Below are 144,179 nucleotides of genomic sequence, written 5' to 3' on the forward strand. Positions count from 1 at the left end.
TAACTCAATGACCCTATGGATGACCTCGCAAACTCTTTGTTGTTGATCCTCCACACTAGTAGCACCCATTGTGGATTGTAGGACATCTAACCAACCCACATGATAGGTGTGACCTGTGTATAGGTCGGTCAGAGTTTCCATTTGTAGTTCGTACTCCCAGTTCTCATTTAGGAATACTCCATCTAGGATTGAGGTGCTAGGGGTGTGCTTTGAGCTAGATGCAATGTTGCTTTCCAAGGGTAGGCCCTTAGCGGTTGCTAAGTCAGGAGCACTCGATTGCTCTCTTAGCAAGGATATTAGCATAGGGGCTTTCGCTTTTAACTCTTTTCGTTGCTCCGCCTTGGGTAAGCTCTTGATTTCCTTTTCCCTCGCTGCAAGGATATATCGCTCAACCTCTTACACTTCGGCGAGGCTTCTACCATCGGGTAATATGACCTCGGAGAAAAATAACTCTGAAGAGTCAGGAGGTGCAGTGAATGAATTATTCACATGCACATTCTCTAAGGGTATAGGATCTACGTTGGTCACGAATGGAGAATTTACTTCCCCACCCCCCTTGTTTACATCATTAGCTCCGTGTTCGGAGCGAGTGGCTCTACTAAAGGTTTCCTTCAAGCGGCTAAGCACACTCGGCCCGGACTGCGGGCCCATGGCATGCATGTCTTGGCTTGAGCTATCGGGATTAGGCATTGGGAAACCCTCCATGACGTCGTAGTCAGAGGAAGAGTCACTAGCCGCTATGTTCCGGTCTTGGTTTGTACTACCCTGGGTCCCCGTCGAGGGCCCGGAACCTAAGGTAGGTGGATATTGAGAACTCGCGTAAGTCAAAATTCTCTCAAGTTGCTCCGTCTCTAGCACACGACCAGAGCGCAAATGCATGTGCCTTTGACAACCTACAAGCGTCGGCGAATAACCTCAAAGGTTAACCGCTTACTTTTTTTAAGCGTCCGTTTTCACTCGTGTTTTTTACGTTTTTAATGTTTGATTTTTTTATTTAAAGTGTGTGATAGCTCAAAACGAGCGTATCACTTAGAGGGTCACTGTGTGCTTTACAACACAATTTTCGGGCATCTGAAGTTCCGCTGGTCCTCAAAAAATCGATTTTTAGCTACGTGTGAAGCTAAAATTCGTAATTTTAAAAGGCGACTAAGGCCTAGGCCTGAGCGTGAGCTTGGGCTTGGGTCTGGGAGATATTCCCATCCCGGTCCTACCTTTTTTTTAAAAAATTACTTTTTAAAAAATAAAATAAAAATAAAGGATAAGGTCGCCGCGGCCTGCACGAGAGGACACACACTCTATCTACCTACTTCTAACTAATACACCTACTGTTACACACTAACATGCTCTATTAGCTCTCACATATCTACTTCCTACTTACTGTACACAGAAAACTAGCAACCTTAATACAGAGTACCTTTGAAAACTCCCTTAACAAAGAAAACTAACAACCTTAATACACATAGAATAAACACAGTACCTTTGAAAACTCCATTAACAAGAAAAATACACAATATAACACAAAATCCTTCTTCTCAACACACACACCCTACTTCATTACCTTTCCTAAAATTAAAATTGTACCACAAAAGAAGCACACAGTCCCATTCAAGCTTACTGTATGGCATTCCCCGGCAACGGCGCCCAAAATGTGCGTATATGTTGCACGTGTCAATGCAAGGAACTTGCCGATACACCACGTGTGAGCCACAAATGGCTCCAACCACACAACAAGCCTAAACTAGTAAGCTCAAAGATGACGATGGTGTATCACTCACCGCTCTACGCTTGCTTCATGGAGGATTTCTCGCCGCGAAGAAGAGGGAGACGTCGCTATGCCGCGCTCAACCGCCTCGCCGCCGCCGCGCCACCGTAATGCTCGATCGCACTCTCTCTCTCTCTCTCTCTCTCTCTCTCTCTCTCTCTCTCTCTCTCTCTCTCTCTCTCTCTCTCTCTCTCTCTCTCTCTCTCTCTCTCTCTCTCACGCATACACACACACACACAGAGGTGAAGAAGAAGAAGATGGAGATGGACCAAGAGCACTCTTCAATTGCACAAATGAGAGAATGAGTGAATTTTAGGTTTAGTTGACTTTTATATGAGCTCACCCCATTCACACTCGGGCGCCCATGCTTAGCCAACTAATCCCTTGAATGTTTCAGTTAGAGTGCGTCTCTCATCGGCGATCACTCTTACCCTTTCCCTATTGGACCGACAAGCCCGGTACCTGACTCTACCAAGTAAATAATACAACGTCCGTCGTAGGTGATATGGTGTCCGTGAGCCGTGAGGGTTAACAGATGGGTCCCAAAAAGTCTAAACCCCACTTAGCAAATGCCCTTTCCCATCAGTGGCCATAATGGCATCTCAACCCTTTTTAAGGGTACTTTGGTACATTGGTAATCATTGTATCGCTTAATATATTCATCTATATCCATGTGAAATGTAGGCCACCATATTCCAATAGTTAAATCAATTTTAGATGTCCTATCTCCCAAGAAATGGCCTCCGCTAATTCCTCGAATGTGCTTGCTCTAAGATAGGCATATATTCATGTTTGGCAGCACATATTCTGAGTTGGTTACCCTTTCCTCTCTTGTAGAGTTGATTTTCAATTAGTGTGAAGTCTCGTGTTTCCAACTCAATGGCTCTTTGTGTGGCTCTTGTGACATTTTTGGGAAAATCCTCATTGTAAAATAATCAACCATATATTGACTCCGTTGTGGTGCTAATGCAATCTGGAACAATGTGGCATGTTCCATCGATGGATTGTTCCTGCATGCAACACACTTTAGAACATAATTATGTACAAGCGCATATATATCAAGCCAATATACTCCCAATTGCTTCAAGCACTGGCGTGTTTTCTTTTGAGAGCAATGGAAATATATGTCCTGTACATGGACTTCCATGAGATAGCACTCATATCCATCCGGACTTATCCATAGCCATAGTATTCTTTTGGAGCCTAGATGGTACAATCATCCACCTATTAGTTGAAAGTTTTTAGGTTTCCTGATTGTTTTTCGCTTATGTGTGTGTTTTGTCTTCTCAAATTTGCCACCAAAAATCAAAAGATTGAGTACCTCTTGAGACCTTTTTTGGGATTATTTTGATGTTGAGCAGATAAGCGTCGGGTATATCATTAGCCACTCTTTTGGGTGCTTCACCATTGGGTAATCTAGAGAGATGATATGATCTAAGATGTGTTTTCCCCTTTTTTACCACAATTGTAAATTCAAACTTAGACAATATTATGAACCAATGAACAATTCTTCCTGTATTGCAAGGTTTGTTCACTAGATACAAGAGGGCTTGGTGATCGGTGAAGAAGACAAATTTGTTGGCCAAAAGATAATGCCTAAATTTCTTTACAACATATATCATCCCTAACCCTTCTTGTTACGTGGTTGTGTAATTATTTTCAAGATACAACCTATAGCAAATGCTGAGGTAGTAATCTGAACATCGAATATTTTTTCTCAATCCAGTGCTTTCAATACTAGTGTTAAAGATAAACGCTTCTTTCAGCTTTGTGAATGACTCCTCACATTCATTTGTTCAATCAAAGACAACTATCAACCTATATAAGGGTTGTGCAATGATTGCATACATATATATGAATCATCGGTAGTATCACAATGTCAATTGAAAGATTGAACCTGTTTGGCATTAGTTGGCCTTGGCATTTCCACAATCACCTTGATCTTATCAAGATCCATAGAGATACCATTCTGAGAGACAATGTGTCCCAAGATTCTATCCTGTCTTACCATGAAGACACATTTTTCAGGATTTATGTAGATTCTATAAGTTCTGCATTTCTTGAATACTTTTCTAAGATGCTCAATGTGCTCAACCCTAAGAAGAGAGTGAACACAAAGGTCATCCATATATATTTCCAAGAATATACTCAAGTATTCTTTGAAAGTGCTTCATTAGGCACATGTCCTCTTCTTCTAAGCTCAAATCTGTTGCTATGTAGACTGGCTTTGCAGGCTCTCTAGGTTCTACTAGGTTTATTTGTTTTGCATTTTTTGGGCCATCATAGGATTCATTTTCTATTTTCTCCCTAATTGACCGAGTCATCACTATTTTTATATCTTGGATGGTGAATTTCTGATAGTGGGAAGGGATATCCATGTTTTCCATCTCAGACTTCTCACCTTCCTCACTTTCTATTTCCATTGTCCACACTTCTTTCAAGGTTATTTTGAGTTCTTGGTATTTCTTTTTATGCTCGACCTTGGTCCATCTAGGCTCTCCGAACTCATCCATCCCTTGTTCTTTTGGTTTATTTTGTTTTGTTTCCTTTACAGTCTTTTATGCTCGACCTTGGTCCATATAGGCTCTTTGAACTCATCCATCCCTTGTTCTTTTGGTTTATTTTGTTTTGTTTCCTTTTTAGTCTTTTGAGATTGCTTCCACAAGATCTTAGTACTCTTTTTTTTTATGCCACGTGTTTTTGTGAACTGACCCAATATTTTGTCTTTCATGCAATCTTTCGCCTTTACAAACATCAAATTTTTTGTTTTCCCTCTTACTCTTGGCATTGGGTTTCTTATGGCCCTGTACAAGGCTCTCTTCTTTGTGTAGCATTGTTGCCACCTAGTTTTTTGATTTGGAAAATCATAAAACCTGAAATCTATTATGGTGTCTTCTTGGCCGGTCAAGTTATTAGAGCATTCTTCATCTACATCATTCTCATACTTGAATTGCTCTAGAGAGTCATAAAACAACTCTTTCTCTCCATTCTTGTTTTGTTTTCCTATTTTGGGTTCTTTTGGGGTTTGGTTATCTTACTTTTCCTCAACTACATTGACCATGTAATATGGGATCACATCACTAGCTATCCTTGTCACAAAACTTGATTGTGGGACCATCAGCCATGGTGCACACATCCAAAGTTGCCAAAATGTATTCCCATCCTAAAGGCTCTAAGTGTTCTTTTGGAAAGGGCTCTAGGATCTGATCTTTGTCTTCTAAAAGCCTTCCTAAAATGCCCTCCTCTCACTTTAATCTTTCACGTTTTGAAGCTCCACATATCCATAGCTACTTGGACTTATTAAACAATCCTAGAAGTTTAGACCCTGCTAATGTAGCTGAATCGAACTCCTCAACCGATGCTTTGGTTACATCCTTGTAACTATGGTCCTTTAGGTTTATCTTGGTTGTTGTTTCCATGTTTCTCAGGTATATATGGTTATACCCCCAATCGTGGACCATTTTCAGTTGTCTCATGAATGGTCTTCCCAGTATGATGTCGTAGTTGTTCTTCTTGCCAGAATCGACAACAACAAATGTATGCTCATCCTCAATTTCGCAAGAGGTAACAATTACTTTCTCTAGAAGCCCTAGGGGTTTCTCCATATAACCATCTGTAGGCTGCTATATCATTCTTGTTGCTCTTAAAGCAGGCTTTCCCCATTTTTTCATGTTTCTTTTGTAGCAATGACTACCCTAGCTCCATTGTCAAGAATTGTCATGGTGGTGACACCTTGAAATTCCACAAGAAGAGTTGTATTTTTGTCTTCTCCTTTGCAATATACCTCGACTTTGTTCAACGATACTCGCTTGGTAGTGAGGTGTCAATTTTCAAGTTCTTTGATCCCCTCTTGAATTCTTGATGAAGGGTCCTTTACACCAAACTTTTCCAGACAACTTCCTACCATTATCCACATGTTTAGTTGTATTCATAGCAGCTCTGCTAGCATTATCGTGCATGTCACAAGTGTTGATAATATGTTTATTAGACCTTTAGAGTAAATGACTTTCTTGGAAGAGAGTCTCTGTGATGGGACTTTAACAAGAGCTGATTTGGCCTCGTACTCTCCCATATAGGACAACAGTGCTCATAATGAATGGGATTGGTTGTCCATAGATTGTACAGATTTTTGGTCTCCCCAATACAATTGTGTCTTTGAGCTTTGGTCCATGATCATGACTCGAATTTGGATCTTATTGCTCCTAATTTGGTGAGATTATTGGTGTTCCGACTGGTGGTTCAAACCAAGCTTGGGTTGTTTGAATCATTTTCTGACACATTTCCAGCCTTTGCTTTTCTAGTTCCACTTTGGGATATGTCATCCACCTTTGCTCTTGGGTTTGATTCTTTTTGTGCCATGCTTCGTAGGCTTTAAGGAGGGCGTCTAATGGCTCGTTGACTTTTTTTACTAGTATGGATCCTCCTGAACTAGTGCTTTTGGGTTTTTTAACTATATCTAGCTTTGGTACTACCTCAGGGGTTCCCTTTTTTTTGTTTGTTTTTTCTTTTAATAATTTAAATTTTTGCTTGGTTTGTTTCAACTCATCGGCTAAGGAAGTTCTCATTCCTTCCTAGATTTCATTCTAGCTTTCCATACGTTTCATTGAATTTTTTGCTCAATGCTAGGTGCATCGGTTTTTGGTTCTTTAATGATGGGCTCGTTTACTGCTTTTTGAGCTTGGGCTCTTGTGATGACCTGAATTGGTATCATCGCTTTGTTTTGTGACCCACTATTAGATGGAAATTCCTATAGTATATTCAAATTACTTTTTCTCCTTTGTTAGGGTTCTTTGGGCAATCAAGGATCAAATGAGAGATTCCACTCTCTATGCAATATGCATTTACCCTATAAAAAAAAATCATGAGGATAATCTCTCATCAAGTGGTCTCCACGACACTTATAACACGGTTCCTTGGGTTGTGGAGGTGATCCATCAACAGTCCTCTGTTGATAAGCAGGTCTTGATCTCGCTAACCCTCCATTTGCTATAAATAGAAATGTGCATTCATCCAAACTATATCTACCTTCCCTTGTAGCATGTGCAACAGTTAGTGGTCCAACCAATCCGACCAAGCTCCATGGTTCATGCACTTTTGGTTCTTTAGGTGGATAATATCCTTCTTTTGTTGTATAACCACTAGGCTCTTTGTAATATGTTGGGCCTCAGGTTCTTCTACTAATGGTGCATATCTGATCCTACCTGTCTAATCCCTGGTAGTGGTGGGGCTTGTTTCGCCAAGATAAGTTGTGGTCTTTCAACTCTTACTAGCCCCGAAAAAATCCATGTTGTATATCTAGGCACATGTAGAGCTTGTGATGGTGCTACTTGGGCTTTATGGGGCATATCGACATTCCTTTATGTATCCCTTGTTGTGATAGCACTCCTCAGTTGCATGGTTTGTCCACTTCTGCTCTATAGAAAATCACTTTGGTTGCTTAGCATGCAGTTTAGCAAATGGATTGAACCTCTTGAGTACCTCTTCAATAAGTTGCTCTTGATTTATGGAGGATTCAGATTTTTGTACTAACTTGGGAGATTTGGATCCACTATGCTATGACAAGGAATCATCATCTAAATCCTTGTATTCTCCATCCTTGTAGACAACACAATTATATTCCAAGTAGAGAGCCTCTTTCATCAACTCATTCACTGTTGGACTCTTCTTTGAGATAAACTCGTCAAACACCTCCTCCATTGACTCAAAATCTCTACGTTCCATAGAATCAAACCAAGTAGTGGCATCCTCCTCTAGAGTGAGTCCAAGTCCTACAAATTGTGTGGGGAAGTCACTCTTGCTTCCCTCTTGTCATGCATGTAAAAGGCTCGAGAAAGATTTAGTTTAGAAGGCAATTCTTGGGTCTCCATAACCATATTTCCTTTTGCTACGTTTTCTCCATAGTGATTGTAATTTTTTGGATCTTTGACAATGAGGTAGTGGTTCCCCTCTTCATCGCGGAATGTATCACCATCATTGTTTACGAGGATTACTTCTAGCCAAATGTTCTTCGATACAAATGCATTGACATCTTTGAACATCTGCATATACCAAGGCTCCATAGGTGTTTGTTCCCTTGAGGAAGATTGTCACGTAATTTTGTGTGTTAAGGGTTTTTGGGAGGTGGTGCCCCCCAGAGTCCCTTGGTGTTGGAAGCCTCCTAGTTGTTGGTTTACCATCCAATGATACGACTTGTTGGAAGAGGTGTCAGTATCACTACCCTCCTCTATGGGTGGGGCTAAGGGATCTATCTTGGCTTGGTTTACACTCTCTTCAGTTGATACTAGACTCCTTGGTCCATAGTTTCTCTACCGTAACTCAGAAGATACCTATCCGATCTCAAATACATGAAAAAAGACAGATACACTTTTGTAAAATCTCAACCTCTTACCTATGATGTCAGCTAGTTCCTTATGACGCTTTTGCTTTTGGTAACCTGGGTACCTATATTCACAATTCAATAACTTTGACTCTTGGCATTTTTGAGTTATTACTCCAAATTTCTCTCAGGAATCTAAAATTCAAAATTTGAATAAATTTTGAAACCAAGGTCGAGAATTTGACAATTCAAAGACTGATTTTTAACAAGCTCTTCACAAGTGATTCTGGAGTGTATTTGGTTCAACCAAGGTAGTTTTGGAATCCTAGTATGAGATATCCTACAGGCTGGTGGGTCCAACTTCTCAATTGGGCCAGATGAAATCTACTTTTAAGCTTTTTGAGTCTAATCACTTTTTGCTAGTTGGTCTCTACCTAGTGAGTCTTTTAACACCTTGCTTGAAGTGTTTTGACACTTTGAGGCTTGTTGGGTTAATTATCAAAAGTTTTCCTTGGACCTTGAGTCTTCGGGTGATTAGAACATCACTACCACTTGTATATGGTAACAAGAATCTTCACATTTGGTCAACACAACTTGTCTTGCAAGTTCTACAAAGAACACTTCTGAAAGTGGCAGCCAGCTTGTCACAAATCAACCTTATGCTAGCTTGATCGGATGTCTTCAGCTTGTTGGCATGAACACTCACACTAATATTTTGTTTGTTGCTAATTATCTTGGACAACATCTTGCGCATCCTTCTCTTAAGCATTGGTTTGAAGAAAAATGTGTGTTGAAATACTTAAAAGACACTACAAATTTTGGTTTGATCTATTGAGGATAATTAACATCGGGCTCTATGCAATCTCTCTCTCTTTTGGATTACATAAATGTAGATTGGCTGAGCTTGCATTTTTCTATGCAAGATACTAGTGGCAATTACTTCTTCATCAATGGTTGCCTTGTTTCTTGGACCAGCAACAAACAACATTGTGTTGCAGTTCCTACGATCTGAATATGTTGTCGCATCACTTGTAGCTCGTGAGATGATTTGAATTTGACAAATGCTGGTTGATATTGGTCATATTTCCCTTTCTAGCACACCCTTGTGGTGTGATAATCAGAGTGCTATTACTCTTGCAAAAGACTATGTTCAACATAACTAGTCAAAGTATATTGATGTGCATTATCATTATGTCTGATTTAAGTATGCAATGACATTATCATGATTGAACATTGTCCAAGTGACCAGATGATTGCAAATATTCTTACCAAAGGCCTCAATGAATCACACTTTATCCTCTTCCGCTCAAAGCTTGGAGTTGCTTCGGACTCACTCTTTCTAAATTAGCCTCTCTCCTACTAGGTTTGTACATGTGAAATTCGGACTCACTCTTTCTAAATTAGCCTCTCTGCTACTAGGTTTGTACATGTGAAATTGTAATCATATACGTACCATGCATTGTGCACACTCCATTTGCACACTTTGACCTCTTTGTCACTTGTATATTTTTACATAGTTACACAATACACTTTCACATCATTATTGCTAGTTCATATTAGGGGCTTGGGTTTTTCCCTTGTATTATCCAAGGGTTTTTTTCATCCAAGGTTAGAGACCTTTCTTTTGAGTGGGGGTGTTGGAGCTAAATATGGCTCACTCTACTGAAGTTGGTCTCACCTATATATATGTATCTTGTTCTCAATATGAATCAATCTTTGGGAGCATGCATGGTGTCTCTTGTCTCATCCTTCTCCCTCCCTCCATCCCTCTCTCTTTCTCTCTATATCTCAACAAAGAGTACCTCTTCACTGATTTCAAGAATTTTTGTAGAAAAAGAGGCATTAGATAAAAAATTACTACTTCATACATACTTGCTCATAATGGCATTGCTAAGAATATGAATAGGACAATCCAAGAGTGTGAGACAATCATACTATCTATGGAGAACTTACCTCCTCCCGAGTTTTGGGGAGAGGCTATTAGGACAAAAAAATCCATCATCAATTGATCACCTAGTATGTCATTGAGCTATAAGATTTTGCAGGAGTTGTGGAATTGCAAGAAGACAAGCTATGATAGATTGATCGCCTAGTTTTCCATTGAACTATAAGATTTCAAAGGAGATTGGGCTCACAAGAAGACAAACTACGACAGATTACATGTATTTGGGTGTGAGGCATTCTCACATGTCCCTAAAGAGCTACATAAGAAGCTAGATCCCAAATCACACAAATAAATCTTCATTGGATATGGTATGGATGGAGAGATGGGTTATTTTCTCTGGCACTTGGAATCTAGCAAAGTCATTCGCAGCACACAAGTTATCTTCAATGAGTCAAAGATGCACAAATAGCCTACCAAAGAGGTTGAGTATCACAAGGTCATATTTGAGGATGTAGCCTCAAGTGAGATAAAAAAAATTAGGTCACTCTACTAGTGATGTTCTTACCACTAGTAGTGCTCCAAAGAGTGCGGACTCTAGCAGTTCAATAGTGAGGAGGTCTATGAAAGTCTCTCGTGCCTTTAAGAGTTTTTAACCAAGACTAGACTATTTGTTGGTCTCACTGACTGTGGAGAGCTTACCTGCTACCAAGAAGCTATTTAGAACAAAGATAATGTGAAGTGGGAGTAGGAAATGCAATTGGACTATACCTTGATTATGGCAAATAGGACTTGGAAACTGATAAAGTTGCTAGAGGACAAACAAGCCTTGCCTTGCAATGGGTGTATAAGAAAAGTACATGATAGAAGATCCTGATCCTAAGTATAAGACTAAATTGGTTGCTGAGGGATTCAAGCAAAAAAAATGGACAATGATGTTGATGAGGTTTTCCCTCAACTAGTCAAGATGACTACATTGTGTCTTGTGCTTGAACTAGTAGCCATTGAGGACATGGAACTTGTCCAAATGGATGTGAAAACGATTTTTCTTCACAAGGATCTAGAAGAAGAGTTCTACATGAAAATAGCCAAAGGGTCTTGAAATTGAAGCCTACGAGGGTAGAAGTGGTGTGTAGACTACATTAGGAATTGTATGGCCTAAAGCAAGGCTCAAGGTAGTGGTACCAAAAATTTGACAAGTACATGCAGTCCCAAGGTTATGTATGGAGCCAAGAAGATCACTGCTTGTATATCCAGAAGTTGAAGTATGGGTTCACTTATCATCTTTTTTTTTTTATGTCGATGACATGCTCATTGTCAAGAAGTGTGTGAGCACGCTTAGGACCACCGGGGCATTTTTTCCTCACTAGGAGGTTTTTCCCCCATGCATTTTATATACGCCCATCACTCTAGGGCTATCTTATCTTTCCATTGCACACTAAGTAATACTCTCTTTGTTCTGTGCCTTGAGCTTCCTTTGTCTTCTCCAAGATATGTGTATTTTTCGGCAACCCTAATTCCAACAATTGGTATCGGAGTAGGTTGCATCCTCTCGGGCTTAGTCGCCAATAGCTCCAACACAAGATTTTTCCCTAGCTTGTGGTGAGCTTTGGTGGCGAGCATCACTAGGTCATCAAATATTTTGGGGAAGCTCGTAGAGTGTAGTCTACTCAGATTTTTGATTCAGGCTCATTTCGGCCTTTGTTTCCACTACAAACAGTATTGCGCATGCTATTTTTGTCATTTTGTGCAAAATTTATGTCAGTGTTGTTTTTTGCATAACAGGTTTCTTACAGTCTTCTACGGTTTGTGCTATATAGCACGTACTGTTCCTGATTTGTTTCTCCTCTTTTCTGAAAGTTTTCACAGCAAGTGCAGGCATTCTCCATGGCCGACAACAACACAAATGTGTTCAAGATGTTTGCTAATGAGGATAGATTAGATGGGGATAATTACCCTATGTGGGCTTACATGATGCAACATGTTCTTGTGTCAACGGGCATTCGAAACATTGTGCAGAGCATTGATGTATATCTTCATTCTGAGGATGTAGGCAATGTTGAGGATGTTGCAAGTTTTGGTGGTAGAATTTCCACTGCCATAGCTGTTTTGCCTACGGCTAAGCAAGCTGGTTGAGATGTAAAAGATGCGCAGGCTCATGCATTGATTGTTTTTCTATGAAGCGCACTATTATCCTCACATTTGTTTAGTGAAATCTGCAAAACAGACTCAGGATATTCTGCTTGGTCTTTATGCAAGTTGCAATGAGGCAAAAATTGCATCACTGCGTAAAGAGATGTAATTGAAGATTATGCATGAGGAAGAAGACATGGACACTTCCTTGTTAGTGTCAAGGATATCAACGAGCAAGTTATTTCTGCAAGCAAAGTCGTTTATAACAGCTCCCTTGTGCAGACTGTTCTTTATGCTTTGCAGATTCTTACCAGACTTTTGCTAGTACTTGGAGACTCATGAACCAAGGAAATCCAGAAGTTGTCAAGCTTGATGCATTATGCACAGGTCTTTATTGCTGCTCAAATAAAAGGTGGTAACAACAATTTAGCCACTTCTCATGGTTCTTCTGCAAGTGGTAAATCACATGTTCCTAATGCTTATACTGGCAGCAATTTGTCTGGGAATTTTGGTGATAAGGGAAAGAAGAAGATGTATTGCCATTATTGTAAACCTAACGATCACTTGATTAAGCAATGTCCTAAGTTGAAGGACAAAGAGGCTAAGAAGAAAGAGGTTGGTTCCACTACTAGTGCTGGTTCCACTACAAATGCAACTATTGTTGAGTCTTCTATGAAAGGAGACTATGATGCTGATGTTGATGTAGAATAGGCTTTTAGTGCAGAGTGAAATTATGATCCTTCTATCCATGATGCAAGTTTGTCAATTGATGCAGATGCTCAAGTGGTGTGGTACTTTGACAGTGGTGCTACAAAGCACATTACCTCTCATCATGACTTGTTGATCGCTCTCGAGGATGTCCCTCATGGAAATTTAGTTGCTTGTGTCAACAATGCCTCTTATCTAGTCAAGGGAGTTGGAAAGATTGTGCTTACTATTGCAAATGGTAGTTCTTTCGCACTTGTTGATGCATTATATGTACCTAGGATCAAGAAGAATATTTTGTCTGTATTTGCACTTGCTAAACGATAAGGAAAGTAGCTGTTCGACACACATTTGAGATTGAGATAGGTAGGAACGACATAAAATTGGGTTTTGTGAGAGATTAGCTATCTCTTGTAGGCTCCATGCACTAGTCAGCTACGTCCCACCGATTGACATTTTTTATGTTTGTGGTTCTCGCTTTGCTAGTGAGGCGGTCCAGGGCGGGCAACAAGAGAGGCGACCTCTAAACACCTCTCAAGGTTCTCGTGCTGCTCAATTGGGGTGGGGCAACCACAAGCACAACACAACAACAAAAACACATCCAAACCCAAACAAGATAGGGGCACCACCTAGTTATGGTATGCGAACTAGGACGCAAGAGAGATTTTGTTACAACCAAGAAGATGCGCCACAAAACACACACAAGAAACCTCACAACAAGACACACACAAAATGGACCAAAGAGAGCTAGAGCAAAGGGAAGAGAGAGGGGAAGGGATCTTGCATAATACCTTATTGTGACTTGCAAATGGAGATGGTCTGTTATGATGCTATCGTTGAGCTTGTATGAAACTAACTGAATGCCTAGTGAATGCTAAACACTGCCAACACACACACATTGTCTTAGGCTGTGGGAGACCTCTCACCACAATACCGTCTTACAATGGACACAAAATTGGCAATGAAAACACACCAAAACACTTTCTAAAACAAGATCAACCCATAGAAACTCAAAATACACAAGTCACCTTGAATTCAACAAACCGTATTGCACAAATGGAAGGACGAAGATTTGAACGTTGGATCACACCTTTGATGCACAAAACCTCAATTTATTGATGATGGAGGAGCATATACAATAGTGGTTTTGAGATTTTTGAACTCATTCTCTCTCACTTGCAATGTGTAGCTTGAAAGCTTCTCTCACACCAAAATTGAAGCTCACAAAGTGGTTGCTACGCCTAAGTCTCTCCTCACGCATAGAATGTTGGGGTGCTATGTGAGATATTTGAGGTTGTTTTACAAGAAGGAGAGGGGCCTATTTATAGGTTGGAGACCCTCATTAAGATTATTTGGAAATCCTAATTTACAAGCTAACAAATCAGTATTATGATTTTTTTGAATATCAAAACATTGCAGGCCTTCTTTGTCTGCTTGAGTCGTGGATGTGGACTCAAAAGAGAGCATTATTGATCGTAGATAAGGTGAAAGTAGAGTTTTAAGGAATGAGAGAGAGAGAGAGAGAGAGAGAGAGAGAGAGAGAGAGAGAGAGAGAGTTACTATGCACATGTCTTGAGGTGAGGTGTCTTTTATGGTAAGGTCAATGGCTATTTTGTGTTGGTATGCTAGTGGTTAGTATTAGTAATCACTAGAAAGTTAACGTTATATTTTCAATGGGTAGAATGAGGTGGATGGTTGAAGTAAGATGGTTGAATGAAGTGAGGAAATCCTTATGATGGTGAAGCTTGAAGAAGGACTTACTTGTGTAGGTTCGCAAAATGACTATCGATCATCTTCTTCTTCTTCTCTTCTTTACGCCACCGCCGCCAAGGTTGATTACCGCGATGAAAATGGCAATTTGATTGAGGAGATCTCTCAATTTTCAGAGGTTAAGCATGGTTTACATGCTGAATTTTATGTATATAGAGAAGGGATAAGATGGAATTGTACTTTGGAAGTAATAGAGAGAGGCATAGAGATCGTGTATGTACATGTAGAGCTCATATGAGAGCTATGGAAGTAAGAGGGGAGGTTAATGGTGAAGAAGGTGAGAGAAACCATGGAAGGTGCAGGTTTGAGTGAGAGATTGAGAGGAATGAGTGTGTGTGTGTGTGTGTGTGTGTAGAAATGTGGAAAGAGGTGAGAGAAGACTATGGGCTACTTGTGAGAAAAGTGGGCAGATTGGGTCCACTCAAAAAATCCTAGCTCACCGGTGGTTGCTCCAAAAAATACCAAAATTTTTGAGGTGATTATTCAGCTCTTGCTACATATTTTCTCTTTTGACCACCGCTTCAAATTCGGAGTGGAGATGGATATAAAAAATTCCACCAAAATACTTGTTTTTCTTCACAAAAAAAGTCTTCAGTGGCCCCCCTTTTGTTGAATTTGCATATGGCTCCAAAGGTAAGCCCCTCCTTGCATTAGAGAATGACCTAATTGATTCTTAGGGGTTTGAAAATATGTATGGTTGTGGATTATGCATAAATATAATACATGGATATGATGGAAAAAAACAGGGTAGTATATATAAACAATTTATGGAATTTAGAATAGTGTCAGCTATATATAAATATATTTATTTACAATAGATAAGAAAAAATACCTCTAGGAAATAGGAATTTAATGAAAGGCAATGACTGATGGTGAAAGGTATTTTTGAGGTTTTTCCTTGGAGTGGATTCACACAAAATATAAGAGAAACTTGCATGAAAATATTTCTATATGGAATACATAGGTAAGAAATATTATGGTAATGGTGAGTCAATGTACATATCATACATAGAAAAATAACACACACCTAAGTAGAAATATTTAAATAAATACCATAATAATTATGAATTTTTTTAATATTTAGGTCCTATATACAATGAAATATTTACACACAAATGGGCCATAATATATTTTATTTTTTTGATTTTATCTATTTCTTTGGCTCAACTAACCCAGTGACTAGCTAGTTGAGGGTTTTAAGAAGATATGGGGAAAGTTCCCTAACTCACACACGCCTATGTACAATGAAAAGGTACGAATAGCCACAGTGTTTAGGTGATTTTGGTAGGGTGAGATAACTCACAATGGCAATTATGGAGAGCCGAAAAACGGCTATCATTCGCCCTCCAGGATGATGGTATATTCATGTACCATCATAGAGCATCTTTTGCAAAGAGAGTGCTTTTGAGTCCTCTATGATATCTGGTCTCTTGACAGGATTTTCATTGTGTGGATTCTTATCACGCTCATGCTTCATGCAACAAAACTTACATGAGATAGTCACTTTTTGATAGTCCTTCGGTATATCCTTTGGTAGAAGGTGACTCAAATAGGGCTTCAAGCGATACCCGTTTACCTTCCTGGAGTGCTCTTTACCATTCAAGTCCATAAGCTGATAGTAACTTGAATTGAAAGCCTTCTTGACTATGTATGGCCCCTGCCATCTAGTTTCAAATTTGGCATCAAAACGATTATCAAGTCGATTGTCATACCTTAGCACAAGATCTCCTTCCTTGATGCCTTTGTCCTTGAGTTTCTTATCAAGATTCTCCTTTGATTGTGTAGCTTTCCTCTTGTAGCACTCATAGGCTACTTCTCTTTTCCACTCAAGCTCCACTAGTGTAAGAAGTCGATCCATCCATACCTCTTGATTATCTTGTGCACCTCTTCCATGAAGCCATATTGTTGGGATGTTGAGCTCGATAGGTTGCAAAGCCTCTTGACCATAGACCAAGTAAAATGGTGTGAGCTCCGTGGCTTCACTATATGTGGTTCGATATGCCCACAAGGCACCATCCAAGAAGTCATTTCATAACTTTGTTTTGTTTTGCACCATCTTTCTAATGATGCCTACAATGACACCATTAGCCTTCTCCACCAAACCATTTGACTGTGGGTAGTATGGTGTGCTATGATGATGTAGAATGTGAAACTCTTCACAAACTTCTGTGAGTAAACCCTTCTTGAACCCTGGACCATTATCAGAAACAATCTCCAAAGGTGTGCCAAATCTACAACAAATATTAGTGTAGACAAACCTGCTCACTATTTTTCCATTTACCCTGGCCACACTTTGAGCCTCTACTCACCTAGTCATGTAGTCTACAACCACTAGAATGTAGAGTTTACCATTCTTTGTTCTAGGAAGAGGACCCATAGCATCAATGCCCCATTTTTCAAAGGGGTCCATTTGCAAGCACTATTTGCCTTGGACCATGCACCAGCCTTTTATTTCCATTTACCTGACAATTGTGACAACTTTTACACCAATGTTGGACATCCACATGCAAGCTTGGCCAAACATACCCCGCAAGCAAAATCTTCTTCACAGTTAATTCTTGGGCAAAATGACCACCATATGCCTCTTCATGCAAACCTTTTAGAATGGCTGGAATTTCCTCGATATTTGATATTCTTCTGCACACTTAATCCTTCCCTCTTTGATAGAGGGATCCTTCTAGGAAAAGATAGAAACTTGCCTTATTCATGAGTCTCCTCTTCTGAGCTTTAGTGAAGTCTTTTGGAAACTTTCCCTCCAAAATGTAGCCAATAATTGGAGCCAATGAATCCAACCCCTAGGCCACCATGATGACCTGCACTTTTTTCTCAACACATGTAACTGCTTGTTGTGCAAGTAAATCAGCATCTTCATTTTGTTTCCTAGGAATATAATATAGTTGCACTAATTAAATAACCTACGAATGGCATGAACTTTTGTCCTGAGGCTTTCATTCTTGCATGCCCAAATGCCAAAGATTTGCTTCACAATGAGAAGTGCATCCCCCTTTACCATGAGACGTTGTATACCTTGGCCAATGCACATCTTTAAACCATGAAGTAGTGTGTCGTATTCTGCTTCATTGTTGCTAGTTGAGCCTGGTAGATTGACCTTCTCTTTCATGACAACCTCTCCACTTGGGTTGAGCAGCACTAGCCCTCCCCTTGCTTTTCCTGTCACTCATCGAACATCAAAGAACAAGGTAAAAGAATTATGAATACTTTTTGGTGGTGGCAATGGTAGGGTCTTTACTTCAGGAACCTTAATCTCCTTTTCATGTACCCTATAAGTGAGAATCCCTGCCAATTGTGCACATACACTATCTTCTACCTTGAAAGAATATTGAAACTCTTGCAACTCCATAACCCACTTTGAGATTCTAGTACTAAGATTCATTTGAGATGACACCCAAGGGAACAAATTTTCTGCAGTGAGAATTACAAAAGGTTTTGGTAGCAAGTAGGGTCTAATTTTTCTCACCGCAAAAATGAGAGAAAGCATCGTGGTTCTGCCTCCATGTAGCCTCTCTCCAAAGAATTCAGGACCCTACTAGCAAAGTAGATGGGTCGCATCCTAGTAATGTGGGGATCTTGTTGTAGCAAAATAGCACCAATTGTTTCTTTCCCAACACTAGAGCTAACAAAGAATGTGTACTCCCAACAAGGAGGCATGAGTGTTGGTAGCTCTGACAGAATGACTTTGATGTTACAAAAGTATTCTTCAAGCTCATCAGATCAAACAAACTCGACTTGTTGTGTCAAGTTTTGCAAAGGGTGAAGTAACTCTGAGGCTAAGTGAATGAAGCGTGACATAAACTTCACCTTTTGAATGAATGAGATAACCTCCTTAAGACTCTTTGGTGATGGTAACTCAATAAGAGCCTTTGACTTTGAAGGATCCACCTCGATGCCTTTGTAAGAAACTCTATGACCAAGCAAGATCACTTCATCCTCACCTATGTGGCACTTGTCGGGGTTGAGTTGACCTCCCATGTCGTAAAGTTTCTTCAAACCCTCTTCTACCTTTTGCAGATGCAATGATTTTGAGCTATAAATGCAAAAATCATCAATAAAAACCCTAATGGACTTTCCAACGAATGCTTGAAACACCATGTTCATGAAGCGTTGGAAGGTTGCAGGAGCATTTGTCAGGCTAAATGGAAGGACTTTGAAAGCATAACAACCCCAAGGAGTGATGAAGGTTGTTTTCAATTGATCCTCCAATATACCTATTTGAAAGTAACCTGAGTAGCTATCACACACAGTATACTTCTCATGACCAGCTACCTCATTTAGTATCTCATCCTGAAATGGGAGAGGAAAGTGATCTCTTTTTGTTGCCTCATTTAGTGGACGATAATCCACACACACCCTCCACTTGCCGTTCTTCTTGGGGGTGACAACAATGGGAGAGACCAATTCTAAATTCTCCACTGGATAAATAAAACCTGCTGCTAGAAGCTTTCTTACCTCCTTAAGTAAAGCCTACTCCTTGAAGACTCCTAGCCTTCGTAGCTTTTGAGCTTTAGGTTTGGCCTCTGGCTTTAGCTCTATCTTGTGTTGAAAATCATCTACTCCACGCACGTCGGTGTAGTCTTTAGCAAAAAGCTTAGGAAATTTCCTTAACACACCTTTAAACTCCTCTCTTTCATCCTTTGTAAGTGTTGTAGACAACATACCTTCTAACATTCCCTCATCTTCCACATTTTGGTTCTCTTGGGAACCTACCTCCTCCAAACCTCGACAAGAGGTCTCTTGGTTGGTTGGCTTAAACCTTACCCCCATGAATTCGATGGAAGACTCCTCTTTAGTAATGATGCCGCTACTTTCTTCTTCTGAAGTGTTATTGGTCCACTCTTCTTCCGTTTCACTTTGAGATGATTCTTCATGGAGCTCCTCTTAGTGTTGCTCCTTCATGTCAAAGACAACCTTCTTATGATTGTCATTCCTGCAAATTAATTTTCCACTCTTCCAATCCTGCAAAGCTCGCATTTTCATTAGCCATGGTCTTCCTAGGATAAATGGATAACCACTTCCCTTGGTCGACATAACATAAAAACCCACCACCTTCTTAATGCCAAAGGCCTCTATAAAGACATTTTTACAAATGCCTACACACCTAGCCTTGCTATCATTTGCCATCTTGACTTTGATTTCAGGTGTCTCATGGATGTGCATGCCTAGTCTTTGCATGAGTCCCTCTATCATGATGCAAATTTGTGCACCCCCATCCACTAGAACTTTCCTAACCAATCTCCCTTTGATGTAACAATCTAGCACAGTTGTAATATCCTCATTCATTTCAGCTTGTGCAATTTTTACAACATGCACACTCTCCTTTACCTTTCTCCTAGTGCTAACTGTCCTTGTTAAATCCCTCCTAACTTGTGGACATAATGCAAGAAATTGAGGCCATGAGATATTAGGACCCTTACCTCTCATGTCTTCCAACAAGTTGTACGGAGCCATACCATGTCCAAGAGGGAAGTCTTGGAGGTTGATACGACGTTGAGTCCTCTTGGTTTCCTTGGTCTCTTTTGCCTTCTTTTCTCGTCCATGATATTTTTGTGACGTGACTCCTTCTTTCTCCTTACCTTTTCCACGGCCACGCTTAATGTCGTTTTCTTCCATGTCCACCTCATTGGAATTTGTCACGTCTACCACATGCACATTTGGGTCTGGCAAAGGTTGAACTCCTTCCACTCCTCGTGCAGGTGGTCTTGCTCCATTTGGCCTTTGTAGAATCCGTGGTTGTTGACTAGTTCCTTCACCTGCATTCATCATTGGGTAATTCAAGTTAGGTCTCCCTGGCTCCCCAAGGGCCAAGGACAATTATACATCCCATGTCCAGACTCTCCGCAATTCCAACATTGCAAGGCTCTCCTAGGTCGTGGATCTCGCTCTTCAGACTTCTTTGCTTGTCCCTTTAAACCTACAGCTTGTGCAAGGTGGATTGACAAGTTGCTTAAGGATTTAAATTTTCAATTACCTCCGCTGTTACCTCAGGAATCTCTCTAGATGTTGATGCTTGCAATTTTCTCTTAGGTCTAGGACCCTCTACCTCTCATCTTAGACACTTGAGTTTCCTATACTTCTCAACAGCCCTAGTTTCAATTGCGTCAAAGGTAGCAGGTGCACCCGCCTCAACTTTTATCTTGAGTGTGGGAAAGAGACCGGCTATGAACCTCTCCTTCCTTAGGAACTCTGCACCATCACCAGGGTTGACAACATTTCTCACCCATACAGCCCAAAGACGTAGAAACTCTTGTTTATACATGTAGTAGTCATCTAAGTCTTTTTGTTTGTGAGAAACAATATCTTGCCATAGCTTTTGAGTGTTTTGGGGATCAAAGAAGTATCTCTTGAAATGATTCACAACTTCCGTGTAATTCCCTTTAACTTCCTCAGGCAAAGAGTCAAACCAAGTGCTAGCATCTTTCCTAAGGACCACCTCAAACATTTCTACACGTTCTTGATCAGTTACTATCCTCTTGATACGGCAAGACATCTTGAAATTTGCTAAAAATAATTATGCATCCTCTCCATGCTCTCCAAAGAAAAGAGGATATCCGGACATTTGACATTGGGCCTCCATTGAATCAATTTCAAAGTGACTTACTTTTTTTTTTCTTAAAAAGATCTACACAATAATGTTTTCTAAATGGCAATCTGTTCTACAACAAAATAAAAATATGCACATCAAATGACCTATGATAATCAACAAGAGGCAGGATGACAAGGTTTGGTGATGCAAAAATTTATCCTACTCTTTGGGCACCAAACATGAACACCACACGTTGTTGAAAATGGATCTTTCTACTAATTGCAACATTTATTCTAATGTGTGGAGTGAAATGAAAGGGGAAAACCTCTATTCCTGGGCCATTATCCATTGTCTATGCATGACCTAATGCTTAAAACAAAAAAAATATAGACGTCTAAACTAAGGTCCTATCTAATGAGAGGCAAAATAAAAGGATTTACTAAAGAGTTTATCTCGGCCAACCTAAGAGGGCCCAAAATTTTACGAATTACTCGTTGAAATTGTAATTTTGTGCTTACATGATATACACATTTTGCCTTGCAATGGAAACAAACGGGTCATACAATTTTTTATGATTCATGCATGCTACTTGATTACTCTAAAGGATGAGTATTCACAACACATACACAAGCCCTCCTTAGTGGGGGCACCAAAATTGAAGGCCGTCCTGGGGCGGGCAACAAGAGAGGCGACCTCTAAACACCCCTCAAGGCTCCCTTGCTGCTCAATTGGGGCTGGGGCAACCACAAGCACAACACAACAACAAAACCACAGCCAAACCCAAACAAGATAGGGGCACCACCTAGTTATGATATGCGAACTAGGATGCAAAAGATATTTTGTCACAACCAAGAAGATGCGCCACAAAACACACACAAGCAACCTCACAACAAGACACACACAAAATGGACCAAAGAGAGCTAGAGCAAAGGGAAGAGAGAGAGGAAGGGATCTCGCGTAACACCTTATTTGTGACCTGCAAACGGAGATGGTCTGTTATGATGCTATCGTTGAGCTTGTATGAAACTAACTCAATGCTTGGTGAATGCTAAACATTGCCACAACACACACATTGTCTTAGGGTGTGGGAGACCTCTCACCACAATACCCTCTTACAATGGACACAAAGTTGACAATGAAAACACACTAAAACACTTTTTAAAACAAGATCAACCCATAGAAACTCAAAATACACAAGTCACCTTGAATTCAACAAACCGTATTGCACAAATGGAAGGACGAAGATTTGAACGTTGGATCACGCCTTTGATGCACAAAACCTCAATTTATTGATGATGGAGGAGCATATACAATAGTGGTTTTGAGATTTTTGAACTCGTGCTCTCTCACTTGCAATGTGTAGCTTGAAAGCTTCTCTCACACCAAAAGTGAAGCTCACAAAGTGGTTGCTACGCCTAAGTCTCTCCTCACGCATAGAATGTTGGGGTGCTATGTGAGATATTGGAAGTTGTTTTACAAGAAGGAGAGGGGCCTATTTATAGGTTGGAGACCCTCATTAAGATTATTTGGAAATCCTAATTTACAAAGTAACAAATCAGTATTATGATTTTTCTGAATATCAAAACATTACAAGCCTTCTTTGTCTGCTTGAGTCATGGATGTGGACTCAAAAGAGAGCATTATTGATGGTAGATAAGGTGAAAGTAGAGTTTTAAGGAATGAGAGAGAGAGAGAGAGAGAGTTACTATGCACATGTCTTGAGGTGAGGTGTCTTTTATGGTTAGATCAATGGCTATTTTGTGTTAGTATGTTAGTGGTTAGTGCTAGTAATCACTAAAAAGTTAACGTTATATTTACAATGGGTAGAATGAGGTGGATGGTTGAAGTAAGATGGTTGAATGAAGTGAGAAAATCATTGCGATGGTGAAGCTTGAAGAAGGACTTACTATTGTAGGTTCTCAAAATGACTATCGATCATCTTCTTCTTCTTCTCTTCTTTACGCCACCGCCGCCAAGGTTGATTACCGCGATGAAAATGGCAATTCGGTTGAGGAGATATCTCAATTTTCAGAGGTTAAGCATGGTTTACATGCTGAATTTTATGTATATAGAGAAGGGATAAGATGGAATTGTACTTTAGAAGTAATAGAGAGAGGCATAGAGATGGTGTATGTACATGTAGAGCTCATATGAGAGCTATGGAAGTAAGAGGGGAGGTTAATGGTGAAGAAGGTGAGAGAAACCATGGAAGGTGCAGGTTTGAGTGAGAGATTGAGAGGAATGAGTGTGTGTGTGTGTGTAGAATTGTGGAAAGAGGTGAGAGAAGACTATGGGTTACTTGTGAGAAAAGTGGGCAGACTGGGGTCCACTCAAAAAATCCTAGCTCACCGGTGGTTGCTCCAAAAATTTTTGAGGTGATTATTCAGCTCTTGCTACATATTTTTTCTTTTGACCACCGCTTCAAATTCAGAGTGGAGTTGGATATAAAAAATCACACCAAAATACATGTTTTTCTTCAAAAAAAAGTCTTCAGTGGCCCCCCTTTTGTTAAATTTGCATATGGCTCCAAAGGTGAGCTCCTCCTTGCATTAGAGCATGACCTAATTGATTCTTAGGGGTTTGAAAATATGTATGATTGTGAATTATGCATAAATATAATATATGGATATGATGGAAAAAAACAGGGTAGTAAATATAAACAATTTATGGAATTTAGAATAGTGTCAGCTATATATAAATATAAAATAGAAAAAAGAGATATATGAAAATATAAGGAATCAAATGAGGGGACCCTCATTTGTTTCTATTGAAGTATATTTATTTACAAGAGATAAGAAAAAATACCTCTAGGAAATAGAAATTTAGTGAAAGGCAATGACTGATGATGAAAGGTATTTTTGAGGTTTTTCCTTGGAGTGGATTCACACCAAAAATAAGAGAAGCTTGCATGAAAATATCTATATAGAATACATAGGTAAGAAATATTATGGTAATGGTGAGTCAATGTACATAGCATACATAGGAAAATAACGCACACATAAGTAGAAATATTTAAATAAATACCAAAATAATTATGAAAATTCTTTATATTTAGGCCCTATATACAATGAAATATTTGCACACAAATGGGTCATAATATTTTTTATTTTATTTTTTTGGCTCAGCTAGCCCAGGGACTAGTTGGCTGAGGGTTTTAAGAAGATATGGGGAAAGTCCTCTAACTACACACGCCTATGTACAATGAAAAGGTAAGAATAGCCACAGTGTTTAGGTGATTTTGGTAGGGTGAGGTAACTCACTATGGCAATTACGGAGAGCCGAAAAACTGCTATCACTAGCATAGATATGGTGAGGCTTGATAGTTGACCGACATTTTGGCGCCATTGCCGGGGACGAGGCAACCTAGACTAGAGAAAATCCCCAAAGCATTTACTTGAATCTCCATTACTTCCTCTAGTTTTGGCTAGAGCACCACATTTTTTGACTTTATCACGATGAGAGTTGCTTGAGAGTAGAGATACTCGGTAAGGACCTTGTGAGCTTTAGTTTAGTAGGACTGATTAGGTGGAGGGTCCTTGAGACAAGCTAGTGGTCGGTAAGGACATCACCTAAGTAGAGAGTAGGGATTTTAGACTAAAGGTTGAACTTTTTACTTTCAGTACTCTTTGTTCATGTTTAGTAGGAGTAGGGTAAGTAAAAAACCATGAGGATTGCATTTGATTTGAGATGCATTAAAGAAAACCAAAAAATTTGTCAAATCTATCTTAGGCACTCCTAAGATAGATTGGGGGTTTTTGAGACTGAAACTGAGAAATTGAACTTGCAAGGTGGTAGAAAACTTGAGTATACTACTCCCTTTGATTTTGGAAACATTTGGATCAATAGAACACTTGGTTAATCCCAAAACTGGAAAAAAACGCAGACTTCAAAGAAAATAAACATGGAAAAATCAAAGCATGCTAAAACTTGAAGCCAGGGTGTGGATAAATCCTAAAAATTGTGGGAAAATCAATCTGTGAAAAAAAAAATGAACAATGTCAAAACCTGGTAGAGTTTTATCTTGGGCATGCCAAAGGTAGAAATCTCTCCAAGTTGGGTATTTTGTCAAAATTTCAACCCACAGGGTCTACTTAGCCCATAATACAACTCCTAAGCAAGTTTCATCAAATTTGGAGTTGTGCAAGGATAAAAACACTAGTAAAACTGAAAAACCATGCTACAGGATCAAAAACAGTGATAAAACGTTGGTGAATGATCCAAACCTTGTGAAACTCATTGTACAAGCTTGAAATCACATGTAGAAAGAGCAAGAGACAAGGAGCACAATGCATTCTTGGAATTGACTTTGGATTACCAAATAGAGAGAACAATGAGCTATAAGTCATAGTTGAGTAGCCGCTTACAGTCATAAACCCTAAAGCTCTTCAAAAATGCAAAGATAAGGTATCTGTTCAAACTAAGGTGTTTGAGCTTTATATCTAGGGCTTTTCAAAATGGCCAACGACTGGCTCACATGGATTTTGGCTCATGAAAAAATATTACAACTCACAGTGTACAGCTTCCATATGCAAATTTCATACTCTTTTTCCAAGGCTTCTCGGAGAAAGTAGGATAAATTATATAAAAAATGGGGCTTGGACAAGGTGTGGTTGACTAGGAGAGTGCCCGTCAGCTGCATACTGGCCAAACAATGTTCTAATGCTCATCTCCTTCTTTCTTTAGGTCAGATATCTTATCATACTTCTGGATGCCCCTATCATAAGGAGCTTGAAATTCCTTCAAAGCATCATCTAAAAGATTCTTAAGCTCCATGTCCTCCTGTTCTAGTTGTCTCATTGCATGACATGAGGGATATATTTTGAAACCCTTGTTGTATGTGGCATGGAGACCCTACAAAGCTTCATCCAAAAAAATACATAAGATCATTTTCAATGGGACCCTTTCGAGAGCATATCCCATGCTGTAGTGGATCCTCATCACATGTGACATGCATATAGGCCATATTCCTTTCAGACTTTTTCTCAACCATCACACCTTCTTTTAGCGTTCAATTCTTTTTCCAAGTCATCATCATAATCCTTCCACTCATCGGTAGTGAGTGGCTACATATCAACTTGCACCCCCTCCAAACAAGAGCCTATGGCTCTGAAATACATCTCATCCACCAATCCACAAGCATATGTATCACATCAAAGAGTATTATCTTCATTTGGAGCTTTGTAAACCTCTTTGAAGAATGAACCAAACTTCAAATCACAATATTCTATGTCATCCTCGGTCATACTATTTTGCATGTTAACATATCCTTGGCTACGTTCATGTTGTACCGCATGCTTTATAACATCTTTGTCATCCTTTTCTTCACAATAGGAGAGTTTTTGCATAAGCAATCCATCAAAAGCACTATAAGCATCACAAATAGCAATCCAAGTCAATGAACCACCGTTAGAAATTTAGCTCTTGCATATTGATCACCATCCATAGTATCTTCAACCACATGTCTATGTGCAAACTCCATAGTATCACACAAGGAAGCACAATGCTCATGTGTCAAAACTGAAACACCAAATTTTGCATAAACAGCTCTGACTATATCCTCATCTTTTTCATGTAACAATGTTTTGTCCTCCTGGTGAAGGCACTCATCTATTATAGCTTCCAACTTTTCACGGATTTGATTGCAATCCCTTGTATACCATGGTACTTGTATCAATTTGATATTTCCAACATCCTTTACAACATTTACCTTTGTAGAAGCAATGCACTCTATTTCCCATTCCATAAAGCCCAAGGTTTCTTGTGTAAAAGCATTTGAAAAAGCATTCCAATTGTCTCCACATTCCTTTGCAATCTCTTGGACTTGGTCATAAAACTAGAATGTCACGACCATTGATCTTTCTGGAACCCCTTGATTTCATGTCCATGGCATAGCACTCAAGATAGCCTCTTGGATCATAACCCATAAAGATATTACATTTTTCATACACTGCATTTAATGTCATTTGTGTTGCTGCTTCCATTTGCTTTGCTTGTGTTATTTGCCATGTGTCTTGTATGATCACCTTATATTTGATATACCTTGCTAGAACCTTACCATGTACATTTGATTTTCCCTCATCATGAACCCTTCACCCCAGTTGATTTCACGTCGGGTTCACCAAAAAGTGTGCAGTCTAGCTGGAAAGGTGCAAAACCTTTGGTTGTGAGAGTTCGTGATGAAAGTCACAAACACTTTGCAAAAAAGTGTGTATGGAAGTCAACAACACTCTTCCTAAACATGGCTTAAAGTCTAAGAGAATTTGTGACAAAAAAGTCACAAACCCTCTTTTCTATTGTGCTTGGAATCTGCTTGTTTTTGCGAGCGAGTTTGTGATGAAAGGATCACAATTCGCAACCAATTTTACTTAAAATAGAAATTAAAAACACCAAATTTTCAAACACAAAACCTCAAAACCCCATTCAAAACCCAAACCTCTTTCATGGAATCTTGTAGCCTCGCCCACAATTGCATAGTAGTAACTTCACATTGTTGAAAGGAAATCATGAGCTTGCACCTTCATGACAACCATTTTATGATTTTGCAGAGATTTAAGAGCTCCCATATTGAATCCAACACACCATTTTGATGAAGGGAAACCGTAATTCACTCCTTCACAAGCTCATAAACAAGATAGAGGAGAGGCGGGACTGCACTACGCACTCATAGAGCAACCATGAAGTGAATTACATACAAGGGGGAAACTGCTGGTTTTTTCCACAAGAAGCAGCCCTCCCTCTCTTACCCACATCCAAAAGTGCTAATGTGTCATGTTTTGGGCGTTTTATCCATTTTTGACCAAAACTAGGTCATTTGAGCTCATTTTTGACCCAGAAAAGACCATTTTTTATGTGAAAATCCCAAACAGAGTCGAAATAAACCCTAAATTTTTGGGATCACTCATAAGCATAAAAAGCATAGGTATGAATCAGTTTTCATTACTTATTTATTTTGAGTCACTTTCCATGCAATTTTACAACAATCACACCCGTTAGCTGCTGATTTCGACAGTTTTTACCTACATCAATCTTTGTAGGCGAGATGAGTGTGCCACCATGAAATGCTTGGAATATGTACATTATAAAACCAAATTAGTTTTTTTATAAAGTGAGGAAATCATGCAACAATGCCACATCCAAGGCCACGACTCTCCAGATAGATGTGTACATGGCAACAATCACAATAGCCGCTTTTGTGCAATATTGCTTTTACTCCCATGCATCGAGAAGTGTCAAAAGTTAGGTGAATGTTTTTATTCCACATTGTGTACGTGCCACAACATGACAAATTATTTATTTATAGATTGATCAATGCTAAAAAATTATTACAAAATGTTCGCATGGACATAAAGTGGCCATAGCTCATAAAGAGCTCTTTAGTAATACAATATCAATAAACATGTTATCCTTTTGCAGTTTCCATTGATCGCAGTTGTAGTTAATAAATATTTTTCCATTTTCATTACACATGCACCTTTCACCATTAGGCATGAAGATTGCACTTTCAACAACATAGAGGACAGCAAAGATCAAAGAAACTCAAGCACAACAAAGATCAAGAAACTCAATCACAACATCGACACATAAATGAAGATGAAAGAAACAAAATGACGAATGACATGAAGATCAACATGAAGATGATAACATCAACAACGACACATGACAATAACATGAAGAGGAATTTTTGAAGAGGACACATATGAAGACCTCTTCACACATGAATGAATGAATGAAATTTGTATTACCTTAGGGACTACCTTGTGAGCTTAGAATGAGTACTATTGAACCATGGGTATGAATCCGCTTAGAATCTCCACAATGTATCTAATTGAGAACCGTGAAGTGTGAAATCCGGTGAGAACCACCATGATAAATCATGTACTACACCTAGATGTATCGATAGAGCCTAGGAATACACTATGACATGACACATAAGAGCCTAGGAGTACACTATGACATACAACTAGAGCCAGTGAATACACTATGACATGACACATAAAAGCATGACATCTTTGTACAACATCCCAAGCTTAGCTTAACGGGGGGATTGTTAGGGTAAGCCCATGCTTGTGGCACCACATGGAAAGCCCCTGGACAACTAGGATGGATAGAATATCATTTTCACTTTTGAGTCTATCACTCGTGTCTATACTTTATCCTAATGCTCTTGCCCCTTGGCAAAGCCTAACCCTAATCCTAATCATTCTAACCCTAACCCTAATGCGATGGTTAAGCTAAGGCTCCTTCCACAATAGCTTGATGCTACACCATTGGTGATTAGGGAACATGCTCCCGCTACTAACCCCCAAAATCTAGAAGACATGGCATAGTAAATATTGCTCGATGCACTAAGAAGAGCAACCGTACACCACAAATCCAAAAGATGAAGCAGCCATAGAAATGGATAAAGAAGAACATCCGCCAAGGTATTAACTGCAGTGTGGGCTAAGGCACACCATCCAAAGCCACAAGAATGGGCAAGGAAAACAAGGACTAGAAGACACCATGCATGGCACTTCACTGAATGGAGCACTAATAGGTGATTGAAGATAATAATTTGAAATCCCCCTCTAAAAGAAAAGTATCCTAAAAAACATGCCATGAGTTAACAACTGACTCAACTCGATGTCAAAATAGAGCAAACATTGTCACTGAAATCTCCAAAGCCTAAGCTAAGAGCTCCCCCCAAGATAGGAAGCCCCCTTCTCGCTCAATTCTAGGAAAAGAGAATAAGTAGTACCAGAAAGAAATATGAGACAACCTGGAGTAACCTGCTTCCTTTGTAACTGAATAGCAAAACCTGAATCTTAGGAGAGAATCACACCATCGGTAAACTGAAATTGCTAAGAATAGGAAGACTTGAAAGGTTGTCACATGAGGATCATGTTTGCTAAAGAATTCGTCGAGGCCCAAGAGAACATAGCTTCTCGATCAAATGTCTGCCTCTACCTCTGCCTCTGCATCTGCCAAGATCAAACCTGTAGGTACAATCCAATACAATATGCCAAATTACATACATACCCGGAAGAGCACATATACTCCCTAACTTGCTTGCTTAAAATCTTCAACAATATTGTCCTTTCCACTTGTGCTAAAGAGAATATACCCACAACTGAACTACACAATCAATATCCAATACACAACATGACACCAATACTCAAGAGAAGAGTAAAGGAACCGCCTGGGGAAATTGCAACATGCCCACAAAGATCGGAATGGGCTGCCCAAAAGTCAGAGCTCTCCAATGGGATGTATGGAAGAAGCATTGAAATTTTTCTTACTGTGGGAGTAGAAACTAGATGTCCCCACAAATTGTTGACACTATGTGAAAACGTGTCATCCAAAGGTTCTCAACAAATATGGAGTCGAACATCAAGACTACTGCTCATAGAAGGTTGCAAACCTATCCCAAAAACTAGTGATGACAAGCTCATAAGGGATCGTAAACTAGTCCCACAACTAGTAGTGATAAGCTCACAAGGGATTGTAAACCTGTTTCACAACTCATACTAACAAGCTCACGAAAGGGCAAAGGAATGACCAGATCTAAAGGGCCACACTACATCGGGGAAGGAGAGAACATGGATATAGGAGAAGTCCACACTCCAACAAAACCTCCTCTTACTATTTTCATTGTCAGCTGCCACCACATGCTCCACCTCGGAACTTCATCCAAGGAAGTCGAATGATTAAACAAAAAGTGGTTCTAGAGATAGAAGTATACTCCTCTGTCTATCAAAGCCAACTCCAACACATGCACTAAAAACGTGCACCTAAACTATTGCATACCAGATGACTAAAGTTGGAAGTGAAACTTCCATCCTTGGATGGAAAAGAAAATCAAAGTATCCTTTTCTTCAAGATCGAATGAGATCCCTCTCTCTCATCCAAAATCTAAAGCATGGTACATAAGTACAATTGAATCTGCAACCTACTACCCATTGGATAGAGGTAGCTCCATAGACAATTCCAAGAAAGATGTGCATTTGCAAAAGGCACATCAAATCTGCCAATCCATCTCCTCAAAGAAAACATAGCCATAGAAACCTACTCGAGAAGTGATGAAGAAGAACCTACTATTGTCCAAACACTAAAAAAAAAAAAAAGAAGAAGCTGGAAATGAATAGCACCCCTCTAGATCCAACAACTGCATGCATGCTCCCTTGCGGGAAGTCACAACAACATGACTCCATATGGGAAACCAAATCAATCCAGCACTGCTACATATCCTGGAACCTCCATCCGGTTCCCCTTGATGAAGAGAGGCTGGGATAAACAAGGGTAAAATCTGGGGAATTCATAGACAAGGGTCCAAGGCCTCCACATACCCAAATCAGCCCCAAAATGGAGGAAAAAATATCAAGCTTCTTCTCTCTCAATCAAGTCTAAAATGGCACCAGATTAGGCGAATCCGAGCATCCAAGGTGATCATGTCATTGAGGGCTCTGATACCATGTCAACGATAGAAATGGAAGATGCAATGAAGACAAGAACTGGCTTGTGATCCTGTGGACACCTCGACTCTGATAATGCCACATACAAGAACAAGGCACCTATGGAGAAGAGAGATCATTGAGAGAGAGAGAGAGAGAGAGAGAGAGAGAGAGAGAGAGAGAGAGAGAGAGAGAGAGAGAGAGAGAGAGAGAGAGAGAGAGAGATGGGAAAGGCTCTCCATACTAATAAAAATCTGCTCATATACGTGACCAAGGGTGGTCTGGCATAAAACTGACATACCCAATGGATAGGCCCGAGGTACACACAATTGCGGCTGCTACCGACACTGCCAACTGCTCTTGTACCACAAGACCACTGTCTGACCACAACATAGGATCCAACCCCAACACTGATCCACCTCATCACATCAAGGAAGAACTAGAGAGAGAGAGAGAGAGAGAGAGAGAGAGAGAGAGAGAGAGAGAGAGAGAGAGAGAGAGAGAGAGAGAGAGAGAGAGAGAGAGAGAGAGAGAGAGAGAGAGAGAGAACTGAATCTCTGCTCTCCTAAGGCAACACACAATGATCGTGCTCTACCTCTGACTGAGATGCCCACATGATGGGTTGTCCAGAGGGGATTTCTCAAATGGGAATATCTATTGCCCATCCCTCCTAGCAAAAGACTGTCTCAACACCATGTTCGTCATCACCTGCAAACCTTGCCATGGTTGCCTCACCAAAAACATTGGGCCCCGCTAGGCAAAAATACTAAGGATGCTTGCTGTGAAAAACACTAGGAATGCTAGCTGTTGGTCTCCACATACTGCCCACTAGGGGGAGGGCACCCATCTATTGGGGCTGAACTACAATGCTAAAGAGGTGACCCTCGTTGCTCCGTATATAGGTAAATCCCCTACATGTCCGACCGAGTCCTCCAGCCCATGACCCAATAAATAGGAGGCTGAATATGAGGAAAAGGGGTTTCCCAACTTGCTGGCCACGGAACCAAGCCAAAAACCGAGCGAGCTAAACATGGCAAAACACAACCTGACATGAGAAAACAACCTCACACTGGCCAAGCATAGCCACAAAACAGGCCTCACTCCCTAACACCTGTCCTTGAGAGAAATTGGGACTAATTGGACAAATCTAGAGAGATGCTTGAACTCCAACACCAACCACATACCAAGTGGTTGGTTGGTGTTGTCATTTGGCTTGATGAATATGTTTTGCATGTTGGGAAAGAGATCCTTGGGGATTGTAATGTGATGCTCTTGTGGATATGTATGACAACCGTGGCATACAACCGTGGCCATGCTCTTTGCAAGGTGCAAAGTAATTTTCTTGTGCATGGGATATGAAGCATCTGCAAAATGGGTTAAATCATTCCAAATGAAGTGACTTATATGCATAATCTCAAATTGTGTACTATCACTAGAGCTCCTAAGAAGGGAAATATTTTCACCGATGTCCTAGAGAGGCACTCTTCTTGGAACATTCTCTATTACAATGCTCAAAACAGAAAGTGTCAACTCAAGCTATCAAGGTTTGACAAATTATGGAGGGATGATCACACAGGGCAAGCAAAGAAAGAGTGAAAGTCAAAGCTTGCAAATGAAGGGATTGATGGAGCATATGACTCTCTCCCATAGAGGCATTCATAATGAGAAAATATGAAGGAAAAATCCAGTACTTGTATGTAAGTGGAAGGCAAGGGGATAGCAGTGAGTATGCAACATGAAACTTTCATCCTTATGTCAACCTCATCATTGGAAGCAAAACCATTTAGACACCCATTGTTTCAAAGATTCTCAATCCAGAATGGAACTAAGCTTTTGCATTTGGCAAATGATGTTTTGCAATTGTGGTGCTCTTCCTCAAGTGCACTAAAGCGGTATGCTGAGACGCGATCCATGAGCAATTGTTACCAAACCACTCTGCAATAGGATCATCTTCACGCCACCATTTTTGTAAACTTGAAGTTAATAAATTCTTCCCCATGCATTTTAAATTAAAAAAAACAACTCTCCAACACTGGAGGAGAAGCATGCCATTGTTCTTCAACACTGGAGGAGAATACAAGTAAACGGGAGAAGCGTATTTTCCATGCGGTTTATGATAACTGGATGAGGAGGATGCCAACTCACTGCCCTATTGGCATGTGGTATGTTTGTTTTATTGGGGGCCACAAGCATGTCGTGCACATAATGCATTTGTCATGATATTTGACCTCTGCAAAGTCTTATCACTCTTAACTTTTCTTACGAGGCTTGGACATTCATTATATTTAATATAAATGTCCAGATAAACTCACAAAGAAAATCGTTGTCTTTATTCACTATTACTTGACTAATTATACCACTTGCATTTCATGAAAACTGCTAATTGAAATGAAGAATTTGCCATTAGCACTCACTTTGATGTATAGGAGACGACTAGACTCGAAGTTGTTGCGTTTTGTAGAGAGTGAGAGATTAAACTGTAATTTGCAGAATGCTCATTGCAGCGCAAAATGGTCGCCACCAAAGGCATAAATCGCAAGGAGTTGTGCTTGTATTACAGCAGCTTCGCTAGAGAGAGAGCAGGGCTTGTGGATCCAGGATGATGACGATGGTGGATTTGAGTTGTTTTGCAGATGAGAAATTCAATCCCAAGGCCTGGGTGAATGAGGCATGTAGGTCACGCCATCCGGAGGATCCCATTGACAACCATCTCTCTGACCTAGAGACCAAGCTCCAGCTTATCTCTGAAAATATTGCATCTTCCCTCGAAGAACAGAGCTCTTCTTCCCTTCTTAAGGTACCCCGTGCTTCCCGAGAGATTATAAGACTGAGGGATGATGCTGCTTCGCTTCGTTCTACGGTCTCTAGCATCCTCACCAAACTCAAACAGGTGCTTTCAACTGTGCTCTTGGCTAAAAGCTGTATTGTAGATAAATTTTGAATCCGTGCAAATGAAAAGCTCAGATTGGTTTGGTTCCCTCACCACAATAGTTTCATGTGTGTGTGTATGTGCGCATGCGTGCGGATGTATTTCAGTGCCATAGTCCAAGCACATCACTGGCTTAAATTATTCTAGCAACTTCAAGATTCTAGAGAAAGAGTCGAGCTCTTGCTTAGGAAGGGGAGTTTCATTAGGAAGGGGAGTTTCAGGGAGGTGTTTGCATGGTGCTGCACGAATGTGTGTGCCATCTAGTGCAAGAACTGGAGTTGCGTATAATGTAGCTTTTTTGTGAAAGGTCTTGTCAGACGATTATGATGTTAGTGACAGTTGGATCCAACCTCTCTCAAGAACATGTTTTAGTGAGTGAGGACTGTTTTGTGGCTGTGCCTGGCCGCGTGTCTGAGGTAGACATCACCTTCCTCGGCCTAATTTGGCATGAACATGCCGTAGTATCACGTGTGCTCTGACTGTGTGTGCTACGTGGACATGCTAAAGCAATTTTTAGAGCCAAATAATGTCTATGGAACTTCAGGGTCACTGCTCTGGAATTTTTGTGAATGTGTTTACAGGACTTGCAAACTGAGTCCATTAGGTTAGGTTTTTGTTAGTTCTAACTCTCTTTGCATAAACGTTTGTACAAAATGTTTGGCGGGTGTTATCACAATTTGGTGGGCATCCCAAAGCACTATCATGTAGATTGGGATAGGGTCACGTCATCCCCAAGGTTTCGCATGAAACAATGATCCATTAAGCGAGTTTATACCCTAAAACTATGTTTGCGCATTGCAAAATGTTACTAACTCAAAAGTGGGAATGCCGACATCGAGGCAATGAAGGGTCACTTCTTCTAGTATATAAGCAACCCTTGGCTAAACCTAGGGCTTGGTGCCGCATCTTTGCGACTCAGTGGAGGTGCCCATCTTCTGCCATGTATCACCATCATCTTCCTCAACTCTTGCTCATCTGATGGCAAATTTGGAAGACAGTTAAAAAACAAATCATTTGAAATGATTTATTAATTAAATTATCCAAGCCAAGTTTCTGGGTGAAACCGTCACACATCTGCCAACCCGGGAATCCAATTGACGTGGTGAATGGCTCGTTGGATTCCTCTAACGTAAAACTACATGCACATCATGCCAAATGTCCATCATAGTGTAACAACATCTGCCAAACGCTTGTACAATCCATTTATGCAAGATGGTTCCAAAACTAGAAAACCTAATCTAATGGACTTGTCCAGACATGTAGGTTCTGCGAACGGGCTCACAAAATTGCCGGTACTAATCCTCCTACGATTCTAGATACTCCTATCTAGGGATAGATGCAAAATTGGCTCTGAAATTCGATGAAGCATGTCCACGTGGCGCACAAAGCCATTTGCACGTGACAACCCAGCATACATATTTAAAGGCCTTGGCCTACCAAAAGCATCTCACATAAAAAGCATTAAGTCTGAAAGCATCGAATCCAAAAGAAAATGCCCAAAGGGCTGTTCGTACAGTGCTGCCACGTCATCATCCGTTTTATGCAGGTTGCGTGTGTGTTTTGCTTTATTTTGAGGTTTTATGCCCCTCCGCAAGGGTTCTGTAAGTTGGTTGGGTTAGGATTTTTTATCCTAACCCATTTTGTCTTTTAGGCCTCTTGGCCGATCTTCGGTAAGTTGGGAGATCTTCTTCTTCTTCTTCTAGGGTTTAGGTCCCTCAGCCTGGATCTATTCCATTGGTTGGAACTTGGTGGTGCCGCGTCACAGACTTGTCACAAGGCTTTCTATATAGGTACACCAAAAACGTTATCCTACCTCGAGCAAAAACCCCACGATCCAAAAATATGGCCTAAATGCTAAAAAATTTGTAAAAGTCACTTTAGTGACATACTACCCACATTTTTAGCAGGGCAAAATGCTAGAAACTAAGACTTTCACCCCGAGAAACCCTAGAAACAGGGGTTCCACCTCATGCCAGCCTACCGGGTGCGCATGGTTGAAAATTGCAGGTATGAGCAACGGGCTTATGGATCTATGCTATGATTGCAAATGGCTGCAATAACACTGAAAATTTCAGCTGATGAGAGAAGTTGAATACACGATAGCAATGGCGGTCAACGTTAGATTCAGCCCTAGCGTTTCTACAGATCCAGCCCTAGCGTTTTACAACATCAGCCGTTGGCGTTTTCCCGCATCATCGTGAGCCTCCTCCGTGCGGATCATCCCTTGCAGCCAACGTTTTCAGTTTTTGGCCAATTTCGTCGCTGGAGATGGCTTGGATCTGTTGATGCTATTCTCCCTATCGCAGCCCGATACTTCGGCAACCCATTGAGCCTCTCCTTTGTCAAAGTCGACGATGTGGAAGCGTAGAGACCAAGGGGAGAAAGCATGAGAGAGATGATGATGATGATGTATTTACGTCCTTGGGGGGGCCAGAATGACCCATGTGACCCAAAATCTCATATATGAGACTCCCCCCTTCCCATGTGAAGGAGGGGGCGTGAGATAGTAGCTGGATACTCCCTTCGGGAAGGCTACTCGATGAAAAAGACTATGTTGTGCGTTACACAGCCGTTGAGGGAAAAGGTTATGACTGATTGCCACTGTCCACCTTTTATGGGTCACCGCAGCATTGCTACCACCATGAAAGGGGTAGAGAGAGATTTCTTTTGGCGAAGACTGAAGAAGGATGTGGAAGAGTTTGTGCGCAGTTGCTTGGTATGCCAGAAGGTCAAGTTTGACAGGCATAAGGCACAGGGATTGTTACAGCCTTTACCCATACCCACCCGCCCCTGGGAAAATATTGAAATGGATTTCATTTTTTTTGATCTCCCGAGAATACAGAATGATCACGATGATTTTCCGATTACATGGCACGTCTGAGACGATTCTCTCCGACATAGACCCCAGATTTATGAGTTTGTTTTAGAAGGCAATTTGGGAGAACATTCGCACGCGGTTGCAGTTCTCGTCATCGTTCCACTTGCAGACTGACGGGCAATCTGAGATTGCCAATTCAGTGATTTTAGATTTATTGAAGTCTTGTATCTCGCATCAGAAGACTCAACGGGAAAAGAACTTACCTTTGGTGGAATTTGCCTACAATAACACGATACAGTCTTCGACGGGGAAGACGCCATATGAGATTGTTGAAACTGCTGCGAAGGTTCCATCCTTCCTGAGCACGAAAGATTAGATATTTGAAGCGGATGAATATTCGCGAGATTTGGATACGGCTTTTGCCAAGGTTCGCGAGACTTTGCAGGAGTCTCAAGAACGAGAGAAAAAGGCAGCGGATCGCCATCGTCGCGACTTGAAACTGAAGGAGGATGATTGGGTGCTCTTACTTTTGAGAAGGCACGCCTAAGAAAGAAACAGGGAAAGGAGAGGCTTTTTCCAAAGCTTAGTATGTGATACTACGGACCTTTCCAGATTACTGACAAGATAAATGATGTCTCCTTCCGATTGGAACTGCCAGATACTTGGAGGATTCATAATGCATTGCATGTGAGTCTCTTGAACCCTGTTAAGGGTGATGTGCCTGATGATGGGGAGCCTGATGAGCAACCCGAAGTGGAAGAAAACGAGGAGATCCTTGTTGCTGAACAGATTTTGGCACATAAGGATACGAAGAATAAGGGTAAAGTCCGAAGGCGGTTCTTGGTTAAGTTCAAGAATTTTCCTGCATTTGATGCGAAGTGGATGGAGGAGGAGGACCTAGCAGATACTCCTCGGATTGTGAAACTTTACCTCGATGTTTTGGTTTAGCATAGTCTACTCCAAACAGAACCCAGAAACTCAGCTTGGCCGAAGATCTGGTGCAGTGGGATGCACAAGAGGGGAGTTACTCCGCTCCTTTGTCAACAGATGCCTCAATTTTGATACTAAAGTCACTGATGTCTCTTTGAGCTTCAGGGATACTGAGAGCTGAGAGTATTCTGCTGGATGACTTTATGAAATGGAATTCCTGATTATGATACTGATTTGTTCTTGACTTCTTGTGAGTGCAGGAACTGATAGACGAAATGACTGCAGCATTTTGGTCTACTTGATCTCGAATAGACATGGTTGCAATAGGGGTTAGTCAATCGGACATCGATGAGGTCCCGATTGGACCTAGATGTGATTGCTAGCTACATTGCCGATAAATCATGGTCTAAGATCCGAATGAATGTTGAATGTCATGTGATGATGTCCTGTGATGTCTGGTGATGTCCTGTGATGTCGTGTGATGTGACTGTCGATTTTGTACATGTGCTAGATGTGGGTTCCTAGTACGTAGGTACTAAAAGTCAGTGTCTGCTAAGACGGTTTATGGCTTTTGTCGGTTTTGCAGGCGTAATCGCGGTCGATTACAATGCTTTCAAGAGGGGGGTATGTCACAAAGTGATGACGTGGCGGACAACAGAAACCCTAATTTCTGCCAGAAACCCTAAAATTCCTGCAAACCCTAATTTTTGCCAAAACCCTAAATTCCGGAAATCGCGGAGGCGGATTATTAAAAAAAAATTTATTATTATTATTTTTTTTTGAAAAATGATGAGCGACGCGAATTTTGCTTTTGCTTTTTTTTTATAAAAAAAAAGAGAAAAGACTCTCTAAGAGAGAGAGAGAGAACTGATGCTTTTGATTTTAAAAGCTTTTGGGGCTCTGCTTTTGGGCATCCCTTGTAACCTTTAAATTAGTGGTGAGGGGCCTCACTTCTCAGAGCATCTGGACGCAGAGTCTGAGAGTGAAACCCTAACCGCTCTCTTGTACTTTGATGATTGATTAATATAAAAAGAAATACCGAAAGGGGCGCCAGTCTTTGGGGCCAATATCTCTAGGCACGGAACTCCGCCGGGCCAGTGCAAATCTATTGTGATCTGTGAATTGTTTTGAAGTGGTTATTTGGTGCTGTCGCGGTTGATTCTTGACTTGGAGTGTCCAAGTTTGTGACAAGTAACCTTTAAAAAATGTGTGAACCTGGACAAAGTATAAAAATGTACAGAAAGGGGTTATTTAGGCCTTTAACCCAACACAAGAATCCCCATTCGTGAACTGTTGAAGACATCACGTGTCACCAGCGTGTGACTACTATCTATCCTTTTTGTTGATTTCTTTCTTATTATCTATTTACTTTCACTTTTTGGAAACACCCCTCGGGAAATCTAACTGCCCTGCATTGCATAGCTAGTGTGGAACTGTCCAGAGGGAGTCCAGGCCTGAGGGCAAGAGAGCACTAAGGTTGGACAAGGACTATGGTTAGCCAAGTGGGGTCATTGACTAGCCAAAGTGGAATCCTTTGCTACAGAGGCTACATTTCAGTTCTGGATGTGGCCGCAGTGTACAAAGAGGGTCGGATGACCTAGAAAGATACAATGGCAGCATCTCCTAAAATTTAGGGAACTGCTATTTTGGGACCTGAAAATGTCTTCGCGTCATTACGTGCAGTTTGACATGGGGATCATTTTGTTACTCTGTGGCCAAGTCAACAGAGGCTGCAGGTGAGATATTTTTAGACCCGAGGGTCTAAAGCGGGAAAATGCACAAATGAGTGACACTTGGCACTCTGAGGCCAGTTTACTACTTATAGAGAAGGCAAAAACGTGATTTATAGCTGGGAGGCTCATTTTGCAAGTCTCTGTCACAGGTTAAGAGCTATGGAGTGCTTGCTTTCCCTCTTATGCACAGTGCGGTGCCAGGAGTGATGCCCTGCACGCTACGCACTGCCCTCTCTCTCCCCTTTGGCAGTATGTTATGCCCCTCTAGTGGGCTCTTCATTTGACCAATGTACAGTTGTGTGGGTTCATGCGCGATTGCCGAGGCAAGAGCCTCTTGCACAGGTACTGGATTAGCTAGCGGCTAATCCCCCCGCAGGTACAGGTGAATTCGGAGAGGTTTCACGCCAGAAATCTCGTCCAATTCAAAGGGCAAGTAGCCCTACAGGTGCGGGAGCTCGAGGACTTGCTAGGGATGCGACCGGCACGCGAAACGGAGCCCGAAACAGTGAATTACAGCCTGCTGTGTATTTTTGCAGGTTTAGGGTTTTGGCCCTAAACGGACCCTAATACCCCCAGGAGGTTCGGGGACGCAAGGGGACCGCTGTACAGGCGATCTGGCGTATTTTCAGGGCTGAAAACAGAGAATTCAGCGTGCTGCAGATTCTCGCCAGGTTTTGCAAAGTGCCCGTATGCGTCGGGAAAGTCAGTCAATGCGTGGGAATACTGACCGTGAAAGGTTCTAGTACAGTTATGCTGCCGAAATCGGGCTGGAACAGTGGAAATTCAGCCGAGTTTGTGCGGGGCAGCTTGTAGGAACCACAGCGTTTATTCCCTCTTTTGAACAATAAAGAAATACCGAAAGGGGCGCCTAAGTTAGGGGCCAATCTGGTGTCTGTCCACTCATACAGGTGCAATCTAGCAGCCTGTATCCCTCTCCCCTTTGTTGTGTCTTGAAAGTACAGGTAAAATAGACGACTAATAATGGGTGAAAGCTAAATCAAGGTTTAAAGTAAAGTCTACCGCCCTTTTTGGATTGAACAGGCCGGTTTCATGGTTCCATCGACGGGATTAAATCACTTTTTCCCATAGAAGTGAGCCTTGGGCAGTTTTCTGCTTGAAGACACAGGGGATCATAGACGAGACACAGGGAATTGTAATTATGGACAGAGAACAAATGCTTTATATGTGAGCAGCCTGGCCACATTGCTTACAACTGTCCTACAAAGAAAAGGCCAGCTGATTCTGAAGACAAGGAGGACAGGAAAGGAAAGAAGCCCATGGCTGGTCTAGTGCCAGATATGGTGGGCGACAAGCCAAATTCAGATGCAAGTGAGCTTTGCAGAGCATGGGGAAAGGTTAGGGATCAAACAGTGCTTATCTTCTTTGATCCAGGTGCCAAAGCCAACTTTATTTCCCCAGAATTGGCTTCAAAGTTGGGAATCAGACCTGAAGAGATGGGGTATACAGCAGAGGCAGGTTTGGCATGTCCTGGCCATACAGAGGCTGTGACACCCATCATTGGAAAGTTGCGTCTACATATCCAGTCCTATGTAGATGCTGAAGAATTTTACATCATGCCACTGGACGGATGTGATGTGTTGTTAGGTATTCCTTGGTTGTTTCGTGTACAGGGAATCATGGATGCCTACAACAAAAAGATCACTGTACAGAGTAGGGGAAAGACTCACATTCTGGATGTAAAGCTTAAAGGGGAGTCTATTCCTACTGTATCAGCTTCTGCTATTACTTCTGTAATGAAAAAGCATCTTTCTGCGTACTTGGTTTTTGCACGTGAAGTGTCAGATTGTGATGAATCAAATTTATCTGTGCTAGATAAAGAAAGGTCAATGTTTTTACAACAGTATAGTGACTGTTTTTCCGATTCATTACCGTCTCAATTACCGCCAGAGAGACCCGAGGACCATGCGATAGATTTGGTGCCAGGCTGTAGCCCACCAAATAAGCCTCCGTACAGGGTTAGTGCGGCTCAGCAGAAAGAGATAATGGGCCAAGTACAGGAGCTGTTAGAAAAAGGGCTGATTCAGTCCAGTTCATCTCCATTCTGTTCTCCAGTGTTGTTGGTGCAGAAAAAAGATGGCTCATGGCGTATGTGCATCGACTACCGTGCACTGAACAAGAATACCATCAAGAATAGGTTCCCTATACCTAGAATTGATGATATTATGGACAAATTAGAAGGAGCAGCTATGTTTAGCAGGATAGATCTAAAGAGTGGGTATCATCAGATCCGCATTAGATCAGAGGATGTGCACAAGACTGCTTTTAGAACAACGTTTGGCCTTTACGAATTTTTAGTGATGCCCTTTGGTCTCACAAATGCTCCTGCTACGTTCAATAGGATGATGGACAGAATTTTCCGTCCACACCAGCAGTTTGTTGGTACATTCTTTGATGACATGATAGTCTACTCAAAGAATGAAGAGGAGCATAGGCATCACTTGGCCATTGTGTTCAAAGAGCTACGCAGTCATAGGTTGCTCATCAATGCAAAGAAAAGTGAGTTTTTTCTGGAAGAGATTCACTTTCTGGGACACATTGTCTCAAAGGACGGTGTCAGAATGGATCCTGCAAAAGTTGAAGCGATCAAGTCATGGCCAAATTTGAAGACGGTGCATGATGTCCGAAGCTTCTTGGGACTATGCTCCTATTACAGAAGGTTTATCCGAAATTTCGCTGAGATTGCTTCACCTTTACATGCTCTTCAAAAGAAGACAGTCACCTTTAGATGGACACAAAAAGAGATTTCAGCTTTTAATCTCTTAAAGGAAAAGATGACTTCGGATCCAGTCATTGTGTTGCCAGATCTTAGGAAGTCATTTGTGGTCCAGTGTGATGCCTGCGGTAGTAGCATTGGTGCAGTGCTAATGCAAGATGGCAGGGTAGTAGCCTATGAGAGCAGAATTTTGCAAGGGCCAGAGATGACCATGCAGGTCTATGAGAAAGAGTTACTGGCTGTGATTCATGCGCTCTTAAGTTGGAAACACTACCTGCTAGGTGCAGACTTTGTTGTCCAAACGGACCATCAGACCTTGCGATACTTCTTGACACAGACAAAGTTATCTGAGAAGCATATGCGATGGGCAAATATCTTGTCCATGTTCCATTTTCAGATTGTGCATGTGGAAGGCAAGAAGAACGTTGTGGCTGATGCCTTGTCTAGGAAGCCACAAATTTCAGCTGTGTCAATTCCTTATCATCATGAACTTGATGATATGAGAGAACAGTATGCAAATGATGAAGATTTTGCAAGGGTCTTCGAGCAACTAATGGATGGACAACGTCATGAACACTATCTTCTTAAAGACGGGTTCATGATGATGCATGGCAGATTGTGTGTCACAAAGCCATTGCGACGCAAAGTTATGGAAGAGAGTCATGTCCCACCGTATGCAGGGCATCGTGGTATCGATGCTACAGTGAAAGCGGTTGAGACATTCTTCTATTGGCCTACATTGAGAAGGGATGTGGATGCCTTTGTGCGAGAATGCCTAATATGCCAAAAGGTCAAGTTTGACAGGCAAAAGGCACCAGGGTTATTGCAACCACTACCTATTCCAGATAAACCATGGGAAAGTATTGCTATGGATTTTATCTTTGATCTTCCAAGAACGCAGACAGGAAATGATGGTATTTGGACCATTATTTGCAGATTCAGCAAACAGGCTCATTTTATTCCTGTCAGGAAGAAGATAAAGCCAGATCAGATGGCACGCTTGTTTATGAGCAATATTTTCAAGTATCATGGCATGCCACAGTCGATTATTAGCGACCGTGATCCACGCATGACTAGTTTGTTCTGGAAAGGCTTGTTTGAGAATATGGGTACCACGCTCAAATTCTCTTCGTCATTTCATCCTCAAACAGATGGGCAGTCAGAAGAGGCAAATTCTACTGTCCTAGATCTGCTGAAGTGCTATGTGTCAGAACATAAAGGAAAGTGGGAGCAGTATTTGCCATTGGTGGAGTATGCATACAATAATACAGTGCATTCATCAACTGGCAAGGCACCTTTTGAGATAGTTGAAGGTGGCAAGAAAGTTCCTCCCATACTGCATACAAAGGACAAGATATTTGAAGCAGATAAGTATGTTCAAGACATGGATGAAATGTACAAGAAGGTCAAAGTGGCCTTAGAAAGGACTCAGGCAAAGCAAAAGAAAGCAGCTGATCGTCACCGTCGTGAAGTGGTATATTCACTTGGTGATTGGGTGCTTCTACGGTTTGAAAAGGCAAGGTTAAAGAAGATGAAGGGCAAGGAAAGACTGTTTCCAAAGCTCAGCATGCGTTACTATGGGCCTTTTCAAGTGTGCGACATAATCAGTGATGTTGCATATAGGCTGAAATTGCCTGACAGTTGGAAGATTCACAATGCGTTTCATGTGAGTCTTCTCAGACCCTATGTGGGTGATGTGCCAGAAGATATGCCAGCTGAAGATCAGCCGGAAGTCGAGGAACTTGACGAGATCTTGGTCCCTGAACAGATTTTGGCACACAAAGAAAGGAAAGTGAAAGGCAAGGTTGCTAGGCGTTACTTGGTAAAGTTCAGAAACTATCCACCAATGGATGCTAAGTGGATGGAAGAAGGTGAACTTGCAGAGTCACCAACTGTGTTATCACTTTACCTGGAAGCCTTCCATTTGCAACCTACCTTGACCCCTTGAGTTTCAAAGCTAAATGGATTGTCAGTGTGACAATGGCTTCTGAAACAAATGATGAACAAGGTATTTAAAGTGAGCTCAAATCAAATACCTGTTACATGAATGTTAGAGCTGTACAGATTGTCAGTTTGGCAATTGCTCTTATGGAATGTCCAAAAGTTTGGTTAGTGCTATAGAAGTGAGTATTTCTTGTCAGTTTGTCAAGGATACAATGATTGCTTCTATTCAGGAGTACATGTGTAACTGCATTCTTAAACTGTCGGTTTGGGTATGCTCGCAAGTGTTACGGGATCCAACGTGTACTATAAGACAGTGGCAAAATGTGCAGCTACCATTTTGTCATTGGAAAGTTAGTGACTCAAAGCAATGGCAGAGTGCGAAGCTACCACTATGTCATTGGGACAGGGTTCACACGCAGGCAATACATGAGTCGACGAGGTGTTGAATACACCAGGGTTGACAATGAGCATGTATGTGTCGTATATGTGTCGACATGTGTTGAATACATCAGTGTTGACAGTAAGCATGGACGACATAGATGCAAACGAGGACGTTTGAGATTTCAAGAGGGGGGTATGTCACCAGCGTGTGACTACTATCTATCCTTTTTGTTGATTTCTTTCTTATTATCTATTTACTTTCACTTTTTGGAAACACCCCTCGGGAAATCTAACTGCCCTGCATTGCATAGCTAGTGTGGAACTGTCCAGAGGGAGTCCAGGCCTGAGGGCAAGAGAGCACTAAGGTTGGACAAGGACTATGGTTAGCCAAGTGGGGTCATTGACTAGCCAAAGTGGAATCCTTTGCTACAGAGGCTACATTTCAGTTCTGGATGTGGCCGCAGTGTACAAAGAGGGTCGGATGACCTAGAAAGATACAATGGCAGCATCTCCTAAAATTTAGGGAACTGCTATTTTGGGACCTGAAAATGTCTTCGCGTCATTACGTGCAGTTTGACATGGGGATCATTTTGTTACTCTGTGGCCAAGTCAACAGAGGCTGCAGGTGAGATATTTTTAGACCCGAGGGTCTAAAGCGGGAAAATGCACAAATGAGTGACACTTGGCACTCTGAGGCCAGTTTACTACTTATAGAGAAGGCAAAAACGTGATTTATAGCTGGGAGGCTCATTTTGCAAGTCTCTGTCACAGGTTAAGAGCTATGGAGTGCTTGCTTTCCCTCTTATGCACAGTGCGGTGCCAGGAGTGATGCCCTGCACGCTACGCACTGCCCTCTCTCTCCCCTTTGGCAGTATGTTATGCCCCTCTAGTGGGCTCTTCATTTGACCAATGTACAGTTGTGTGGGTTCATGCGCGATTGCCGAGGCAAGAGCCTCTTGCACAGGTACTGGATTAGCTAGCGGCTAATCCCCCCGCAGGTACAGGTGAATTCGGAGAGGTTTCACGCCAGAAATCTCGTCCAATTCAAAGGGCAAGTAGCCCTACAGGTGCGGGAGCTCGAGGACTTGCTAGGGATGCGACCGGCACGCGAAACGGAGCCCGAAACAGTGAATTACAGCCTGCTGTGTATTTTTGCAGGTTTAGGGTTTTGGCCCTAAACGGACCCTAATACCCCCAGGAGGTTCGGGGACGCAAGGGGACCGCTGTACAGGCGATCTGGCGTATTTTCAGGGCTGAAAACAGAGAATTCAGCGTGCTGCAGATTCTCGCCAGGTTTTGCAAAGTGCCCGTATGCGTCGGGAAAGTCAGTCAATGCGTGGGAATACTGACCGTGAAAGGTTCTAGTACAGTTATGCTGCCGAAATCGGGCTGGAACAGTGGAAATTCAGCCGAGTTTGTGCGGGGCAGCTTGTAGGAACCACAGCGTTTATTCCCTCTTTTGAACAATAAAGAAATACCGAAAGGGGCGCCTAAGTTAGGGGCCAATCTGGTGTCTGTCCACTCATACAGGTGCAATCTAGCAGCCTGTATCCCTCTCCCCTTTGTTGTGTCTTGAAAGTACAGGTAAAATAGACGACTAATAATGGGTGAAAGCTAAATCAAGGTTTAAAGTAAAGTCTACCGCCCTTTTTGGATTGAACAGGCCGGTTACATCACGTCCAAAACTTTTACAATGAACTTTGAAACACATCCGATCCATAATCCGACCAACAACAATGGATTGGTGCACTCATCCATAGTGTTTTAGATATGTCTGATTGGTTCCTTGCCAGATGCATGTGCTTTGGACTCGAACCCATGGGTTTAAACACAGATAACCATAGTTTTTCCATACGTCAACCATGCGTCTCACTCGGGTGGGTATGGAAGCCCAATTTAGATCCCTCGAAGATTCCATAAGTGGAATACCATACGACACCCTAAAAAATAGTCTATATGTATAACAAATTGCAATTAAAATACTAGAGAGCAACACAAACCATAGAATGCATTAAAACACCATAGAAAATGTAGAATCTAGTTGAATCAAGGAGTGAGGAGTTGAGAGTGACAAAGTAGATACTGCAGCAAACTTGCAAAGCAAGAGGTGGCAAAATACAGAGCCTCCAAAACCAAAAAAGACTGTAGACTCCAAATGATAAAACATAAGCCTAGAGGGTGGAGTCAAGCCGCTAGATAGTGTATCCAAAACATAAGTAGAGGACCGAGGCTAGAGCAAAATGCAATGAGTTCTAGCTCTCATTGTAGGCCACCTCATTGTCCTCATCCTCCTCATCCTCATCCTCATCAATGGAGTCTGATGTCCCAATATCGCTGGGCCTAGTAATCGGAAGAGATTTCACAACATCATCTGTGCTCTGTGCAATAGCCTCTTGAATCTCCTGCAACTCAAGCAAACGATTCTCATCCTTCTTTTTGTTAAGCATCTCCAATGTGACCTCCATTCTCTCATAGCCGCGCTCTTTGATCTTGCATAAGCGCCTCAAGTTGGTGTGTATGTAGACAAGCTTCTTGGTATGAGTAGGGAGTAGCCTATTCCTTCTCTTGGTGTGAATGAGAGAAGTTTTGCCAATTTCTTTCACATGGAGTGCTAGTCCCTAGTCGGATCCATCCTGCACACGTGAGATGACTCAAGCCAAACTCACACCTAGACACACTTAGTGAGCGGACATCAGGCTCACCTCCCAACCATAGAGCCAATACGGGCTCACCCCCGAGCCTGGGAGTCTGCAGCCAAGCGGGCTAGCCTCTGCCGCAAGGGCTGGTGTCCCATACCACCGAACTTGCACCAATACGGGTGTGTGGGTAGAGTTGCCAAGGGCCAAGAGTCCAAGTGTGGTGATCACACAAGATGTCTCTCAAACGAGACTCAAGTCCTATTTATAGGACTTCATAACCAAAGGGCCATGTTCACACTCGCCGGACATGCAGGCGTTCATCTTGATGTCTGGGGACGTAACACTTCCCCTCTTATTTTTAATTGCTGTCCTCAGCAATATCCTCGGTTATAAAATTGGGGAAGCGATTCCTTAGCGATCTAACTGACTCTCAAGTAGCATGGGACTCTGGACGATGCTTCCACTTGATCAAATATTCGAGGTACGAAGACCTTTGAGATTTGCGGACCCTTTGATCTAGAACCGATTCGGGTTCAAGTGGAATATAACGAGTGGTGTCTTCTAAGTTTGGGACTTACTCAAGAGGAATTACCAAGTCATCCTGCCCCAGGCGTTCTTTCAAACGGCTCACATGGAACACGGAATGAACAGCAATGCCTGGAGGCAGGTCCAACTTATAAGAAACCCCACTTATCTTCTTTGTGATCTAGAACGGACCACAATAACGAGAAGACAATTTTGAGCATTGGCCAATTTGGATTGTTTCGGAATCCTTTGGTACCCTAAGGTACACCCACATGCCCTCCTGGAGTTCGCGGGGTTGTCGATGTTGATTGGCATAAAATGTAGCACGATCCTGTGCCGTCTTTATGCTCTCTTTCGCGATCTGAAGCATTTCTTGCATATCACGTAAGAAATCGGCCACCGATTGCATCTTGATTCCCTTGAATCCAGTGGCAATTGGTGGTTTCGGGTAGTAACCATACATAAGCATAAATGGGCTATAGCCAGTAGTCGAGGCTTTGTTGTTATAAGCAAACTCAATCTGTGGGAGATAGAGTTCCCAATTAGATTGACGTCGGGAGACATGCTCGCAACATGTCCTCCATAGTTTGATTCGTGCGTTCGATCTTCTTCGTCCGATGGTTGCAGCTCTTCGCCGAAAGGATGTGTCTTTACGTCGTAAGTCATGTCTCTTCACCATGAGACGCGTCTTTTCATTTGTGCCTCTACGTCTCCTATATAAGGAACAAGCATCCATTCAATCAATCAAACTCACATTCAATCTCTTGAGTCTCAGTTTGATCTTAAGTATGAAGTTTTAAGTCTTAATTATAGGATTAGCACCACTAATCCTCACACTCTAGCAATACAAGCCAAGACATCTTTGCTATGGGATATCCTGAGCTCTGAAGAGTGGTCCAAGTCCTTCTTGGAAAAGGCAGTGGAAACGTCAGGCCACCTCCTAGTAAGCAAGACGATGCCAATTGAAGTGCCCCTCTGTCTCTTGTGTCGTCTCATAGCCATATTCACAACTAGTCAACAATAGCAATCGTACCCCATAAACAGAGCCATGGTTACAACTTTCATTATACTCATACAAAAGAAGTGACATTTATAGGCATATTTACGAAACATAACCCTATTGATTGACACAATCATGAGAACCACCATACCCATAACCTCACTACCCACCAATATATATATCATCCTCTAATGGTTCGTGATGTCCACAGCTTTGTACGGGCAGGGATATTCCGATTTTTCTGCTTATGCAAAGTTTTGTGCTCATCAAAGCCTGCCATGGCACTCGTGACCCACACTCCATGCGTCACAGTTGGACATATTGGCGCAAGTGAGCCATTGGCCAAAGTCACTGAAAATGGTAAGGTTTAATTTTACAATGTACTCCTTTTCTAAAAGAACCAAAGAAAACAAACACTTGGTTAGATCCTTCCAATTAAGCAAATTGCACAGTCATTGACAGTTCTTAAGCAAGATGCCTTGTCAATGTGTACTTAGACTGATTTTTGTACACTTATTAGGGTAACATATTATTACTTTCGGCAGGCTGAAGGTTCATGTGCGGAGTCAGTTGCTGCTCTTGCACGTGTGGACGTTGTCAAGCAACGCATGGAAGCTGCATATGGAACACTGCAGGTTCAGTATCACCATGGTGTCGAGATTAATCATGGTTTGCCTTTAATGTTTGTGTCTGCTTCTCAGGATGCTGCTGGTCTTGCTCAGTTAAGTGCAAATGTGGAGACTGTGTTTGCAAGTGGGGATCTTGCAAGAGCTGCTGAGACCCTTGCCAATATGCGCCGTTGCTTGTCTGTCATTGGAGAAGTTCGTTCTGAGTATACTGCACTCTGTAGTGAAGGCTATTTGTACTATTCTCGGAGATTGATTTGCAGGCACTGCTGATTGTGACTGCAGGTAGGTCCTATCTCTTTTGACATTTTCTGCATTGTGTACAGGTTCCGGAGTTTTCTAATGTGAGACAGCAGCTGGAGATTTTAGAGGACCGCCTTGAGGGAACAGTACTGCCTAGGCTTTCGGATGCACTGTTGCAAAGAAAGGTGATTTTTTCTGACCTGGCAATGTTGCTTATCTATGAATTACATTTGAGGCTGCATGCAAGATAGGGTTTACCATGGTGCTCATCTTGTTGTGCTGATTCTGCAGTTGGAATCCACGCAAAATCTGCATGACATACTTGTAATGATTGGTCATTATGGTGCTCTTGAGAAGCAATACACACGTGTAAGATTGAAGCCTCTACGTCGAGTGTGGGAAGAGTGTGATTCAGGCAAAGGGGGATTGACATTAAACAAGCTTGCTGCTGAAGAAAAGCCTGATGATAGTAAGCAGGCTTCCTCTCTGACAGTTGCTGATAGTAATTCTCGAACATCTTTTGTTGATTGGCTCCCTCAGTTCTACGATGAGGTCCTCCTTTCCCTTGAGCAGGAATGGAAATGGTAAGCTGGTACTTCTATCATGGTTTCTACCTGCATGTAAGATCCTATACAGGATATGGGCACGGGCCCTGAGCAAACAGTTTTCCTGTGTCTCAAGCAAGTATTAGTAATTTTTGAACCTGAACTAGAAGGTTGAGTCCCCTGTCACTTTAGCATACATGCTGAACCAAGATAGCCCTCAAGTCATTCCTTCCACTCTTGCTGGGGCTGTAAAATCTTGCACTCAGACAAAAGATAAGAAAGTTTCTTCGGCTGGACATGACTCTGTTTTTTTGACCCTTCGAAAGAATGTGCTCTGTGAATAATTGGTACGCGGAAGCTGTAATGGGTTAGTTGAAAGAATGACAAACCACACTCAAAGTTGCTACCTGGAATTGTAATGAATCTATGCGCCTTGATGTGCGTGCTTTTGAGGATAGTTTTACTGGAAGAGACATCATCTTCTACTCTGAGACACATCAGGCCCCTAGGCAGTCTATGCCTCACGTCAGTGGATACAGATGGGAAACAGCCTACAGACACGAGACACGATCAGAGCACAGAGGGCGGGGCTCAAGGGGAGTGTTATTCAGGGAGGAGTTGCAGCCATTGATACATATAGCCCGCAGGGATGAGCAGGCTAGGACATGTTGGTGAGATTGAGAGAAAAGACAGGCAGATATCTCTACATTGCTATTTGCTACTTTCCCCCAAGTACCTCAGTATATGCACCACCCAGAGGACAGTCTTCCTTTTCTATTTTGGATGATGACATATGGGAGTTCTCTAGAGATAATGACATTATCATCCTAGGGGACTTCAATGCTAGGACTGCCCACCACCAGACAATAGTTTATGATAGTTTAGAGGAGATGTTGAGAGAGCTGGATGTTGCAGAGAGAGGCCTGTCTAGACTATCACAGGATGTGGAGCATACTGAGTATAGACGACACTTGATAGACATGGAGACTACACATGGACTGGCCATCTTGAATGGCCTACTCAGATTTCCCGCTGTGAGAGTTTTTACATGCTTTCCACACAGACACGGAGCTAGCACAATGGATCATGTCATGGCACAACCGAGCTTCATCTCTAGTATCCAAGATCTCACGTTTGGACCTAGACCTGTTGGTGTGGCAGTAGGTCATGCCCTTGTGTTGATGACCATCTCTTTTCAATTTAGTGTAGCACAAAGGCCACGAGTAGCAGCCCCTACTTGCTAGACCTTCACGCGGGAGACAGACTGTGTATGCATAGATGGGATCTACAGACGCCTGTGCATTGAGGAGCCAGGGCGAGCTCTGGAGAAGCTTACTACTATCCTGACACAGATATTGCACGATGCGATAGCAGAGGCTTACCCACACACCCAGCCTGAGCAGAGACGGCGTTCTGGGAGCATACCCAAGAATAGCTGGTATGATGAGGAATGCCGCGAGACAAGAGCCAAACTTCAGAGGGAGGTGCTTTTGGGGGACATCACTCACAGGTAGTGGCGTATTGACTTCCGACGCCAGTGGAAGAAGAGGGCATTTTTAGCTCGATTAGAACAAGATCTATACCGGCTATTCTTGAGTTAGGACTCACTGAGGCATGACGACTCTTTCATGAGCACTCTCCACCCCTTGCCATTACCTCTACAGAGGCCTGAGGCCAGTACGCATCATCTTTGTACACAGTTCTTGGACAACCGCCTTTTCCCGACCCCCCCGACCCATGCCCACATGCATGTGCTTTTTTCACCGTTGAGATGGTGAAGAAGGCCATTGATAGGATGAGGATTGGGAGAGCATATGATCATGATGGCTTAGTGCTTGAGCATTTTATACATGCCAAGGACCTGCTCGCAGAGCTTCTAGCAGCTATGTTCAATCGTGCCATGTGTGAGGGCTTGCCTGATTCTTGGAGCTTATCTACTATTGTACCTATCTTCAAGTCAGGAGACCCTATGGAGCTTGGGGATTATCGCACTACATGATTGGACTCACACTGGCATGGTTGTATGCATCCATTCTTGAGCAGCAGCTGAGTAGATACGCATAGAGAGAGGGTATACGCGTAGCCGGGCAGGTAGGGTTGAGGAGAGATTTTTCTACTCTTGACCACATCTTGACGCTCAGAGCCGTTATTGAGGAGGGCAAATCACATGGGAGAGGGATCTATTGTAGCGTTGTGGACTTCCGCAAAGCATTTGACACATGTGCAGACTACAGGAAATGGGACAGAGCTAAACTGGGGGATCATGGCATTATACAGGTCAGTAGTGGGGCATATTCAGCGGGGCTATCGACATTAGTTCACCCCACTATCAGAGTGAAGCAGGGTTGCCTGCTCTCTCCTACTCTATTTGGTATGTATGTGGATGAGGTTTCTGACTATATTGAGAGAGATGGTGATAGAGGTGCACAATTGGCAGGGCCATGGATTCCACTATTGTTATATGCTGATGATATTGTGCTGATCTCCGATTCTCCGGAGGGGATGCAACATCTCTTGGATGCTTTGCATAGGTTTGCCCATGAAAGTGGTTTGTCTGTCAACCTTGGTAAAACCAAGGTTATGGTGTTTAATACCACCCCAGAGTGGATTAGGAGGTCAACACCCGCATTCACGTACGGCGAGGAGGCAGTGAAGTAAACACATGCTTACACTTACCTTGGGGTGGTCTTTAGTGGACCAACATTTTCATTGAGGAGAGCAACAGAGACTAGATTGATCAAAGCCTATGCAACATTGGATATATTGAAGAAGATGTGGTCATAGGTTTAGTTTCAGGAGCCTCAGACGAAGCTCTGGCTTGACACTTTGGTGGCTTCTGCATTGCTCTATGGAGCTGAGATGGGGGGACCTTCATTGGACCATCATGGGAGGTCAGGTCGCACGGATGGATGTGGGGACATGGAGAAGCCTCTGGTCTCTACGATCTCGCGGCTTATTAGAGCCAAGGCTTCAGTACCACGTGACATTATCCGAGCAGAGCTAGCTGGCCCCCCACTAGTGGTTGAGGCGCTCACCAAATCAATCTCCTTTATACACCGCCCGTGGGACCTCCCAGAGACAGATATGCCCGCCTAGCACTCGAGTCCTCTCGACAGTTAGCCATGCAGGGAGATACAACATGCTGAATGGGGAGATGACATCATGGTTCCCCTTCCAGTACTCATTGGATGCACCCTCTCTGACTATTACAAGATCACTAGGCTCATCCGCCAGGACTTGATTCAACTATACAGGAGGAGGACATGGATAGGAACCGGGCACGAAGATGGCTTTCTATAGAGAGCATCTTCTCCAGCTTACGGAGGACGGCTTTGTGACGAGACCCAGATACATGGACACCCACTTGTCTCATGGGATATGATGTGCTACTGGCGAGATACGCACATCATCACACCAGCTTCGGGTCGAGACCGGGAGATACAGCGGAGTACCCGTAGAGGCCAGGACATGCCCACTGTGTCACATGGAGCGTGAGATAGAGTTGCGCTACACATGCCACTGCCCAGTCTACTATGAGATACGAGGACCAGAGAGGGATTTGGACCATTCTCTAGTCATGGGGTACGAGGACCAGAGATGCCTGGGATTGTTTTTGCTCGAGCTGCGCAGACACAGAGAGAGCCTGATGAGAGGAGAGGCTAGCCAAGTCTGAGATACGGATCACAAACTTCTTTAGAGCGGACACTGGACACTACCACAACAGAGCCCACATTCTCCTCGCACCAGAGACACGCTGATCGACCAAGCGACCGAGCTAGTGAGATCTGGACGCCCACGAATGCAGAGGACTACACAGCATCGACGGAGGCTGCATTAGAGAATTTGGATCACTTTGGCTCGACATGCACGACGCCCGGTCAGACTACTGACCATGGAGGAAATTGATGAGATCCGCCAGCAACCGATGCTGGATCTCCTGTGATTTAGCTCTTTCTGATGATACACCCATAGTGTTGTCTTAGCCCCCCATTCACTCCACTTCACCCCCTACCCCCTACTCATATCCTACACAAGCCCAGCTAGCTGCGTAGTTCACGTCTAGCAGCTTAGGATTCTATAGTATTTTTATTTTGTTACTCAGACTTTGTATCAAATCCACCACATTGTAACTTTCTAGTCTCATAGGTCACTTTGGCCTTTTGAAGACATTAATATAATATTTCATTTCATTTCATTTTCTTTCTCTTGCGTGCCATCGTCTCTCTCGAGGTGACCTTCCCCATTCGGGTGAGTAGAGTCTGCACTTGAGGTATTGCATGTGTGTACGTTCCATTTATGCAATCAAAAGCAAATATCACATCTGCAATGGTGTGGGAGGCCCTTGAGAGGGTTGGTTGGGATCCCATCGGGTGTCATTCTCGTCTCTTTCTCTCTCATTACCTCTCTTCAGGGAAATGAAAGGAACCATCTCCCATGCTAAGTAGCAATCAATAACGCAAGGAAAGACGTAAAGATTTGTGAAAGTGTAAAGTCTAGATCTCCACAATTTCAATTCCGTTGCACCTGACATGCTTTCCTATCAAGGAGTCGATATTCGCATTGCATCTATGCATGAGACTGCATCCAAGGACGCTTGGGTTGTGATTGTGTATTATGGTTTTCAGCTCAGAAGGTTTTACTGAGTTTTTAGCAGGTTCATACCATAGAGTTTTTAGAGTGTTCGACCGCGCTCTTAATGTCACGTGCGCACTTCTCTTGTGCTACATGGACATGCTTCTGCTTTAGTCTAGCATGAGTCTTAGCTTAGGACCTAACATGGCACCTTTGTGAGCCTCTAGCACGATGTGCATGTCCAGATCGCATTTGAGCACTTAGGCATTTACTGCGCGTGAACCACCTCTTTAGGTGCATTTTAGTAGTAAGTGACTTTTCATTTAGCCTTGTTAGGATGTAGGTAGGGCAAGTGGCTAAAGGACCTATAAAAGAAATCCTTTGGGCACCAATAGAAGGCAGAGGAGCAATGAAGGAGGCTCTCAAGAACCAAGCTGTACCAAGTGCCACAGGAACCAACAGTTCTCCATCAGCTTTTTCCGCCCAGCATCATCAGCATTTTCAGCGAGCATGATCAGCGTTTTCAGCCAGCATGATCGCAGTAGATTTCAGCCCTTAGCCTCGTCATGGTTGCAGACCCTAGCTATTGACATCACTAACAGTTACGGGCATTCAGCCATAGCGTTGTCGTCGTCGTCGACATGCAACCATTAGCACCTTGTCGTCGACATCATCGTCATTGACATAGAATCCTGTAGTACTTCGTCGACATTGTCGTCGTCGACATGGAACCCATCAGCACCTTGTTGTCGACATCATCGTCATGGACATAGAACCCTATAGTACCCTGTCGTCGTCATAGAATCCATCAGTACCCCGTCGTCGACATAGATCCCTGCAGTACCTCGTCGTTGACATCATCGTCATCGACATAGAACCTAGTAGTACCTCATCGTCGACATAGACCCCATTAGTGCCTCGTCGTTGACATCATCGTCGTCGACATAGACCCCATTAGTACCTCGGCGTTGTCATCATCGTTGTCGACATAGAACCCATCAGTACCTCAGTACCCACGGGCCGCAATACCCTTCAATATCTCAGTAGTACCTAGCATCAGTGGCATTAGTACCCATTAGCATCATCATCTCAACATTTAGTCATTGTGTCACGTGACACATCCCAACCCTATGTGTCCGTGGACAAGCTATACCACAGCAGGGTTCCCGTCAGTCAAGTCAAGTCTAGATTAGCAGTGATCTGGCACTTTTGTGAGTCTATTCGTAGACCGTGCATGCCCAGTCACTTAGCATAGATGCATATCCTTCGGTTGCACACAGCATGATCATCGGAATTCCCATCAGAATCCATTAGCATCAGTTAGGGGAATTTTCCAGTGCATTTAGCCTATTTTCCTATTTATTGGGATTTTCACTTATTATTTTTAAGTGACTTTCCTACAAAAGTAGGTAGGGCAATTTTGCTAAGTTAATATATAAGCAAACCCAAGTTAGCACTTTCTGGCAGAAGAGGCAGCAGGAGCTTCCCGCTCAACAGGCAACTTCTCAGTAGTACCCCCTTAGACCATCCCTGGCGTTTTGCATCTTCTCCCCTTGGCGTTTTTGCATCAACTCAGCAGATCCATCACTTGGTGTTTTCCCGCGACCCACAGGCATCAGCATTAGCATTTTTCCTCCTGATCTTCATCAACGATTTCAGCCCCTTTACTAAAGCTAGCATAGCAGCAGGATCCCCTTCAGCGTTTTGCATGGGCAGAGCTAGATCAGCCTCGCCAGCACCAGATCCATCAGCGTTTTGTGTTTGCAGATACAAATCAGCCTAGCGTTTTTGGTGAAAGCCAGATTCATCCAGCGTTTTGTGTTTTCAGCCCTAAGCCATTTCAGACACAGGTTTTCAGCCTTAGACCCAATAGCAGATTCCCCCCAATTGGTTGCAGATGTTCCCCCAACTTTAGCCATAAAAACGCAGCCAAAACAGTCATTTTCAGCCACCGAAACAGCCCCCGAAATCAGCGATTAGAAGACCTCAGATTTCAGCCATCGATTCGTCGTCACCACCGTCGTCGTCATCGGCATAGTCCCATTGCATCAGTCCATTGCATTTGCATTGTAGATCGTTGTGCAATCAAAGTAGACCACTCTCGCCGACAAGAGTGGGGCCTTCAGAGGCGGTTTTTACAACCTCTCGGTGTCGTATCTCTTCTCTCTCCTTCTCTCAGTCTCATCCACTTGCACGCACAATATCCACTCACTTGTTCGTGATCATAGCACTCTCCATAAGACGGAAAGCTCTCTCTTTCCCTAAGAACTAAAATGAACCTTGAGCAATAAAGATCACTAATCTTGAGAAAATACAACATTCATTCCGCTGCACCTTACACATTGTATCAACATTGTGCAAGAATAAAGAAAGTACTTGCTCTGGCTATAGAGCAAGGGGGACCCTTGAGGGTTTGGGATGCGACATTTAGTGTCCTCTCTCTTCTCTCTCTTCTCTCTCTAGCACTCTCAATACTACTCATTCACAATTTTCCACTCTCTTGTTTTGGTCATTGCACATTCTCTCACATAGTAAGGAAGGCTCTAAAAAAAAGGAACCTTGAGCACTCACTCATTACTCATCCTGAGCTTACACCATCATCCACTTCCGCCGCACATTACATTGGTATCAGAGCTCTGTGCGTACTTCGGCTTCGCAATTCAAGGGAAGAACCCCAAGTACCCAAGTATCCCAAGAACCAAGAACCCAAAGAACCTCTCCCATTTTTTTTCCTTAAAGAAGCTTCACGTCCCTACCCCGGACTTGTTAGCCACTCATCACCCTCAGTATCATGCATCAAGTACCAACTCCCATCTTCATTGCCATGTCTTTGAAGGAAGATCGACTTCGGATACATGAAAGTCCGGATCTTGAGTACCATGATCTACTTGCATTGTATGCGGATATGAAAGGAGTTGGTGAAAGGATCCCTAATCCTCTTTTGCATTCGCATTTGCATGTAGTGTGTATCCACTTCCATCGACAAGAGCGTAAAATCCGGAATTCTATACAGGATGCCACGTCATCAATCAACGCGTTTTGCGGGATGTTCGTACAACAGGTGCCACGTCATCAGTTTTCCACGATGCCTTATGTATGTGAGGGCTAGCTTTATTTTAATGCCTTTATGTGACTTGGGCCCCATTGGACGGGGTCCCATAAATTGGCGGGAACTTCTTCCGCTTCTTCTTCTTCTATTGCTTCTGCTTCTTAGGCTTTAGACCCCTCGGTCGGGATCTGAAGGTTGGCTCCGTTCTTCAGTGACTTGACACGTCAGTAGTTTGTGACACCGTCCATCATCAGCATCATCGAGATCTGCGTTTTCAGCCCCACTTTACGCTACAGATCTACTGCGTTTTTCGTGCCGGATCCGCGATTTTGCAGCCAGCTTTCAGCCCTTCATTTCTCTCACATTGGGAGCGCAAATTAGCCCCAAATCTACCCTTGGTGGCCATCAGCAATCCCACATCGAGATGGATCCAAAGGTGCATCAAATCGGCCCTGAAGGTGCTTCATCTTGAAAAGTGACCGAGGCGACATTGTCCATTCGACTCAATGGAGTCTGCACTTGGGGTATTGCATGTGTGTACATTCCATTTCAAAAACAAATACCACATCGGCAATGGTATGGGGCCCCCTTGAGAGGGTAGGTTGGGACCCCATCAAGTGTCTTTCTTTGCTTCTCTCTCTTAGGCCCCAGGACAGTTGATGCCGCATATATCAAGATATAGATGGGAGACAGCTTGCCGGACATGCACTAGATCTGAGCATGGGACTAGAGAATCAGGAGGTGTAGCAGTTCTTTTCAGAGAGGAGCTCTAGCCACTACTACACATAGTTCGGAGAGATGATCATGCCAGATACATGTGGGTGAGGCTGAGGGCAGAGACTGGACGTTTCTTGTACATCACCATATGCTATTTTCCTCCCAGCACTTCAGTATATGCCTCACCCAGAGGACAGTCTCCTTATGATATTTGGGAGTTCTCCAGGGATGGAGACATCATACTATTGGGGGATTTCAATGCCCGTACAGGCAGTTCACAGACGGTTTTCTATGACACCTCAGAGGAGATGCTCAGAGAACTAGAACCAGAGGAGCTGGGGCTTGAGAGATGCTCACACCACAGAGAGCATACAGAGTATGGGAGATACCTCAGGGAGATGACGACTACTCATAGTTTAGCCATACTGAATGGCTTACCGACCTTCCCATCATCTAAAGGTTTTACTTGTTTTCCACACAGACATGGGGCCAGTACTGTAGACTATGTTCTGATACATCCGAGCTTTATCTCTCACATTCAGGATTTTACAATGGGGCCCAGGCCTGTTGGAATAGCAGTAGATCATGCACTTTTGACATTATCAGTCTCCTTTGAGTACAATACATCTCAAGCCTCACGGGGTGGTAGACATCCACGCCATACTTTTACACCAGAGATTGACTCAGTCTATGCAGAAGAGATACGTAGACTTTTATGCACATCAGAGTCAGTATACACAGTGGAGGAGATCACATCTATGCTGACAGTGACATTACATGGGGCAGCGATAGAGGCATACCCACACACTCAGCCTGGTCAGAGACGTCGTTCTGGGCACATGCTTGAGAACAACTGGTATGATGAGGAATGTCGACAGAGGAGAGCTCAGATCCAACGGGAGCTTGCATTGGGAGTGATCACCTATAGACAGTCTCGTATTGCTACATGGCGACTAGTACGACGGAAGAACCGAGATTCCTTGGTCCAGATGGAGCAGGATTTATATCAGCTCTTCCTTAGTAGAGATTCAGGAGAGGCTTGGCGTCTATTCCATGAGCAGTCTCCCCCACCAGGGATTACTTCTACGGAGATATGGGGACAGTATGCAACATCATTATACACTGTACCTGGACAGCCACCACTACTAGATCCACCACAACCATGCCCGGCTACGAGCACCTTCTTTATCATGTCTTTACACTCAGAGCTATCATTGAGGAGGATCGAGCACATGGCAGACGGATATATTGTAGCTTTGTGGACTTCCGCAAAGCTTTTGACACAGTACCGAGGGCCAGATTGATGCGCCGACTTATGGAATTGGGGTTACCCACAAAACTGATATGGGGGATTATGGCATTGTACAGTTCAGTTATGGGTCATGTACGCACACCAAAGGGGATATCTGACATAGTTCACTCCACTATCAGAGTGAAACAGGGATGCCCATTGTCCTCTACTTTATTTGGTATGTATGTTCATGAGGTCTCTGATTATATTGACAGAGGAGGAGATAGAGGTGCTCAGCTTGCAGGGACATGGATCCCTCTTTTAGTGTATGCTGACGATATCGTGTTGATATCAGACTCACCAGAGGGTATGCAGAGACATTTGGAGGCATTGCATAGTTTTGCAGGGGATAGTGGATTGTCTGTCAACCTTCGTAAAACCAAGGTCATGGTATTTAATACCACGCCACAGTGGGTCAGGAGATCATCACCTACATTCACATATGGTCAGGATAGTATGGAGTACACCGATGCATACACATATCTTCGGGTGGTCTTTAATGGACCGAGGTTCACACTGAAAGTGGCAGCAGACACTAGATTGACTCGTGCCTATGCAGCCCTAGGCGGTTTAGAGAGGATTTGTTCACAGGTTTAGTTCCAGGAACGTCGAACAAAGCTCTGGCTCTTCGACACTTTGGTCGCTTCAGTTATGCACTACGGGGTTAAGGCTTGGGGACCATCTGTTGACAGTGCTGGATGGAGTAATATGGAGAGGCTGTCACAAAAATATGGAAGCGTAAACTGACTTTTAATTGTACTTCAAATACTCAAGAGAATTAGAGGGAGAGAGAGAGAAAGCTTGACACTTCATTGGGGACTAGAAGATGGGTTGGTTCCCCCCCATAGATATCTTTATTACTAAGGGAGAATCTTTACAAGCACAAGAACGGGGCAATAACCCATCCTCTATTCTTTCTTTTTTGCTTCTGACTAAGAGAGTGCAAAAGCTACTCTCTGAATACTGAGAGGATTTTCCCTCTGCTATGAGATTTTGGGAAGCTCTCGAAAACGAGAGTCTATCTTCCACAAAACTCAACGGAAGCTCTCGAAAATGAGAGTCTACCTTCCACTAACTGAGTCCCTTTATATATAATTATTCCTGCAACAAAAACAAGGGAGAAACACGCAAAATGCACGCATACATGCTTGCTGTAATTTTCTGCATATAACCTGAGCACCTTCCAAAGCTGAAATTGAGACCTTTTCCGCGATGGAATTGCACGAAACTTTGTGTACACGTAGTGTAGGTAAAGAAGAACTAGATTTTATATGTATTTTGCTGAAATTCACCCTAAAGGAGGTGATTAAGGATTGAAAACAGAGAATGTACAGCCACCACACTCTACTAAGAGAGTGCCTATTGCAACTTCTCGCGATGAAACTTCACCAAAAGCAGGCTATGGCTATGAGAACCCTTGTTCTAAACAATGGGAGCACGAGGCCACCACATATGTCGCAAGGGGCTGCTCTCAAGCTTCCATGGAGGGCTCCAATGCGCAGAGCATACTCACAATAGGGGGGTAGGAGCACTGCCAACTCTGAAAATGGGAGAGGGGGAGCTCCTAAATAGCCATCAGGGAGAGGGGGCGCTAGGAAGAGAGAGAGGGTGAGAGTGAGAGTGAGAGAGAGTTAGTTTGCTTAATAACTTTAAAAACCCTTCAACTTTCACTTTTAAAAATCCCTAGGCTATTACTGAAATGTGCAAATTAGCTCACAATTGCACACATAGATGCTACTAATGAAATTGTTAGCTGCTCCCCAACGCAATGCCGTACCGACACTGCTCTGGCATTACCTGTTCGCACTTGTCCGGTCATTTGGTCCGGCATAGACAATTTAAAAATACATTAACTGACTTATCCTAAGGCCGTAAAATGATTCAGGCCTTAGGGTTATTATTCTAAGGACCCCATCTCATTCCTGTGCTTGCACTAGCGCTCGTAATTTTCTGAGCCTGAAATCTGAGGCTACTATCTACCCCTTCATTGAAGACCCGATTTCCCAATCACTAGGGCTTCAAGGTATTTTCTGCTAGGGTCTCCCTGAGGTGCACTGGTCCAAACTTGGGCGCACCTGAGGCCCCAGAACTGTTAAATCTATTATGATGTGCACACAACTAATTAGATAATTCTTTTCTCGTAAATAAATTAATTATTTACAAAGTCTGACATAGTTACATCCCTCTTGGTTCTAAACAGTTGACCTCAACTGTAGAGCGTCAACATAATTGTGCAAGATGTTTGGGTAGTCCTTAAAATCGGACTCAGTCATCCACTTTGCATCTAAAGGGGTGTAATTCTTGAACTTGACTAAATACTTTCAATGTAGGCTCCCCGACTTAGTTGTCTCTCCGAGTGGTGTATTATTTGTTCAAGTTGAAGGATTTCCTCAGTCTCTTCGACTTCTGAAGGATCTTCTTGTACTGGCGTCACTGGAGGAGATCCAACATATGGTCAGAGGAGACTGACATGAAAAGCATTATGGATGCGCAAGTGAGAGGGCAAATCCAATCTGAAAGTCACATCATTGACTTTATTTGTAATTTTGAAAGGGCCGTAAAATCTATGGGAAAGTTTGACAACTTTTCCTTTTCCGACCCGCTTTTTCAATCTAGCTTTCTCAAACCGAAGCAGGACATATTGTCCTTTTTCAAGATTGAGATTCCTTCTGTGCTTGTCTGCTTTTCTCTTTTGTTGCTCTTGAGTACGAAGAATCGCTTGCTTTACTTGTTGATGGGCAATATCAATATTGCGCACAAATTCATCTGCGGCGAAGATGTTTTCTTTGGTAACCATAATAGGAAGTAAGAGTGGCTTCCCATAAATAATTTCGAAGGGAGCTTTACCAGTTGAGGAATGTATGGTATTATTATACGCAAACTCAACTATTGGTAAGTACTGTTCCCATTCGGATCGTCGTTCCGAAACATAGCACTTGAGGAGATCTAAAACAGTGGCATTAGCGTTTTCGCTTTGACCATCAGTTTGAGGATGATAAGTTGATGAAAAATCAAGCTTAGTTCCCAAGTTTTCGAACAATGCCTGCCAAAATAGACTAGTCATGCGGGGATCTCTATCGCTGACAATAGTCTTTGGCAATCCATGGTGTTTAAAAATTTGAGCTAGAAATATTCTAGCCATGTGATCAGTTTTGATCGTCTTCTTTAGTGGAAGGAAATGTGCTTGCTTACTGAATCTGTCTACTATAGTCCAGATTGCATCATTTCCATTCTTGGATCTAGAAAGATCCGTAATAAAATCCATGGCAATACTTTCCCATGGCGTGTTAGGCACAGGGAGCGGCTGAAGCTTGCCATAAACTTTATGTCTGTCATATTTTACTTTTTGGCAGACTAAACACTCACGTACATGTTTTTCAATGTCCGCACGGAGTGTTGGCCAAAAGAAATACCTCTCAAGGGCACTAGTGGTAGCAGCAATTCCCTGATGCCCGGCATAAGGAGAATTATGTGCTTCATCCATCACCTTCTGTCGTAAGGGCTGAGCTATGCATATTGCTTGTTGACGATAGAGCTTATTATCCCTAATGGAATAAGGTGTCCTTGAGTGACCAGCTTGAAGATTTGCCCAAATTGTGGCGAAGTCTGGATCTTGAGGATACATCTCGCTGAGAGATTCTAGTTGCTCATGATAAATTGTTGTTAGTGCATTGATCTTTGGACGCCTGAAGAGAGCATCTGCAACTGCATTCTTTGTTCCAGAAGTGTGTAAAATCTGAAAATGGAACATTAAAAGAAAGTTGGCCCATCTCATCTGCTTTTCTGATAACTTTCTCTGTGTGAGAAAGTAGCGAAGACTTTGATGATCTGTCTTAATAATAAAATCTGCTCCTAACAGATAGTGTTTCCAAATGGAAAGAGCATGAATTACTTCCATTAGCTCTTTCTCGTATATGGAGACATGCAACTCTGCATCTTTAAGGCACCGACTTTCGTAGGCTATGGCGTGACCCTCTTGGTTCAAAACTGCTCCTACACAATCTCCAGATACATTGCAGTATACCTCGAAAGGTTTGCGAAGATCAGGGACGGTGAGAACAGGTCCATGACTGAGTAGATACTTAAGCTTTTCAAAAGCTTGTTTTTGTCCAGACCCCCAATGGAATGGAATCCGCTTCTTTGTCAGGTCATGAAGGGGACCTGCTATAGCGGCAAAGGCTCGAATGAAACGCCGATAATAAGAACAGAGGCCAAGGAAACTTCATACATCATGTACTGTGGTTGGCGTAGGCCATTCTACAACTGCTTGAATCTTATCAGGGTCCATTCTCACTTGGTTTTGAGATACTATATGGCTCAAATAGTGGATTTCTTTTAGGATTTGATGATAATCGCTCTTCAAGTCTATACGACTAAAGATACTTGCTCCTTGTAACTTGTCAAGAATGTCGTCAATCCGAGAGATTGGAAATCGATTCTTGATTGTGATCTTGTTTAGAGACCTATAGTCTATGCACATGCGGAATGTGCCATCCTTTTTCTGTACTAGCAAGACAGGTGAACAATATGGAGAAGTACTAGGCCTTATTAAGCTCTTCTCCAAAAGTTTGTTAACCTGCTTGAGAATTTCCTCTTGCTGCATTAGACTAACTCAATAAGGGGGCTGATTTGGAGGAGAACTTCCTCGGATCAAATCAATTGTATGATCCTCAGGTCGAGGAGGTGGAAGTTCGTTTGGAAGTTCATCTGCGAAACAATCTTTAAAACTTTCTAATAACTTAAGTCGTTTTTGCTCTAAAGAGGAAGAAAGTTGTGAAGCAGACACATCTCTCTCTCTTGCAAAAATCAAGTATGCTGAAACACACTTTTTCAGTACTTTTTTGATGGCAATGTGATTGGCGATAGTGATACGCCAATCACCTGCATCTGCAAGTACAAGATACTCCTTTCCTTTATGAGCAAAGGATAAGGTTTTCTGAACATAAGTCAGGAATGGGATGCATCTTGTAGTGCCAAGGCATTCCCAAGATCACTTCGTATTCTTCAAGTGAAGCTAGTAAGAAAGACTCTTGATCTTTGTAGTCGTCGACCTTTAGATTCAACTTCCCTATGATTGGAGTAGAGTTTGAGTTCTGCCCTTTGAAAGCAGATTGTGCTTGAATAGAAACTCCAAAACGATTGGGCTGTAAGTTCAGGTCATCTGCTAGCTTTGTAGAGATGAAGTTGTCTGTACTGCCAGGGTTAAACAGAATAAGAGCCCGTTGGTTGTTGATGCTACCCCATGCCTTGAGAAGAGCTCTTTCTTTTCCATCCTTGGTTGTATTTCCGTGTATATCTGGGACTGCATTGGAAGAGGGTGGTTGCGGAGTTTTCGTAGGACAATCACCCTTCATATGACCAACTTGTCCACACTTGAAGCATCTTCCTTCACTAATGTAGGTTCGCAACTCAGCAGGAGAGAGATACCTCCCTTTCTTGGGCTGATTTGGCTTTGCTTCTGCTTCGGAGGCGGTTCTTTTCTTCAGACAAGTCTTTAACAAAAGTGAATATCTATGGGGAGGAGGAGGAGAGAGAGAGAGAGAGAGAGAGAGAGAGAGAGAGAAGATGAAGAAAATTTTTAATGCCATCGAAACAATCCCAAAAGATATATCTAACAACATGGGTTATTTTTGTTTCGTCTTCTTTCAACTAAAGGGTTTGGCGGGGGGGGGGATGAGGGGAGCAGATAAATTTTGAATGTCATAGTTACTGTATTGGAACAATAGCAAGATGCCTCAAGACCTACATAAGTGCTTTGCTCCATCTTCCTGGGAGTACCCTCGTCATGTATTCCATCAGCTATGCGGGCTGATTCCATAAGTATCTGCAAGTTACCTCGAGGGTAAAGCTTCATAGCCTTTTGTAAGGCTTCATGCAATCCTGCTTCAAACTTGCGCATCTTTTCTGAATCGTCAATCTTCTTGAATGGAGTGACTTTCAAGAGAACGTCCCAAAACCTATCTACATAGCGTGGAACAGTTTCGTTCTCCGACTGTGAAAGTCGATCCCATTCTTTCTTTACCTCTTCCTCATAGTCTGGAGGAAGGAACTGTGCGTAGAACTCCTTCTTGAAAGCAGTCCAATCTTGGGGTTTGCGATCTTCCAGGATAAGGGTTAACCACCAACTGCTGGCGGTGCCTTTCAGGTACATACTGACATGGCGAAGCTTGGATCTTTCTTTAAAATTCCCTTCAGCAAATGCAACTTCGAATTGCGGATGAAAGCCAAAGCTTTGTCATTATCACGCCGTCCATTGTAGGTGTCGAATTTCACATCTTTGTCTCCCGACTTGAATGTTTTCTGCCTGTGGTGCTTCTTCTTATGGTGCTCCTTCTTTCTATGCTTAGTCTCCTTGTGGACATGAGTCCTTTCCCTTGAATGCGCTTCTTGCTGCGACGGATCGTCAAGAAACATGTCTTCCAGAGCAACTATGTCATCCAGATCCTTCATGAAAGAGAACTGAGGGGAATCCGGGGGATCCTGCTCTTGAACCTTTGGATTAAACAGCACATGACGTTCTGGAGGTTTCCTCTGCCTCTCGTGCATGCGGGAGGTTCCAATCAAAGGATCTTTCCTTGGTTCTGGCGCCTTTGGGTTTTGCGGGATTTCTCCCGATCCCATCGGCATTTTCTCCTTCCCTTTCTCAAGAGTATGGAGAATCTTTTGGACTTCTGGATGGGAGAGAGCTTTTTGCAACTCTTCCATCTGCTGTTGAAGGAGAGAGAACTCTATCTCGCATCCTCCCATTTCTGCAGTCTGCCAAGAGTCGTCAGTCCCTTAAGGAAGAGAGAGATGACCTTGCTCTGATACCACTGTCATAAAAATACAGAAGCGTAAACTGACTTTTAATTGTACTTCAAATACTCAAGAGAATTAGAGAGAGAGAGAGAAAGCTTGACACTTCATTGGGGACCAGAAGATGGGTTGGTCCCCCCCCATAAAGAGATTATCTTTATTACTAAGGGAGAATCTTTACAAGCACAAGAACGGAATAGCCCGTCCTCCATTCTTTCTTTTCTGCTTCTGACTGAGAGAGTGCGAAAGCTACTCTCTGAATACTGAGAGGATTTTCTCTCTGCTATGAGATTTTGGGAAGCTCTCGAAAACGAGTCTATCTTCCACAAAACTCAACGGAAGCTCTCGAAAATGAGAGTCTACCTTCCGCTAACTGAGTCCCTTTATGCATAATTATTCCTGCAACAAAAACAAGGGAGAAACACACAAAATGCATGCTCACATGCTTGCTGTAATTTTCTGCACATAACCTGAAAATGTTACCTGAGCACCTTCCAAAGCCGAAATAGAGACCTTTTCCGCGATGGAATTGCACGAAACTTTGTGTACACGTAGTGTAGGTAAAGAAGAACTAGATTCTATATGTATTTTGCTGAAATTCACCCTAAAGGAGGTGATTAAGGATTGAAAACAGAGAATGTACAGCCACCACACTCTACGAAGAGAGTGCCTACTGCAACTTCTCGCGATGAAACTTCACCAAAAGCTGGCTATGGCTATGAGAACCCTTCTTCTAGACAATGGGAGCACGAGGCCACCACATATGTCGCAAGGGGCTGCTCTCTAGCTTCCATGGAGGGCTCCAATGCGCAGAGCATACTCACTATAGGGGGGGTTGGAGCACTGCCAACTCTGAAAATGGGGGAGGGGGGGCTCCTAAATATAGCCATTAGGGAGAGAGGGCGCTAGGAAGAGAGAGAGGGTGAGAGTGAGAGTGAGAGAGTTAGTTTGCATTGGTAAGTGTCCCACTTGGCACACTTAATTAATAACTTAAAAAACCCTTCAACTTTCACTTTTAAAAATCCCTAGGCTATTAATGAAATGTGCAAATTAGCTCACAACTGCACACACAGATGCTCCCCAACGCAATGCCGTACCGACACTGCTTTGGCATTACCTATTCATACTTGTCCGATCATTTGGTCCGGCATAGACAATTTAAAAATACATTAACTGACTTATTCTAAGGCCGTAAAATGATTCAGGCCTTAGGGTTTTTATTCTAAGGACCCCATCTCATTCCTGTGCTTGCACTAGCGCGTGTAATTTTCTGAGCCTGAAATCTGAGGCTACTATCTACCCCTTCATTGAAGACCCGATTTCCCAATCACTAGGGCTTCAGGGTATTTTCTGCTAGGGTCTTCCTAAGGTGCACTGGCCCAAACTTGGGCGCACCTGAGGCCCCAGAACTGCTAAATCTATTCTGATGTGCGCACAACTAATTAGATAATTCTTTTCTCGTAAATAAATTAATTATTTACAAAGTCTGACATAGTTACAGAGGCCCTTGGTATATATGATATCTAGGCTGATTAGAGCCAAGGCCTCAGTTCCACATGACACCATACGAGCGGAGTTGGCTGCCCCACCTGTGGAGATTGAGGCGCTTACCAGATCAGTATCATTTGTACACAGCTTATGGGACACCACCAGGGACAGATATGCTAGGCTTGCTCTTGAGTCATCCAAAGAACTGGCATTACAGGGAGATACTTCATGTTGGTATGCACAAATGAGCTCATGGTTTTAGAGGCATGGTTTCAACATGGACATGCTGCCCCCTTTCCAGTATTATCTTGATGCACCATCTTTGGCTCTTAACGGATGGAGATTACTAGACTCATTTGGCAGGATCTTATCCAGCTTGATACTAGGAGGACATGGATAGAGCCATCACGGAGTTGGGTACGAAGAGGGCTTTCTATAGAGAGCATCTTCTTCAACTCATGACATACGGATTTGTCACACGGCCCAGCTACATGGACACACATCTATCTCATAGGTTACGATGTGCCATTGGCTAGATACGCACATCTTCACACCAACTTGGGATTGAGACAGGTAGATTCAGAGGCATACCAACAGACATTAGGATATGTCAGTTATGCCACGCAGAGCTAGAGACAGAGTTTCACTACATGCGTCATTGCACAGTCTACTATGAGATACGGGGACACTTTCACTGTTTATTTAGAGATGGTTTTGACTCTTTAGATAGAGTCATGAGATATCAGGATCAGAGATGTCTCGGAATATTTCTACTTGAGATACAGAGATATAGAGACTCTGTATTGAGAGGACATAGGCAGAGACAATCCCAGAGACGCATCTCAGATTTCTTATATCCGAGCACCATAGAGGCAGAGGGGCCACCACCCCCACAGGGCTCAGCTCCCACCCATACATACACCAGTGGTACTCTTATTGACCGAGCTATAGATTTGGGGAGATCGAGACGACCACGGCTGAGGAGGGGAGCCACGCAGCACCGACGGAGATTGCGGCAGAGGATCCACAGGATTCTAGCACGACACCCAGAGTGTCGATCAGGATAGGCTTCATGTTACTGCTATATTGTATCATGGTGACACTTATCCCCACTTTGTACCCTTGTGGCATTATACCATTGCTCAGCTTACCAGCCACACATAGGAGTCGATAGCACTCCTATCTTAGTTTCTAGTTTGTAGTTTTCTTTGTTTGTACCCAGACTTGGTACTAGACTCACCATTGTAATCAGTTTGTTCTCATAGGTCATTTTGGCCTTTTGTAGACGTTAATATATCATTTCATTTCATCTCTCTCTCTCTCTCTCTCTCTCTGCACGTCTCTACCTCTCTCTCTCTCTCTCTCTCTCTCTCATTCCCTCTCTTGAAGGCAAGTAAAAGGAACCATCATTCAAGCTAAAAGCAACCATTAATTAACGCAAGGAAAGAAGTAGAGATTTGTGGAAGTGTAAAACCTAGATCTTCACCATTTCAATTCTGTTGCAGCTAACATTGGTATCAGAGCTTTGTGATTTTGCACTGATTCGCTTATCTTTGAAGATTTTTTTTCCTCTCTAGTGTTTGAGTGTGTGTTGTAGCGTTTTGCCCAAGGACGCTTCTCTCATTGAGGGAACTGCACGACCTTCCATTGCATGTAGGACCATGCGCCTTGAGCGTAGGAAATACAAACACTGTATACCGGGCGCCTGTGAGAGGGTAGTTGACTTGGTGTGCGCGCTTGACCACCTCGACATAAAGAAATCCTAGCATGGATAATTGCATTCATAATTTCTTTGACATGACATATTGCATCATTGAAGACATGCATTGAAAACATGAAGGTGTTGATTGCCAGTGTCAGGATTTGTTAGCGACCTATGACGACAAAGGAAGGCTCTATCGAGATCGGCCTATTAGCTTTGGAGTCTTGGCATTGTTTGCACAACCATCTCTCCCATTTGCTTGGAGATTCCATCATTCGAAGAGAGGCATTGCATCGTCATTGATCTGTATACATCTTTGGTAGCACATCAAGTCAACCCCATCTGCATCTGCTTAGCAATCAATAGCCATCAATCCGGAGCCAAAGGGTTCCAATCCGAGGCAACCACCGCAAGAGTTCGTAGGCATCGTGAGCCTACATTTGCAGCCACATCTGTTGCAGAGACGAGGATTCATCTAGAGCGTCCATCATACGACAATCTAGTCGAAGCCCGAAGAGGAGCCTCTATCTTTGAGGAGTGTGAAGTATCTATAATCTAGGGCATGCGCAGAGCACGGGGTTGTGGCCAACCGTAGGAACCGTCCTTAGAGTAATGATAAGGGTCAAGAGGGCCAGATGACAAAAATTGGGATGGATTTTTCATGCACGAGGGCCGGCGTGGATGAGCCTTGAGAAGGGAGCGGAGGTGGCGGCGCAGTGTGTGTATTCTGAGTCTCAGGAGGCAGTGAGTAACAACTCGCCATAGCTCGGCTTAGCATTCGACATTGGTAGCAGAGCAAATAGATTCTGCTTTTCTCGCTCTCGTCTCAGCCCTCGGCCACTACTATAGGCCGTACGTCCACAGCTACACCACCCTAGGCAAAAGCACAATCAAATTATTATCTCTAGCTTGCCATAACAGACTGTGCTTGAACACACTATAAGAGTCCGCTCGGTTCCATTCTGTGGCTGCCGCTTGCATCATGCTCTACTACTCGACACTCTTGCAGCTTGCAGTGCGCTTGCTATATCATCTGACCACCGCTTGTAGTGCGCTCGCTCTATCCTCTTCTTATAACGTTAGCAAGCCTGCATAAGCCATTCTTGTATGCATTAAAAGGAAGCTTTCCCACGCTGTTGAATACTAGAGGTGCGAAATCGGAGCATCTGATAAAACACTTATGCTTTAGTCCTGAGAGCAACCAACTGAGCAACACTCTATGGTAGAAGGCAACTAGTTGAGATCGAGGTTTTACAGTAGTAGAACGAGAGCAAATTTATTGCAGACCTTACATACACCTGATGGGATTGGCAACACTCGGATACTAATGGTATTCGTCTGCAGATCTTGGTCATCCATCGACACTCTCAGTGAGAACCATTCTGGCGCACCTCTCAGGCAGTGTTCTGTTTATTTGTGCATAGCCTTCTAGCTTATTTTTCCAGTCTTTTTCAAAGTCTTTAAGTGAGTTTTTCTTTAAAAAATTTACAAAATGGATAAAGACCAAATTAAAAAACCACGTGAGACTGACACCAATCAAGACCAAAATATGTATGGGATTAAGGACATGGGGGAAGAGAGGGATGTGCCATCCCATGAGTAGCATGAGATGATAGTGCATAGGGTAGAAAACATAGAATCACAATTACAGACATTCCTTGCTGTTCGTGATGGTCTCAAGGATCATATGACAAAATTAATTGAGTATCTGCAAAAGGGTAAGCAGCCGGTGACACAATCTTTTGTGCCATTTGATCCAAACATGCATCCACCTCTAGGGATGGTGGAACCATGTATAAAGACGTTGCTATACTTTCTCTCGATACCCAGTCGAGACCTAGAGAAAACCCCGTCCTTAAAGACATGAAACCTCCTCAATTTAATGGTGAAGAAAAGGATAGAAACAAAGATGCTATCTATACTTTCCTACAGAAATGGCAAGACCTTCATAGATTGAAAAATACCCCACCCGAGTACCAACCACTTGCCGCTAGTCTGTCATTGGGGCCAAAAGTCTACAAATGGTGGATGAGTCTCAAGGCATTGAGAAAGATTCCAGGGGATTGGACTCAATTGGAGATAATTTTTATGAAAGAATTTCTCCCTGAAAATGAGCCAGAAAGAAATTGGGAGGATTGGGGCAAAGCTATGGAACAGGGTAGGCCTTTGCTTGCTTACATTGCAGAGTACAAAGAAATAATCCTTAGACTTTAAGGGATAGATGACTTTCACAAAACAAGAGGGTTTGTATAGGGATTAGATAGACATTTTAAGCGAGAGGTAAAAGGAAGTCCAAAAAAACTTTGGAGGAAGCAATTAAATTTGCACAAATTATGAAAGTAATACTTGCTTGACAGCTTCTAATGCCACTCAGATTGAGCCCAAGTCCACAGATACGAGGATATCACGGCCTTTTCAGAAAGGAAAAAGGAAATTTCCATTTAATAAGGAGGACAAATGTAACAGACGTGCAAGTCTAAAATCTGGCACGACACACTAGAGAATCACTTAAAAACACTTCACAAACTTTATCACAATTCAATAGAGTCGACACTGCCCGACATAGTTACGTGCCCAAAGGTATTGGCCCCAAAGTTTGGCACCCCTTCCGGTATTTATTTTATGTTAATGCTCGAGCAAAGTTACAAAGTCCGAGGGTCCTCTCTGCTCAATGCTCGTCAGTAATCTGAGTGGAAGAGTGGCCCTAGATACATATTTAAAGACCCATGGCCACTCAAAAGCAGCACATCAAAAGCTTCAAACTCAAAAGCATCCTATCCCAAAAAGGTAGCGCCGCCAAAAGCTAGTAACGCAAATCGCGAAAACCCGTACAATTGCCACGCCATCAATCGACGCAAAATGCAGAATGTCCGTACAGTTGCCACGTCAGCACTCCCTGCGCGATTTTATCTTCTGGGCTTATTTCTATTAGCCTTGTGTCTCCTGGGCCCTGTCGGAAAGGGACCATAAGTTTGGACAACTTATAAAGTCATTCTCCATCTGCTAGCTAGTCTTGCTACGTCATCGCTTTGTGACATACCTCCCTCTTGAAAAAATTGTAATCGCTCTCGATCACACCTGCAAAATTAGATAAGCCATAAATCAGTTCAGTAGACACTGACTCTTAAGTACTGATGCACTAGATGACACAAATTTAACACTCGCACAAAGACGACAGTCACTGAATATCAAATCACATTCAAATCAAATCACATAGAGTCCATCGAGATCTAGGACCATGATCTCTCGACAACGTGTTTAGCAATTGCATCTAGATCCACACCGGACCTCACTGATGGCGGATTAAATAATTCTTATTGCGATCTTTTCCATAGAATCTCAAGATCGAAATGCTGCAATCATTTCGTCTTTCAAACCTGCGCTCAAACACAATCACATGAGTGAGAGCACACATAAATGAGATTCACTTTTCAGGAATTTCCATTTCAAAGTACTTCATTATAAAGTCATAAAGCAGAATACTATCACCACATCAGTATCCCTGAAATGTAACAAGAAATCATTGACTTTATTCCATCTGGGTAATCTGTGACATAGGAGCAGAGTAACTCTCCTCTTGTGCAGTCCCATCTGCACCAGATTCAACCTTGTGGATGTGCCGGATCTCTCAGAATAGACGCAGCTAGACCAAAAGCCTCATTGTAAAGTTCCAATATCTGAGTAGTATTGACCAGGTCCTCCTTTTCCATCCACTTCGCATCCAATGCCGGATAGTTCTTGAATTTCACTAAGAACCGCCATATCACTTTACCTTTCACTTTCCTTTCCTTGTGAGCTAGTATCTATTCAGAAACGAGTATCTCCTCGCTCTCTTCTACTTATTGGGCCCCTGGAAAATCTCAAATTGCCTATAACATTTTTTGTCCGCACTTTGATCAACGAGCTGTAAAGACAGGCTCGGAGAGCACGTCTAGAACTACATTTTGAGCTCATAAACTTGCTTTTTGGAAACTTTAATACATGTTGGCTCATTGGCATCAAAACCACACATTGTAACCCCAAAGTCCACATTTAGTATACATTCCAAGAATTTAATGTTCTAGCAGAATTCCGACATAAACCATAAGACAGTCTAAACCTCGAAATACATTCAGATTTTGGTTTTTCACACCATGCCTGCAAAGCGGCATGGCAACGCTTGCAAGCTCTGCTAATTTGATATGCCAAAAGTATTTGGGGGGGGAGGGGGGGGTGCATGTATAGGGAAAACTTCAGTTTACGCTATCTCCACATGAACTTTATGACTTGGATAAATGGACCTAAAATCCTAATGCTGCCCACATTTAGTAGGAAAACTGTAGAGTATTGGAGACTCTATTTCCGAGAAACCCTAGAAAATGTCAAAGGTGCAATGGAAAAGGTTGAATCGCGTGATCATCTCATTTGCAACGGCGAGCAAACCTCCTCTGGGGACTGGGCAGCTAATGGATCTCAGATCTATCAGGACAGATCTCCTCAGAGATGATTTTGTATCGTGCATCGTCCATGGAACGGGCATGGGGACTCTATATGCAGTGAAACCCACAATGTAGGGTATCAACATGGAGCGAAGAGAGAGAGAGAGAGAGAGAGAGAGAGAGAGAGAGAGAGAGAGAGAGAGAGAGAGAGAGAGAGAGAGAGAGAGAGAGAGAATGAATGCTGGTGAGCAAAAACGCAAGAGAGAGAAACGTGAGAAAAACCCTAGGAACAAGGGTCTTGTCTCATGCAAGCCTACTGGGTGGCCAACACCATGGAATGCATCACCGAAAGAGTATGTCTATCTCAGGTACTGCTGGGTACAGTCACAAAACAACCCTCACTCCTTGATCTCCTCCTAGGAGATATTGGAGCCACCAGCGGACATGAATCTAAAACTCTTCCCTTTCAACTCTTGGACGAGGGAGCGTGACAAGGGAGATGTCACAAGAGGATAAATGAAACCGGCCTGTTCAATCCAAAAAGGGCGGTAGACTTTACTTCAAACCTTGATTTAGCTTTCACCCATTATTAGTTGTCTATTTTACCTGTACTTTCAAGACACAACAAAGTGGAGAGGGATATAGGCTGCTAGATTGCACCTGTATGAGTAGAGGGACACCAGATTGGCCCCTAACTTAGGCGCCCCTTTCGGTATTTCTTTATTGTTCAAAAGAGGGAATAAACGTTGTGGTTCCCTACAAGCTGCCCCGCACAAACTCGGCTGAATTTCCACTGTTCCAGCCCGATTTCGGCAGCATAACTGTACTAGAACCCTTCACGGTCAGTATTCCCACGCATTAAATGACTTTCCCGACGCATACGGGCACTTTGCAAAACCTGGCGAGAATCTGCAGCACGCTGAATTCTCTGTTTTCAGCCCTGAAAATGCGCCAGATCACCTGTACAGCGGTCCCCTTGCGTCCCCGAACCTCCTGGGGGTATTAGGGTCCGTTTAGGGCCAAAACCCTAAACCTGCAAAAATACACAGCAGGCTGTAATTTACTGTTTCGGGCTCCGTTTCGCGTGTCGGTCGCATCCGTAGCAAGTCCTTGAGCTCCCGCACCTGTAGGGCTACTTGCCCTTTGAATCGGACAAGATTTTTGGCGTGAAACCTCTCCGAATTCACCTGTACCTGCGGGGGGATTAGCCGCTAGCTAATCCAGTACCTGTGCAAGAGGCTCTTGGCTCGGCAATCGCGCATGAACCCACACAACTGTACATTGGTCAAATGAAGAGCCCACTAGTGGGGCATAACATACTGCCAAAGGGGAGAGAGGGCAGTGCGTAGCATGCAGGGCATCACTCCTGGCACCGCACTGTGCATAAGAGAGAAAGCAAGCACTCCATAGCTCTTAACCTGTGACAGGAACTTGCAGAATGAGCCTCCCAACTATAAATCACGTTTTTGCCTTCTCTATAAGTAGTAAACTGGCCTCAGAGTGCCAAGTGTCACTCATTTGTGCATTTTCCCGCTTTAGACCCTCCGGTCTAAAAATATCTCACCTGTAGCCTCTGTTGACTTGGCCAGAGAGTAACAAAATGATCCCCATGTCAAACTGCACGTAATGACGCGAAGACATTTTCAGGTCCCAAAATAGCAGTTCCCTAAATTTTAGGAGATGCTGCCATTGTATCTTTCTAGGTCATCCGACCCTCTTTGTACACTGCGGCCACATCCAGAACTGAAATGTAGCCTCTGTAGCAAAGGATTCCACTTTGGCTAGTCAATGACCCCACTTGGCTAACCATAGTCCTTGTCCAACCTTAGTGCTCTCTTGCCCTCAGGCTTGGACTCCCTCTGGACAGTTCCACACTAGCTATGCAATGCAAGGCAGTTAGATTTCCCGAGGGGTGTTTCCAAAAAGTGAAAGTAAATAGATAATAAGAAAGAAATCAACAAAAAGGATAGATAGTAGTCACACGCTGGTGACATACCCCCCTCTTGAAATCTCAAACGTCCTCGTTTGCATCTATGTCGTACATGCTTACTGTCAACACTGATGTATTCAACACCTGTCGACACATATACGACACATACATGCTCATTGTCAACCCTGGTGTATTCAACACCTCGTCGACTCATGTATTGCCTGCGTGTGAACCCTGTCCCAATGACATAGTGGTAGCTTCGCATTGTGCCATTGCTTTGAGTCACTAACTTTCCAATGACAAAATGGTAGCTGTACATTTTGCCACTGTCTTATAGTACACGTTGGATCCCGTAACACTTTCGAGCATACCCAAACCGACAGTTTAAGAATGCAGTTACACATGTACTGTTCAATAGAAGCAATCACTGTATCCTTGAGAAACTGACAAGAAATACTCACTTCTATAGCACTAACCAAACTTTTGGACATTCCATAAGAGCAATTGCCAAACTGACAATCTGTACAGCTCTAACATTCATGTAACAGGTATTTGATTTGAGCTCACTTTAAATACCATGTACATCATTTGTTTCAGAAGCCATTGTCACACTGACAATCCATGTAGCTTTGAAACTCAAGGGGTCAAGGTAGGTTGCAAACCGAAGGCTTCAAGGTAAAGTGATAACACAGTTGGTGACTCTGCAAGTTCACCTTCTTCCATCCACTTAGCATCCATTGGTGGATAGTTTCTGAACTTTACTAAGTAACGCCTAGCAACCTTGCCTTTCACTTTCCTTTCTTTGTGTGCCAAAATCTGTTCAGGGACCAAGATCTCGTCAAGTTCCTCGACTTCCGGCTGATCTTAAGCTGGCATATCTTCTTGCACATCACCCACATAGGGTCTGAGAAGACTCACATGAAACGCATTGTGAATCTTCCAACTGTCAGGCAATTTCAGCCTATATGCAACATCACTGATTATGTCGCATACTTGAAAAGGCCCATAGTAACGCATGCTGAGCTTTGGAAACAGTCTTTCCTTGCCCTTCATCTTCTTTAACCTTGCCTTTTCAAAGCGTAAAAGCACCCAATCACCAAGTGAATATACCACTTCACGACGGTGACGATCAGCTGCTTTCTTTTGTTTTGCCTGAATCCTTTCTAAGGCCACTTTGACCTTCTTGTACATTTCATCCATGTCCTGAACATACTTATCTGCTTCAAATATCTTGTCCTTTGTATGAAGTATGGGAGGAACTTTCTTGCCACCTTCAACTATCTCAAAGGGTGCCTTGCCAGTTGATGAATGCACTGTATTATTGTATGCATACTCCACCAATGGCAAATACTGCTCCCACTTTCCTTTATGCTCTGACACATAACACTCCAGTAGATCTAGGACAGTAGAATTTGCCTCTTCTGACTGCCCATCTGTTTGAGGATGAAATGACGAAGAGAATTTGAGCGTGGTGCCCATATTCTCAAACAAGCCTCTCCAGAACAAACTTGTCATGCGTGGATCACGGTCGCTAACAATCGATTGTGGCATGCCATGATACTTGAAAATATTGCTCATAAACAAGCGTGCCATCTGATCTGGCTTTATCTTCTTCCTGATAGGAATAAAATGAGCCTGTTTGCTGAATCTGCAAATAATGGTCCAAATACCATCATTTCCTGTGTGCGTTCTCGGAAGATCAAAGATAAAATCCATAGCAATACTTTCCCATGGTTTATCTGGAATAGGTAGTGGTTGCAATAACCCTGGTGCCTTTTGCCTGTCAAACTTGACCTTTTGGCATATTAGGCATTCTCGCACAAAGGCATCCACATCCCTTGTCAATGTAGGCTAGTAGAAGAATGTCTCAACCGCTTTAACTGTAGCATCGATACCACGATGCCCTGCATACGGTGGGACATGACTCTCTTCCATAACTTTGCGTCGCAATGGCTTTGTGACACACAATCTGCCATGCATCATCATGAACCCGTCTTTAAGAAGATAGTGTTCATGACGTTGTCCATCCATTAGTTGCTCGAAGACCCTTGCAAAATCTTCATCATTTGCATACTGTTCTCTCATATCATCAAGTTCATGATGATAAGGAATCGACACAGCTGAAATTTGTGGCTTCCTTGACAAGGCATCAGCCACAACGTTCTTCTTGCCTTCCACATGCACAATCTGAAAATGGAACATGGACAAGATATTTGCCCATCGCATATGCTTCTCAGATAACTTTGTTTGTGTCACGAAGTATCGCAAGGTCTGATGGTCCGTTTGGACAACGAAATCTGCACCTAGCAGGTAGTGTTTCCAACTTAAGAGCGCATGAATCACAGCCAGTCACTCTTTCTCATAGACCTGCATGGTCATCTCTGGCCCTTGCAAAATTCTGCTCTCATAGGCTACTACCCTGCCATCTTGCATTAGCACTGCACCAATGCTACTACCGCAGGCGTCACACTGGACCACAAATGACTTCCTAAGATCTGGCAACACAATGACTGGATCCGAAGTCATCTTTTCCTTTAAGAGATTAAAAGCTGAAATCTCTTTCTGTGTCCATCTAAAGGTGACTGCCTTCTTTTGAAGAGCATGTAAAGGTGAAGCAATCTCAGCGAAATTTCGGATAAACCTTCTGTAATAGGAGCATAGTCCCAAAAAGCTTCGGACATCATGCACCGTCTTCAAATTTGGCCATGACTTGATCGCTTCAACTTTTGCAGGATCCATTCTGACACCATCCTTTGAGACAATGTGTCCCAGAAAGTGAATCTCTTCCAGAAAAAACTCACTTTTCTTTGCATTGATGAGCAACCTATGACTGCGTAGCTCTTTGAACACAATGGCCAAGTGATGCCTATGCTCCTCTTCATTCTTTGAGTAGACTATCATGTCATCAAAGAATGTACCAACAAACTACTGGTGTGGACGGAAAATTCTATCCATCATCCTATTGAACGTAGCAGGAGCATTTGTGAGACCAAAGGGCATCACTAAAAATTCGTAAAGGCCAAACGTCGTTCTAAAAGCAGTCTTGTGCACATCCTCTGATCTAATGCGGATCTGATGGTACCCACTCTTTAGATCTATCCTGCTAAACATAGCTGCTCCTTCTAATTTGTCCATAATATCATCAATTCTAGGTATAGGGAACCTATTCTTGATGGTATTCTTGTTCAGTGCACGCTAGTCGATGCACATACGCCATGAGCCATCCTTTTTCTGCACCAACAACACTGGAGAACAGAATGGAGATGAACTGGGTTGAATCAGCCCCTTTTCTAACAGCTCCGGTACTTGGCCCATTATCTCTTTCTGCTGAGCCGCACTAACCCTGTACGGAGGCTTATTTGGTGGGCTACTGCCTGGCACCAAATCTATCGCATGGTCCTCGGGTCTCTCTGGCGGTAATTGAGACGGTAATGAATCGGAAAAGCAGTCACTATACTGTTGTAAAAACATTGACCTTTCTTTATCTAGCACAGATAAATTTGATTCATCACAATCTGACACTTCACGTGCAAAAACCAAGTACGCAGAAAGATGCTTTTTCATTACAGAAGTAATAGCAGAAGCTGATACAGTAGGAATAGACTCCCCTTTAAGCTTTACATCCAGAATGTGAGTCTTTCCCCTGCTCTGTACAGTGATCTTTTTGTTGTAGGCATCCATGATTCCCTGTACACGAAACAACCAAGGAATACCTAACAACACATCACATCCGTCCAGTGGCATGATGTACAATTCTTCAGCATCTACATAGGACTGGATATGTAGACGCAACTTTCCAATGATGGGCGTCACAGCCTCTGTATGGCCAGGACATGCCAAACCTGCCTCTGCTGTATACCCCATCTCTTCAGGCCTGATTCCCAACTTTGAAGCCAATTCTGGGGAAATAAAGTTGGCTTTAGCACCTGGATCAAAGAAGATAAGCACTGTTTGATCCCTGACCTTTCCCCATGCTCTGCAAAGCTCACTTGCATCTGAATTTGGCTTGTCGCCCACCATATCTGGCACTAGACCAGCCATGGGCTTCTTTTCTTTCCTGTCCTCCTTGTCTTCAGAATCAGCTGGCCTTTTCTTTGTAGGACAGTTGTAAGCAATGTGGCCAGGCTGCTCACATATAAAGCATTTGTTCTCTGTCCTCAGGACCTTCTTTTGCTCTTCTGACTTGCGAGGAAAACGTCTTTTCCATTTCTTTGCTGGTCCTTTTTTTGATTCAGCCGTAGCTTTGTCTTTCCCTGCGTTGGCTGACTCCTGAGTCCCTTTAGGAGCCTCATTGGGAACGTGCTTCTTGGCTGAATTTTTCTTGCCTGATCCTGCCTTGACGCCAGTGTTAAATTCACAATCTTCTCCCTTGAGCAAACCATTGCCAGTGTTTGCTACCTCGATGAGCTGCGTCAAAGTAGTGACTTTTGTCTTCGTGCAGTACTTTCTTAATCCTTTAGGTAGGCCACAACAGTATTTTTCAATCTGTTCTGTCAATGGCACAAACCTATAGGAAGTTACTGGAAGTAGAGCTTTCCAAAACTTCCGATTGTAATCATCCAGATTTCTGCAAGTGGCAGCATTTAGCTGGTGCCATTCTGTCATGACATCTGCTTGAAAGTCATTAGATAACCATGCTGCTGCAAAAATCTGTTTGAAGTAAATCCATGTGGATGGAGCTTGCCCTTGAAGCAATAAAGTTGTCCACCATTGTCCTGCATTCCCTGTCAAGAAAGTGGCTGCCTTGCGGACCTTTGAAGCCTCTGTAAAGTTTCCCCCTGCATAGGCCTTGTCAAACTGGTGGAGGAATGAAAGAGCCTTCTTCCTGTCATCAAACCCTGTAAAGGTCGTGAAAGACACACCTTTGCCACCTTCTTTGTACGGAGTTGGCCTCTCCAGCGGCGTTAAATTGTCATATGGAAGTGACTGAAACATGGGAACACTATTAGGGTTCATCTGTGTTCCTTGGCCGCTATTAACTTGACCTGGAAATGCCATATTTGGCTGCTGATTTGTAATTCCAGCCATACCAAAATTTGCCTGCGGCATCCCAAATTGGCCCTGAGTGCTCTGAAACCCTGGTTGCATACCCATGACACTGTACATGGGGTTAGGCATCATCGTTTGAGCACCCCCAAACACTGTTCCTGGCGTGTAAAACTGATTTCCAGGTGCATGACCAGCCATGCTCTGGAATACCGATCCACCTCCAAAATAGCCAGGGTGTACTGAAGGTGGTGGGAAGACCTGTTGCATAGCCTGTAGGTTGCTTCCCTGCCCATTAGAACCAGCTATAGGCTGCTGAAAGGTGGCGGGCTGAACTGGTACAGCTTGAAAGACTGGCATCTTAGCCACCTGTTCTTGCACCTTAGGCACAGGTTGTGAAGACTGCATGTTCTCCGTCAAGTGTACAGGTGTTTCCATTGACTGTGCGGTATGAATCACCTGTGCTCGAGCCTTAACAGGCTTTTGAATATGATCCAGTGACCCAACTTGCTGAGACGGAACAGAAGGTTGCAGAAAGGCTAAAAACCTTGGGTTCTGCATTACTTGTGTGAACATAGCCACAACAGTAGCCAACTGGGTCCTGAATATATCGTCATCTGTCTGTGGTGGTCTTGAGGACTCACCCACTTCATGTGTCTGTTGACCCTGTGAAGAGGAAACCTCTTCAGTCACATCATCTGGTCTGTCAGCCATAATTGCAATTCCCTTTGTCTGGTCTATGATCCCCTGTGTCTTCAAGCCCAAAACTGACCAAGGCTCACTTCTATGGGAAAAAGTGATTTAATCCCGTCGATGGAACCATGAAACCGGCCTGTTCAATCCAAAAAGGGCGGTACTTCAAACCTTGATTTAGCTTTCACCCATTATTAGTCGTCTATTTTACCTGTACTTTCAAGACACAACAAAGGGGAGAGGGATACAGGCTGCTAGATTGCACCTGTATGAGTAGACGGACACCAAATTGGCCCCTAACTTAGGCGCCCCTTTCGGTATTTCTTTATTGTTCAAAAGAGGGAATAAACGTTGTGGTTCCCTACAAGCTGCCCCGCACAAACTCGGCTGAATTTCCACTGTTCCAGCCCGATTTCGGCAGCATAACTGTACTAGAACCCTTCACGGTCAGTATTCCCACGCATTAAATGACTTTCCCGACGCATACGGGCACTTTGCAAAACCTGGCGAGAATCTGCAGCACGCTGAATTCTCTGTTTTCAGCCCTGAAAATGCGCCAGATCACCTGTACAGCGGTCCCCTTGCGTCCCCGAACCTCCTGGGGGTATTAGGGTCCGTTTAGGGCCAAAACCCTAAACCTGCAAAAATACACAGCAGGCTGTAATTTACTGTTTCGGGCTCCGTTTCGCGTGTCGGTCGCATCCGTAGCAAGTCCTCGAGCTCCCGCACCTGTAGGGCTACTTGCCCTTTGAATCGGACAAGATTTCTGGCGTGAAACCTCTCCGAATTCACCTGTACCTGCGGGGGGATTAGCCGCTAGCTAATCCAGTACCTGTGCAAGAGGCTCTTGCCTCGGCAATCGCGCATGAACCCACACAACTGTACATTGGTCAAATGAAGAGCCCACTAGTGGGGCATAACATACTGCCAAAGGGGAGAGAGAGGGCAGTGCGTAGCGTGCAGGGCATTACTCCTGGCACCGCACTGTGCATAAGAGGGAAAGCAAGCACTCCATAGCTCTTAACCTGTGACAGGAACTTGCAGAATGAGCCTCCCAACTATAAATCACGTTTTTGCCTTCTCTATAAGTAGTAAACTGGCCTCAGAGTGCCAAGTGTCACTCATTTGTGCATTTTCCCGCTTTAGACCCTCCGGTCTAAAAATATCTCACCTGCAGCCTCTGTTGACTGGGCCAGAGAGTAACAAAATGATCCCCATGTCAAACTGCACGTAATGACGCGAAGACATTTTCAGGTCCCAAAATAGCAATTCCCTAAATTTTAGGAGATGCTGCCATTGTATCTTTCTAGGTCATCCGACCCTCTTTGTACACTGCGGCCACATCCAGAACTGAAATGTAGCCTCTGTAGCAAAGGATTCCACTTTGGCTAGTCAATGACCCCACTTGGCTAACCATAGTCCTTGTCCAACCTTAGTGCTCTCTTGCCCTCAGGCCTGGACTCCCTCTGGACAGTTCCACACTAGCTATGCAATGCAGGGCAGTTAGATTTCCCGAGGGGTGTTTCCAAAAAGTGAAAGTAAATAGATAATAAGAAAGAAATCAACAAAAAGGATAGATAGTAGTCACACGTTGGTGACAATAAAGGCGCTTGTGGTAGAGGTTTGGTTAAGATATGAACAGGGTTGTCGAACGTCGGACCATACTCTAGCCGAATAGAGTGATCCTTGGTCTTCTCACGAACATAATGATACTGTATCTCTATATATTGGGTATGGGCATGGAAAACTAGGTTCCTCGCAAGGGCTATATAACTCTGGTTGTCAGAGTAGATTGTGGTTGTCTGTTGTGGCAAGCCAACCTCCGAAAGTAGCCTCCATAACCACACTAACGCACATGTAGCACTACAAACTCTGCCTATGTGGATGATAAGGCAACTGCAGGCTGTTCTTATTGCTCCATGAAATTGCTCCTTGGCGAAAAGAAAATGTGCAACCTATAGTCGACCGTTGTCCATCTGGATCTCCACCCAAATCTGAATCACTCCATCCTCGAAGATTATCTTGGAGTCCTTACCTCCAGCCACTTAGAAAATGGCTAACGATTTTGACTGCTTTAAATACCGCAGAGCTCGAAGAGCCTGCTTAATATGTGACTTTGCAGGTCTTTGCATGATTTTTGAAAGAGCTGAGTCCCACCGGCATGATGACATCAAACTGGGTGTAGAGCACCCAAATAAATCGACTAGCTTCTTATAACTTGTAGCATCTGCTACATCTGAGGGGTCATTGTGACAACTTCTGGTTGGGATACATAGGAGATTGCACTTAGTCATACCAAATGCTTCCAACAACTCTTGGACAGAGCGTTGCTGAGAGAGAAAGATGCCACCTTTGTTTGCCATATCTCCAATTCAAGAAATTAGTGAAGCAAGCCGAGGTTTGTCATCTCAAACTCCTTAGCCAAGGTCTCCATAGTACTGCGAATTAGCTCAACATGGCTACTTGTAATCACAAGATCGTCCACATAGAGGATAATAAGAGTCACCAATCCTCCCTCACTGAAAAATATACAAGTCTAGGTCTGCAGAAGAATGACGCAAGGAGTGCTGTAGGAAGAAAGAGTCTATCATCTGGTACCACGCTGGAGGGGCTTGCTTTAGTCCATAGAGAGCCTTCCACAAACATCGCCAATGAAAATAGTATGGCGATGGCGCCTCATGTTGGACAAAGATCCTTTGAAGAGGTGTCTTGTGCCATGAAGAACCACTATCAAGAATCCAATCGCAACCATCTCGAATGGCAAAGACCGTCTTAATCACATGGAGAATCTTGTGAAGGAAATACTCCAAATGAACAAAGGCTGGTGACTGTACCGCACTATAGAAGTCCAACTTGCCAATAATGGCCTTTCTCCCCAAATGATTGCGATGCCTATCTCCCTTCAAAGCATCTTTTTCAGCATCTCTCTTCTTTGGAATGTTGGTACTTTTCTTCTTACCCTTTTGCTTCTTGTTGTTGTTGGAAGAACCGGCCAAGGCTTCAGAGCTTGACTTCTTCCCTGCATTGAACCACTCCTTGTGGTCGAAAACCTTTGGAACAATCTCGTCTTAAGAAATAATATTCAATGTGCCACTCGTAATAAGCGAAGAATAGATATTGGAATACTGAGGAGATAACTAGGCCAAAAACTGGATGGCCATGTCCTTTTTTTTGAAATGATCAGCTTTCCCATATGAAGTATCTCCTGTTGGAGTTCGTGCATGCCCCCATCACTATACACGTGTCTTTTCATCTCCTATATAAAGGACTGTTGTATCACTCTTCAAACAAAACTAGCAATCAACCAATCTTCATGTTCATCAGAGTTTTGTTGTTTTTTGAGTTCTCAAGTCATGAAGTGTCATTAAAATACAAGATTATCCTAAAGCCTTATGCATAGGGTCCCGCGTGTCATACATTGCTGATTGCATATTGGGCCATGGGCATATTGAAATTATCAACCAATTAAATAGTTCATGTTGGAAAACCGCATTATATATTTGTGTATTGGCATGTATGGCAACTCCCCTTGCGATGCATATGTGGTTGAAAGGTGGAGCTTGAAAGCAAAACATGCTGGGACATGTCAGTTGTTAGGAAGGGGACTACGTGCTGGAGGTAGTGTGGGGTAGGTGGGGGAGGAGTGCAAGCAAGTCTGGGAATTTACTGTGGGCAGGTGGGGAAGAGCAATGTTGGCCAGGGTATGGCGTGAATGCAGGGATTTGCAGTAGGTTACTCAACAAACGATGGCAAGTTCCTATTTTCCTAAATTCTACTTAAATGTAAGGTTCTCAAAAAAAAAAAAAGAAAACTTGCAGTATCTTTATAATTTCAAAACCTACATGTGTGCTCAAGTCTGTTTATGAAACTCCCACCATTTTGTTTGTCTTTATTTCTTTCCAGGTGCTCAATAGCTTTTCCTGAGAATTACAAATCACTGGTTCCAAAGCTGTTGATTGAGACCATGTCTTCTATATCAACATCATTTTCCCTACGAATAGAGTCTTCTTCTTATGATATTTTATCTGTATCAGGTTTGTCCTTGAAAGCCTCCCATTTACATCGTCCTCCTTACATCTCAGCTTCAGTATTTATCTTACATCTATCTGTGCCTTCAGGACCAGTTGGTGGCCAAAAAAGTGAAAACTTCGAACACACTCAATTAGGGCTTCTAATTACACTCCATAGCATGACTGGAACATTTGCAAGGAATATCCAACACCTTTTCGATTCCATTGAAGCAAAAGATATGGCCAAAGTCTTGAATGCAATATACTCTCCTTATGAAGGATACAAAGAAAGGTACGCTTAAATTTGAGATTTTAGTAGTTGGCTTAACACTTTTGGGACAAGAAGCTCTTGTGGCACTCATCTGGTTGGTTTATTTGATTAATTCTTGTGTTCTCTAATAGTCATTGAGAGCTGGGCATGGATCTCTCGAGTACATTAATAGAATAGACGTATGAAGGATACAAAGAAAGCGCCCTGGAATTTGTGATTTTAGTAGTTGATTTAACACTTTTGGGACACTTCTGGCACTCATCTGGTTGGTTTCGTTTCAAAAGTCTCGTGTGTGTGATTGAGAGTTGCCCTTGGATATGTCAAGTACATTGATAGAGTAGATCATCATAATGGATAATGCATTATTCATGTCTTTCTTGGTTCTAATACAGCTTGTTGATTGAAATGATGCCTTTGAAAGTATTTTTCAATTCAAGCGCTTTTGTTTGCATTCTCTTTAAATGGTGTTTTGAATTGTTTAAAATTCTTCAAGACTAGCTTGGAGAGACAATATTGCTGCAATGGTGATGGTAGTCCAATGGTGTATCGCTAACAGCGTGCAAATACTGTCTTGAAAGCTTGCCAGGTCCTTGGAGCATGCGGTTGTGTTGCGATTGAACTCCACCATTGCATAGCATTATCTTTAAGAAATCGTGTTGCTCGAGAAATCTTGGATTCTTCTGTATAGTTCCCCAAAGCATAGATGTTGTCGAATTATTGTAGGAACTGCAATGCTTTCTTCCAATCTTTCACCCCGGAAAAAGTAAAAAATTTTGACTGTCCTGCCGCCGTCCTTGAAATCTTTGGGTTGTCTAGGCGGGTATCGCGGGTATGGATAATAAGGGTATCCATATGGGCTCCAACCATTGTAGCTTGATGGCGGTGGTGGTGGGGGCAACGGCGCTTGCATTGGATTAGGGTCAGATGGCTGCACCATATTCCTGGAGACTCCCCTAGTTGGAACAGACGGCTGGGAAGGTTGCCGGTTGGAAGCTCTCGTACTTTCTGGTGGCGGAGGAGGAGGTACCACCTTGGGCATCAGAGGGGGTAACATGTAATTCAAAAATTGTTGAAAACTTTGCAGCATCGAAAGGTTTTTTTTTTTAACGAGAAAAAGATCCTTCTATTAGTTACTGAAACTGCCCATAGGGCTACAATCACCTCTTCAAGAGAGGGCTATAACAACCATGGTGGGAGACTCTCCCAATGAAAAAACCAGCATATGTACAATGGGGCTAAATCAAGAAATGGGGGGAGGGAAAAGCCACACAGGTGGTCGGTAGTGCCATCGTAGTACACCCTGGACCATGGTGTAGAAGGGCCCAGGACGCCAGAGTCGTAGGAAAGCCTCTCTGCGCTCCTGCATGTGGTTGGAGCTGCCCTAAAGTCCCTCGAGCTGTCCTCCGAGAGTGTGGATCAGCTCTAGCCAAAAATCGCATACAGTCTCTGCTAGTGGCATAGGGTGAGTCTCAAAGATGCGGAAACAACGGGCCCGCCATATGAACCAGAGTGTCAGGCCACTGACGAGCTCCCAACACTCCTCTCTCTCGCTGCACCACTCCTGTGGAGTAAGCTCTGTAGCAGGCTGAAGTGTAGGTCGCCCCTCCTGCATCACTATCATCCTGTTGGTGGAGGATAGCTCAAACTGAAGTGCCGGGCCCGTGAGGGTGGACCAAGCCGCTGCTCCCCAAGTGTACTATCGAGTTGTGGAGAGAGCAGGCATCAACTGAAGTACTCGTAGCCACACCTGCTGGGCCAAGGGACAGTCCCACAGACAGTGACGCTGACTCTCCACAAGATGGTCACAAGCTGCACATGCGGCCGAGAGACCACTATGCACTAGCTAGCTCCCAACTGCTGTAGCTCTGTGTGCGACCAGCCATTGAAACAAGGTGACTCGCCTCGGTTGTCTGGAGTCCCACAACCTCTCCCAAAATGTTGCCAAGAACTCAGCTGTGAGACCCTCCTCTTGCCAATGAGGTGTTGCAGCGGCGGGGCGGACCTCTCTCTGTGCTGCTAGTATATGACGTCCCAGGAGAACAGTGTACTGAAAGAACGGGACTCCTGGGTGGTCTGCAGAAGAGAAGGGATCCCTCCATAGCCACTCGCCAGGATCCCACTGTACTCGTGCCAGTGGACAACACTTCCAAGCCCACAGCCTCCAGTGTCCAGTCTCAAGAGCTGCTGGGTCAGGATCTATGACACAAGTCTTCCCCCAGATGTCCACTACTCGGATCCTCTGAAAACAGCACTCTGCCACCTGGGGGGCCTCTACTGAAACTCGCTGAAGGCGTCCCCACCCTGGAGCTTGAAGAAAAGGGCTGGAACAGTCTCTGAGCAGGCCCTGACTGAGATGAGAACCTCCAGTCGTGTGAAGGCTCCCATCCATCGGGGTGCTACTGGCTTGAGAGGCGTGAGCCACTCAGTTGGAGCTGACTTTGAGATGTCCTGGCACATGCTATGCACCCCTCTCATGCCCTGTAGCTGAAGATTCTGCACCTCCTCTGACAAACTTGTGAACTCTAGCCAGTCAGACGCTGATCCTCCTCTCTCGCGGCATCTCGGCGAGCCAGAGACTCTTGGAGAAAAAAGCGGCGAATCTGGGCTAGGCCTGAGGCCACTCTGTCAGCAGGAGACTCCTACCTGTCCAAGCTCTCTGTCCAAAGAGCCTCTACCCGCTCTTTGAGTGCTGAGTCCAACAAGACTCTCTCTTGGATGCGAAGCATCGTGTTTCCACTCCCTTGCCTGTCTGCTACTGTGAGGATCACTGGTGCATGGTCCGAGAAGGAGGTCCCTGCCAGAATGCCCACTATCCCGCCCAAGTCACTGAAGTGGTCACTAGTGTAGAAGCGATCTATCCGCGATAGATTCACTCCTCCCACTCTGCGGTCCGACCGAGAGAAGGCAAGGCTGTCTGGGGGCCTCACAAAACCAGAGTGCTGTCAAACATCTGAAACCCTCAGAGTCATACAAAACCTCTCCCAAGCTGCCAGCTCAACTCCATGCACTGTAGCATGGCTGCCACCAATCCTGTCAGAAGGGTCCTCCAACATGTTGAAGTCCCCTCCTATGCACCAATGTTTTGCCGACGGCAGAGACTCAACTATCTGAGACCAAAACTTTGTACGAGCACTCGCCACATTGGGCGCATAGATGTTCTGGAAACCCACTAGGCCACCTTGAACCTGCATAGTAATCCACTGAGCCCTGCCTGGCACAATAATCCCTCTACCCACAATGGCCTGCTGTAAAGATTCCGCAATAGTCATACATATCCCACCTTGGATGCCTCCAGGTCCAAAAGCAGCTGACCAAAAAGTATCATATCGTCCACGCAAGAGCTGACCACAACGTCTAATGCGGCTCTCACACAGATGGTGCTTCTGAAGCATATGGAGATCAATCTCTTCGCCCACAAGGCAGCGCTGAAGCTCCTGACGCAGTCGGCCCCGTTGACGCTGAAACTGGGGCCCACCTAGTCCCTGCACATTCCATGAGACGATCCTCATGGGGAGCGAGAGAGAACAGATGCTGCCGCAGCAGCTAGACGGGCTATCTTTGAGGCTGGCTTGAATGGGGAGTAATCTGCATCCGAGTGTCCTCTAGATAGGCGTGACTGCATCGAGTGCCTGGCCCAAGCCCAAGCAGAGCGGATCGTACGTAAAGCCACCTCCTCTGTCCAGGAGTCCTCATGAATGTATACATAGCATGGCAAGCACTGTGTATCGGCAAAGAACTAAACCACAATGTGTCTACATCCTGCTGAATCTAGAGGTGTCACTGCAAACTTGGTCAATGGCCACAAAGTCTGGAGCATGTCTGTAACTCCTAGTTCTCCCATGTGGTGAGAGAACTCTAGGACCTGAGTGTGCAACCATCCCAACACTGAGTCGAGAGTCCACTCTGTCTGGTCTCTGCTGCAAAGGGGGAAGGAGAAGCCAACTGCTGAGTCCAAGGCCTCTGTCCCCCTAGCGGCAAGGAACAGAACATGGACCCTGAAGTAGGCTGCCTCATGGTCTGCTGAGGGGTCGCCGAGAAAACGAATGAAGCCGTTGTCGAAGAAGTCCCATTGGCGCCGGATGTCAATGCTCGTCAGACCACGAGGGATAGTTGCAAGGGAAGATGTCTGTATCTGCAGAGGGGGTCGCAAGAAGGGCTGTCCCTCTCTCGCTAAGCGACTCGTGGCAAAGGCGGTGCCAAGAGATCGAGAAGGCCCTTCCCCCTGGGTCGACTGTGGAACTGAAGCAGAAGGGGGGGGGAGAAGGAGCTGGGGGAAGTGGTGGAGAAGAGGGGTGGGAGGGAGCGGCAGAGGTAGAGGGGCGGGAGGAAGAGGCGGCGGGAGCAGGAGGCGGGGGGGAGGATGAGGAGGAGGGGGGAACTCTTGGGGGGGGAAGGGGCTGTCGAAGGTGAAGCTAGGGAGGGGGCTGGAGCAGGGACCTCATCCTGCTCAAGAGGACCAAACCGGTTCCCCGTAGGAACCCACTGTTGCTGAGTAGGTGCCTGAGGACCACTCTGAGTGCCAGGCTGACGCTGTGGCCCCTTACATCGTCTACCATGGGCCTGTTGCCATCCCTCCTCCGTTGGAGCCCCAGGCCCAGAGGGTGGCTCTGCATCTGTGCGCTGTGTCTCTGTCTGTGTCTGCTGGCTAGCCCTTGCAGGCTGGGGCTAAGGCTGTGGTGTAGGTCTAGGCCTCCTCTGTGGACAGGCCTTTGTTAGATGGCCCATCTGTCGACAAATGAAGCACTAGTTCGGGAGGCCCGAATACTCCACACTCTGTCTAAACCAAACCCCACTCACCCGAGGCAGAAGAATAACCTTCAGGAGCGCGTGAGTGTCTCTGACCAAAACGCGAACTGAGGGAATGCCAGCTACCTTGGTAGCTACTGAGGCTGCCGTGCGAGGTGTCTCCAGGACAGTCCCAATGGCTGAACTGATCGTGGACAAAAGTGGTAGATACTCCCTCCGCAAACCTAGAAAGCAGATTGAGATGGGGATGTCTGCCTCCTCTACTAGAACATCCGAAGCAGGGTCAAAACCATGTCTCCACTGTCAAAAGTGGGCACGTACTGCTCGGTTGGTCAGTGGACTCATGGCGATGACCTTGGACGCCATCTCAGAGGTCTCAAGCTCGATCTGGTAGTAGCCTCGTCCGAGTATCTGCACGTCCAGGATCTTGCCCACCTCTGCGAGAAGGCGGGCCTGGAGAAGGTCACGCAGCTCTCCTCTGCTAGGTCGGGTGCCGAGAATTTTGCAGATGACAGAAGTCGCCTGCAACCGCTCTACCTCTGCGGCAAGGCTCGCTTGCTCTGTCGGCGAGAGCAAGTCGAATGGTGGGCTCAGCGGAGTCTAGCGAGGGGGCTTCGGGCGAGTCCCTCTGAGGCGGAGCTGGAGCCTCCATCTGTGTCTACTGCTGTGGCGAAACAAACGAGCGGTGGAGAGAGACTGCAGACGAGCGCCGAGCACTTGCCCAAAAAGAACAGTGCTACACGAGCCAATGTGCAGGAAGGGTTGGGGGGGGTGGAGCAGAGGGATAATGTGCGTAGGAAGGGTGGGGGGGGGGGGGTAAGGCAGCTGGCAGCCCGCGGGGCAGCGCGAAACCGGGAGGGGAGGCAGCGGGCGGCTGTGGGGCAGCGCTCAGGAGCGGCGGGGGATGGGGGGCAGCGTGCAGGGATAGGCGAGGGTGGAGGCAGCGCAAGGGCAGCGGGGGGGAGGGGGAGCAACAATAGCGAGCGTGAAAGATTTTGCGGAGGATGCCGCGAAAGAATGTCGCGAAGCGTGTCGAGAAGAAACTGCAAATATTCTGCCGAATCCATGAACGCCATGTCTTGGGTTTTTTATGGCTTATGCCCTGTAAGATAGAGCGGTGAAGACGGGAGCTCGCTCGATACAGGATGAAATATGGGTGGAAGTGGGTAACATGTAATTCAAAAATTGTTGAAAACTTTGCAGCATCGGAAAATTCTGCGGAGGATACCGCGAAAGAATGTCGCGAAGCGTGTCGAGAAGAAACTGCAAATATTGTGTTGAATCCATGAACACATGTCTTGGGTTTTTTATGGCTTATGCCCTGTAAGATAAAGCGGTGAAGACGGGAGCGCGCCCGATACGGGATGAAGTATGGGTGGGAGTCGGTAATATGTCCGGGATCAGAGCACAAAGATTCTCCAAATAAAATTCCAGTAGCCTTTGGAAGCGCCGGTTTGCTCTGTCTGCTCTTTTGCAAGATTGGCGTGCTTTCAGAAAAGCACACATGTGATGCTTTGGTACCACTGTCACAAGATGGTCACCACGTGCCAATAGAAAAGAACAGACTGAACAGGCTTTTAGCACTTCAATAACAACTAAATTGAAAGAGAGAGAGCACACGCAACATGGAATGGCGGAATTCCACCCCAGAGAGTACTAGCTCCAAACCTTGGCGCCCCTTTCGGTGTTTCTTTATATTACTTGAACTCATTACAATGCCGGTACTGGCGCTCTGCACCTTCTCACTGAAGTGTGCCAGAGAATGAGTCCTTTGCACATATTTAAAGGCCCTTGGCTTCAAAAGCAGCTACATGAAAAGCAATTAACTCAAAAGCATCTAGTCCAAAAAAAGGTGCTCAAAAGCTGCCAGCGTAAATCACGGAAATCCGTACAGGCTGCCACGTCAGCAAGCCAACGCAAAAAGCGGGAATCTGTACATGTTGCCACGTCATCCAGTGAACGCTAAATCCGGAGATCTGTACAGGCTGCCACGTCATGAGCTTTTACACTATTCTTTTTGTGTGTGTGTGTGTGTGGGTCTAGCTTTATTTTAATGCCTTTATGTCCTCTGGGCCCCATCGGACGGGGTCCCAAAAGTTGATGGAACTTTTACTTCTTCTGTTGCTTCTTTTTAGGGTTTAGGCCCCTTAGCCGGGATCTGAAGGTTGGCTTCGTTCTTCAGTGGCTTGACACGTCAACAATTTGTGACAGATACATAATTGGCTTTGGGAGTCGATGAAGCATGTCCGCGTGGTGGAGAGAGGCACGTGACATCCCCTCCTTTGTTAGGTGCAATGGAAGTGATTGATGGTGAATGCTGAGGATGAGTGCTCAGTGCGTACTCGAGGTTCCCTATACTGAAGGGCCACCCTTATTACTTCATGAGAATTGTACTATAGAGCGAAAAAGAGAATGAAAACCGTGAGTGAAAGTGCTGTGAGTGACAGAGAGGGTCCCAAACCCCCCTCCAAGGGCCCCCCTCCTCTATCGCTAGAGAGGTATTTACTTTAGATTGCAAAAATGTTGGTACAATGGTACTAGATGCTGGGATGCTGATGGTATTGGTGGTGAATGCTTGGTATTGCGAGGCTAAAGGCTGAAATCTGAAAACGCTAATGACCTTGGCTGGAAACTGCAACTAGCTGGCGATAGGGCTTAAGTCTGGAATGCTGGAAAGGCTGATGCTTGGCGGCTGAAAACGCTGATGATGGAATGCTGAAAACGCTGGAATGCTGACTGAAAAACACTGGCTGTAGATACTGATGGACGGCGGTACTGCTGCCCAGAGATGGGCAGCCAAGAAGATGGCTTCTGCAAACGCAAGGCTGATGGCTGAGGATCTGCAGAACGCTGGAGTTGAGGTACTGAAACGCTAAAGAAGAGGCATGAAAAACGCTGGAGTGCTGGTTGAGGTGCTGCTGGTACTTGAGGGTGCTAACTGGTGCTTTCTCTTCTTGGCCTGAAGTGACCCCATAGGTTCACTTTAGCAACATAACGCTGGGTCGAACAATGCTTATTTAGGCTCCACGATCTTGCAAAATGTCACTTATTAATAATCTGGAGAATTATTACTAAGAGGCTGCTCTTATGCAGACTATGCCTAGACTTGGTACTAATGGGAACACTCCCCAATGCCTACACCTAGTGGACAAGAGTCGTGCTCTTGTGCAATCAAAGGGTATGCAACTACATTAATGTGCCTGGACATGCATGTCCTGCGTATAATACACACATGAAAGAGCACACACCCTCAATTCAATCAAGGAAATTTCCAATTTAATGTACACAATTCATAAACTTATCCTGCAAAATACTGTTAGCCTGTCAGTATTCCTAAAATCTTGAAGAGAAATTAGTGACTTTATTCAATCTAGGCGATCTGTGACAAAGAAGCGGAGTGGCTCCCCTCTTGTGCAGTTTGCACCACACCAGATTCGACCTGCTGATCGGTAACTTTTGGCATAGACATTGCTAATATTCCAAAAGCTTCAAGGTATGGCTCTCTCTGAAGAGAATTTGCAATGTTCTCCTCCTCCATCTACTTTGCATCGTGGGGCAAAAAGTACCCTTGACCAAATTATCCGGTGGACATAGCTTACCTTTTTGTTCTTTTCTTGTGCCATGTGATCTGTTGGTAGCCTCACTGGCCTCCCCTGTTCATAGGCACCTCAATATGAATCGTCGGAATTCTCTGATGAACCATGAACTGATTCCCTTGCTTTGTCAAAACCCTCGGATGCACTATCATCTCATTCCCTTACTTCTCGAGAATCATCTGATGAACTTTCATCCGGTTCCCTTGGTTCTTTCTCTTCACCGGAAGACTCTTGCCTTGTTGAGGTGGACACTGGCTTGTCCATAGATCATTAATATGAGCCGGCATGCATACCAAAACCTTGCCTGGCATGTCCCAAAGTCTTTGATTAGAGTCAAACTTTTGTTGTAGACAATACTGTCCAATTTTTTTTTTTGCAATCCATAGTTGAACCGCTCAATCCGGTCCCTCAAAGTGACCCTCCGAAACGAGGACAATGGCAAATAGGTATCTTAAAACCTCTCGCAGTAGTCATCCAACATGTCTGTCACGTGACACATCTAACCCCATGTGTACGTGGACAAGCTACTTCATGACATGGGTTCAGTTCAGTTAGATTAGGAAGTGTTCAGGCACTTTTGTGAGTCTTCTTGTAGACCGTGCGTGTCCAGACACTTAAATTAGATGCATATCCTCTGGTTGCATACAGCATGATCATCAGATTTTCATCAGAACCCATCAGGAGCATTTTTATAGTGTATAGACCTATTTCCCTATTTTTGATATTTTTCACTTATTATTTTTACGTGACTTTTATTGGAAACTAGGTAGGGCAAGTTTCATAAGTTTGTATATATAGAAACCTAGCTCTAGCACTTTCTGGCAGAAGAGGCAGCAGGAGCGCTTGCTCACAGGCAACTTCTCAGTAGGACCCCCAAGATTCTCTAGCGTTTTTGCGTCACAGCAGATGAGCTAGCGTTTTTGGATCAAGAACCCAGATCAGCCAGCGTTTTTGCATTTGCATCAGCCTAGCGATAGCTAAGGATAGATCAGCCCTAGCATTAGTGGTTTGCACCAGCAGATTCACAACGGTTTTGCAGCAGGACCCATTTTCAGCCCTAGCGTTTTTGGATCAGCATACCATCCTAGCGTTTTGCAAATCCTTCGCGACGAACTAGTTAGAAGCATCAACGTTTTCAGTTTTCAGTATATAGACACAGCAGAACAAGTCCCAAACCTCGTAGATCTCACCTTCCCGCAGCAGATCCTTGCCGCACGGTCAGATCCCGCGCAGTTTGCAAATTCAGCCCGGAAAACGCAGATTTCAGCATCTGCGTTTTCAGCGCGTCGTCGTTGCATCGTCGTCATCGACGTAGAGTCAGAATTCAGCAGATAAAGATTTGCAGATTTCAGCCCTTAGCATTTTCAGATTTCAGCCCGTCTCAATATCGTCCTCATCATCGTCGACATCTTCGGCAAGTCCAAAGCATTGTAGAGATTTGTGCAATCAATAGTAGACCGCTCTCGCCATAGAGAGTGGGGCCTTCAAAGGAGGGTTTGACAACTTCCCGGTGTCGTATTCTTCTCTCTCTATCTCTTAGTCTCATGTATCTTCATTCACAGTGTTCACCACTTTGTTTGTGACCATTGCACTCTCTCACTAAAGGAACGGAAGGCTCTCCCTTCCGTCAGTAAAAGGAACCTTGAGCACAGTTCGGAGCACTCATCTTGAGCAAAGTTCAACATTCACTTCCGCTGCACCTTACGTTGGAGGAGGTTTTTTTGACCCTCCCCCTTCTCCATCTACGCCAAGGATTGCACTAACTCCTATGGAGGCTTTCGAGAAGAGGATGATGGACAGGAAGTTAGAAAGCGACGAAATAATGGCAGCCATAGAGCGTAAATACGAAGACAGAATGGCAGCCATAGTGAAGAAAGAGAAGCAAAATTTGATCGCGAGAACAAAGCAAGAATGCGAGAGATGTTGCGACTCTTTTCTCAAGTTTAAGCACAAATGCAAGCGATTCGGGAAAAGGAGACTCTCTCAGTCTCTTCTTCTCTAAAGCATGACACACAGGATTTGTATGATGATAAGCATGAAGAATTGCATGACAATGACAAGCATGATGATTTGCATGATCAAGATGTGATTTCTCACAAGCATGATTATTTGCATAAAGATGATGTGATTGTTCACAAGGATGATCGTTTAGTTGATGCTTTTTCTAGTAAAGCTAACCTCATTGCAGATTCGATCAATCACAAAGAACCGATCTTGGCTCTCGAGTCGAGGTCCACAGAACCCCCACAAGAAGATTCGATCAAACATGAAGAACCGATCTTGGCTCTCGAGCCTAGGTCCAAAGAACCCCCACAGGAAGTACTATGTATTCGAATGATTAGTCAACACGCATTGTTCGAGTGTTTCATTCGTGATGCTTTCCTGTATTTTAGTCACCGTCCTTATGTGATCCCTTTTCATAGGCATGCCATATTGTACGATGAGCACGATTTACCCATGAATGAGCACGGATGTATGCGGATTACTCATGAAAGGATGAAATGTTTGCATTCAAGGAAGTCACATTCCATGTCTCTTCCTTGGCATGACACAGTGTCAGAAAGAGCACAAGAAAGATGGAGCATCAAGCATGGGCATTTCCATTGTGATTTGCCACAGTTGATAGATTAGATCAGAAAGACAAGTTTTGATTCCATTGTTTGCGTGTGTTTGATGAACGATTTGGCACTCCGTCTCTATGTTCATCTACATTGCATGCACAGTCTTTAGAGAAGACAAGAATTTTTCCAGTCACTTTATATGGAATGGGTATGTTCATGTTTTTGTGTTGGAAGTGGTTTCAGGAATTTTCACCCTTTCTTGAAGAAGGTAGACGCATGGTTATTGACGAAGTTGAAGCAGTGAAGGAGCCACACAAGACTTTGTGTCGCTTTCGGCGCGGCCCAAAGAAGAAGGCATTGCAGACCTTTATGAAGTTCAAGTATCGCATGACCCACACATCAGAGTGGGCCGGCGAAGAGTCCTTGCCAGGATTCATCCAGACCCTATTGGCGATCTCCCTCGACGCCATACAGTTCGGTACCAATATCTCACTTTGAAAAGGAGGGGATGTCACGTGACACATCTAACTCTATGTGTACGTGGACAATCTACTTCATGACATGGGTTCAGTTCAGTTAGATTAGAAAGTGTTCTGGCACTTTTGTGAGTCTGCTCGCAGACCGTGCATGTCCAGACACTTAGATTAGATGCATATCCTCTGGTTGCACACAGCATGATCATCAGATTTCCATCGTGACCCATCAGGAGCATTTTTACAATGCATAGACCTATTTTCCCTATTTTGGACATTTTTCACTTATTATTTTTAAGTGACTTATGTTGGAAACTAGGCAGGGCAAATTTCATAAGTTTGTATATATAGAAACCTAGCGCTAGCACTTTCTGGCAGAAGAGGCAGCAGGAGCGCTTGCTCACATGCAACTTCTCAGCAGGACCCCTAAGATTCTCTAGCGTTTTTGGATCAAGAACCCAGATCAGCCAGCGTTTTTGCATCTGCATCAGCCTGGCGACAACAAAGGACAGATCAGCCCTAGCGTTAGTGGTTTGCAACAGCAGATTCACAACGTTTTTGCAGCAGGACCCATTTTCAGCCCTAGCGTTTTTGGATCAGCATACCATCCTAGTGTTTTGTAGATCCTTCGTGACCGAACAGTTAGAAGCATCAACGTTTTCAGTTTTCAGCATATAGACACAGCAGAACAAGTCCCAAACCTCATAGATCTCACCTTCCAGCAGTAGATCCTCGCTGCACGGTTAGATCCCGCGCAGTTTGCAGATTCAACCCGGAAAACACAGATTTCAGCATCTGCGTTTTCAGCGCGTTGTCATTGCATCGTCGTCATTGTCGTCGTCATCGACATAGAGTCAGAATTCAGCAGATAAAGATTTTCAGATTTCAGCCCTTAGCATTTTCAGATTTCAGCCCGTCTCAACATCGTCCTCATCGTCGTCGACATCATCGGCAAGAATCGACGGCCTCTTGCCATCTCGAGTGAATCACATCAATTGGGTAATTGTTTAGGTGATTCACGTATTTCGGGTCTCTAGAGTACTTGATCAATCTTTCACACACTTGTCGACCTACAGTTGATGTTTGTACTCCGCTTTGGCAAGATTCCCCACTGGAACTTTGCCAAAATCTCCGTTGGTTTCTTCAATTTCCATACTGGGTTTCAACTTTTCTTCATCTCCTTGGCAACCAACAATCGTAGGGGTGTTGTCTCTGTCGGATTCTCCGTAAGAACCCATGTGTGCTACAAAAAGGATCGGATCCTCCATAGAACAAGAATTGTTCTGAGCATTGATACTACTATTACATGCTTGGATACTTCAAGTGAGAAATCACTAGCAAAACACGAACAAGAACTGCAAATAACTGAACCGAACTTGAATAGAGACATAGAAGAAGAGTCGACATGGTAGGGCACGACGGAGTTCCGAGCCAAGACGCACTGGCCCCAAAGAGTGGCTCCCCTTTCGGTATTTTTTTATTGTTGCTTCGCAAAGTTTCAACTCCCGAGGGTCCAACTCTCTCCAAGACTCTACGTCTAAATGCTCTGCGAGAAGTGGTCGTCGCGAGAAGTGGTCGTCTGGGCACTTCTAAACATACAAAAGGAGAGCCTCAAAAGCATCAGGTACTGTCAGTGCAAATCACGGAATTCCGTATAGTAGTACTACGTCAGCAGTCTGTGCGACTTACAGATTTTCAGTCCAGAGGTCAAGCTTTTGATTAATTGGGTTTATGCCCCTTGGCCGATGCTCCATAAGTTGGGTAGGGTAAGTTTTTAATAAAAACCCTAACCCTAGCCATACTTTTTGGGTTGAGTTCTTTGGGTTTCAATTCATCTTGTCCACTCGGCCATTTCTCTTCATCACTTTGTGACAGCCTTTGCTACCCCAACTTGGATGGTGTGAATCAAACTGTAAACCGTATGGATGCCTGTAGAGCGAATGGCTGGATATGAAAACGTTGATGCCCATGAAGGTTACCGGCCAGCCTATGCTGCCCCTATGCGGGAAGATTGGTGAGAGCAACGCCGAATGGGAGATGAAGATGGATATGTCCTTTGGAATGTCCACAAACCATGGCAAGTCCTATGTATGATGTCTCATAAAACCGCCAAATAACTCCTCAAAGATAGAGGCTCCTCTTGGGGCTGCGACTAGATTGCCATATGATGGAAGCTCTAGATGAATTGTCATCTCTGCAATGGATAGGACTACGAATGTAGGCTCATGGTGCTTGCAAACTCTCACAGTGGTTGCCTTGGATTGGAAGGCTTGGGCTCCGGATTGATGGCTACCGATTGTTAAGAAGGTGCAGATGGTGTGGACCAGGTGTGCTTCCAAAGATGTGTATAGATCAATGACGATGCAATGGATCTTTTGGAATGATGGAATTCTCCAAGCAGATGGAGAGATCATTATTCGAACAATGCCAAGACTCCAAAGCTAATAGGCCGATTTCGATGGTGCCTTCCTTTGTCGCCATATGCTGCTAAGGCAATCAACATCTTCATGTTTCCAATGCATGTCTTCAATGATGCGATCTTTCATGTCAAAGAAGTTATGATTGCAAATATCCATGCTAGGATTTCGTTATGTCGAGGTGGTTGAGCGCGCACACTAAGTCAACTACCCTCTTGCAAGCACACCACAACCAAACCCCCCGGGCATACAATGTTTGCATTTCCTACGCTCAAGGCGCATGGTCATACGTGGATGGTAGGTCATGTAGTTCCTTGAGTGAGAGAAATGGCCTTGTGCGATACGCTAGAACACACACTCAAACACTAGAGAGATTTTTATTTTCAAAGATTAGCGGATAAGTGCAAAATCACAATGCTTTGATACCAATGTCAAAATTGAAATGGTGACAAGATTTAGACTTTACACTTTACAAAGGTTTACTTCTTTCCTTGCTTGAATGTGTGCTACTTAGCATGAATGATGGTTCCTTTTATTTCCTTGGAGAGAGAGAGAGAGAGAGAGAGAGAGAGAGAGAGACGTCCCAACCAACCCTCTCAAGGCCCCTACACTGTTGCGGATGTGGTATTTGCTTTTGATTGCGCAAATGGAATGTATACACATGCAATACCTCAAAGCAGACTCTACTGACTCAAATGGGGAATGTCGCTGCGATAACTCTTCAAAATTAAGCACCTCCAAGGTTGAGTTAATGCACCTTTGGATCCGTCTCGATGTGGGGTTGCCGAGGGCCACCAAGGGGTAGATCTGGGGCTGATTTGGGCTCTTGATGTGAAAGGAATGAAGGACTAAAAGCTCGCGACAGAAACGCAGATCTGGCTACAAGAATGCACTTGATCTGTCGCACAAAGCAGGGCTGAAAACGTAGATGATGATGGAGCCAATGATGGACAACAATGGAAGCACTTGATGCGGCGAGGTAATGGCCGAGAAGAGGCTCAAGAGGCTGGCAAAGGTCCGGGCCGCAGGAGGATAGATAGCATCTGTAGATCCAAGCAATCTCCGACGAGGAAGATGTGTCAAAACCTGAAAACGCTGGGCTGCTTTGCTACTATAGAAAACGGTGGGACAAAGATGGCACTGTCGATGATGTGGCATTTTGAGCTATTTTATGCTAATTCTGGGTTACTTTTGACCATTGTATGGCCATTTTTAGCCTTTTTCAGCTCATAAAATGCCTCTTTTTTTGTTTTTGCAGAAAATCCAAACAAGCTGGGAAAAATCTCTAAATTTGTGGAGAAGTTCCTTTGGACTCAAATTACACACTGAACCTCATTTTCCAACTTTCTCGTGTCCCTCTTGCGTTCAGTTTTCAAGTTGCGTTCTTGTGTATGCGTTTGCTTGCCTGCAGGTCCCGTTTGCATCGCAGGTGAGCCGGCGTGGCCCCTTTTCCGCGACGCCCCGAACGAGGGCGTCACAGTCAAGCACTTTGGACACATGTTTTATGGCCACGCATGAAGCCTGCTATTTTTGGCTGAGATCGCCCGCATTGGACTTTCATGGCAAAACGACTATGCCATCTCCATGCACTTGACATATGCGATTTCTAAACCAAGTTAAGCATGCATTAATGTGAAAAATCGTGCAACAGTACCACGTCGAGGGTCTCGTCTCCCCGGCAAGGTATGTACACAATTGCAACCGTGTTAGTGTGGCAATTGTTCTCACATATGACCCTATGTACATTGTAGCATTTGGTCTTGCATAACAAAATGCATAAAAAGTGAGGTGAACATTTATATTTCACATAGTAAACGTGCGACAACATGACAACAGGACAACTTGTACATTTTGTTCTGTACCATAAACTAGTACGTTTTGTTCAGGCTTCGTTCTCGGCAGTTTTTAGGTGAGGTTGAGGCCTTTGTTGAGTGGCCACAATGACCATTTTTCACATTGTAGGCTGCATTTTTGGCCATTTTTCATGTGTTTAAGCTCCATCCTTTTTAGCTTGTTATCTCATTAAGCTCTTTTCCTTCATGTTTATTCTTTCAAGACTAGACTTTAGGCTAAAATAACAAGTCTTCTATCTGTTATTGTACTCTACATCCACAATATGTTATAATTTTTGTAGTTACATTAGTACTGCACATCTGCGTACGTGTACTGATGGTACGTGAGCGTACGTGTCAACCTTGCTTCGTCAGCCTAGTAGCAAGTGGTGTAGCCTCGGGGATTTGGGAAGAGGGGGATGCGGGCAGGGAGAGAGGCAAGTGCCGCAATAGTGAGTGCAGGGGCCAGGAACGCGAAGGAGAACTCGGGGAGTATGGAGGCAAAGGGCAGGGCAGGGGTGTGAAGAAAAGGGGTGTGTGGGGGGGGGGGGGGGGGGGGCGGGGGGCGGCGCTAGAGCAAGAGCTAGGAGAGAAGGGGGGCAATGGAGGGCTACAGCAGGAGCGAGCACGCTTCCAAACCATGAATGAGACCTTTCGAGTGACCTTTTTGGGACCATTTTGTTGCCATCTTCTGGCAAAGATTTTGTATCTACTATGCAGTTCAGCATTATGGCCTCATAGTCTCCGTTGTTTTAACTCTGAAAGAAATAATGTATTATCTTTCTTGTCCCACCCTCAGGACTAAGCTACACTGAGCATTTTTAATTTTATTGAAGGGGGGTGAGGGGATCCAAGTCCACACACGAAAACTGGGGTAATCGCAGCCGCAGGTGTCATGCTAAAACTAAAATGGGGTGCAAATCAACCCCAAAAATCTGGGCAGCGCATGTTGGCTTACAATATAACATCATAAAAAAGGGGGAGTGTACATGATGTGCGCACGGGTGAGGTAGTTAACCTATGCGACGCGAAACCTGGGGCATGAGGTTGTGGGCTCAAATCCGGGTGACAGGGGGGTGGCATAGTTTCCGTAGTGCCTTGATTTTTGTGCTACCTGGGTCTCGAGATTCCGCCCGTGAACCCCTACTATTGATCCCCTCACTGTCCTCATTAAATGCATGGTGTTACTTAGTGTTGAGGACCGGGGTTGTCCCACTATCTTCCAACTTTTTGACAGCCATTATCCGAAAAAAAAATTAATATCTCTACTTCCTTTGTGTGTAGCTTCTGTGACTAGTTCGACCACATCGGCAACGGTATGGGGGGTCCTTGAAAGGGCTGGTTGGGATCTCTTGAAAGGGGCGAGCTGCTGGTCCTGGGCGAGCTCTTGGTCGAGGACGAGCTCCTGGTCCTGTGTCGAGGGCGAGCTGCCTGCCAAGGGCGAGGGCGAGGGCCCTGACCTCTGAAGGACGAGGGTGAGCTGCCTGCCAAGGGCGAGGCGAGCTACCTACCAAGGGCAAGGGCGAGAAGAGCCAAGGGCGACGACGAGCCAGCCAGGACGAGTCAGCCAGGGAGAAGGCAGCCAGCCAGGGCGAGGGAGAGGGCAGAGACCAGCCAGGTCGAGCCAGGGCGAGGGCGAGGACGAGGACGAGACCAGCCAGCCAGGGCGAGGGCAAGGACGAGAGCAGTCAGCCAGGACGAGGGCGAGGGCTTGGTGACCAGGGCGAGGCCAACCAGGGCGAAGGCGAGACCTCTGCTGGTGAGGGCCTTGACTCAGTGCTCGCTTTGTTCTTCTCTCTCGGATGGACTAACCAGTCGAGGATGGTGATACAAGTGGCTTCACCACCCCACAAAAAATGAAAGTGACATTCAAGTGGAGGAACAGAGATAGTATACTCTCGCCAAGCTCTCTGCGGGCAGGGAAAACGGTCAGAGTCCAAGATGATTTAATGATGGAGAGGGCTCAAGTGATGATTAAATCGGAGCTCAGCTTTATGAGAGATGACATCATGAAAGAGATGTACGCAAACGCAGAGAGTTATAAGAATTCTATGTATGCAGATATGAGGAAAGAATTGGATAAAGCGATGCTTGGTAAGCATGATGAGATGTATCTATCTGTGAAAGGGGAGATGCAGGCTCTAATGCGGGCAGAAGTGAATGTAATGGAATGTATTATGCAGAAAAAGTTGGATGAGGCAATTGCAAGCTTTGAATCTTGGAAAACCAATGTGGAAAAGTGCATGAAGGAAAAAGATGCAGTGATTGAAGAGCTTAAAGGGGAACTTGCAGCTTGCAAAATCATGCCCAAAACGGAGGGGGGAAATCAGCCCTCGATGTTAAAGGAGCTCGAAGAAATTAAGGAGCAGGTGAAAACTTTGCGTGAAGGGAAAGAACAAAACTCGAAAGAGGCTTCCTCGTGAGCGGAGCGCCTTTTTAAAACACAGGAGAAAGTTGACGAAGCAGAAAAATGGATTGAAGGTGCAAAGAAAGGGAAGGCCCAGATGCCAGAAGCCGCACAGACTTCTACCATCATCAATATGACCATTGAGGAGGAACAGAAGAGGAGGACTAGAGCCCTCCGTGTGCGTATTACTGGTATCAAAGACACCGAAAATGTAGAAGACGCAGTGAAAGAACTCCTGCAGCGCATGGGCATCCCCGAACCTATGCACACAGGTGCCTAGAGAGTAGGAAAGAAGGGAGTGGATGAGAAGGGAAACGTCAAAGAGAGAGCACTTATTTTGCGTTTCCCGACTTTGGAAACAAGGAAGGAATTCCTGAAGAAGAGACCAGCACTTAAGAAAACTGGAATATTTATGGGGGATGACCTTGCTTTAGCACAAATAGCACATATGCAAGAGTTGATGCCAGAAATCAAGGCAGCAAGGGAGAAGGGAAAAATTGCCTTTTATAGAGGAGGGAAAGTAGTGGTTTTGGAAAGACGCACAACATGACAGTGCGAGACATATGGGACCACACTCCGGATGGCGGCATGGAATTGTAATGGATCATATAGACTGGATGTGGGTGCCTTTGAGGATAGCTTCAGAGATAGAGACATTGTTTTTTACTTAGAGACACATCAGAAATCTGGACAGTTGATGCCAAGTGTGATTGGTTATTTATGGGAGACAGCTTGTCGGCCAGACGCTAGATCCCAGCATGGGAGTCAAGGTTCAGGAGGGTGGCAGTCTTATTCAAGGAGGAGTTGCAGCCGCTATTACAGATTGTCCGGAGAGATGACCAGGCGAGATACATGTGGGTGAGACTGAGAGCTGAGACAGGCAGATTCTTATACATTGCTATATGTTACTTTCCCCCTAGCACATCAGTCTATACCTCACCTAGAGGGCAATCCCCTTTCTCTATACTTGATGATGACATATGGGAGTTCTCTAGAGATGGAGATATCATTCTCTTGGGAGGCTTTAATGCCAGGACGGCCAACTCCCAAACGGTATTTTATGATACCTCGGAGGAGATGCTTAGAGAGATGGATATATCGGAGATGGGGCTTGACAAACAGTCACAGGATAGAGAGCACACAGAGTATGGGAGATATCTCATGGAGATGACGACTACGCATGGTTTGGCCATACTTAATGGTCTAGAGATTTTTCCTTCGTCTGGGGGATTCACATGCTTTCCACACAGACATGGGGCCAGTACAATGGATTATGTCATGACTTCATCGAGTTTCATCTCTAATATTCAGGATCTCAGTGTGGGTCCTAGACCTGTTGGAGTAGCAGTGGACCATGCTCTTCTGACTTTTTCAGTCTCTTTCCAGTATAGTGCCTCTCAGACACCACGGAGGATTGCACACACATGGTATACTTTTACACCAGAGACGGACTCAGTTTATGTGGAGGAGATTTACATACGGATGTGGGCAGCCGAGCCTGTATATACCGTGGAGGAGATCACCACTTTATTGACAGAGATCTTGCATGGGGCAGCAACAGAGGCATACCCACACACTCAACCAGATCAGAGAAGACGTTTTGGGAACATGCCTCAAAATAGTTGGTATGATGAGGAGTGTAGAGAGATGAGAGTTCAGATACAGAGCGAGCTTATACTTTGAGTCATTACACATAGACAGTCTCGGATTGCCCTTCGGCGTTCAGTGCGACGGAAGAAGCGGGCCTTTTTAGCCCAGATGGAACGTGATTTGTATCAGCTCTTTTTGAGTCGAGATTCAGGTGAGGCCTAGCGTCTCTTCCATGAGCACTCACCTCCTCCAGTGATTACTTCTCCCGAGATTTGGGGTCAGTATGCAACATCATTATATACAGTACCTGGGCAACCACCATTACCAGACCCTCTAGAGCCATGTCCAGCCACTAGTACCTTCTTTACCACTGAGATGGTGAAGAACGCCATTGACAGGATGAGGACTAAGAGAGCATATGATCATGATGGTTTGGTGGCAGAGCACTTGATATATGCTAGAGATTTACTGTCAGAGGTTCTTGCGCGGTTGTTTAACCGTGTCATGTGTGAGGGACTACCCGAGTCTTGGAGATTATCTACTATTGTACCTCTCTTCAAGGCAGGGAACCCCACGGTGCCAGGGAACTACCGTACTATTATGATAGGGCACACATTGGCACGGTTGTATGCATCCATTCTTAAACAGCAACAGAGTAAATGGGCAGAAAATGAGGGCATACGAGCAGCAGGACAGGCTGGATTCAGGAGGGGTTTCTCCACTTTGGACCATATTCTTACACTTAGAGCCATTATTGAGGAGGGTCGGGCACATGGGAGACGGATGTATTGTTGCTTTGTGGACTTCTGCAAAGCATTTGACACAGTGCCGAGGGCCAGATTGATGCACAGGCTACTGAAGCTGGGAGTACCCACAGAGATCATATGGGGGATCATGGCTTTATACGGCTCAGTGACTGGCCAGGTACGCACTCTTGAGGGGATTTCTGACATTGTTCATTCCACTATTGGAGTGAAACAGGGGTGTCCTTTGTCCCCTACACTTTTTGGTATGTATGTAGATGAGGTCTCTGACTACATTGACAGAGAGGGTGACAGAGGCGCTCAGCTAGCAGGGACATGGATCCCTTTATTATTATATGTTGATGATATTGTGTTGATATCAGAGTCGCCAGAGGGTATGCAGAGACAGTTGGATGCATTGCACAACTTTGCAGAGGATAGTGGACTGTCTGTGAACCTTGGTAAAACCAAGGTTATGGTGTTTAACACCACACCACAGTGGGTCAAGAGATCGGCACCTACACTCGTATATGGTCAGGACACTGTGGAGTACACAGATGAATATACATATCTGGGGGTGGTATTCACGGGACCGAGGTTTACTCTGAGGAGAGCAGCAGAGACTAGACTGTCCAGAGCCTATGCGGCATTGGGAGGGTTAGAGAGGATGTGTTCGCAGGTTCAGTTTCAAGAACCACGAACAAAGCTATGGCTCTTTGATACTTTGGTTTCTTCAGCTATGCTTTATGGGGTCCAGGTTTGGGGACCATCTGTGAATCATGACAGATGGAGGAACATGGAGAGACCCTTGGTATTTATGATATCCTGGATGATTAGAGCCAAGGCCTGCATACCACATGCGATTATTCGAGCGGAGGTGGCCGCCCCTCCCATAGAGATTGAGGCTCTTACCAGATCAGTGTCCTTTATGCATAGTCTATGGGATACACATAGAGGCAGATATACTAGATTGGCTCTTGAGTCCTCTAGACAATTAGCGATGCAGGGAGACACATCATGTTGGTATGCACAGATGACCTCATGGTTTCAAAGGCATGGTCTCAGCATGGATAGATTGCCTCCCTTTCAGCATTCCCTGGATGCACCCTCCCTGCCAGTCACACGGACGGAGATCACTAGACTCATTCGTCAGGATCTTATACAGTTGGACACCAAGAGGACATGGGTAGAGCCGATGCAGGAGTTGGGCACGAAGATGGCTTTCTACAAAGAGCATCTTCTCCAACTTTCGGGAGATGGGTTTGTGACTCGTCCGAGCTACATGGACACTCATTTGTCTCATGGTCTGCGATGTGCTATTGGTCAGATTCGCACATCCTCACACCAGCTGGAGATTGAGATGGATAGATTCAGAGGGATACCACCGGAGTCTAGGATATGCCAACTATGCGGTAGAGAGCCAGAGACAGAGCTACACTACATATGCCACTGCACTGTGTATTATGAGATACGAGGGCGCTTCCATTGCTTATTCAGGGAGGGTTTTGGACCCCTAGATAGAGTCATGAGGTATCAGGATCAGAGATGCCTTGGCTTATATCTACTTCAGCTACACCGACATAGAGATAGTCTGCTGAGGAGACATGGAGTACGACAGTCACAAAGACAGACCACAGATTTTTCTGGATCGAGGGAGCCAGGACACCAACCACCAGCACAGGGTTGTACCCTCATTCATACCCGAGGCACCCTCATTGACAGGGCGACTGAGCTCGGGAGATCGAGACGACCACGACCGAGACACAGGAGCACACTCCATCGACGGAGACTCTAACAGAGGATCAGAGGCATTCTAGCACGACACCCAGATTATCATTGAGGGCCTATTCTACATTTTCACATTTCACATTTCACACTTCACACTTCATTTTCAGTTTTCATTTTTTACATTCAGTACTTTTTGTACTTGTACTTCAGACATTGTTTTAGATTCACCACTTTGTATCTGATGGTCTCATAGGTCATTTTGGCCTTTTGAAGACGCTAATATATCATTTCATTTCATTTCATTTCTCTCTCTCTCTCTCTCTCTCTCTCTCTCTCTCTCTCTCGCTCTCTCTCTCTCTCTCTCTCTCTCATATTTGCTTGGGTTCTTGTCTAAGAGGAGAGAGGACAATTATCTGGAAGTTCTGTGTTTTAAGTTTGTGAGGCTGTTAAGGTTTTTGTGAGTTGATTGTTGTTGTACCAAGAACTCAAGGCTACTTGGAGTGAGCCCTGAACGAGGGCATAACTATTTTGGGTATTTTGTGGCAGGTATGGTGAGCTTGAGCTGGAACTATTGACAGGTCAAGTGTTGTCAGTAGACTTTCGTGGTGCAGTTTCTAGAAGTGTAGGAGCCCGCGGAGTGGAAGTGAGTGAAACAGTTCGACGGATGGAGGCTTCTATTCCTATTGTAGCTTTGTCATTGGAATCAGCTGTTGAACGCTGCCTGAATTTTACTGGAGGTTCTGAAGCCGAAGCACTTCTGCAGACACTGGATGAAATTATGAGACTTTTTATTGGAAAACTTCAGGAGATTTTAAAGTCCCTACGCATGATTTGTGCAGTTGATCATGCTACTGACAGCAGCAAGAGAGAAGGCAATGTGGAGGGATTGGCAGCCAAGGAGGTTTCAGTGCTTGATATGATGTCAGACGAAGAAGAGTGGGCTATAGTGCAGGGTGTACTGCAGATCCTTGCTGTTGCAGAAAGCTTGAGTTCACGTACATCTGTTTTTGAAGCTACTTTGTGTGCAACTTTAAAGCGGCTAGGTGAGCGTTTGCGTCTTTCAACGCTACTGGCAAACATTAATCAGGCCACTGCCTTCAATGGTGAGTGTTCAGCAGCTGTGGGTTTATTTACCCGAGGATCTGGTGCCTCCTTATCTTTTGACATGGCAGTTCTCCGACTATTTGACAAGCCTGACAAGGCTCGAAGACTTAACACCCTCTTGGAACAGGTTCACTTCTTTTGTTGCAACTGAAATGTGCGGCTTCTGCCAAACTACTCAAGGAAGCTTTACTTTATGAGGTCTAAATTCTTTTCTTGCATATGTGCAGGCAAATGATACTGGCTTCCATGCACTTGCCCAGACATCTGGGAGAGTAGCATTGTTTATTGATTTAGTCAATGACCTAGTGTACGATGTTCTCATTGCTAAGGTTAGGGCTAGACTAAATAATGTGGCCCTCTTGCCCGTCTGGGGTGCAGAAAAAGAAGAGAATGCATTTGACCTTCCAAGTTTTAGTGCTTATGCTTCACCACACGTCACCAGCATGGGGGAATACCTGTTGACTTTGCCACAACAGCTGGAGCCCATAATGATCGGTGGAGGTGGAAGTGGCCAGACTTCGGATATAGCCGGGGATAGTATCAACGACAGCCAGTTCTTTGCAACTGAGTGGATGTTCAAGGTTTGTCACTACTTAAAACGCCCCAGCATTGATGAAAATGTCACATAGGTCTTTTGTTGTAGATACCCTTCACCGTAATGAGATGTTGAGGTTAGTTCCTTATAGGTGTAGTGTAATGTTTCATCATGAATATTACAACTCTTCTGCTGAACTTTGTTTGGTGAGTGCTGTGGTAACGACGACTGACTCTATGCAGGTGGCTGAGGGTGCAACTTCCTTGTACACTGATCAACTAAGAGGCATTCAGTTTTTGAGCGATCGAGGCGCCCAGCAGCTTAGCGCCGATATTGATTACCTTAGTAAAGTGCTGTCTGCATTATCAATGCAGGTGCCTCTTGTTTTAGCCACATTCCAGGCATGTCTTCAAGTACCGAAGGAGAAGCTAGCAGAATTTGTCAAGTTGGACTCCAGCAAATATTTAGACTCGGCAACCGCGAAGTTAATATGTAAAATGCGGAGAATTTCAGCTGATTAATGCCTTATGCAGTTCATTTTGGAATTTTTGTGGTTTGAGGAGAAATGCCTATCAGAAGGTAGAAGTCCATACGGATAACTTCCCCCTACGTGCTTCCATGGATCCAAAAGTTTTTTTGCTGTGCGAGGAGGAAAATGCAAGCCGAAACAGCGTAGATGATCTCTAGTTCCAGACTTCATTGTGGAAACCGGGTCAGTAAATATCTTACTAGGTATGCCACCTTAAGCTCATGTGTTCAAGCATAGGCATGCCCAATGTACTCTTTGAATGCCGGAATACCATATGTGCGGGGGAAAACACAATGGCTGATATAGGGACGACAACATTGTGCAGGAACCACGAATGGTAGATACAAATTCACCCATTGAAGAGAGTTCCTTTTTTCCCCCCCAACTTTCCGACTTGCAACCTATTTCTATATTGCAAATATCATTCTTTTCAGAAACCAATACACTTTTTTTGCTTTCCCCTAAAATGTGTGTGTGTGTGTGTGTGTGTGTGTGTGTGTGTGTGTGTGTGTGTGAGAGAGAGAGAGAGAGAGAGAGAGAGAGAGAGAGAGAGAGAAATTTTTTTTTAATAGTAATGTTGGATTTAATTGATGGGTAGCCTCAAGTCGAGGAAAGCCCATAGAAAATATCAAAAGTGGTAAATCAGATACAGTCAACGTAGAGCTCGTAATGAAGAGAGGGGAGCTCATCCAAGTCATGGGCAACTTTAAGAGATTGTCGAAGAGATGTTTTGAAGAAGGGTACATGCTATACTTGAATCTGGTGAAACATGAGGAAAGTACGTGCTCTCCACTGTCCTCAGCACCGAGAATCCAACCCAGTCAACAAAGTATGCATATGGCTTAAGCAACGGCAGAAGCACCCCAAAAAGCGAGAAATACCGATCAAGAGGTATTCCAGGAGAATGCACGTGAAGAGACCCATAAGGGCTTGCTAAATCCATCGGGCACCACTCTCTCCCCACCCTCATTTGAAGGTCATGAACATGACTTTTATATAGAAGACATTTTGATCCCTTATCTCTAGGATTTTTATTTTAGTCCATTGACTGTTTCAAAATTTGTACTTATAAATACTCTCCAAAATGCTAACTATGTGCGTTAATATGATTCTTTGTACTTCTCAATGTGGTGCCATGGAAATGTGTGTGTGTGTGTGTGTGAGAGAGAGAGAGAGAGAGAGAGAGAGAGAGAGATTATACATCAAACTTTGCATATGTTCAAAATATGCAGTAATCACACTTCCATCGAACAAAGGGAGAGGTAGCGAGACAATTTCATCTTACAATTGAAATAAAGATATAACCAAATGGTGAGAATCATCTCACAATTGAAATAAAAGATTTAAAATGCAAGAAACGTTGCAATGGAAGTCATGACTATAGATTTCAAGTAAAGAAGAAGTTACGTCCAATGGAATTTATTCACGTGACATTGGCACGGTTTGGACTCGGCCAGTTGGCTCTCTACAGACAATCTCCTTTTCCTTTTGTTGCATTACCTTACTTTTACGGTTAAGAAACAGAACCGTGATGGCTCATTCACCGTGGTCTCGTCCACTATGTCGTGCCGAAGTTACAGAGCTTGTATTGCTCTCTTATTGTGACCAATGTCACAAGGTTGAGATCTTTGTCTCCAGGCCTGCCGACTCTTAATCAATAGGAATACACTTAGAGTAGCCTGCAACAATTTGAGAGCGATGGTATTAGAAGGACATGAGAAGGGACTGTGTGCCGATCTTGTACTTGGCCACCAAAGTGTCCAGTGCAATCTCACAACGTATGTCGTCCACCTATTTAACATACCACCTTCTATCAAGAAGCTTGTCATAGAAGCAAACGTTTAGAGATTTACATATCAGCATTGTCTTTGCAACATGTATGTGGCAGGTGTGAAATAGTTCAACAAATAAACTTATAGGACAAAAATTAGCAATCTTTACCAATTTAGTGGACACTGAATTTTGTATAGACTTCTGCGCATTCCTAAACAACTTGCTTCTGAGAGTTTCACACACTGTGGTGTCCGGGATCGGCCAATCAATACAACTTCAATTGATAGGGTACTTTTTTGCTTTTTTTCGTTGAGTTGGTAGAAATGCTCGTAGAAGAAAATTCCTTCATATGCAAGACTGTTGCTAGTTCTTCCATCATACGTAAAATACCAATGTCAATATGGGTTATAGAGATGAGACCTATAATACACTCCAGTGGCTTTCATTCCTTATATGATGAAGACTAGACATGTGCAATTGCAAAAACAAAATGTAATAAACCACCTACTCCAACAACTGAATGGAATTTAGAACTTATGAGAACTTGATCTACCTCTGTTAATATTGTTCTACCTCTTCAAAAAGAAAAAAGGAATTAAGAGAACAACAAGGTCTGAAAGAAAGAATAGAGATGGAAGGTTATGAATACACTTACAGTTGCATCGTGGATGATAAGCCAATGAGACATCTTCGCCATTAGCAATCACATTAGAGTGACTATAGACATGCTGTACCAAAACCTCCTTAACAGTTTTGTTTCCCACCTCCACATTGAAATCTAGCACTCATGCTTTCCATGTTGAACGAAATAGATCTTTTCCTCCTCCTTGGTTGCATAAGAATCCAAGAACCTTTGTATATTGTTTGTTATTGCCATTGACTATCTATATTGATGAAGTTTGAGATAGTTATAGAGCTTATGGTACTACTTGGCTTTCTCGAGAGACTAATAGAGAAGCTTGCTGGGGAGAGAGCACAACAACCCCTAGAGCTATTAGGGTGGGAAGAAGAAGAAGAAACCACGGCTCTTTTTGAGTGGTAGAAGAAAGCATGAACTTTCTTGCAATGGAGGGAAATTCAGTTTTAAACTCTTGGTTAATGGAGCAAGAGTTTTTGGTGACGGGAGTCTGATACATTATCGTAGCTGTCTTTCAGTACCTTAACTACATTTAGACCCTGAGCCCACATATGGATACCGCAAACGTCTTAAAATGAGATTTTATTTCATGTTTCTTCTCTTTCTTTTGCATTTTTTAATTTATTTCTTCCCATTTCTACGTTACATTGACTTGTTGTTCATTGAATGCCTCCAAACGACCTCCTAAATTCCCTAATGCATCGCCAAAACCCCGCTTTCACCTTCAAATAGGAGCAATCAAATGCTCCTTTGTGGGGATACCAGAAGATGGAGAGGGGGAATGGGAATACACTCGAAAACACACCAGAATGACTCTGAATAGGCCAGGGTACTCACAACACCCCCATCCACTAGAGATCACCTTAAAAGCTTCACACCTCTACGAGCAAATCATTGCTTGTGCACATATCCGGGACAAGAAGATGCCAAAATCTAGCAATGAAAACTCCTGTTTGCTTCAAAAAACACCATATACAATCACCATGTGCTCCGCATCAAGGGACATACACCTCCCTCAACTCAACTCCATCGGCACGCACCTCGACGAGCAAAAAAGGCACTTCCTTTGCAACCTTCGTTTGCTCCTCCTTCCTTGGAGCTCTCCTCTCTGAAGAAGCCTCCTCCAAATGCAAAACAATGTGCCCTTATAGGGCGTTCTCTTTTTTTGACCCTATCTATTTTTATCCAACTCTTTTTTTAGCTCCATGCATGTGAGCGATAGATCTAACTTGGGCTCCCCATGCATGGCAAACCGCCTGTGAGCTAACCCTCTCCCAAGGCACGGACAACACCGTCATTGCTAAGGGGGGTGGGAACACCATTCTTATGAAAATGTTTGGGGCCAGTGGGAACGCCTGCCCAACTGCCATGTCATCACTACAACACCCAATGCCATCCGAAGGCCATTCGATACCCGCCGCCCCGCGCACCAAAATCACCACCAAGCTCCGCTAAAGCAGCACTCGGGTGCACCGGCGCCATAGCCAAGGGCTTGGGAGAGCTCCCCTCTTCCTCTTGTTCATCAAATGGAGGGGCATGTTGTAGCCCATAAACCCTGTCACCCACGTCCTTGAATTTGCATGTGAGACCATTGTCCCTCCGTGTGGCAACTCTGCACCTCTTTGAGCTCAAAAGGGCCTCCAAAACGTCTTCAAAAATTATAGTTATTATAGAAAAACTTATTTTCCCCTCTACTTCAATGCTTTGCCACTTGATGCTCAATGCTTCGATTCCCAAGCCGCAAAAAACAAACGGGTCTCCACCTTGACGGCTTTGAACTTCATGACCCTCACCGGATTTTAACTTCATCAAGCCCTTCAATCGATGCCTCCATAACTAGCAAAACTTATCTGGCACCATTTCACCGCAACTGCTCCTGACTTCAAACCTCCGTATCTTGTTGATCCAAGCTCCAATTGACATGCCGCAACTTCCTATGGCATTTTTATACTGCATATCTATCATAAAACCCCTGGAAATCTGAAAAAAACTCTTGATGGCTCACCAATTGGGGCAACATAACCGGCTCAGAATTGGTCCCCGGTGAAACTGCAACTGCTCATATCTTGGCCGTTGAACTCCGATTGTTGATCCAAAAAGAACGACATACATCGTAAGATGAGCACTTTAGGCCCATGCATTCACTTTACCTATGACCATCCCCTTGCAACTACCCAATCTGGAAAGGATTTGCAAACCACTTTCAAATTCAAGTTGCCATATCTTTCACTCTGTAGCTCCATTTGAGGAGCTGTCTAGACCGGCTTGTAGACCATACTGAGGGCCACCTTTGGAACTCCCATATTTTCTCTTTGCACACTTCAACCATTCACCTCTAGCGGGCACCATAGCAGAGCATTCTGGCCCTAAAAAACACTTAAAGCATACATAACCACTGCATCTTGCATGCTCTTGACTTTCCATACATGCTTTAGCATCCTGCCATGCACATGTCAGCATACATATCCATGCTTGTGCCCACTTTTGGCACCAACCAACTTTAGCTACACTAATATGTTTTCTTGGGAGCACACGGACGTGAAAGGTCGATCTAGAGGTGTGCCATCATAGGATACCACTTAAGCCAGATGTGGGACCAGTTAGGCTATATGATATAGAATGAGTCCCAACTATGCTAAGAAGCTCAAGGAGGAGATTGACAACATATTGAAGGTGGGATGATTCATAATAGAGGTAGGAAGCAGTGATTGGCTATTCCTGATAGTGGTGATACTCAAGAAGAATGGGAAGTCAAGAGTGTTTGTCAACTATCAAAAGCTAATTGCCCACATGATTAAGGATCCATTCCCACCTCCATTCACAGATATGATGTTAGATGAAATAATGGTCCACAAAATGTATAGATTCATAAATGGCTATAGTGGCTATAATCACTTGAGACTTGCACTAGAGGATAGAGCAAAGACAACCTTCATCATTGAATGTGGAGCATTCATGCACCTATTGATTCCATTTGGGGTATGAAATTCTCTAGCTACGTTTCAACATTGTATAATGGAGATTTTCATTGATTTCCTACATATATTTTTGGCTATTCTTGTGGATGACTTTATAGTATTTTCAAAAGAGGGAATGCATTTTCTATTTTTGGAAATGGTGCTTGAGAGATGCAGGGAAAAGAGGATTTGTATGAAACCATCTATGTCAATTTTTATGGTCTAGAAGGGTCAACTTCTAGGACATATTGTGCCTAGAAATGGTGAAAGACAAAGTCAGGTGTCTTCAACAAGCTCGAGCAGCAACAAATGTGTCTAAAATTTGTTCATTCCTAGGGTATACCAATCTTTATCACAAATTCACTCATATATGTTCAATGAAGGCTCTCCCATTGTATGTCCTAATCCAAAAGGGAGTGAGGTTCATTTGGACCCAGGAAAGGGAGGCAAGTTTCCAATGCTTGAAGGAGGCAATCAGTAGGAAGCCAATCCTTCATCAACTAGAAGGGGAGATAATTGTTTATGTGCATGTGGATGTGTCTGGAATCGAAATGGGAGCAATATTAACCCAGCCTCATGGGAAGATGGACTACCGAATCTACTTCATTAGTTGTGCAACTTTAGTATATCAAAACAAGAATACTCAATGAATGAACGGAAAGCACCTGGAACGGTTTTCAGTGCAACAAAAATCAGACACTACTTGTTAGGGAAGCTGTTTTACTTCTATGTTGATCATCAGGCTCCCATATTACTATCCCAGATGAAATGCATAGGCTAAAAGCTTCAAATAGCAATGTGGGCATACAAAATAACTCATAAGGTCACCTTGCAAATGACTCCATTTAGGATGTATATGGCGCAGAAACACAAATGATGATGGAGTTTTCCATTCTTAGCCTCAGAATGACAATTGAACATGATATGGATTTTAATGCAATCTAAAAAACAGGCTGGATGAGTTGCTAAAGCTAGACAAAATCAAACAAAGAGCCATGCTGGAAGAGGAAGTTGTCCAGTATAGACAAAAACATTGGCATGATAGTAAGCTAAAGGTTTGAGAGTTTAAGGAGGAGGATTTTGTATTATTGTATCAATCAAAATTAGGCCAAAGAAACCTTATTTGAAGATAGCATGTTCAAGTCCATACAAGATCAATTGGGTTTTCTCAAATGGCATAGCCAAACTTAAGGATTTATATAGATTACTATTGCCAGGGGTCCATAATGGTGCCAAATTCCAGATGTTCTATCCTAGATCAAGATGAACCCCCAACACTAGCACAACAAAACATGGCCAATTCAAAATCAAAGGACAAGCCTTTAGATTTTTTTAGCATCAGACCAGAGGAATTGGGTGTAACTGAGAGTCAAAACCAAGTGGCATTGATAGGGATCATCCCGGTTCAGGATCATATCAATAAAGAATCAAAGGAGATCAATCGTCCTAACAGTAACTAGTGGGTTATTAATGATCACATCTTTTGGGGAATGTTGCCAGTACTCATTACAAGGACGGACCAATGCATGTACACGAATGTGAAAAATGGTGGATAAAATCCGAAGGTACCAGACTAGTGGTGAATTCATGGAAAAAAAATAGGATAACTATGAGGCTTGTACGGAACCTTGGTTTAGTTCCTCAATGTCTCGCTTGTCTTGCACCATGGCCTGAGAAGCTTCTTCTACCATTGCCTACATCACCTTTGTCCACATCTCTTGCTGCATGCACATCACCATCTTATTCACCCTCTCCAATTTTTTCTACACAACCCAACATTCCTAAGTCTTCCTGGTTTGAGCCGCCATCGTTTTCTAATCAATTTTCCTTCTCCACGCAAAGTCTGTTGCAAAGTTGGAATATGGTAAAGAAGGGGCAGCTCATGTCCCATGCTACACAAGAAGCCATGGATATGATAAAGCAGCAGAGCTTGAGGAGCTTTTTCCATTTGTGGAGAAAAAATATTCAGTTCCATATCGCAACACTAGAAAAGTATGTTTTTAAGGTAAATGAAAGGTCACTATTGAGGTTATGGGACATGGAGGTGGTACTCAAGTCAACCGAAATTTCCTTTGATGCAAGAATCATTTAAATGGTCATCGACACGTTCAATGCTGATAGAGGGGCAACTCAAATTAATGGTAGATCAATTCAAGTGATAGTGGTATCTATGATTCACATGATGTACTTACCATTTTCCTCAAAACCACATCCATGTTCAACTGATGAAGTAAGCCCCTTTCTGAATTTTGACCAACATATAAGTTTTCAGTGCAGTCCATCAGTTTGAAGAATAATCCTACATATGCTTTGGAGAAGTTTAGAATACTGCTAGCTAGAATCAAGAACCCTAAGGCTAACATTAATCTGAGTTCAATTTTGTATATTAGTTTCATGCTTCAAATCGCTAAGGTAAAGACCCAAAAATTGTTTAAAGCTTGGTATATATGATGGAAATTCTTGTACTAGACCACTTGCATTCCTCCACATATCAATGCAACTACGGCTTAGGGAAAAGTTAGAGGCCAAGCAACTGCAACCAATCAAGACAATGAGCAAAGTTCCCAATGAGAGCAAACACATCAACTAGCTCTGGTAACAGCTGGTATTAAAAGAATTTCATAACAATTAAAAGTGGGCACATTAGAACTAGCCACCAGGAAATGGAAGACCATGCTAAATCTCTTCAAACAGTTGAAGGCTAAACAAAAGATAGGATCAACAACAACTATTCTAAAGACATACCAACTAGACGTTGCTCGTATGTAGGAATGTTTGATAGAAAAACCAATAGAATTGCCACGTTCACCAGCGAAAACTCCTAGAGAAAACAAGTACGAAACAAGTCCAGTACACCAAAAAAGGCCTTGGTCATGAGTCCTTCAATTGGAAACACTGTTCTTGATCGATTACGAATGATTCAAAAGAAGCCTATGGTCGGAAATATCATCATCAATACTTTTGAAAAGCTCCCTGTTCCATATAAAATTGTAGTGCTTATGTATGAAATGGACCACACGCATAGGGACACCAATAATGATGGTTGTGTGTCCATCGTCTAGGGTGGAATACGATAGTCCATGCAATTGGCTGAATGATGGAAGTTCATGGCTCCGTTCAAACAAATGACTTGAGTCATCTAGAGGTAGACTACACCAAGCCAAGAACCAAGTAGAGGAATACAAAAGGGAACCATGTGACTAAGAGATCAAGTTCTAAGGCTACATATTGAACAAGAAAATGATGAGCAAATCATGCAAATTCAGCAAAAGAAGTTGGACAAGCTGAGTGCACAAAACTCAGTTCTGCCACAAGAGAAAATAGAATTGGTCAAAGCTAACACTGCTAAATGGCTTGTATTGAGTCTAAAAGTAGTGCCTATGAGTAGTATGAAGGCTATCCACAACGCTCTCAAACTGTCTGCTCTTGAAACGTATATTTATCAATAATTGGTTGACATTTCTACCACATACAAAAAATTGGATGCTAAATTTGGAAGACCTTCAAAATTTGGTTGAAACCATCAATACTAATCTAGAGGAGACATCAAAGGAATACACTATTACCATGGTCAACCAAGCATTAATGGAGCATCTGAAGAACTAGGAGGATAACAAGGACGATGAAGATGAGGACACATAGAAAGGAAAGGAGATTAGATGGTGTCACTAATCACAAAGATAATGATGATGATAATGATTAACCTCATCCTCCCACACATGGCTCAACTACAAGTGGGCAACAAATTGACGACACATAAGGGGCAAATGGAACAAGTGAATAGGCTAAAAATCAGACTCAATAAAAATTTGATTAGACTCAGCCTAAGCAAAATTAGCAACAACCATAACGCGGGTCCATGGGGAAACATCAAGCTCACAAGGTTGACAGGATCAATAAGGGCAAAAACAATCTTGGTAGATCTTGATTTTGACATTTTTCCTGACTCCTCTAACATTTCAGTCGTTGTCTAGTTTGTTTACTCTCTGAGGTTTGAACTTAAGTCTAAATAGCTAATTTTATCTACTAACTTGGAATTGATGCCAAAAGTTACCACCTCATTCCAAGTTTATGGATGACAGATGCATTGTTCAGAATCTTACTATGGTGGCATCACATACATGTCTTCTGGGATGTAAAAGATCAATTCTTATGACAAGCGTGTGAAAAACTTTGCAAATTTAGTTACACGTTTAAAAGCTATTTTAGATGCTAAACTATGGCATGCACATTTTGAAAATCTAAATTTTCTAGTTTTGATGCGTTTATAGAAATATCATATGAGTGCTTCATTGCCCCCTTTGGAGGCACCATCTAAGTATATTTGTGAAGGCTGTATTTTGGGGAAAATGTAGAATTTAATATTTTTAAAAGATGGCTCAATGTAGGCTACTCATTAATTGCAGCTTGTTCACAGTGATGTTTGCGACCCGATGCAAAATTCTTTTTGTAATAGTTGTAGCTTGTTCACAGAGATGTTTGTGACTTGATGCACACTCCTTGTTTTTGTAATAACATGATATTGAACCTTCAGAGAGGATACCAAGCAATTCAAAATGTCCAATTTTTGCCAAAGACCTTATAAGATTTAAAGTGAAGATAAATGAGATATTGAACTTTTGGCATTTGTTTATGAAAATCTCATAGCCATCGCAATATTATTATGACAACATTGTTAGCCCATGCATGAATGATAACATTCACTTACTGTTTTCCTTTGAATTTGTAACACGTAATGCAAAATCTTTTATTGTTATCCGCTTGTTTGTGCTCAAGTTTGCCTATTTAGAACACCAACTTTGTATCAATTTTATCATTAATAGCGTATAAAATGCTACTGTATTGAGTGTGCGATTAAATTATTGTTGAATTTAACAACTATTCACATTCAGTGCTTTGTCTTTGAGAAACACTTTTGCACCCCAAGTATGATTTTTTTTTTCAATGTTTTCTAAAGCATTTTAGTTTTCCTTGCCTTAAGATCTTGTCATTATAAACTATCTCTCATCTGCTCATACTGCAATGTACTTGATTAATATGCTCAAGGAGTTTGCAACAAGGATAACCCATTGGATTTTTTTTTAAAAAAAAGAGATTTTTTGCTTATCTGCATTCTCTTATGACATGTGAAAATTAACCATCCCTAACATTGTGTCTTTTGCTTACACTAAATGCAATTTCTATTGAGATGAATTGTCATTAAGTTGTACAACTGTTGACGGCTACGGCTAACACACTAGAAGAGCCCAATTTTTGTAATACTTATTCGGACAAACACATTGTAATTCTTTCGAGACTCGATTGAGTTTCCAGATTGTAATTTAGTAAGTATGCAAAATATCTAACCCCACAGTAGATGGTAGAAGAAAATCTTGGTGAGTAATCTGCACCCAAAATGCACTTTTTGCCACATGCATAGCACCCTTAGGCCGCCCTAATTTGCTTGTACTTCAACTTTGAAGTTATTTGGAAAGCTAGAAACTGTAATAACACCCGATCTAGAGAATTACGCTAATTTTTACACTTGGAGCATCCGCAGGAACAATGGAAGCCAATCGATCACCAACAAAGAAGAAGAGGTTGTCCTTGAAGGACGTTATTGCGCCAGTGAGCCTTATACACTACCAGAATAGACACTCAAGCCAGCCAAAGCTTGGGTAGACAAGATAACACTAGAAAGAGAAGGGCTGACGGTGTATCAAGGAACCTTCAGAGACCTTCAAGGAAATACTGTGGATATCCCAATGAATCCACGAGAAATTTTGGAGTATGCAAACAAAGAAGAAACACTCACCTAGATGGAAAGAACTTATTTGTACAACTGGTTCACATCACCATCATTGGGTGTAGATGTGCAAAGAGTCTATGAGCTAGTGTCCTCAATCCAGAAAGATGGCAAGGCATTGATTACTGCTTTGGATGGACAGAAGACAGAGGTGGTGATTACACCTGAAATCATAGCTGATGCACCAGGGATCCATAATAAGGGTAGCTGTGTTAGATAAAGAAGAGATGAAGTAAAGGTCTACTCTCATAAGAAACCCAATTAGACAATCAGAGACCTAGTAGACCCGAGGGTTGCAAAGATCTACAAGCTTTACAACCAATATTTCCATGTTTGTAGCAAGCAGCCACAAAAGTATACAACACCTCCACATGTAGTGACCACTACAATCACTTGGGCATTGAGAAGCAATGTGCCCAAAGAGGTGAATTATGCCCAATATCTGCATGATCAAGTGGTCAGCATGGGTACAAAAAAGCCCAAGTACATTGGAGGTGGAGAAACATTGATAAAGATTGCATATGAAGCTATCAGTGCAAGAGGATAGTGGCCTGCCCCACCAAACCAGAATGAGTGGTTGCATTTAAAGCAAGACACAGAAGATGAACCACAAATAGCAGTGGCACCACCAATTGCCACATGGCTCGGGAGGAGGCTAGATACTCTACCAAAGGAAGAGTCTAAGGAGACCCCAAGAAAGAAGGGTAAGATGGTGATGAAAAAATAATCAAGACCCAAAGAGACACACAACCAAAAGGCCACTCAGATCGAGAGTTTGATTGAGCAATTCAAGGTAGAACGGGCACTCAAAGACTTTGAGGAGTATTGGGTACCAGACCCAACAAAGATAGGAGGAAGCTCCTCAAGACCGCTGGGGGATCAGTCTGATCATTACATCCGAGCCTATGAAGAATCTGAAAAGGTGATCGAACAACAAAACTTAGAGCCCTTCATAATGGAGGAGGTACAAGATATCAGGAGGCAGCTAAAAGAAAATCCAGATTCTCAAGTCAAGAAAGGCAAAGAAGGTGATCATACAAAAAGTGCAACTCCACCACCTTCACCACTAGGCTCCTCTACTCATCCTCCAAGTCCAAATTCCTCTACATCCCAACCACAACACCCACTAGAAAAGACTGAAGAGGCAGTGCCATCACCAAAAGACAAGGAAAATGCAAAAAGGAACACTTATGAAGACCTCCTTCAAGCAAGATACACATCAACAGATGATTTTGAGGTAGTCTATCCAACCCACCATGGGTTTCCACAAAAAAGCAAGCAAGGGAGGAGATTCCTAAAGAACAAGTGAGAGTTGATAGATCAGAAGCATTGCAAGCAGAGTAATGTTGAGTACGGGACACCAAGTTTCCTTTTTAGGCCCGATCCCCAGACCATCAACAAGAAGCCTTGTTGCAACAAATGAAGAGGATGTGAGAGCCACATATCAAGTACTGGACAAAATCAGAACGCGGCCTCTAACACTGGCTAAAGAAAGCAATATGCTGTGCTTGCACTAGGGAAGACAATATGCAAATACAACATGATCACCCCACACAAACATGATCCAAACGATTACCCATAAAGGTGAGGAAGCTGAACAAGAGCTTGAGACTCTCAGTAAGACACTAAGAGAGGCCGAAAGAGAATGAGACAATCTGATACTGCAAGTGGTGGAGGTTTCGTGTGAAGTAAAGAGTCTGCATGAAGCAAAAGAAAGAGTGGAGGATGAGCTGGAAGCAGCAAAAGATGAAGTGCTGGAACTAAAAGCCAAATTAGAGCTCCAGGACTTGACAATCTAGAGACTCACAGCAACCCCAAGGGCTTCACGAGTTCCAGGAGTAGATAGCCAAGCTATACAAGCTTTGGAAGCACAAGTCACTGCTCTACAAAAGGAATTACGGCTAGAAAAGAGACATAGAGTGCATATGGTAGAAGGGTCCCTAGTCGTAGAGGAGAGAATGGTGGCTCAACACCAAGAACTCCACAAAGAAAATGAACAGCTCCAACTCCAGGTAGGAATTCTGCAAGAGCTGTTGGTTGATCAAGCAGAAGAAGCTACAAAAAAAGATAGACTTGATCAACAACAGATAACAAAACTACAAAAACAAATGGCCGAAGCAAGGATATCAAAAACAAAGTCAGGGCTCAGTGACCTTGGCATTAAAACAAGAGATGAGCCCTTGGAGGTTCCTGAATGTGCAAAAGACCTACAAAATCTAGAAGAAAATGTACATACATAGGTAGAGGGAGAACAACCTTTAACTGCAGAGGAGGAGACATGCCTACAAACTCTAATTGAACAATCCATAGCTGAAGACCACAATGAAGCCTTGGAATGGGAGAAGCGAGAGAATGATCCACTCAGTAGGAGTCCAAGGCTCGTCACAAATGTGCTTAGGGAGGAAAGGATGCAACCTTCACTCCCCTACCCTCTCCTAAAGTGTGAAGTTATGGTGAGATAAAGAAAAGAGTAAAAGCAAAAGCAACAAAGCCATTTTATGAGGGAGATGTCAAAGATTAAAAAACTGCAAACAAGATAGTGGACTCCCAACCAAAATGGAGAAAAGCGTGGCTGCTCAAGTACCCTAGATTTCTAAAGTACTTGGTAGAAGCTCCAGAAAACATTAGGGATGACACTCTGTTCTTCCCAGTCCCTCGTGTACGCACGTGGGAAAACCACACCAGAATCTTGAAGCAACATCCCACCTGGCTCAATTACCCATCGATGCCACCACCCAAGGAAGGAGAGAGAATAAGTGTATCTTATATGGTGAAAACCCTGAAGGGCACCACTAAGATTTTCACAGGCTCCCTTGACTTGACGCGTGTGATGATCAGGAAGATATGAAAGACCCTCCTGGTGTGCATTGAAGTGTTTACACCATCCAAAGCTATGGAATCAACCTTACTATCATCATGAGACACTGTCACCACAATGACTTTTGATTTGTCAAAACAACAATCCCCAAAGGTGTTACATATGTTCTACCAAAGTCTAATGTCCTTACCAAGCTACCACATGCAAAACTTTGAGAAAGACTTCTACACCTGCTTCTTTATTTACGACATCAAAATATTTGGTCCTACAATCACCTTGAACAACATAAGGTACGAGTCATACTTGAAGTTGCTAAAGCCCCAGGGATCCCACTGTCTCCAAGGCTGAGAATTCTTACAAGTCAAGACATCAAGACCCGTCATGGTAGGGATGACATGAATGCGGAGAGGGGGAGTGTTGATGGCTACGGCTAACACACTGGAAGAGCCCAATTTTTGTAATACTTACTCTGACAAACTCGTTGTATATTTTGGGACTCAATTGAGTTTCTAGATTGTAATTTAGTAAGTATGCGGAATCTCTAACCACGCAGTAGATGGTAGGAGGAAATCTTGGAGAGTTAGGAACTTCAAAGTTGAGGTATAAAAGTCAATTTTTGTAAACCTAATGCAACTTTTGACTGAATCAACTTTTGAGCTCCACTAAGTATACTTGACTGCGTGTTGTGTTTTGAGGGAGAGTGAGGTCTTCTTCTTCTCCCTATGCGCTTTACGGTGGCTACATTGTGAATGCCACATCACCATTGTGTTAGCAACAACGAGAGCTACACGTCAATGCCAAGCTTGCAGGGTTTCGGTCTCTTCGCGAAGAGCTCTTCCATGAGCTTCAAGTCCAATCGCGCATCCATTTAGTGACTGTTATATGTCATTGCGAACATGACGGGATGAGCTACGCCTTAGACCTAAGCATGTCAAGAATCTGTGATTTGTAAATTTCGGCATGTCTTTATACGTGATTTCTACTCTGGGTGTTTATGGGTGGTAAGTTGGGTTAGAGACCATAGGATGATATTCTCTAGGTGTATAGAGGTTAACCCTTGAGTTTTGTGACGATTCAAAAACATTAGCTTACGTTTCAGTGAGCATTGGCTTCATAGGAAGAGGCAGTGGTTGCGTTTTCTTAGTGTGTTTCCATTGGTTTCCTTTGGTAGTGATTGTCTTAGAAGGTCAAGTAGGTGATTGACAGCCATCTATTTGTTTCCAGGTGCCTACGGGTCAAGCTTCATCGTTCGTTGACATTTTGTTGTTTAGCCTAGTTCTTGCTTTGCTAGTAATTGCAAGAAGTAGTCCACAAAGGGGAGTAAGCCCAAAGCTTTGCGGAAAGCTTCAAGCTTCTCACAAGACAATGCCTTTGTGAAAAGATCTGCAAGGTTGTCTTGTGTTGGCACATAAGCCAAGATGATCTCTCTTAATGAGAGCCTCTCCTAGACATAGTGGTAATGCACCTCGATGTGCTTTGTGCGAGCATGAAAAACTGGGTTCCTTGCAACTGCCAATGCGCTTTGACTGTCAGTGTAGATAGTGTTGGCTGTATCCTGCCCAACACCCAAATCAGCCATAAGGCTTCTGAGCCATACAGACTCAACCGTAGCTGTGAAGACTGCCCTGTACTCAGCCTCACAACTAGAAGTGGCCACAGTAGGTTGCTTCTTGCTCAACCATGATATACATGAATTGCCAAGCATGAAACAAAAACACTTGTGGACACTCGCGTGTCAAAACAACCAGTCCAGTTTGACTCCAAAAAAGCATGCAAGTCTGGCAGAAATGATCCCCCCTTGAGATAAAACAAGCCAAGATGTAAAGTGACACTAAGGTAGAAGAAAATCCTCTTCAAAGCCTACCAATGCTTAGACCCTGGTCTATGCATAAATTTGATGACCTGTGAGACTGCAAACTGAATATCTGGCCTTGTGTTGCATACGTAAATGAGGCATCCAACATCAATTTGGTAAAGAGTGGCATCTGCAGGATCACCAGCATCATGAAGACTCAATTTTAAACCTGTTTCTGTGGAAGTGGCAATAGGTTTGCAATCCTCAAGTCCAAAATTACATAGCAATGTCTCTAATGTAATTTTTTTGACACAAGGCAATACCACCATCACATTCATTAAACTATATGCCCAAGTAATGATGCAACAGCCCCAAATGTTTCATCTTGAAATTAGCATTCAAATCAGCCTTAAATTCAGCAATATGTCTCTCATTTGGTCCAGTGATTAGCAAATCATCTACATAAAGCACCACAATGCAAAGTACATCACCCTCATGCTTTACATACAATGTGCTTTTTGTTGGACTATTATGAAACCCTCGTTTGACCAAATGAGTGTCAGCTTTCTCATACCAAGCACAAGGAGATTGCTTCAACCCATACAAAGCCTTCTTACATCTACACACTTTGTCCTCTTGTCCTTTCTTGACAAAACCGCGAGGCTGCGTTACATAAACTTCCTCAAATATGTCACCATTCAAGAAAGCAGTAACAATGTCTAATTGATGTACATCCCAACCAAAATGAGCTACCAATGCACATGGAAAATGTACAGTAGTCATACAACAAGTGGGAGCAAAATTCACTTCATAATCTATGCCCTTTTGCTGTGCATAACCCTTTGCAACAAGTCGAGCCTTATGGCGATCGATCTCACCATCTGGCTTGCGTTTCAACTTGTAAACCCACTTTGTACCAATGGCATTTTGGCAAGGAGGCAAATCACATAAAGTCCATGTGTCATTTTCTATAAGTGCATCATATTCTGATTACATGGTAACCAACCAATTTTTTGAATTCTATGCTTCATCAAAAGATAGAGGTTCCTCAACATCATGTAAGCTAGACACAACCAAATCATAACAATCTGATGCATAAGATGCATGGCCAGAGCCTAAACGAGTACGACTAAACAAAGGTGCATCCAATTTACTATCACACAGTGTATGCACCAGCCATTTTGGCATACCTCTAGCTTGGTTATTTTCAGCCCTTTCCTCATCAAGTACATCATGTACATTTGCATCAATAATAGGCTGATCTGTAACATTTTTGGAAACCCCCATAGGCTGCACATTTGCCTCATTGGAGTTTGTTAACCCTCACGGCACACGGACACCCTATGATCTATAAACGTTGTATTATTTAGAGTCAGGTCCCGGGCTTGTCGGACCAATAGGAAAAGGGTAAGAGTGATCGTCGATGAGAGGCGCACTTTAACTTGGACATTCAAGGGATTAGTTGGTTAAGCATGGGCGCCCAAGTGTGAATGGGGTGAGCTCATATAAAAGCCAACTAAACCTAATTTTTACTCATTCTCTCATTTGTGCAATAGAAGAGTGCTCTTGCTCCATCTCCATCTTCTTCTTCTTCACCTCCTCGTGTGTGTGTGTGTGTGTGAGAGAGAGAGAGAGAGAGAGGGAGAGTGTGTGTGCGATCGAGCATTACGAAGGCACAACGGCGGCGAGGCGGTTGAGCGCGGCACGACTGCAGCTTCTTCTTCATCGCGACGAGGAATCCACCACGAAGGCGAGCGTAGAGCGGTGAGTGACACACCGTTTGCTTTCTTGAGCTTGCTAGTTTAGGCTTGTTGTGTGCTTGGAGCCGTTTGTGGCTCGCACACGGTGTATCGGCAAGTCCCTTGCTTCGACAGTGCGGCAAGGAGCGCACATTTTTGGCGCCGCTGCCGGGGATATGTCCTACACTAAGCTCGGTTAGCACTTTACGCTTTCTTGTGGTGTAATCTCTATCATAGGAAAGGCAGGAAATGAGTGTGTGTAGTTGTGTGGAGATTTCTGTTTTTTGCGTTATCTACGTTTTCTGGTTTGCACTGCACAGTTAGCATTTTCTGCGTTTAATTTTCTGTCAAGTTTCAATTTCTGCGTTTTCTGCATTTTCTGTGCTTTTTCAATTTTCCCCAAGCCCAAGCCCAAGCCCAGGCCCAGGCCTCAGTCCTCAGTCTTATGATATATACTAAACTCACTCTTATATATATACCCTACTCCCTCAAGAGGGAATGAGAGCATGTGGGACAAGTCCTCCACTCTCCTCCTTTCTCTTCCCACTTGCACCCTTAGACTTTCTAGTTTGGGCCTAGTTCCCTACTGGAAATTGACAGTTTTAGGGATTCCGAGGGCATAGAGTGACCAAACGGAGGGCTGTAAAGCACGGCACGACCCTCTGACCGATACGCTCATTTCGAGCTATCACACGGCCCATTCCACGACACGCTCTAAAAAATCTAGCAAAAAAATAAACAAAAAACACGCTAAAAACTAGTCACAAGGCCTCTTAGAGCAGCTTTTTGACACCTTAGGGTATCAAAAGCACATGCACTTACGCTCTGGGCGGGTGCTAGAACACGAGCATATTGAGGGTGCCTCTGTTCATACGGACACCCATTACCCATCCACGATAAGCTCTAGACCCTCAGCGGGGACACAAGGTAGCACCACCCAAGACCCTAAAATAGCCGCTAGTGATTCCTCCTCCGACTCAGAAATCATGGAAGCATACCCTACCCAAAACACTGAGAGAGAAGGCCATGCACCTCCCGAAGCTCCACAGCCTAGTACTAGTATGTTTATCCGTTTCATGGAAACATTAGGTAGAGCTACTCGCTCGGAACCTGATGCAAATGAAGCACACGAAGGGGGTGGGGAAGTGGACTCTCCTTTCACATCGCACGTGGACCCCACACCCCCAAAGAGTGTCCATGTGGATATCCTGCCAACTTCTTACCAAGAAGGCCCTGTTGAGCTGCCTCCTTCAGAAGTTCCCTCTAGAGTACCGTTGGTGACAAGTAAAACCACGGGGAGCAACATTGCTTCTACCTCACAAGAAACCGTTAACACGTCGACTCTAGAAGGATTGTTCATTAATGATCATTGGACATACGACCTCCACACTGAGGTGTTGACGGATCTACACTCTGGCCACGCCTACCATGTAGGATGGATAGAGATTGTATAATCCACCTCTAGTGCCACGAGCATCGAAGATCAACAGAAAATGATCTGTAATGTTATCCATGGCATTATTCAATCAAAAAGGCAAAACCGAGGGGTAAATATACTCTCAACTGGCCCCATGAGATTTCTGGATACGAGCAAGGCTCAACAGCCCACTCTATCACAAATGGAGACTCCTCTAATGAGCCCCATGGACCCATCCTACGTCATTTCACCGGGGGTCTCTATGCAATCTGAGCCTCCGAGCAACAACTTTAGCTTCCCTAACTTGGCTCAACCCTCTATTAAGGAAAAAACAATGCTCACTCCAGGGATAAGCCTGACAGAGAATGTACCGATGACATCTACGGTTAGCGCAGTGCCACTACCTAGTGTCGTAGTACCTAATATGGGGCCTCGACCGTATGTGCCTCTAGCCCCTTATGCACACATGGCCCCCACACCTCCAATTGTACCACTTGTTCATGCTCCTCGAGTGCCGCTCCCTAGCCCTTATCCGAGTGGACCTATGCCCGGTTATGTTCCATATCCTGCATCATCCACACATATGCCAAGACCGGTACCCGTTCCTCTCCCACATATGATTCCAAGAGTACCTCCACCGGCCCTGTCTCCTCACATAGGTGACTTGGCAGCGTTTGCTCAAACCATAGGTCGATCTATCGCGGAAAATATGCGTCATGCATCTGATAGAGAGCCTAGAAGTAAGGCAGTACAAATTGCCAAACTCACGCAAAAATTCAATGGGGACGAAGATGCTAGGAAACACATTGAAGTGTTTGAACAAGTATGTGATTCCTTAGGGGAACGCAACGAACTACATAAGTGCAATGCCTTAAGCTTGACATTAAGTGGGAAGGCTGGAGATTGGTATAGGACCCTAAGGGTGGACGAGAAAACAATCTACCCTACCCTTCGAAGGTTGTTCCTAAAGGAGTACATACAAGAAGGTGTATCTCAGCTACAGAAGGTCGAACGTAAGGAAGCTACAGAAGGTCGAACGTAAGGAAGCTACCCTACCCTTCTGTACATCTCAGCTACAGAAGGTCGAACGTAAGGAAGAAGAGTCAGTAAGGGACTTCATTAGTCGTCTAAAGCACTTAAACTCTCGCTGCCCTGTAAATGAGCGCTTCAACAATAACCAACTGCTTGATCGATTCATTCGAGGATTGAGGAATGAAGGAATCTATAATGGACTAGTGATTAGAGGTATCACAACCTGGGAAGATGTCACTGCCAATGCAATCCAATTAGAGGACAACTTGATGATAGCAGGCATGAGGGTGTCTACTGACACGAGATCCACTAGCTCACAAGCCATTGAGTATGAACCCATGACTGCAAAGCCCATTGCCAATGAGCCAAAGGTATTTGAGACATTCTTGACAGACCTCACCAAGGCAATCCACGAGTCTCTTAAGGATAATCGACCCCCTCAAAATAGTCACATGTATCCAAGAAGGGAGCAACAATGGTGTTCCATTTGCTTAGGTCCACATAGCACTAGTGAGTGCCCTACATTTAGAGTAAAACTTAATGGAACTTGCAACGCATGTGGTAGGTATGGTCACCAAGCTAAAGATTGTTTAATGATCAAACGTATGATGGCAAATAGACCACCTGTAGCCTGGACGGATGCACCTCGAGCTCCTGTATTGATGCCTACTCCACCTGTTGAGCAACTACCGCAACACATGGTCCCTAGATCTCAAAATGTTGTACAAGCTACACCGCTACCACCTCCTGTGCTAGGACCGCAGCCCCCGCATCCAAGAGTCGCCCCTATGAACCAAGTGGGTTGCGAGCCATCTAATGCTTATGCAGATGGCTGTGAGGAGGAAATAGACACTAGTATTGCCTACGGACTTGATACATTGGAAGAGTGTCCTATGTACTACATGGAAGATTGTTGGGGGCAAGTCAAGCCGGTTTATCAAGCTGCTGCTCTCGCATCCAGAGGTCAAAATATCAATACTCAGGCTAGGAGGCCACCTCTTCAATGCTACGAGTGTGGTGGACCACATCGGGCAGCGGAGTGCCTTATTAGGCTGCAAAAGAATGTTGCACAGATGCAAATGAATCAAGGGAGCACGTCTGCAATGCCAATACTCACATGTAATCATTGTGGCATAGATCACTTGATTGCCCAATGCCCCTATAACCCAAATGCGCCTAAAATCACACCCCTAAATTTGGTCGAAATTGCTAGTGTGACATCGCCAATACCACCCGTCGCACCCGCTTATGCGATTACACGGTCCATGCTTCAAGGGCCAGGCCATATCCTCGAAGAGAGAGACACCACGTCAGTTATCCAAGCAAAGAAAAAGAAGACACGAAGGAAGAAGTCGCAGAATACGGAAAATTCAAAGCCAAGTTCCAAAACAAACATAGGAACAGGAAATGACCCCGTGTATATGAATGACCTCGAGGATGATTCAGATTCAGTCGAGACAATGGAGACTAGAACCAATACCACAAAGAGAAAGACCGACACAGAAAACCGTAACATGGAACCAAATGAAAACCGAATAAGAGAAAACCATAAAGAGCCTCTGAAAACACCACAAGTGTTTCCAAATCCAATCCAAGACCCCCAAGATAAACCGCAGGGGCAAAAACGGAAAAATCGTAAAAAGAAGATTGGGACGTACCCAAACCCAGTAGACGAGATTAAGCAGGTGAAACATCTAAGAGGTTTAGTGGAGGAGACTCAAAGGAAACTTGAACCAGAACCCATGTAGGTCAAAATTCATGACACAGTGTTTCCCACGCAAGTTCATCCACCCCACATGAACCATAGACCGTTAGCCATATCTAGTATCATCCAAGAAGGGAGTGAGGACGGGACATCAGAAAGTGAGCATACACCCTTCTTGTTGGAAAGGATGTTTAACGAAGGAATACTTGATCCCATTGAGGAATATGAGATTCCATCCTCACCAGTTCCTAGTCAAGGACCTACACCCTGCAAAACGCCAATGAATGTTGCCAAACTAGTGGACTTTATGTCTTCTGAGGTCCGAACCACGATCATAGCAAAGCTGTATGGAGATCCTGAGTTATTCCTTGCACTTCGAGCATTCCTTAACGGAGAGCTACGAACGGGATTACCACAGTTTGCGCAACCAAATAGGCCTGACTCGATTATGATTGATGAGGAAAATCATGTGCAATCACTTGACTTAGATAGACACGAGTCTATGATCGAGGTACCCATTAATGAATTAGGGCAGTATTTTGAAGGCGACGAGTCTAATGCGACCCTACCCATCACTACCAAGGGATTAACTATAAAGGGAATTCTTGATGGTGGTGTGGGAGTTAGCATCGTTACAAAAGATTGTTGGGAATCCATGGGAAAACCCCGCCTCAGTGTTACTAACATTGTGGTAAAGATGGCAAATGGTACCATAGCCAAACCTATGGGGATGCTCAAGGATCTTAAGATCAAAGTTCTAGGATACAAGGTACGACATACGTTCATTGTAATGGATTTCTCTAAACACCTTATGTCATATGAAATGATTTTAGGACGACCATTCATGAGGGAAGCACAAATGGTTCATGATTGGTCTAAAAATCATGTCTATTTGCAATTCCAAGACTCTGTCCTTAGAGTGGATTTGGTGACTGGTAAGGTACACCCCTTAGGGAGTAAAACCATTATTGATCATCGCTCTGACACCACAGTTCACTCGGCCCCACTACAATATTGTTACACTTGGAAGAAGGATACAGACATTGCTTCAAGACATCATGTGCAGGTGTTTGATCGATTGGAAACTCTGCATACTCTTCTTGTAACCATCCTGGTGGAAGCTCCTCAAAGGGTAAATCTTCAGACCCAGACATCACAGAGTGCTTTTGAAGGGGGTCCGACTTGGGAGATGCTACAGGAAGGGGGAAATCTTTGGCGAGTGCATGCAGAGGAGATTTCTTCCCCCTTCAGTGATATGTTATAGGTTCCCCGAGACCAAGGGCTTCCATCGGCGGTTCATTCGTAGCATGATAATTTGGGGCTGACACACTTGCTTCTTCGAATGTTGTACTGTCCGCTGTAGGACTTTGGACATCTGTGTCCTCCTGAGGAGTTGGAAGAGAGAGTGTTACTGGCGGCACAGGTGAGTTTTGAATAGAAACCATGTAGCATGGCATTGATGTGGTAGCTTCCAACCACTGTAGCAGGTCCTCGTCAAACCCGTCAGGTGGGATGGGCTACTCAGGGTCGGGGTTGGACTGTACTAACAATGAGCTGTGATGAGCCACTAGATCCATCCCTCCTTCAAGCCGGATTGGTAGAATTTGGGAGCCAGGAGTATGTATCCACATGGCGTTGTTCCCCCAATCATGAAGTGCCTTAGTATGCCGCAACCATGTTCTACCAATCAACAAAGGGAATCCTCCCTCCACCTGAGGGAGACTGACCACCACAAAATCCAAGCTAAATGTGAAGTCTTGTACCTTCAAAGGCACCTTCTCTACTATGCCCACAGGGTAGACTGTCCTCTAGTCTGCCAATGTAACAGTGAATGGAGCAGGGCGAGTAGGCTGCAGACCTAAGGCTGACATGGTAAATTCGGGCATTAGATTGATTCCAGACCCACCATCCACTATGACGCCTGAGAATTGATGCCCAAGAATAGATACAATAAGACGTGGACTTTTATAGTCGATGAGGGGAGCAGTTGGATATGAAATCATGTAGGACTCGAAGGGCTTCACAGGTAGGTGCCCGCCACTAGGCCCTGTACTAGGGTACAAAGACTGAATTATTGAGAGGGTGTCACTTCTAAGGGTTGCATCTAGCAGGAGCATTTCATAAAGAGACACTTGCTGAAAGGTGTTCTTCAAGATTGCTTCCGCTGTTGGCCTAGCTCCTACAATCTGGGCCTCCTCGAAAACTTTGACATGTTGCAAGTCAACCACTGCTGCCAGGAAGGCTCCATCAATGTCCGAAAGCATAGAGATTGGCCTATTCTTTTCACCACTTACGGGTTCGACATTTTGAACAGGTTGCGAAAGAGTTGGATAGGATGGTCCCGTTGGAAAACTTAAACCCAGGGCAGCTCTTTGTACTCGAGTGAGCACGCCAGCGGGCTTTGCTGCTTGTTGTGGCCGAATTGTACGTGTAGCAGGTGCTAGCTGAGGGGTGGTGTTCACTGTGATTAGATTGATTTTCGGGAATGTAAACTCTTGTTGGTTTTGATTTGGGCATGAAGATGAGGATGCCCTTTGTTTGGGACAATCTTTACTGTAGTGGTCCTTAGACTCAAGACAATGTCTACAAGGAGGAGACCCTTCAGGTAAAGGACACTTACTTTGGTAATGCCCATATTCACCGTATCTGTAGCATAAGATTGGCCGATTAGACACGAAACGGGGGACGAGGTGGTCGTTGCTCTTGTTGTTGCATGGTGCTGGAGGCTGAGGTGTAGAAGCGTTGGGGAACTGAGGGAGTACTAGCCTGATAAAAACTGGGGGGGTGCAAAGTTGTTGTGCATACCTTCGTGCATAGGGGGTGTTGTCAGCAGAAGAGGCAACGGGTTTTGATGGCCATAGGGTGAGACCATGTTGGTTGCAGGTGCTATCCCTTATTGGAGAGAAGGACCTAGACTTTGTTGTATTTGCCGCAATCCTTTGATATAGTAACAATCCTTATCTTCGTGCCCAGATTTTTCGCAGAAGTGGCAATAAGCCCGAAGGGGACAGTCCTGTGGAGGATGTCCAGGAGAGCGACAAGAGCTGCACCATACCATAGCTTTAGTCTCCTGCTGAGACCGAAGCTCTTCTAGCTCTCTCTTGATTTGGTACAAAGCCTCAAGGTGCGATGGTTTCTCTTGTCTCAGAGAGATTGATTTCTCTTCTTGGAGAGCGCGTTGTAGTTTGAGGGCTTCAAGTTCCCTGCACAAGGAAGTCAAAGGATCGGTAGGACTACCTTCCGAGAACACAGAGGGAGTATCTATGTGAGGAGAGTTGTTGAACAGCTTCCTAGCCCCCTCTATCCTAGTAGCAGCTGCGATGAATTCCTCCAGAGTGGCGTCGGGTCGGAGGCTCTCCCGGAGTTTTTGCTGAGAGGTTTTGGGAAGCGCCTTCTCCACCCACTTCTTAACCATGAAATCACCGGGTTGCTGGGGAAGCTTGGCAACCAGAGACTTGGTTTTGGTCATAAGCTCTGCAAAAGTCTCCTCTGGTTGGAGCACCATGTTGGCCAACTCATCCAACACTTTCTCTTGGTAGTCGCCTGGCATAAAAGCTGCACAGAACTGTTGTCTTAAGTCTACCCAAGTTGCAAAATGATTCTCTGCAAACTGGTTGTACCATTTGTCTGCTAAGCCGTCCAAGGTGGATGGAAAAAGTATGAGATAAGCATCTTCCCTATTAAGACCACGTCCTCTACAGAGAGATACGAACCTCCGTGCATGGTCGTCCGCATCTTCCGAGGAGAGTCCTTTGAAGGTGGGAAACTTGATGTTTACCTTGGCCAACACACTAGCCAACGCCTCCATGGCCCCTTGTTGAGCCTGTTGCTCAATAGCCTACTGTAGCAGAATAGGAGAGAGCTTTGCTGGAGAAGGTGATCTGGAAGATGTGGAACTGGATGAATGAATGGGGGATGTCGTATGTGGAGGTATGGGTGATGAGGTTAATGGACTTCTACTAGATACCACAGGGCGTCTTCGATTATAGTGCTTCAGAGGGCTCAGTAGTGCGCTTTGACGCTCAACTGACCGCTTTGTATGTGTCATGTAGTGAACAACACAGGTCTAAAATAGGACAAGTGAGGATAGTGACTAGACCACCTGGTCTAGGACCAGTGACCAGACCACCTAGCTGGCAGGACAAGGAGGACTGGACCAAGGCGAGGGCTAGACCAGGAGCAGGAACAAGGACTAGACCAGGACCAAGGACGAGGACTAGGACTGGTTGGACCAGGGCGAGAGAGGACCAAACCAGCAGACTATCTACACAGTGTAAGCAAGTGTGAGGAGCCAGGTAACAACCGATTAGCTTCACGATTTGTATCTCCACAAGAGTGAGACTTCCTTTGAGGTCCCACCGTGATCGCCAAAATGAGAGCACCTGTAGCGCGGATAATGTGTCGTGCTCTCTACAATGGGTGGTCCTCAGTGCAATGTGCATGACAATCTCGCTTAAACAGATTGAATCTCCCTCAAACAGACTGAACAGAAAGGAAACAATAGACGTCAACAGAGCTCACAAAGACACAACAGCAGACCAGAACATATGACTCGACTATCTCAAAGACTGATACAGACTCTTGCGTGGCAGCACACTCAGCTCCAGCCCAAGACTCACAGGTACAATGGGGGTGTCGAGGCTCATATGTGCGGGGATGGTGAAGACGTGCTCTGTGTAAAGACCCACTCACTCTAGACCACTACGTACAAGATAATCCACTAGCCCAAAACGACTACTCATATGTACAACCATCAAGAGCCACCAACGGCTCATAAAGAACATCATCTAAATCTATCCCCACTGGGTGGTGGTGGTGACCTGGCCACGATGTCCACTAGACCACCCTATCCCTGCCATGTGTCTCTGCCCAACGAGTCCGTCTAGTGTGAACCGACCACACCAAAGACCAACTGACCAAAGCCCAACTGTAAACTAATTGTCCTGTGAAAGTGACACTGTAGCATGCTACAAGATGTAATGTTTTCATCAGCATGCCTAACAAGAGAGTACAACTCCATCTTTAGACTCATCATTGAATACTTAGCTTTAGTACCAAAAACCTTCTATAGTTGTGTCCAAGCAGTGTTGGCAGATTGCATGTCATCCAGATAATGAATAAAATCATCTTCGAGAGATGTCAGAATAATATCTAATGCTTGCGCGTTCTTGCGTTGTTGCTCTGCAGATAACGCTTTGGTAACTGCAGCGGATGTGCATGCTTCGTCGGTTAATAGCGGCTTGACGACGCTCCACAAATTCTTGCGCATCAGATATCCCTTCACTTTGATTTGCCAAGTGTGAAGGCCAGATCCATTAAACTTATCGATTTTCGATGCCATATTGAAACCTTCAAGAAGCCTTTACGTGCTTTGTTATCGCCTTGGTAAAGCTTCTTCGCAAACAGCTTTTCAAGATGCTACAAAAAAAAAGGGTGGACAATTTTTCTTGCCTTTGCCAAGTGCTCCCGATGATGACTAGCCAAACTGCACCTTTGGTAAGAGCGTTTTGATATGGTGCTGATTTGCTAGCATTGCCCACTGCATTTTGAGATGCTAAAAAGTCACCAACTGGTTGCAAACAATAGCCTCTTGATATGTTCCAAAGATTGCCCACAATCTTGTCAACGTTGCAAAATAGGCAGCATTTTGAGATGCTGCAAACTATCCCGTGCAGTTGCTTTTGTTGTGAGGGTGTTATGAGATGCAGTTGACGCCCACTTGTCTTAACTGCCGCCCATGAGCTCTATGCCTTAGCAGTGTTTCGAGATACAGTCCCTTTACAACAGCGTTGCCTTTTGAGATGCAAGGAAGGAGTGCATTGCCTTGCAAGCGCCAAGCTCTGATACAAGGTGTTGATGCACAGCTATGCCGAGTGGAGCCTTGATGTAGCCATGGTGTGGAGGAGCAGAAAAAACAGAGAGCGAGCGAGAGAGGAGAGCAGACTCGACACAGCAATTAAAAAAAAAAACAAGCTATTCTATTTTTTGCTTGTATTCATTTAAAAGAGGTCTACATATATATAAAGCAAAAGATTGCCATGCAAAGCTTCTAAAACAAAGAGTGGAGTTCATATGCATGCTCTAGGAGATGTTCTCACGGGCTTGGAAACCTAACACAAGGCCCATGTCACTAATTGACACCTCCTTTTGAGAAGTGGGATCAACGGTGTGTCTGTGTGTGCATGTGTGTGTGTAGCTAGCGTGCTCACACACACTCTCCTTACTTTGCTATTTCCCACTCTCAAAGTCGAGAGTATGCACACACACTCTCGATCGTCCCTTGTACGTATTGCAAGCAACCATAAAACGTTACTCTTTGCAAATCCAAGCTGTGCTCGAAGTTGGTCAGCCCTCTGCAATTCGGATTCTCTCAAACGAATGCCGGATCACCCACTGATGAGAGTGGCATTCCATGAAAAATCTTATCATTCCCCCATCAAGAAGACATGTACACACAAGTTTCCGAATCGTTCATTAATGAAAGTCGCAACCAAATCACTAGCTTATCCTTCTTCCATCAAGGAGACATGAAAAGAAGCGAGAAGTAAAAATTTATGGCCACCTTCTCGGAACATTCGATACTGGTAATCACCACAAGAACACTCGCCATTTCAAAAACGTGAAGGCGGTTTGCATCTTGATAGCAGTGACGTAGCAGCCTGACAATCCTCACATACCCACATAAGTGAGCACACATAGACAAGTAGGCCTGGATCTTTTATTGGGGGGAAAAAAAAAACCGTACGTTCAAATCCTATCCATACGTTGCGGATCCGTATTGTACAAATGTACTGTACGGATAGAATATGTACATACGTATTACGTACAGGACAACCTTGATCATCCTTAAATTGTCCCCACATGGATACTTCCCTGATCTGCATTGGCTCTCTTAAAACTTTCCGTTGATTCCGAAAAGGATATGCTATGTAGTGAGAAGTTGGCCATTGCTTGTGCAATCATTAATACACCACAAGGGACAGATATACACATCACGAACAAAAGGCTGGGCACGGTTTTTTTTTGTCCTTTTACCCATGAGACCAATCAGTTGTGGAATTTATTGCTTTTAAGTTCTTGTAGTCTTGGCAATTAGCAATGATCAATTGTCACTCTGTGGGATTGAAATTTGAAATCATATCATCGTACAAGTCATAAATATTGTTGTTTGAAGTATATATTCATGGTCATAGGTACCGTTTAATTGTTAACGTACAAGTTGTAAGTGACTAGCAACTTCATTGATGTTCAAGGCAAGTAGGTGTCTCCAATCAGCTACATAAGGTTTCTATTGTCAAATTCCTATTTTTCTCTATTTTTCAGACTTTTATACCATTGGTGCGTTTTTCTTTTTTCAACACCCCAGAGGGTCCACAAGGGGAGGTGCTTATCCCTTCCAAATATTAGCCATGTTACATGATCGAGCAAGGGCCGCGTACCATCGGGCAAGAGCCATGCGTAGGCATCACCATGGCCACCTAATTGATGCACCACATGCTGGGAACGACGGAGAGAACTCGTACCAACCAGCTAGGAACCTCCTCCTCAGGTTACCCACCCCAAGAGAAGGATGCACTCAAGTGTCCAAGGGCAAGAGCCCTAGCAACGTGAACACTAGGTGAGCACAAGGTGTCCCTCTAGTGTCTGACCCAACGGGGGATTTTGAACCCACAACCCATAGGTTGAGAGGCCAAAGCCTTACCGTTAGACCAACTCTTTGGGGGACAATGTTGCGTATTTTTACATACCTTAAAACCCAATCCATACAGGACTACGTACCTTACGTACCGAATACATACCGTATTTTACGTATGGTCCCACCTTGCTCCATTCCAGGATGATTGATACAAAAGAAATTATGAACATGTTCACTAGCATCAACCCAACAGCTACATCCCAGCTGCTTCCATTTTTATTCTCATGTGTTCAACATTTTCTGCCGCCTCCTGCATTCCAGCAGCTGCGTAAATATTATACATTAAGACATATGGTGCCGCATCACATTCGTCTAGTTCTACTGCACGCTCAAAGGCGAACCTTCCAAGCTTCACATTTCCCCATTTTCGACAAGCACCTAGAAGAGCAGACCAAATTGGAAGGTAGTCAGACGATGGCATCATCCTAATTACTGTCATAGCTTTTTCAAAAAGCCTTGCACGCCCAAAAAGATCAACCATGCAGGTGTAGTGTTCTTCGTTGGGTGGAATGCCATATTTTTCTCTCATGTTATCAAAATACATTTGGCCCTCATCTATCAGACCTGAGTGACTACATGCATTGAGTACGCTAACAAATGTGATCGCATCTGGAGAGATACCCTCCTGTTGCATACATTGAAAACATTCCAGTGCTTCCGTGCCTAGCCCTTGCTGGGCATACCCTCCTATAAGCGCAGTCCAAGACACTAAATTTGGAGAGAAGCCCGCATTTTGCATCTGGTGAAAACAGCCCAAAGCTTGCTGGCCCTGCCCATGTTGAGCATATCCTGTAATCAATGCATTCCAAGAGACTGCACCCTTAACAGGAAGCGCATCAAAAACTTCTTGTGCTTTCAATAGGACACCACACTTGGCATACATGTCGACCAAAGCACTGCCAAGCATCAAGTTGTTCTTCAACAGCCCCTGCCTAACGATCTCATCATGAACTTTATTGCCCACGTCAATCTTTTGCATGATGCCACATGCCTTCAAAATGCAAGCATACGTGACTGCATCGGCAGAGAAGCCTTGCGTATGCATTCGTTGAAAACATGCCACAGCTTCGTGGCTTTGCCCCTGTTGAGCATATCCTGCAATTAATGCATTCCAGGAGACTGCATCTCGGGCAGGAAGCGCATCAAAAACTTCTTGTGCTTTCAAAAAAGCACCACACTTGGCATACATATCGACCAAAGCATTGCCAAGCATGATATTGTCTATCAACAACCCCCGACTAACAATCTCATCATGAATTTGTTTGCCCATGTCAGCGTCTTGCATGACACCACATGCCTTCAGAACGCAAGCATAAGAGACCCCATTTGGAGAGTACCCTTGGCTTCGCATCCGTTGAAAACAGCTCAAAGCTTCCTGGCCCTGCCCTTGCTGGGCATATCCTGCAATCAATGCATTCCAAGAAATGACATCATGGATAGGCAGCTCGTCAAAAACTTCTTGTGCTTTCAAAAGTACGCCACACTTCGCATACATGTCAACCAAAGCATTGCCAAGAGCAACGTTGTTTTTTAACAGCCCCTGACTAACAATCTCATCATGAATTTTCTTGCCCACGTCAACTTCTTGCATGATGCCACATGCCTTTAACAAGCAGGCATAGGTGATCGCATTTGGAGAGAAACCTTGACTCCACATTTTCTAAAAACAGCCTAGTGCTTCATGGCCTTGCCCCTGTTGGGCGTATCCAGCAATCAATGCAGTCCACGAAACGACATCGCGGATAGGAAGCTCGTCAAAAACTTGTTGTGCTTTCAAAAGGACGCCACACTTCGCATACATGTCGACCAAAGCATTGCCAAGCATGACGACGTTTTTCAACCGCCCCTGACTAGCAATCTCATAATGAATTTGTCTACCCATGCCAACATCTTGCATGATGCCACATGCCTTCAAAACGCACACATATGTGACCACATCTGGAGAGAAACCCTCACTCTGCATTCGCTGATAACAACACAAAGCTTCCTGGCCCTGCCCCTGTTGAGCGTATCCTGCAATCAACGCATTCCAAGAGACTGCATCCCGAATAGGAAGTGCATCAAAAACTTGTTGTGCTTTCAAAAGTACACCACACTTGGCATACATGTCGACCAACGCATTGCCAAGCACGCCGTTCTTTTTCAAGAGCCCATGACTAACAACCTCATCATGAATTTGTTTGCCCATGTCAACGTCTTGCATGATGCCACATGCCTTCAAACTGCAAGCATATGTAACCGCATCTGGAAAGAAACCCTGGCTCTGCATCTGCTGAAAACAGCCCAAGGCTTCTTGGCCATGCCCTTCCTGGGCATAGCCTGCAATCAATGCATTCCAAGAGATGGCATTCCGCATTGGAAGCACATCAAAAGCTTCTTGTGCTTTCAAAAGTACACCACACTTGGCATACATGTCGACCAACGCATTGCCAAGCACAACGTCTTTCTTCAATAGCCCCTGACTAATGATCTCATCATGAATTTGTTTGCCAATGTCAACGTCTTGCATGATGCCACATGCCTTCAAAACGCAAGCATACGTGACTGCATCTGGAGAGAAGCCCTCGCTTCGCATCCGATGAAAGCAGCCCAAGGCTTCACGGCCTTGCCCATGTTGGACGTACCCTGCAATAAGCGCAGTCCAAGAGATGACATCGCGGACAGGAAGCACGTATTTTACTTTTGGAGGTCAAAAATACTTTTTTGACCATAAAATAGGTTAGGGGACCTCTTAAGAAGGGAAAACTTGAAATTTGAAATTTTTTGAAAATTTTTAAATCCGAGCCAAAAAGTGGGGGAAAAAAGGTCAAAGTGGTCCCCCCCCCCCCCCCCCCCCTCCCTTTCCCCTAGCCACCTCCCTTACCTTCTCACTAGATAAGAGGCCATTAAGAGGTGTAAAGCTACCTTGTCCCCCTACTTTTTTGAGGGTATAGAGTGTGTCAACCACCCTCTTCCTATTGGCCGGCCTCTAATTAACCTTAATCCCAAAGGGCCCCTAGAGGGTTCATATTTTTCCTAATGGTTGGTAGATATTTGGACTTGGATTTATGTGGGATTTGGACTTGGTATATGAAATTTTTCTGTCACAATAGTATTTATGGAATTGGACTTGAGATTAATGAGAATTGATGATTGAATGATGAGTGTAACCAATGATATCCTGATTCCTCGCGGTATGACATATACTACTTATTCTAGTGGTATGGGACCAACGCATTGCCAAGCACAACGTCTTTCTTCAATAGCCCCTGACTAATGATCTCATCATGAATTTGTTTGCCAATGTCAACGTCTTGCATGATACCACATGCCTTCAAAACGCAAGCATATGTGACTGCATCTGGAGAGAAGCCCTCGCTTCGCATCCGATGAAAGCAGCCCAAGGCTTCACGGCCTTGCCCATGTTGGACGTACCCTGCAATAAGCGCAGTCCAAGAGATGACATCGCAGACAGGAAGCTCGTCAACGACTTGTTGTGCCCTGACAAGCGCCCCACACTTGGCATACATACTCACCAACGCGTTCCCTAAGTTTGTGTCCTTCTCGAGTAAGCCACTAGCGCGAATATCAGCATGTATCCTGCTGCCTTGTACAAATCCTTCTTCTTAGCGCAGGCTTTCAGTGACGTCAGAAAAGAAAGCCTCATCGCTCAGGAGCTTTACGGACACCAAACAGTACTGCCGTGCCTGTGAGGTCATGCTTTTTGCCCCTTTGTGGCCTCGCAAGAAGACGAGGACGAAGGAGATAGATCAGTGCCCCACTTGCTGCATCGCCTTCGACCCCGAGCAGGATGTACCTGACTCTCTTCACGTACAGCTCAAAGGTGATGTCATCGGTCTGCAGCAGAAGACATGGGCACTGCATGTCCAGTAGACTGACCGTAAGATCATCGGCTCGCACTGACGTCGTTTGTGGCGACGCTTCGGCAGAACCTTCCAAAGGCCGTTAACGTTCTCGGTGGAATCGTGGATTCATGATCCTTTCAGAATCTTTACGAAAATAAAGTAATGCGCTGGACGACCTTGAGCACTATATACCAAGAAATAGGAACACATA

General features: G+C 43.9%; 1 protein-coding gene and 2 pseudogenes across 2 annotated transcripts; 1 reads left to right on the forward strand and 2 right to left on the reverse strand.

Moving 5' to 3' along the window:
- The first annotated feature begins 33,939 nt into the window (after nucleotides 1-33,939).
- EYE (conserved oligomeric Golgi complex component-related / COG complex component-like protein) lies at nucleotides 33,940-111,206 on the forward strand. 2 transcript variants are annotated; one of them, XR_015189075.1, is made up of 11 exons: nucleotides 33,940-34,429; nucleotides 49,718-49,807; nucleotides 49,874-49,993; nucleotides 50,125-50,226; nucleotides 50,333-50,625; nucleotides 86,131-86,261; nucleotides 86,346-86,529; nucleotides 109,148-109,832; nucleotides 109,933-110,286; nucleotides 110,483-110,972; nucleotides 111,095-111,206. XR_015189075.1 is itself a non-coding variant. In XM_086519385.1 (10 exons), exons 1-10 carry the CDS (start codon nucleotides 34,139-34,141, stop codon nucleotides 110,759-110,761), a joined length of 2,529 nt encoding a protein of 842 aa, XP_086375511.1. In that variant the 5' UTR covers nucleotides 33,940-34,138; the 3' UTR covers nucleotides 110,762-111,206. The 2 variants fall into 2 exon arrangements, 1 of the variants encoding a protein (XP_086375511.1); XM_086519385.1 differs by having other exon boundaries at nucleotides 110,483-111,206.
- LOC147450017 (uncharacterized) lies at nucleotides 48,006-48,554 on the reverse strand (annotated as a pseudogene).
- A 28,516-nt stretch (nucleotides 111,207-139,722) lies between the features above and the next one.
- LOC147450018 (pentatricopeptide repeat-containing protein At2g03380, mitochondrial-like) lies at nucleotides 139,723-143,826 on the reverse strand (annotated as a pseudogene).
- Nucleotides 143,827-144,179: the final 353 nt, after the last annotated feature.

Source organism: Adiantum capillus-veneris, chromosome 9, assembly GCF_014529385.1.
Source record: "Adiantum capillus-veneris isolate H3 chromosome 9, ASM1452938v2, whole genome shotgun sequence".
In the NCBI taxonomy this organism is placed as follows: Eukaryota; Viridiplantae; Streptophyta; class Polypodiopsida; order Polypodiales; family Pteridaceae; genus Adiantum; species Adiantum capillus-veneris.

Bases quoted from the DNA above. Each gene is read 5' to 3' on its own strand.
- EYE (XM_086519385.1), top strand. From the start codon at position 34,139: ATGATGACGATGGTGGATTTGAGTTGTTTTGCAGATGAGAAATTCAAT. The intron at 50,227-50,332 runs GTGATTTTTTCT...CTGATTCTGCAG, and splicing joins ATGCACTGTTGCAAAGAAAG to TTGGAATCCACGCAAAATCT. The intron at 86,262-86,345 runs GTTTGTCCTTGA...CTGTGCCTTCAG, and splicing joins TGATATTTTATCTGTATCAG to GACCAGTTGGTGGCCAAAAA.